Source organism: Dipodomys spectabilis, unplaced genomic scaffold (assembly GCF_019054845.1).
Source record: "Dipodomys spectabilis isolate Male_0828 unplaced genomic scaffold, ASM1905484v1 ptg000054l, whole genome shotgun sequence".
Classification (NCBI taxonomy): Eukaryota; Metazoa; Chordata; class Mammalia; order Rodentia; family Heteromyidae; genus Dipodomys; species Dipodomys spectabilis.
In genome coordinates this window covers 1612190-1756368 of record NW_024870731.1, presented here as the reverse complement: position 1 = coordinate 1756368, position 144179 = coordinate 1612190, and the positions used below count along the sequence as shown (strand labels likewise).

The 144179-nt window shown below is 40.4% G+C and overlaps 4 protein-coding genes and 1 pseudogene across 7 annotated transcripts; 3 read left to right on the top strand and 2 right to left on the bottom strand.

Annotated features, from left to right (window-relative positions):
• Positions 1-15931: 15931 nt before the first annotated feature.
• Positions 15932-18250, bottom strand: LOC122108204 (ragulator complex protein LAMTOR3-like). Its single transcript, XM_042680190.1, has 3 exons — positions 18207-18250; positions 16682-16768; positions 15932-16179 (listed from the first exon to the last, which is right to left on the bottom strand). Exons 1-3 carry the CDS (start codon positions 18248-18250, stop codon positions 15942-15944), a joined length of 369 nt encoding a protein of 122 aa, XP_042536124.1. The 3' UTR covers positions 15932-15941.
• A 9134-nt stretch (positions 18251-27384) lies between these two features.
• Tasor (transcription activation suppressor) lies at positions 27385-88022 on the top strand. 4 transcript variants are annotated; one of them, XM_042680025.1, is made up of 24 exons: positions 27385-27936; positions 39572-39717; positions 42765-42857; positions 43644-43716; positions 45071-45162; positions 45498-45659; positions 47234-47358; positions 57654-57685; positions 58629-58734; positions 59559-59662; positions 59907-60010; positions 62988-63060; positions 63165-63236; positions 64710-65411; positions 71917-72317; positions 73452-73596; positions 74294-74353; positions 79342-80255; positions 81997-82119; positions 82704-82863; positions 83964-84072; positions 85551-85729; positions 85961-86125; positions 86748-87118. In XM_042680025.1, exons 1-24 carry the CDS (start codon positions 27606-27608, stop codon positions 86801-86803), a joined length of 4527 nt encoding a protein of 1508 aa, XP_042535959.1. In that variant the 5' UTR covers positions 27385-27605; the 3' UTR covers positions 86804-87118. The 4 variants fall into 4 exon arrangements, with proteins under 4 accessions (XP_042535959.1, XP_042535957.1, XP_042535958.1 ...); XM_042680024.1 differs by having other exon boundaries at positions 27387-27936; positions 71917-72002; positions 87025-88022; XM_042680022.1 differs by having other exon boundaries at positions 27387-27936; positions 87025-88022.
• A 1957-nt stretch (positions 88023-89979) lies between these two features.
• On the bottom strand, positions 89980-94541 carry Ccdc66 (coiled-coil domain containing 66; the record flags this gene model as incomplete). Its single annotated transcript, XM_042679771.1, is given in 5 exon segments — positions 89980-90098; positions 90321-90544; positions 91251-91291; positions 92254-92741; positions 94391-94541. Coding segments are annotated over 5 exon segments (1023 nt in total), but the record flags the coding sequence as incomplete, so codon positions are not given.
• A 9619-nt stretch (positions 94542-104160) lies between these two features.
• LOC122107901 (sperm motility kinase 4A-like) lies at positions 104161-105925 on the top strand. The gene has a single exon (XM_042679770.1). It carries the CDS (start codon positions 104237-104239, stop codon positions 105923-105925), a length of 1689 nt encoding a protein of 562 aa, XP_042535704.1. The 5' UTR covers positions 104161-104236.
• Positions 105926-113518: 7593 nt separating this feature from the next.
• On the top strand, positions 113519-141385 carry LOC122108062 (annotated as a pseudogene).
• Positions 141386-144179: the final 2794 nt, after the last annotated feature.

The following is a 144179-nucleotide window of genomic DNA, read 5'->3' as shown; positions in this document are numbered from 1 at the left end:
TTTACTGCCTGGTACTTGCAGAAAAATTCTAAGTAACTGATGCCTTTGCTTTTTCTTTTTCTTTTCTTTTTTCTTTTTTTTTTTTTTTCTGGTCAGTCATGGGGCTTGAACTCTGGGCTTGGGCGCTGTCCCTGCTCTGTTCAGCTCAAGACTAGCGCTCTACCACTTGAGCTTCAGCGCCACTTCTGGTTTTCTAGCTGTTTATTGGAGGTAAGAGTCTCATGGACTTTCCTGCCTGGGCTGGCTTTGAACCATGATCCTCAGATCTCAGCCTCCTGAATAGCTAGGGTTTTAGGAGTGAGCCACTGGCACCAGGCTAACTGATGCCTTAATAAAAGGAATGTGTTAGAGGAGAGTATGGAGGGAAACAGTCCTTTTGGAGGTAGATAGAACCTAGGGTATCAATATCCTGGATTTCTGTAGAAACTCTACCCAAGAATTTTTGAGGAATTGTGATATAATTATATGAAGTTTTGGGCTGGGAAGTTGGCTCAGTGGTAGAGTGCTTGCCTTGCATGCCTGAGGCCCTGGGTTCGATTCCTCAGCACCACATAAGCAAAAAGAAAATAAAGCTGGAAGTGATGCTGTGGCTCAAGTGGTAGAGTGCTAGCCTTGAGCTGAAGAGCTGAGGGACAGCGCCCAGGCCCAGAGTTCAGGCCCCACGACTGGACCCCCCAAAAAATGTAAAAATAATAATAATAATAATTATATGAAGTTTTGCTGTTGTTTGCTTATGCCAGTGCTAAGCCTTTAAACTTAGAGACTACGCACTGTCCTCGAGCTTTTTCTACTCAAGGCTCACAGCATTTCCTAACCAGGCTGGCTGTGAATTGCAATCCTCAGATCTCAGCTTCCTGAACAGCTAGTATTACAGGCCTGAGCCACCAGTGTCAGCATGTTGTTTTTTAAAAAACAAAACAAAAAAAGAGTTGGTCTCATTTTAGCTTCTTCTAGGTAAGGAAGAAAATAGATGTCTAATATGTCTAGGCTGTACCAATACCAGAAGCTAGGTGGCTTATATTTCTAGAGACTAAGAAGTCCAAGATCAAATAGCTGGCTCATTCAGTATTTGCTGAGGTCTAGGCCCGGGTTCGTAGATCGAGCCTTCTCACGGTCTTCACAGCTGTCAGTAATCCCAGCAGTAAGATATGAATCTCATTGATGAGGGCCCATCCTCCATGGCTCAATTCTATCATAAAGCTTCTACCGTCTAATGCCATCAAATCAAAGCTGCTTCAATTTAGGAACTTTGGGGACACATAAGCATAACTTACCAATTTTGCTTGAATAACTTCTGAAGCTTAATTAAAACAAATTATCCTGTATGGAACTGTGTGAAATTCTAAGGGCTATTGCATATACTAGAAATAGTATCTGATGGAATGCAAGAAATTTTGGAATGATTTGACAGTCTTAAATAGCTTACATTGCCTGTTATACTGACAGGAAGCAGAACAGCTTCTAGTTAAGGGCTTGGGAACATGAGGCAGTAGATTGATTAGGAGAGGGAGCAGTGCTTCCAGAGAAAGGAAAGTCTAAACATCATGGCAAGTGTAAATAACCAACATCATTAGCACAAATATGAATTAAACATCTTCCAAAAAATTATGAGCTTGTTATTTTATTTATTTATTTTGGGGGGGGGGGTCTGATCATGGGGGCCTGAACTCTGGGCCTGGGCGCTGTCCCTCAGCTCTTCAGCTCAAGGCTAGCGCTCTACCACTTGAGCCACAGCGCCACTTCTGGCTTTTTTTTTCTTTTTGCTTATGTGGTGCTGAGGAATCGAACCCAGGGCCTCATGCATGCAAGGCAAGCGCTCTGAGCTTGTTATTTTAAAGTTAATTTTATCAGAATAACATTTTCACTATATTATTGTTATTTATTTATGTATGTATATATTTTTGCTGGTCCTGGGCTTGAACTTAGGCCCTGGACACTGTTCCAGAGTTTTTTCAGCTCAAGGCTAGTGCCCTACCACTTGAGCCACAGCTACACTTCCTGCAGTTTGGTGATTGATTGGAAACCAGAATCTCATGGACTTTCCTACCTGGGCTGGCTTTGAATCACTATAACAGATCTCAGCTTCCTGAGTAGCTAGGATTAGGTGTAAGCTACTGACATCTAGCTTGTTTTGTTTTCTTTTAATTATTATTAAGTAGTTGTACAAAGAGGTTACAGTTCTAGGGCTGGGAAGGTGGCTCAGTGGTAGAATGTTTGCCATGCATGCATAAGGCTCTGAGTTCGATTCCTCAGCACCACATAAGCAGAAAAAGCCAGAAGTGGTGCTGTGGCTCAAGTGGTAGAATGCTAGCCTTGAGCTGAAGAGCTGAAGGACAGCACCCAGACCCAGAGTTCAGGCTTCACAACCGACCAAAAAAATAAAATAAAAGACATTACAGTTCTATAAGTTATTATGAGTACAATGCTTCCTGGTCAATGTTACTCCTTCCTTTGTTCTCTCCCATTGTCCCACTCCTGTTCCTACCTACAAGTTACATAGTTCATTTTTATACAGTGAACATGGAATACATGAGTGCATTTGCTCACCCTCTTTTCCTCCATTCTTGGGTTCCCCCCGTTTGTCCCCCTCAAAACATATTTCCACTTCTGGTATTTGTTTTATGTTTTCAATCGTTGCCTAGAACAGCAAAATTTATCTTTTGAGCATTATTATCATATGTTTTTTCCCTGAGAGAAACTCAATATTCTCAAGAGGATGGACTAATCACCAAATAGCTCTAACCACAAATAAAATACTTCTAAATAAGTAACCTAAAACCACATTTTCTTCAATTAGATAAATATCTGGTGTTATGTTTCTATAATTTATGTAAATTGCAATCATAGATCCAACAATTAACTTATTTAAACTTGGCTAACTCCCAAAGACTTCTTAGAAGGAAATTTATAATACTTAGTTGTCCATGACAGCCATTGAGGAGTACTAAAATTTGAGCTTGTATTTTTTTTGTGTATGTGTAAAACTCTATTTTTAAAGATTTCTTTTTAGCCAAGATTTTTACTTTACATTAAGGGGGAAAATTAGTTGGGTAAATTTGTTTCACTGGGGAATATTATGGAGGACATTTAAAATATGGTATTTAAAGTCAGCCAACCATCTAATTTACTTATTTATTTAATTTGCTTGAGACAGGCTATATAGTCCAAGCTGGCTTTGAACTTAAAATCCTTCGGCCTTAATCTTCCAAATGGATTTTTTTTTTTTTTTTTGTCGGTCGTGGGGCTTGAACTCTGGGCCTGGGCGCTGTCCCTCAGCTCTTCAGCTCAAGGCGAGCACTCTACCACTTGAGCTACAGCGCCACTTCCGGTTTTCTGGTGGTTTATTGGAGATAGGAGTCTCACGGTCTTTCCTGCCCGGGCTGGCTTTGAACCACAATCCTCAGATCTCAGCCTCCTGAGTAGCTAGGATTACAGGCGTGAGCCACCAGCGCCCGGCTCCAAATGGATTTTTTTTTTTAATAGCTGAAATGGAATTATTTTGGGAAAGAACACTGTAATTTCTGTTCTTAACTTACCAGACTTTATGTTCCATGGTTTATTTGTTCTTTTTTTTTTTTTTTTTTTTGGTCCATTCGTGGGGCCTGAACTCTGGGCCTGGGCGCTGTCCCTCAGCTCTTCAGCTCAAGGCTAGCGCTCTACCACTTGAGCCACAGTGCCACTTCCGGCTTTTTTCTTTTTGCTTATGTGGTGCTGAGGAATCTAACCCAGGGCCTCAGGCATGCAAGGCAAGCACTCTACCACTGAGCCACCTTCCCAGCCCCTTATTTATTCTTGCATGCAGGTATTGGACCAAAAGTGGCAGTGTTTCTCTGGCAACTGCTGAGAAGACTAAGTGAGGTAATAGGTATGAAATCAATAGACAATATATGTAGAATTAGGATGAATCTGCTTTATTTACAGCTCAGCTAAGGGTCCTTTAGCAGGTTAGTCCCAAGAAATATTTAATGCATTATTCAACTATTCTTTCTATATGCTTACTACTTTTCTTCCAACTTACTCATCCTCTTCCAAATTGAATAGTGAGATGAGTTAGCCTCTCTAAAGCATGGAGTCCCAGGCAACTTGCTTTTGTCCTCCCTTATTATAACAGTATAAAAATTAAAGGCTTTCCTTTGAGAATTTTTGCATATTTCACTAACTTTTAGAGTGTATTACTTTCTCTTAAGCAACATTTTTCTGCATAATTCTTTTTTTTTTTTTTTTTTTGGGTCCGGTCATGGGGCCTGAACTCTGGGCCTGGGTGCTGTCCCTCAGCTCTTCAGCTCAAGTCTAGCACTCTACCAATTGAGCCACAGCGCCACTTCCAGCTTTTTTCTTTTTGCTTATGTGGTGCTGAGGAATCGAACCCAGGGCCTCAGGCATGCAAGGCAAGCGCTCTACCACTGAGCCACCTTCCCAGCCCTTTTCTGCATAATTCTTATCTTCTTCACCAGCCTCCCAATTTACAGAACTCCATCAGCCAAAACATGCTGTGGCATAAATGACACTGGTGAGTCAGCTGCTACACCATCATCCCAACAAATGGTTAAATCCTTCAAGTTTCAGCAAGCTATGGATTTGCCAAATGATGTTTATCTGTTTGCTCAAATACAATCAAGGACACTTTGAGTTTGTATAAATTACATACGGGCATTTAAATAGATACATGTTAAGTTGAAAGTGTGTGTGTGTGTGTGTGTGTGTGTGTGTGTGTGGACACGTGCCAGTACTGAGGCTTAAACTCAGCGCCTCACATGCTTGGTGTTCTACTCCTTGAACCACACCTCCACTTTCAACTTTTTTTTTGGCTGGTTAACTGAGGATTAGAGTTTCTAGGATTTGTCTTCTCAGGCTGATTTTGAACTACGATCTTCAGATCTTAGCCTCCTGTGTAGCTAGGATTACAGGTGTGAGGCTGTTTCTGATTCCTCAGCAGTGACCTGGGAATGCGCGTCCATTAGGCAGAAAGGACCATACCATGTGAGTGTAGACAAAGTTTATTAAAACATCATACATGTATACACAGCATAGGGGCATAGAAAATAAGTCCATATTCACAGAACAATTGTAGGACTGAAGTTAACCTTGAACAATGCAGACAATACAAGTTGTAAACAAAGGTGGAGCAGTTCCATGTGATCAAAGATAATAAAGAGAAAGCAAGGTACTAGTGGGCTCCATTAAGAAATGCAAATGGAATCTTGAGGCATTGTTCTAAGGAATTATTTGGAGGCACATGAAGGGCACTTTCCCTATGTCCTCCACCAAGGTCGTGCCCAGGCATCCAGGCCTTCATTCAGCTAGGGAAAGAGCTTCCTCATTCCAGCCTGGAGGCTGCAGCTGGGTACCCCGACCTTTGCCAGGATTATGGAGGAGCTCTCTCCTCTTTTGCCAGCATACATAAACCTCAAATAGCACATGAATCATTAGGTGGGCCCACACGAGTCTGTGTCTCCAACATGAGGCACTGGTACTCAGCTTACATCCTAATCTATATATAGAGTAAATCGATATTCCCATATAATGAATCCAGTTTGCTTAAAGCAAATCACATTATAGAAAATACTTCATGGCGATAAACCCAAATCATGCTCTGTGAGATTTTAGGAGTTTTTCTTTTTGCCAGTCCTGGGGCTTGAACTCAGGGCCTGGACATTATCCCTGAGCTTCTTTTGCTCAAGGCTAACCACTTCAATCACAGTGCCACTTCTGGCCTTTTCTGTTTGTGTGGTACTCAGAATCAAACCCAGGGCTTCATGCATGTTAGGCAAGCTCTGCCACCAAGCCACATCCCAGTTTCTTAAGCCCAGATAAGGATCCCCAAAGACCACCAAGGAGCCGATTCTTTTTTTTTTTTTTTTAATTTTATTTTATTTTATTTGAGAACATACTGTACAGAGGGGTTACAATTACATGGGCAGGATAATGCATATATTTCTTACCAAGCATTGCAACCTCCTTTGTTTACCCTTCACCTCCCTTCCCAGCCTCCCCCCTCCCCCCCACCCAATCACCCCCCCACACACACCGACATTGTAAAGCTGGTTTTGACATGACATTTTGTACTTCTCATTGTTGCAACAGGTCCACCTGAATCCTTAAACGACTTGTTTGTCCCCATCTCCTCCACATGTTATACTGACATCAAATATAGTGAAAGCGGGGGTTACACTGTGGGGGAGGGACATACAAAGCAACAAAGAAATAATCTTATAAATGCGTTAGAAACACATGCATGAAAGAAACAAAAACATTAAAATACATATTTGAGGGTTCGTTTTCCTAACATCACATTATCTGACTTTTTCTGCTTGACTCATACCTATACTAGATATTGCAAATAAGGGAAACCATGGGACCTATGTTTCTTTGGGCCTGGCTTACTTCACTTAATATAATTTTTTCCAAGCCTTTCCATTTCCTAACAAATGGGGAAATGTCATTCTTTCTGATGGAGGCATAGAATTCCATTGTGTATATATACCACATTTTCTTGATCCATTCATCTACTGAGGGGCATCTGGGTTGGTTCCATATCTTAGCTATGGTAAATAATGCTGCAATAAACATAGTTGTGCTGGTAGCTTTAGTGTGGTCTTTTTTGTAAACATTAGGGTAAATGCCCAAAAGTGGGATTGCTGGGTCATAGGGGAGTTCTATGTGAAGTCTTTTGAGGAACCTCAAAAAGACTGCTTTCCAAAGTGGTTGAACAAGTTTACATTCCCACCAACAATGAAGTAAGGTTCCTTTCTGTCCACATCCCCTCCAGCATCTGTTGTTGTTAGAGTTCTTGATTTTTGCTGTTCTAACTGGAGTGAGGTGATATCTCAATGTTGTTTTGATTTGCATTTCTTTTATGGCTAGGGATGTTGAACATTTCTTCATGTGTCTATTGCCATCCTTCTTTCTTCTTCAGAGAAGCTTCTCTTTAAGTCTTTCGCACACTTACTTGTTGGGCAGTTGTTTCTTTGAGGATTTGTTGTTGGGTGGTTTAATTTTTTGAGTTCAAAGTATATTTTAGATATGAGACCCTTGTCCATTGTATGGCTAGTAAAGATCTTCTCCCAATCCGTGGGCTTTCTATTGATCTTGCTAGCTATGTCATTTGCCCTGCAGAAGCTCTGCAACCTTATGCAATCCCATTTGTCCAACCTTTCTTTGATTTGTTGTGTTTCCGGGTCTCTATTCAGAAAATTTCGGCCTGAGCCAAGGAGACCCAGGGTTTCAAGGAGCCGATTCTGATGCAAGCACATGAGAGTCATTTATTGCAAGCTCGAGCCTGGACTCACAACCGTCACCCGACGCAATGGATCTAGATCGAGAGCCTCGACCCTTCCTCTTGCAGGGTTTTTATAGGGCCGTTAGGGACTTGTATGTGTTATTGCAACACTTAACAAATCATATCATACTGTGGGAAAATCATAAAATAATTCTAAAAGATGATTAGCTTAACCAGTGGCACGAACCGACCAGGTGCTGGGGATTGGCTGGTTCATGTGGTTGATGGTCTTCGAAACGATTGGCTAAAGCAGATGGTCTGAGCTGCGACTGAGTGGTCTTTAACTTGCGAACTTTGAGTTTTTCCTGTTTTCTGCTGATTAGCTGTGGTTAGAGGAATTTACAGTAAAGGGGGGTGTTCCTAGAATTTGGGCTCAAGGGGGCCATGGGGAGTTGCTGACACAGTTCCTGGACAAAATGGAATCCAAACCTAAAATTTCTATATTTTGTTCAAGCTTCACAAGTCCATCAGGAGTTTTTCTGTCGAAAAATAGATGGATTCTTGACCCCAGTATGCCTCAGAAGTAAAAACATTTAGATTTTTTTTTTTTTTTTTCGGTTGTGGGGCTTGAACTCTGGGCCCAGGTGCTGTCCCTCAGCTCTTCAGCTCAAGCTCAAGGCAAGCACTTTATCACTTGAGCCACAGCAGCACTTTTGTTTTTTTGAGTGGTTTATTCGAGGTAAGAGTTTCACAGACTTTCCTGCCTGGGCTAGCTTTGAACTGAGATCTTCAGATCTCAGCTTCCTGAATAGTTAGGATTACAGGTGTGAGCCACCAATGTTCAGCTAAAAACATTTAGATTTCACTTGTTGAATTGAAATCCCTTTTTATAACTACTTACAATAAAACTTTAAAAAATAGATAGTTCAGTGGTACATCACTTGCTTAGCATGTGCAAGATCTTAGATTGAGGGGCTGGGAAGTTGGCTCAGTGGTAGAGCGCTTGCCTTGCATGCCTGAGGCCCTGGGTTCGATTCCTCAGCACCACATAAGGAAAAAGAAAAAAGCCAGAGGTGGCGCTGTGGCTCAAGTGGTAGAGCGCTAGCCTTGAGCGGAAGAGCTGAGGGACAGCACTCAGGCCCAGAGTTCAGGCCCCACGACTGGACCCAAAAAAAAAAAAAAAAGATCTTAGATTGATTCCTAGCACCCCTCAAACAAAACAAAACAAACCCAAACATATTTAGTAAACACCTACTATGTTCCAGATGGGCACAGAGTCTATCGAGTGGGAAGATAGGGCCTTATAGTATGCTAGGTAAGAGCTCTATCACTGAGCTACAATGCCAGCCCAAGTCAAGGGATCAAAATTCTATGAAAACAAAACAAGGGAACTCAACATAGATTGGGAATGAGTGTGGTCTAGGAAGTTTAGACCCAAAGCTTAAGATAAAAGAAAATTGGGTGGCATAAGGAAGATCATGCTATACTGGGAAAAGAACATGTGTTAAGGATGGTCAGGTGGTCAGGAGAGTTAGGCTGATGAATCTAGAGTGGACTTTAGGGAAGAATGTTATACTGGAAGGTGGGCAGGACTGGAAATGTGGCTTACATGTAGAGCACTTACCTAGCATGCTGATTACTCCTTAAAGTTGTTAATTAGGTGTTAGTGGTATTTTTGTTGTTGGCCTTTGTCTTTCTAGACAACTTTCAATGACAGTATAAAAAAAAACTTCCAATGTGATCCCTTAGACTGAAGGTATTTGTGAGCACCAAAATATACCTAAAAGACATATAAAATTTGCTTTTGAAATTGCTTTTCAAATGATAACTTTTGTTCTAGTAGTGATGTCATTTACTTGGAAGGTACTATTATTAAAATAAAATTTTGGGTATGTCTTAGGGCTTTAAACTCAGAGTGCTGTCCCTGAGCCTTTGGGCTAGGGATCTACCACTTGAGCCATAGTTCCACTTTTGGCTTTTTGGTGGTTAATCACAGATAAGAGTCTCATGGACTTTCCTGCCTGAACTGACTTCCAACAGTAATCTCAGATCTCAGCCTCTTGAATAGCTACGATTACAGATGTGAGCCACTGGTGCCCAGCAGAAGGTGCTATTATTAATACTTCTAGTTTTACTATGTGTGAATTTTTTAACTCTGACTATATCTTTACGTTAATCACTTTGACCAACGTAAAAATCTGTAATTCCTTTATTTTTAAAAATACCATTTTATTTATACGCATGTATGAAAAAGTGGCTAAAACTATCACATTTATATACATACTGAAAACAGGATTCAGTAACAGGTCATATTTAAATTCTATAAAGAACCATCATTAAAACACTGATTGGTTGTAGAGAGCAGAGTAGGAAGAAAAGAGTGGGATATAATTTTCCTTTTCATTAAAGGGAAGCATCATCTGAAAAAACCCTAGTGATACATAGCTACACTGCCAAGTAAATATATATAAAGTTAGTGATTGTACTGATTTTACTACTTTTAATAATCCATTTTATCTTCCTCACACTCAGTGCAAATAAAGCACAATGGAAGAAAATTATGTCTTCATTATTATTCACAATAAGAGGTTCTGCTGTACTCTTGTATTGGGGTGGCCTCCTAATATTGGGCTCCATGATCAAAGGAATGAGACTGAAACAAAGCAAGTCAGATAAAGCTATATTTCACACCAAGCATCTAGAAACAGACTGATCAGTCCAGGCCTCCATGGCAGAGAGCAAAACCTGCCCAGCTCCACAGGCTAACTTTTATAGGGAACAGGCCATGCAGTTTAGGCTGGCCACACACAGGTGGCCAATAGCATTGTAACACTTGCACAAAATTGCACAGTTATGTCGGGCCACATGCAGGTGACCAATGAGGTTACAGCTTATACCTAAGCAGTTGGTTAGCCTACCACTTTTGGTCAGTTTGGGTTGGGGGGGTTGCATTCCTTGGTGGGGGGGGGTGTTACATATGTGCTCGTTACTGATTAGATGTGTCCACTTGGCCTCTAGGCTCTGTTATCAGAGACTTGCAATGCACATTTTTCCTAAACTTGTAAACAACAAGATGGATGTTTAACCAGAGTGGAGTCTTGTAGGCTCACTGGGTCCTAACATTAAGATGGAATCTTTAAAAATGAGTCAATTCCTTGACTCTTCTGCCAATTCTATATGTTGTAGGGGGCTATATTGAGTCCGTAGGACCAGCATTTTTACTGCTCCAATTTTGAGACATATTTATACCATTTGCTACCCATACTTAAACTTTCTGGGGTTTGTCCTCTTCCCTTTTTCAGTCTGATACAAACATTTAAACACAATCCTTACTTTTCAAATCCTTTCTTATTCAAAGACCTTCCCCCCTCCCCCCCCCCCCCCCCAATTCCTTTCCCAAGGCTTGCTTTACTACCCTTTTCTTTCCTGAGTTGTTTGTAGCTTGAATTTAAAACTGCCCAATTTTTCCTTTGGCTTGTGGAACCAAGTTATCTCAGAACAGCCTCAAAGCACCACTGGTGTGGGGAAGCTTGCTTAAGGCTAAGAGCAGGGCTGGGTCTCATTCCTCTTATTACCTCCATTGATAAAAATCTAAGGAAATGTAAGGCTTAGGTATCCTAGGCTCACACAGGGGCTAGTCTGGTGGGGTTACTGCTCTTTAACACACACCCAGGAGGAAGCAGGTTATTACCATAAGCCAAACTAGGCTGTGACTATAGAGTGGATTTCCAGTCCCTATGCCCTGAAGTGCCTTAGGCAAGCCTGTGATGTCCTTGCCCCCAATATCCACTGTGGGAGTAGAGTGGGTCACAGGATTTCACCAAAAGAATGTCCCACAAGATCTTAGTTTTAGCAGACTCAAAGCAGTTCTCCATGAGGAAGCAGTCTCAGGCGATGGGATCAGGGAGGAGTTCAGTCTACTTTTTCCATGGTGGAGAAGGTCTGGGTGACAATGTAGATTTCCTCCAGGTGATTGTTAAGCTATCATTGCACTTTACTCATTAGAGTGTGCAGTAGCAGCAGTAGGGGCTCTCAATGGCTCCAAGGGACTGTCACACCTCGTGCTGGGCTGCAAATTCCTACACAGACTAGTTAAGGATACATATATTACATAGACTTGGCAGGCTGTGGCCCACTGGTATTTATGCCTGTTCAATAGTCCAGGACAATTTATCAAGACTACAACTTTTTACTAACCAGATTTTTTTTTTCGGGGGGGAGGTGTCTGGTCGTGGGGCCTGAACTCTGGGCCTGGGCGCTGTCCCTCACCTCTTTAGCACAAGGCTAGCGCTCTACCACTTGAGCCACAGCCCCACTTCTGGCTTTTTTCTTTTTGCTTATGTGGTGCTGAGGAATTGAACCCAGGGCCTCATGCATGCAAGGCAAGCGCTCTACCACTGAGCCACCTTCCCAGCCCCTTCTGACCAGTTTTTGAAGGGCCACACACAACTGACTCAAGGATCTAACAGAATTTCTGCCATCCAAGCAGTGGCTTACTGCCTCTGGATGCTCCACCATTGCTTTTGTTCCAGGAGTGTCTTCTCCACACTGGGAAAAATGCCAAATTGGCATTTCCCTTAGTTGGTTGCTGGACTTGAACTCGGGCCTGAGTGCTATCCCTCAGCTCTACAGCTCAAGGCTAGCACTCTGCCACTTTGAGTCCCAAAGCAACTCTGCTTGCTCTTTCAGCACTGTGCTGGCTGATTAGAGGTGACAGTCTCACAGGGACCTTTTTCTGCCCAGGCTAGCTTTGCACCAGTTTGCAGATCAATGAGTCTTATAAAAGGCCTCTTTACTCCAATTAAAAGCAACAAGGTGGTCAACATAGAAGTAGCTTTAAGCATGCTCTTACCTGGAACTTATTAAGAGCCAAAGTTACATCTGACAAACTTATAAGAATCCTCTGGGCTTTGCTCTGGGCCTGGTGGAAACTGTAACAAAAACCTGTAAGAGCAAACTGAAATAGCAATTATTTTGGTAATCCTAATTTTTCCTTTGTGCACTTTGAGGCAAACGTTAAGAACAAATTTTACTTTTAAACTTTATGTATTTATTTTTTTAATTGTGAAAATACCATACAGAGGGGTTACAACTACATGAGCAAGGCAATGAATACATTTCTTATCAAGCATTGTTGCCTCCTACTTTGTTTCCCCTTACCATCTCTTCCCATCTCCCCCCACCCCATCCACCCCATCTCCCCCCACCCCCCACTTTTAAACTTTATATCCAGGAAATTAGGAATGGACCTAATTTTGAAGGCTCTTATTAATCTCTTTTTATACTTTAGTTTTCAGTTGCATTTTGAAAACTCCCTTGAAATCTTGAGGCTAGGTGTCACTTGTTGCCTTGGCTACTTATTTTAAAACAGATACATTTAAAAACTTTTTAACTCAAATGACATTTTTTCCTTAATGCAAGAATTACAATCACCATCACTGTACCAAGAAGCTAGACTTAACACCTTTATGCCTTAAAAAATATATCCATGGGCTGGGAAGTTGGCTCAGTGGTAGAACGCTTGCCTTGCATGCCTGAGGCCCTGGGTTCGATTCCTCAGCACCACATAAGCAAAAAGAAAAAAAGCCGGAAGTGGCACTGTGGCTCAAGTGGTAGAGCACTAGCCTTGAGCTGAAGAGCTGAGGGACAGCGCCCAAGCCCAGACAGAGTTCAGGCCCCACAACCGGACCCCCCCCCCAAAAAAAATATCCAATTGCAGAATATCATTATACAGATAATATCATTATACAGCAAATCACATTACACAGATAAACTTTTTTAACCCTCTTTTTAAGGCCTTTTAAATTTTAATACATTCAAAGGGTAGTTTTAACAATACCAATCAGATCCTCACATCAATCATTTTTACCATCATGTTTCCAGTGTCTGTAAGGAAAAGGGGCAGGACAAAGATGGGCCCCTCGGCCCCTCCTATGGAATGGGCACACACCCAATCCAACTCTTTAGGGGTTAGATGAACTGCCTTTGTGCCAGCTTGCCCTCTTCTGCCATGCATGACCGGCTGAGCTGCACTTCTGCTTGTTCACCCCTCACCCCTAAACATAGGTCTTCTGTTGGCTTCTAAGTTTTTCCCTTGGTCCTTGAATGAAATACACAGTTTTAGAGAGACAGAACAAGTCTTTGACAGTGTTAAACAAACCTTCACATTTAAATTTCTAATGTTTATCCCCAAATTTTAGCCAAGGGAACTAAATCCCAAACAGCCAATGCCTTTTTGTTGAGCTAGATAACTTGATTACAGTGTAAACAGCCTTATGCATTCTAAAATACCAGATTTTAAGATACCAGATTTTCTCATTTTCAAGTTAAAGAATCCTTAAAAAGCCATTTAAAACAATGTGAAAATTCTTTAAAAATTTTTGGTAATGTCCAAACCTCATAACCTTTTGAATTTTAAACTTATCCAATTGTTACAGCATGGTGACAATTTTTATCTTGAACATGTTCACATACTCACAGATCTTAAAGTGCACAAAAGTGAAAATAAGTTGTATATACATTTTCTAAAATTTAGTGGCAAGAGAGTTTTTTTTTTTTTTTTTGCCAATCTTACTCTTGCAGATGACAAAAATTTAAGACAAGATTTTAAAAAGCACTTTTTCTAGGCCATATGCCCCCCATCACCAGGGTTTGCTTGTTTAGCCAGGTATTTTCCCAATTGGCCTTTTTGAATACCATCAGTTGGAGGAAGGCTGGGAGGTGGCGGGGAGGAGAGAGGGAATCACCTGAAACTAAACTGGCATGATTTTTACCTAATTTAGACAAGATTATTACAAGTATTGCTTGCTATAACCAATTGTATAACTGCTAAGCTGGAAACCCCCTACCCTTGTTGTAACCACCATAAAAACCCTGGTAGATTGAAGGTCAGGGCTCTCAACTCTGACCCACTGCGTCAGTGAAGGTTGTGAGTCCAGACTTGAGCTTGCAATAAAGGACTCTTTTGCTATTTCATCGACTTTGGTCCCTGGTGGTCTTTGGGAGTCACGAGAATGAGCATAACAGAAGGACAAGGTCTAGGGGTGTCACAGATTCCTTACTACCTTTCTGCCCCATTTCCTCAAATACAACCAACAACACAGCAGACACCACAAAGACAAGACAAAGACAGACCCAGTGGCTCCTTCTCCTCGGCAGAAAATTAAGCCCAAGAATGACCAAAATGTAATCCTAACTCAGAAACATAACCTACCGCTGGTAGGGCCTTGGGGAACTCAAACACCCTTGGTCCCCTGACCACCTCGAGGGACTCGAACCCCTTCCTGGCAATCTACAAATGGAGGGATGGGATATTTCTGCATCCACTCTGGCCTGGGGAGCAATACTGAATCCAGTTTCTCCCCAGTGGGTCCCCCATGGAGCTCTGCAAACCCAGAAACAGTACTGGGGACACAAACCCCCTCTTACCTCTGGAGGTTTTTCTCAGAAATTTTGATGCTGGCTCAGTCCTTGTCGTTTGATCCCGGACGAGCCCCCAAGATATTCGGGTGCCCTCCCCCCAATATTGGGATCTATGATCAAAGGAATGAGACTGAAACAAAGCAAAAGTCAGATAAAGCTATATTTCACACCAAGCATCTAGAAACAGACTGACCAGTCAGGGCCTCCTCGGCAGAGAGCAAATCCCGCCCAACTGCATGGGCTAACTTTTATAAGGAACAGGCCATGCAGTTTAGGCTGGCCACACACAGGTGGCCAATAACATTGCAACACTTACACAAAATTGCAGTTATGTTGGGCCACATGCAGGTGACCAATGAGGTTACAAACTTATCCCTAAGCAGTTGTTTAAACTAGCCTACCACTTTGGTCAATTTTGGTGCATGGGTTTGGTGGGGGAGAGGGGATGGTGGGAGGGTTGGTAGGGTTTGCATTCCTTGGTGGGGGGTGTTACATATGTGCTCATTACTGATTGGACATGTCCACTTGGCCTCTAGGCTCTGTTATCAGAGATTTGCAATGCACATTTTTCCTAAACTTGTAAACAAGATGGATGTTTAACCAGGGTAGAGTTATGTAGGCTCACTGGGTCCTAACATTGAGATGGGGCCCAACACTTGTAGCCTGGGAGTCCTATATGATAGGGAGCACTCAATGGCTCAAGTGATCAATGCACCATTTTGATTCTGATGCACTAAACAGGATCCCATCCTATGTGTTGACTGTACTAACTCCACGGGAGCTGTGACAGACTGAACCAGTTCAGACCCCCTATCCCCAGTTCTCTCTAAATAAGAAAAGACCTTACAAAATAAATATAATACATTGGCTGTCTATAAAGTACACCTATAGGATGATTCTTTAGTATAAGATGGAAAAGGGGGTCCTTTGTTATGTACATACAGAGAAAAGTATTATGTGGTCTAAAGGTTGCTAGATTGGGGTGTGTGTGTGTGTGTGTGTGTGTGTGTGTGTGTGTGTGTTTTGTCATGGGACTTGAACTCTGGGCCTGGGTGCTGTCTCTGAGCTCTTCAGCTCAAGGCAAGTGCTCTACTACTTGAGCCACAGCACCACTTCCAGTTTTCTGGTGGTTAATTGGAGATAAGAATCTCATGGACTTTCCTGCCTGGGCTGGCTTTGTACCGCTATCCTCAGATCTCAGCCTCTTGAGTTGCAAGGATTACAGGCATGAGCCTCCAGCACCTGGCCTGGACTTGTGTTTTTATAACAAGATAAGGTATACCTCAAAACCACCATCAGATTAAGAAATTTCCACAACTTTGATCAATTTTTCCAACAATGGAGCAAGTTCCTTTTCTAGGCTGACAATTAGCCCTGTGTTGGCATTGCTACTGGTTATGAAACTCACCATGAGAGGTAAACGATTGAACTGAACTACCTGGTAGGTATTATAGTAACAGATGATGCTTTTATTCTTTGAAAGTCCAAGTTTGCTCCCTTGGTCTGTTGCAAGGGCAAAAGTAGATAAGAAACCAGGTGTTAGCAAATTGAGTCCCTTCCTATAGGCTAGTCTACTCCTTCCCTTCTCCACATCTTAGCATGCTCCCTTCCTAGGCAGCACTAGGCCTATGTAGTAAAGGCAGTAAATAATAAACTTCCAACTCCTTTTACCTTGGGATGGCACTTCTCTGGGGCAGAAGGCAACAAGAGTATCTTAGAGTGACCTTCAGGTCTGGGCAGTTGTAGAACCCTTATCTACTATTTGGATAGTAGCCATAAATCCTAGTCTGACATCATGAAGCCCCTGGCCTGCATATCCAAACCAGGGTCTCCACCTCCTAGCTCCTTTTAGCCCCTCCTAAACCCCTAGGTTATATAGGTCACCCCAGACAATAGCCAGTGCTTCTTCTCATTCCTCCCTTGTGAGAAGGAATCTTGCCGGGCCCCCTTTCCCCAGGAATAAACCTTACTTTGTTCTCTGCACCTGGATGTCTGCATGGTTCTCTGGCAAAGTCTAATCTTAATTTGCCAATACCAGGTCTTAAAGCATGCTCAAGAGCTCCATCTCTATCCAACACAAAAATAGCATGGAGTCCTTCTGAAGTGGGCCCTGAGATGGGGCCCAAGCTGGTATGATTCCATTTTGAGTTTTGCCTTTGTTTTAGGGATTTTAGACTTGATGGGTCTAGTTCTCAGAATGAAAAAAAAATGCACTTGGTCGCCCTCCCCTTAACAACCTAACCCACCCTTGATTGTTGAGTTTAAGACTGACCAATAAAACAGATAGGTTGTAATCTGGCTCAAACTGGTGACACCACGAGCTCATAGGAAACTCCGCCTTTTGCCCACCAAAAGGTAGACCCCTGCCTTACCCACTAAATTTGTGTGTCATTTTAAGCCAAGGTGATAGGCTGGTTTAAACAGCCATTACAGACAAACTGTAACCTCATTGGCCACTTGGGTGTGGTCTGGTATGACTGTACAATCCTTTGGGTGTGTTATGATCCCATTGGTCACCTGGGGGTGACTGGGCTCGACCTCATGGATTTTACCTTTAAAAACCAAAGTATGAGCCGGGCGCTGGTGGCTTACGCCTGTAATCCTAGCTACTTAGGAAGCTGAGATCTGAGGATCGAGGTTCAAAGCCAGCCTGGGCAGGAGAGACCGTGAGACTCCTATCTCCAATAAACCACCAGAAAACCGGAAGTGGCGCTGTAGCTCAAGTGGTAGAGCACTCGCCTTGAGCTGAAGAGCTGAGGGACAATGCCCAGGCCCAGAGTTCAAGCCCCAGGACCAAAAAAAAAAAAAAAAAAAACAAAGTATGTGGGCCACTCAGGGTGGCAGTATCAACTCCCAAGCCTGTGCCATGGCCCTGACCTGTCAGTATAGGAGCCTTCTCAATAAAGTTGCTTTGTTAACTTTTTTGCGGTGGGCTCTGTCACTCTGGACGACTAGGTGGGCTTGCCTGCCTGAGTAGGTCTTCCTACTACACTTCAACATGTGGTAATGTTGTAAGGTAAATGATCCCAGAAGCCACACTTTAAAATATAGACTATTGGAGTCTTTATAATACAGTTAACAAGCTGCAGGTTGCCAGTTGTTACAAAGGCCTGCAGCATGCAAATACATATAACTCAGTTAGGAAACATGCTAAAGAGGAAAGAAATAACAAGAACAATACCAACAAGCCAATTCAGCTCCAATGGAGAGCTAAATTGGGACTCCATGATTACTGGAGATGAGCTAGGAGGCAGGATGTGTAGGACAGGACCACAGAGACATATGTGGCATGGAGTTCTGGCGGCTAGGCTGGTCTGGGCCTAAATAGGTCGGCACAGGGGGCGGATCCTCAGGAAATTCCCAGTCCCAGGCACTAGACTGACAGATTCAGTAACCTATCAGCCAAGTGCCTGCCCCTGCCTCCAGAGGTCTGGGCACGCCCATTATTACCTGGGAGGCAGATGATGGGGGGGGGGGTTCCTTCCCCCAGCATGAAGACAAGATGCCAAGACCCTACCATCTACCATGTGGCCAATATGGCACTGGCCAGACTTGGCCTCCTTACTTCAGTAACTTCTTATACAAGAATCGCTTTAGGTCATCTGCCATGATGAACCATTTTCCCTTGTAGGATCAATCTTGCAAGCCTGGGTTTCTGAGTCACCAGAATCTGTAATTCCTTTATACTTAAACTTAGGGACACTTCCGAAACCCCTCCATTGGCTTTCTGGTTTGTTACTGTTGCATTCTATTTTGCATTTGTGTGGAAAGATTTCACTATGTAGCCCAGGCACCAAACTTGCCCATCTACCTTACCCAACTTACCTTTTCACTCTTACAAGACGTAATGAGTGTTAGCCCAATGAACTCCCTTCCCATAACTTCATATGCTTCTTCCCCTCTCCAGAGCTTAGCGTTCTCCCATCCTGGGCAACACTAGGCCCATTTAGCAAAGGCAGTAAATAATCAGCCTCCAACCCCCCTTTACCTTGGAATGGCACTTCTCTGGGGCAGCTACCCCCATATAAGGCAACAAGAGCCCCTTAGAGTGACCTCCAGGTTGGGCAGCTGCAGGACCCCTTTTTTACTACTTGGGCAGCAGCCATAAATCCTAATCCACCATGATGAAGCCTCTTGTCCTCACGTCTACACCAGGGTCTCTGCCTCCTAGCCCCTTCTAGCCTCTCCTAGCTTTAGTAGGTTTTATAGGTCACCTCAGACAATACCTGGCATTTTTCTCTTGTGAGAAGGGGTCTTGCTGGTTCTTTTACTGGCAATAAACCTTTTCTTTGTTTTTCAGACCTGTATGTGTGATTTTCTGGCAAAGTTTAATACATCCTAACAATGAGTAATGGCAATAGCCCCTCAGAATACCTTTTCCTATCTTCTTCACTTTTTTAAATTGTAATTTTTAAAGCAATACATTCATAAGGGAGAGATGGGGAATGAGATTAATTGGAGTACTACATTTGTACTTGTGTGGAAATATCACAATAAGCCCCCACCTTTTACAACTAATGTATGCCAATTAAAATAATGCCTCAATGTTCTTTAAATTAAAAATGGATACTAAATGAAAAGTGTCTACTATCTTTTTTTCACCCCTTGTTCTTTCTATAGGTAATCAATATTGCTACCTATGTGGTCTTCCAGAAAATTTCTATACCAAGGCTGTATTTTCCTTGTGGTATGAGAATTACCATACTATTCTTTCTGATCTATATCATTTCTATTTCTCTCTCCATTTCTCTCTCTCTCTCACTGGGATTTGAATTCAGAGTAGATCTTGAGCTGGGAGAGCTGTCTCATGCTTCCTAGGAAAGTGCTCAGCAAAGTTAAAGAAAGGGATTTTTGCATTAGGGAGTAGTTGCTTGCAGCAGCGACCTCCCAGGATGTCTCCACCCACCAGACACCCAATCTTGCTTTTGTTATTAAAATAAAGCACCCAGTTAGCTTTTAATCAGAAAACTAGGGGAAGGGGCTTTGCTAAAGCCAGAGTGATTAATGCAGTGTGGTCATTAAGGTTTTGGAGGCAAACTGCCTGGGTTAGAATCTTGGTTCCCACACTCAAACTCTATAGCATTAAGAATTTAACCATTTTAAAGATAAAACAATAAAATTCCTCTCCTGTAAGCCAATTTTTTTTTTTTTTTTTTTGGTCAGTCCTGGGCCTGGGCCTGTCAGCTCTTCAGCTCAAGGCTAATGCTCTACCACTTGAGCTACAGTGCCACTCCCAGCTTTTTCTGCTTATATGGTGCTGAGGAATTGAACCCAGGGCCTCATACATGCAAGGCAAGCACTCTACCACTGAGCCACCTTCCCAGCCCTTGTAAGCCAATTTTAAAAAAGAAGCTAACCATTTTTTTTTTTTGATCCAGTCGTGGGGTCTGAACTCTGGGCCTGGGAGCTGTCCCTCAGCTCTTCAGCTCAAGGTTAGCGCTCTACCACTTGAGCCATAGCGCCACTTCCAGCTTTTTTCATTTTGCTTATGTGGTGCTGAGGAATCGAACCCAGGGCCTCAGGCATGCAAGGCAAGCACTCTACCACTGAGCCACCTTCGCAGCCCAAGAAGCTAACCATTTTATCTCAGTTTCTTCAACTATCAAACAAGGACAACATTAGAAACTTTGTAAGGATTGATGAGATAGCACAAGTAATGCCCTAAAATGTCATACTTACAAAGTCTTCAGTAAAACAAAGTCTTCAGTAAAAAAAATTTTTCTTTCTGGAAGTTGGACCCAGGGCCTTGTGTATTATTAGCTCCCTGTTAATGTTTTTTTTGTTGTTGTTTGTCAGTAGTTGGGCCTGGGCGCTATCCCTGAGCTTTTGCTTAAGGTGAGTGATCTACCACTTTGAGCCACAATGACACTTGCAGTTTTCTGGTGGTTAATTGGTGATTAGAGTCACGTGTACTTTCTGTCTGGCTTAGAATCCTGATCCCCTTATCTCAGCTACGTGAGTAGCTAGGATTACAAGCATGAGTAGCTAGGATTACAGGCGTGAGCCAGCAGCCCCTGGCCTGTTTTTTCTTTTTTTTTTTTTTTGTCAGTCCTGGGGCTTGAACTCTGGGCCTGGGCGTTGTCCCTCAGCTCTTCAACTCAAGGCGAGTGCTCTACCACTTGAGCCAAGGCGCCACTTTGTTTTGTTTTTCAATACTGGGGCTTGAACTCAGGGCCTCCAGTTCTCACTTGGCTTTCTCTCCTCAAGGCTGAAGCTGTTACTGCTTGAGCCACACATCTACTTGTGACTTTTTGTTGGTTAATTGGAGGTACCAATCTCAGACTTTTCAGTCCCAAGCTGGTTTTAAACTGTAATCCTCAGCCTCCCTGAGTAGCTAGGATTACTGGCTCCCGCCCCCCCCCCCCCCCCCCCCCCCCCGTTTTTTGTTGGTCTGAACTCGGCCTGGACGCTGCAAGGCTAACGCTCTACCACTTGAGCCACATGCCACTTCCAGCTTTTTCTTTTATATGGTGCAGAGGAATCAAACCTAGGGCCTCATGTATGCAAGGCAAGTACTCTACCACTGAGCCAACTTCCCAGCCCCTCCTTCTGTTTTTAAAATGAGTTACCATGGATATTTTGTTTCTAGGCTTGTACAGGAAATTGTGGTTCTGACACGTTACTGTTTCAGCAGGCTGTTCTTAAATAGGTTTTTTCTTTTATTTTTCTGGTCATGGGGTTTGAACGCTGGGCCTGAGCACTGTCCATCAGCTATTCAGCTCGAGGCTAACACTCTACCACTTAAGCTACAGTGTCACTTCTGGTTTTCTGGTGGCTTATTGGAGATAAAGAGTTTCATGGACTTTCCTGCCCAGGCTGGCTTTGAACTGCAATCCTCAGATCTCAGCCTCCTGAGTAGTTAGGATTACAGGCATGAGCCACTAGCGCCCAGCAAATACAGTATTCTTGTGTTGCTGTTTTCCCAATACTGATGGTAATCAACAACAGATTTGAGCCATGCTTTCACCCTGGGGTTTTTTGGTTTTTTTTGGCTGGTTTTGGAGCTTGGACTCTGGGCCTGGGCGCTGTCCATGCACTCTTCAGCTCAAGGTGAGTGCTCTACCACTTGAGCCACAGCACCAATTCCCATTTTCTGGTGGTTTTATTGGGGATAAGAGTTTCATGGACTTTGCTGCCCAGGCTGGCTTTGAACCTCCATCCTCCTGAGTAGCTAGGATTACAGGCGCCTGGCCTGAGTTTCTATTTTTAAGCTGTGGTAGCTCTTGCTTTATAGCCATGTACATCTCTGGTAGTTTCCCCTGCCCACCCCCACACCTTGCATATACTGGTTAACTAGATACATAGACCATACATAATATAAACAGAATGAGGGATAGGTTGTGGAGCTCACAGGGTTGATTTTTCTGACTTAGGTGAGGTTTAGCAAATTTATATCCCCTTTTCTGCCTCTCCTGAAAGGACTGCTTATTTCATCTTTCGGTTTCAGCTTAGTATTTCCACAGTGCTAGTTTTAGATATGTTCCCGAGATGTAAATCTGACAAAGGCAACAATGTCATTTGCTTCAGTTATATGCTAGCACCCAGCAGTGCTTAGTCCTCAATAAATCAGAATATTTCTAATATCCAATATTAGTAAGATTTTCAAGTGGAATTTAAGTTAAATTTATATTTTAGAGCTTCCTTTTTTTTTTTTTTTTTTTTGGCCCATTGTGGGGCTTGAAGTCTGGGCCTGGGTACTGTCCCTCAGCTCTTTGGCTCAAGGCAAGAGCTCTACCACTTGAGCCACAGTGCCACTTCTGGTTTTCTGGTGGTTTATTAGAGATAAGAGTCTTGTGGACTTTCCTGCCTGGGCTGGCTTTGAACTATGATCCTCAGCTCTAAGCCTCCTGTGAGGCTGAGAGCACCAGTGCCCGGCTCTTAGTTTTTAAAACTGACATTTTGTATATTAGCTTTCTTGAAAATTAAACTAAAACTAAATCATGTGCTAGTTGGAGGCCTAGTTATTGGGAGTTTTAAAAACTTCCAGGTGAGCCAGGAGCTGATGGCTCACGCCTGTAATCCTAGCTACTGAGGAGGCTGAGATCTGAGGATTGCGGTTCAAAGCCAGCCCGGGCAGGAGAGACCGTGAGACTCCTATCTCCAATAAACCACCAGAAAACCGGAAGTGGTGCTGTAGCTCAAGTGGTAGAGCACTCGCCTTGAGCTGAAGAGCTGAGGGACAGCGCCCAGGCCCAGAGTTCAAGCCCCATGACTGACAAAAAAACAAACAACAACAACAAAAAACTTCCAGGTGATTTTGATTTTCAGCCAGTATTTAGTATCATTGATGATATCTTATAAGCTCTAATATAAAGTTGGCTAAATACCAGTGAGGTCCTTCCAGCTGAGGTCCTGTGTAGCTAGGATGCGCTGACAGCTCCACCAGTGCATGGCTTACACTAGTATTTTTGTTGTTGTTGATTTTGGTTGGATGGAAAAGAAATTTTTTTCTTCTTATTATTATTAAATAGTTGTACAAAGGGGTGACAATCCCATAAGTCAAGTTATCAGTACAATGCTTCTTGGTCAATGCACCTCTTCCTTCATTCTCCCCCATTTCCCTCCTCCATTCCCTACCCTCAAGTTACATAATTTATTTTTTTTTATATAATACACGTTGAAAAGTTGTTTAACAGCTATGGAAAAGCCTTCTCCAATTGCCCTTTTTGTTCGAATTAGGAAATCAAGGGAAAATGAATGAAAATAAATTATTGGCGAGTAAAGTTAAAACTCAAAAATATTTAAAAAATTTAAATGATAAATGAGGATGAATAGATTAAAGAAAATGGCATATTGTTTTAAAAGTAACCTTTTGTTGGGCTGGGAAGGTGGCTCAGTGGTAGAGTGCTTTCCTTGCATGCATAAGGCCCTGGGTTTGATTCCTCAGCACCACATAAGTAGAAGCCAGAAGTAGCACTGTGGCTCAAGTGGTAGAGTGCTTGCCTTGAGCTGAAATGCTGAGGAACAGCACCCAGGCCCAGAGTTCAGGCCCCACAACTGACAAACAACAATAACAACAAAACAAAAGTAACTTTTTGTTGAAAGCGGTGACACTGATCAGGATGCATTGTATTCATAAATGGCAGCCCATTGCACAACTACTTAAAGATTAAAAGGTGAGATGATCCCCACCAAAAATCAAGTATCTGAGTTACTATTCACTATTGTCTAGCCTCAGTCAGTCCTGCTGCAGAAAATTTACTCTCTCTCCTGAGCCCCTTTCCCTTGGAAAAGGATATACATGGGGGGAAGAAGTGAAATCAGAAAACAGAACAATAATAAAGGGCAAAACCTCTTGGTAAAGAAACTCTGCCAGGGCTGGGAAGGTGGCTCAGTGGTAGAGCGCTTGCCTTGCATGCATGAGGCCCTGGGTTCGATTCCTCAGCACTACATAAGCAAAAAGAAAAAAACCGGAAGTGGCGCTGTGGCTCAAGTGGTAGAGCGCTAGCCTTGAGCTGAAGAGCTGAGGGACAGTGCCCAGGCCCAGAGTTCAGGCCCACGACCGGACCCAAAAAAAAAAAAAAAAAACTCTGCCAGTCACCTGTGGCAAACGCCTGTAATCCTAGCTACTCAGGAGGCTGAGATCTGAGGATCAGGGTTCAAAGCTAGCCTGGGCAGGAAAGTCCATGAGACTCTTATCTTCAATAAACCACCAGAAACTCCGAAGTGGTGCTGTGGCTCAATTGGTAGAGCGCTCGCCTTGAGCTGAAGAACGCAGAGACAGCACCCAGGCCCAGAGTTCAAGCCCTACAACCTACAAAAACAAAAATAAACAAACAAAAAAACTGGCCAGTAGTCAGCCTTAACCCCTTTGCATCCTAGCTAAAAAGCCAAGAATATCTCTCCCTCTTTCAAGCTTCCCAGGCTGACAACTTTGCAGATTATGAACTTTGCTAAAACCCACAGACCTTGAGACTTATCTCGGGATAAAGTGAACTACTCTGTCAATCAGAAGTTTGACCCCACCCAAGGTGGGGGTGGGGTGATTTTGACTTCTGTAATACAAGGATATGTTTTGACTTTTTGTGTGTATGTGAAAATACTGTACAGAGGAGTTACAATTACTGGGCAAGATAATGAGTACATTTCTTATCAAGCATTGTAGCCTCCTCCTTTGTTTCCCTTTCCCATCCCTTCCCATCCTCCCCCCCACCCCCCACGAAAGTTGTAAAGTTTGTTTTGTTTTGACTTTTTGTAATCAAGTATCTATAGTATCAATAACTTTGATAGTAGCCATCCTGAGGACCAAGTCAAGATTATGTTTTGCCTATGTTCCTGTAACTCAAAGCTGTTTTGCATCTGTAACCTTGATTGCTTGCTTTGGCAAACATCAGCTGCGTGAAACCTCTTCCTATAAAACCCCACCATGAAAAGCAAGTGGGGCTGTTTGCCGGAGCGCTGAGAGCTGGAGGCAGTCGCCGTGCGGCTAATAAAAGACTTCAGTTTCGTTATAATTATCTTTTGGGCTTATCAGTTTCTTCAGAGATACAGTATATGCGCAGAGATCTGGGTCCCAATACTGATTCTGCTTTTTGGGAGAGCTTGAGTAAAATATTAATCCTCCTTCATAAAATACTTAAAAATAGTGCATGGCTGGGAAGGTGGCTCAGTGGTGGAGTGCTTACCTTGCACGCATGAGGCCCTGGGTTTGATTCCTCAGCCCCACATGAGCAGAAATAGATGGAAGTGGCACTGTGAGCTGAAGAGCTGAGGGACAGCACCCAGGCCCAGAGTTCAGGCCTCACTTCAGACCAAAAAAAAGGCACAGGGCTGCTGTGACAATTAGGTCTAAGACAGTACTTGCCTTGGGAACTACATGAACTCGGTTTCCAATCTTGATTTCTGTTAGTTTGTTCCATATCTCACAAGTTGTGCAAAATAGTGTCTCTCTAGTATGTTATTTTGATGATTAAACAGAAACAAAGTAAGTCAATTGCTTTGTCTAGGACTTAGTGCAAGATATATTAAATAGATAGGTTTCATGAGGTAGCTGATGAAGAGAATATCAAGAGGCAATCAGGCAGGAAAAGTTTATTTATCAAACTGCTGCCCCACCACCACGTGCAAGGTGGAGAGGCCAAAAAGGGGAGACCCACCCCCAGGCCAGGACATCTAGGCCAGGGACAGGAAGAGGTGTGGCCAGGTGGGAGAAAGGTGTGGCCACATGGGTTCTAGGTGACCTCCTAGATGGGAAGTCAGACGGGAAGTGTGACCTGAGGTGCCCAGCTTGTGACCTAGCAGGAGGGGGAGGTGACAGTTACCTAGGTAACACAGATATTGGGTGGAAACAGACTAGAGGTAGGGAGGTGTCTGCACAGGGCCTGCATGGCCCAGGGCAGACCTTACTTACCATATGAAAAAACAAACACAAAAACAACCTCAGTAAATTCAGCTTGTACTCTTAGTAACTATTAAATTAGACTTTGCAAGAAAACCAGATATCCTGGTACAAAGAACAAAGAAAAGGTTTATTGGCAGTAAAGGGATTGGCAAGATCCCTTCACACAAAAGAGAAGTCCATGCTATTGTGTCTAGTGATCTTTTATAACCTACAAAGTTTAGGAGGCTGAGATGGTGGTGTAGTTGTGTGGGCCAAGGGCTTCATCATGGCAGGCTAGGATTTATGGCTGCTTGCCCAAGTTGTATGCAGCTGCCCAGACCTGAAGGTCACTCTAAGAGGATCTTGCTGCCTTATGTGGTGGTACCCACCCAAGGTAAAGGGGGGTTGGAGACTGATTATTTACTGCCTTTACTAAATGAGCCAAGTGTTGCCTAGGAAAGGAGCATGCTAGGTTATGGGAAGGGAACTTATTGGGCTAACAGAAACCCAAGATACTTTATGCTAACTATGAAGAAACTACTACTACAACCAACAAAACAAGACAAAACAACCTCCCCCCCCAAACAAACAAACAAAAAACTTAGCTGGGTAATAGTGGCTCTGAAAGCCGGAGGGGGAAAATGTATAAAACTAGGTTGCCACCGGGTGTTGGTGGCTCACGCCTTATATCCTAGCTACTCAGGAGGCTCACAGTTCGAAGCCAGCCCTAGTTATAGTCCCTGAGCCTCTAATCTTCAATTAGCCACCTGAAAACCAGAAGTGGAGGCATGGCTCAAAGTGGTAGAGTGCTGCTGGGTTTGAAAGGAGGTCAGGGACAGCACCGAGTTCAAGCCCCAGGTGTAGTACATGTACACAGACACAGCAGCAAGTTGTTAAGTTCTAGGAAAGCATTCCAGGAATTGGGTCTTGCTGGCAGGTGTCTCTGGTTCAAGCCCTTAGCCTGGTGGCAATGGTGGATGGCAGGCGGCCCGCCCTTTCCTGTCTCCAATTTCACACGTACCAGTAATTCCCACAGCAACTCCAAAACCAGCTCCAGACCACAGAACTCCAAGGCCTGGGAGGTGGTCTTCATCCCAGACAGAAGGCGCCTGATGGGAGGAATGCACTGGGCCCGCCTCTGGACCGCCCCGCCGAGATGGCGCGGTCTGGACGTTCTCCGAGGGCCGAAGAGGACAAGCATGGCACCACTAGCCGCGGCGTCGAGGTTGCAGTCCGGCCTTGCGCTCGCCCCTTTTGGCGGGCTCGGTGCTCCGAGGCTCCGCCTCCGGCGCAGACTGTCTGCATCTGCGGAGGTGGGCACTGCATTCCCACTGGTGGAGCGGCCCGAGAAATCCCGCCCCCTCTCGGCCCGGACGCGAGCACGTTGGGTGGCTGGGGTGGGAGTGGGGGTGGGGTGCGGAGTGGAGAGCCGCTCAGGCCGGAGCCGCTCTACGCGGAGCCGCACGTTAGACGCCCGTCTTGACGCTTCCCACTTAGCCGTTGGGCCGGGAGCAGAGCCAGTGGCCTTGGCGGCCCGGGGTGGGGGGGACTCAGCAGCGAGGCGGCGAAGCCGGCCTGCTGCTCCTTCCCCCCAGCCTGTCAGCCTTGTGGGCCGAAGCTTCCCGGGCTTCCCAAGCGGGCGCGATGGCGACTGCCGTGGAGACAGACCCCTCTCTGCCGGCTGTGGCCAGCTGGAACGGCGGCGCCGACGAGGAGATGCAATCAGCGTTTCCGGAGCTTGAGTCCTCCGCACAAAATGGCGGCGGCGGCGGCCGCCGCCCCACCAGCGCGCAGCCCGGAGGCGGCGCGGGGCCTGAGGACACCGCCGCGCCCGAGGCCGCCCCGAGCCTCGGCCACGAGCTGCTTCCCGACCCCGCGGAGCCGGGCTTGGCCGCTCCACCTAAAGGCCCGGAAGAGCCCGAAAGGCCCGTTAGGAGGACTTTTCAGATCCCCAGGAAGAGCAGAGAAAAGAAAGGTGGTGCCTCCCCCTTCCTCCCAGCCCTCTTCCTGTCTCCCTTCCATCTTTTTCGTTAGGACCTCTCTGTCTCCTTCCCGCACCCACGTAAACACGCCTGCGGTCCGGCCGCCTTCCCCCGCGGCCCCAGCCGCACAGCTGCTGCGCTTGGCGCCAGAGGAGAAAGCAGTGGAAGTTGGAAGTAGCTCAGGTTTGAAGCTTGTCCATAAGGCTGCAGCTCCCCGAGAGGAAAGATGGTGCCTGGCGCCCCTCCCCACTCCCCGAAAGCAGAGAAGCTGGTGTGTCCTCCTGCAGATGCTTCTGAGAAGTCTCCTTATGGAAATAGCCCCATGGCCATGGATTCTCGGGCTTTCTTTCTCCAAGGCTATTGCGTGCTCAGGACCACAAGTGTTTCTCTCTATGGAAGTTCTCAAGCTCTCTGTGTCTACTTGCTCGATGTCAGCATCTTCCCTTATTTAGAAATCACCATTAGTAGATGTGATCCATGCACACTTAATTTCCATCACACTTCATTTCCATGTAGGTTTTTTTTTTCCCCTTCTTGGTTCTCAGGCATTATATTGACTAGATCTCTCCTTAAATCCATACTTGGTATGGTTTCCCTTGTTTTTCTTTCTTTTTTAAAGAATGGGAAGATGGGTTCTTGGCGCAGTAATTTCCCTGTGGGGGAAAATATTCCTTTATTACCCTAGAGTCTTCAACTTGGTCTTGGACTTAAAGATTCTAAGAAAGCCCAGATTGTTTTTGAAGCCAATATGGAAAGATATACCAATTGCTTGCTTGAAGAAAAAAAAACAAACCTTAATGCCATATTGTAGAACTTGCTTTTTGCTATTACAGTATTTTTGACTGTCCAGCCATTTTTAATAATTCTGGATTTGGTTTTAAGTTCTTCCTGGTAGACCTACTTCGCGGCTTAATTTTTCTGTGGCTTACTTTAGAAAGTTTTTTTTTTTTTTCCTGTCATTTTGACGGAAGCTTCGAGCATTTACTTAACCAGCTTCATTTGCACAATTAGAATACTTTGGGATTTTAATCAGTTAAGGTACAAAGAAAGTTTCTTTATGTTTGGATGACAGAGCCAAGGAAAACATGATGTGGGAAACCTTGTGGACAAAAAGGGAGCTAACCTTTGTCCATGAACATGAGGCATGCTTCTAGAAATATCTTTGAAGTTAGTTTTATTTTCAGATGTATGTCAAGGTAGTCAATTCTTTTGGTGTATTTAGTGAAGTTATATGGTTGTGGAAGGTAGATGCCCAGTAGAAACTGCTACTTGGAAAAGAATAGGTTCGAAGTCTAGTTTCATTATTATGGAAGAGGGGTTTAGTATTTTTCTTAACTTGATAAAAGTCTTTGTTTTTGTGGTGGTGGTGGTGGTACTGCAGTTTGAATTGCTAGGCAGGTATTCTACTACTTAAGCTAAATTCTTAGCTCAGGAGATAAGAATGCCTAAAAATATGGACGACATGCTACACTGGTTCTTTATTTTTTTGTGCTAATCTTTGGGCTTGAACTCAGGATCTGGGCATTGTCCTTGAGCTTTTTTGCTCAAGGTTAGCGTTCAGAAGCTACTGCTCACTTTTTGATGGCTAATTGGAGATGAGAGTTTCCGGGATTTCAGCCTGGCTGGCTTCCAACTGTGATCCTCAGGTCTCAGCTTCCTGATTTGCTTAGATTACAGGCATGAGCCACCTTCACCTCTTTGTTAGGACTGAAAAATTCCTCTAGAAACCCGTAGAAAGTGTTTCAAATGTGTTTTTGAATTACATAAACCAAATGTATAAATTGCCCTTTAATAGACTTCTCTTGAACACACTTAAAAGTGGAATGGGAAATTAGAAAATATGAATCTTGTTTTCTTTCTGGAGTCTGATTCTTTTTGAGGAACAGTTTATACTTTCCATTTTGCTTAGAGATAAAAGACGTTACCTCTTACCTGTAAGGGAAGTTGAGAGTAAGGAATATAACACTGAACTTCTAGTGTTTAACTTGTTGAAATGTACCCTGAGCAGTAGTTGTTCAAGTAGTGCAATAGCAGGTAAAGTAGGACTTAAGCAGCTATTTTACCACCACCATAGACCTGCCTAAGCTGAGAGATTAGTGTATCAATTTCAACTTTTTGTTATTATTTTTAAAATGAAGTGTAGGTACTGCTAGTTTCATACTTAGAAAATCAGCTGGAAGACTTGAAAGATCTCAGTATGTGTAGGTTTGGCAGATATTCTTAGCTAGACAAGTCAAAATCTTTATTGTTTATCTTAAGTTATTTTCAATACATATGTCTTAGTTTTTTGAAGTGGTCAGGGCTGTATTGCCCAGGCTTGCCTCAAATGCTTGCTTCCTTTAATGCCTGGGATTAGGCTCACCATTATGCTGTGCTAAAATATTCTTGTTAAACTTTTCAGTGTCAAAAGTTATCTTGCATTCATATTAATATGAATGTTAATTTGAATTAATATTACAGACCCTGCTTGTGCCTATTTGCTAGGGAAATTTTAATTAGGACATTAGTTTTTTTTTTGGTTTTTAAACATCTTACAAGTAATACTATGTTATAATTCTTGATAACATCTAGAATACTTCCATTTTAATTTAGTGGTAATACTGGCAGACAAACTGTTCAATAAATTATAGGCATTGTTCCAAGCACATTTCATATATTAACATAATTTCTAGAATCCTGTATGGTAGATACTACTACCTTTTTACAGATGAGAAAGTAACCAAGGAGTTAAGGAATTTTTCATTCAACTAGTAAATGGTGGAGCTGGAATTTGAGTTTGAAGACAGTACTACTCAACTTGTAGCGATTGTTATTTTTAGTGGAGGCATGGCTCAAGTGGTAAGAGTGCTTGCCTTGAACAGAGAATCCAAGCGAGCTACTGGCCTAGAAGTTCAAGCCCTAATACCAGCTCAAAAAAAAATTTTTTTTTTCATGGCTTTAATTTTAATGCAGCTTTTGTGTTGACTAGTTCATGTGAAATCTTTTCCCTATTAAGTTTAAAAATACTGCTTCATATGCATTCAACCTTGGGGAATTTTGAGATGGACAAATTACATTCACAATCAATACTGACAGACTAAGTGAAAATGATCTGTTGACAAGAAGAGGGTATATTTTATTTTACTTGTTTTTGTGTGGGTACCAGGTCTTGAACTCAAGGCCTTTAAAACCACTTGAGCCATAGGTCCACAGCTGGCTTTTTGATAGTTAATTGGAGATGAGTCTCAGAATTTTCTGTCCAGATTGACTTTGAACTTCCATCCTTAGATTTCAGCCTTTTGAGTACTTAGGATTGCAGATGTGAGCTACCAGCTCACAGAAGAGTGTGCATGAGGTATGTTGTAATACCTAATGGTTGAGCTGTTGTCAATGGTGTGAAGAGACACTGTCCTCCCCCTTAGAAATTGTAAAATGTGTCATGTTAGTAAATGCTTCTCTATCTTTTTTCTATAGTATGTCATCAAAGGTCAAGTCAGTAACATATTGGATATAATTTTTCCCTCCAAAGTTCTTGGGAAATGGAGTAGTAATGATGTGCTTACTGAAAATTATTCATTTTGTTTAAAGTTTTTTGTAGAGCACAATAGAATCTCAGAAATTCATTGCTTTTGTTTGTAGGTTTTCATACTAGTTTAGTCCAGGAGAGTTAATGGCTAAGTTTTTCTCCCAGTACTCCATCTTTCCTGCAAAATATGAAGTTGTCTTTTTGCGCGCACGCGCGCGCACCAGTACAGGGTCTCGAAGTCAGGGCCGCTCACTCATGTGACTTTTTTGCTCACTGCTGGCAGGCACTCTAGTCACTTGACCCCATAACTCCAGTCTGGCATTTGGCTGGTTAATTGAAGAGTCTCCAGACTGTCCTGCTTGGCTGGCTTTGAACCTCAATCCTCAGATTTTACATGAGTAGCTGGGACTACATGTGTGAGCTACTTGCATCTGGCTCTACACCTAATCCATCAGGAAAGTGCTCTACAGCGCCACAGTGCCATTTATGGTTTTCTGGTGGTTTTATTGGAGATAAGAGTCTCACAGACTTTCCTCTTGTCCCTTGACCATAACTCCAGTCTGGCATTTGGCTGGTTAATTGAAGAAAGAGTCTCCAGACTGTCCTGCTGGGCTGGCTTTGTATTGCAATCCTCAGACCTCAGCCACCTGAGTAGCTAGGATTACAGGTGTGATCCACTGGCACCCGGCTACACTTCATTCTTAAATTTCCATGTTGTTTTAGTAGTCGGGTATGTTCTGAAAACAATGAGTCTTCGTACATAGAAGTAAACATAAGCAGGAAATTTTCAGCAGAATCTAGTCATCCCCACAGAACATTTTGTAGGTGTGTACAAATTGTAAGAAATGGAAGTAAAATTTTTCATTGGCCATATCACAGACTCCGCAAAACAAATTGGACTGGTTCAACTTGATCTTTCTCAGTATGTACATTGCTAATTCTACACTATGTTCAATCTTGTTGACTTAGTGCTTCAGGAATTAGTGTTTCATTTCTATGTAGTAATTTTTTAGATTAAAGAAAAAGTGAAGGTGGGCACCAGTGGCTCACACCTGTAATCCTAGCTACTCAGGAGGCTGAGATTTGAGGATTGTGGTTCAAAATCAGCCTGGGCAGGAACATCTGTGAGATCTTATCTCAGTTAGCCACTAAAAAATCAGAAGTGGCTCAAGTGGTAGAGTACCCGCTTTGAGCTGAAGAGCTGAGGGACTGTGCTCAAGCCCAGAGTTCAGATTCCACAGCCAATTAAAAAAAGAGAAAGGAAAGTGATTAATTCTAAAAGAACAGACAGAAAACTATTATGTTTTAAATCATTAGAAATGAATTGTTAGTAGAGCCGCTGATGACTCAGAATTGCAGACCACCTTTGACCACTAAACTAACCTTGCTAATTATTTCCTCCTCTTCCATGGGTTATTTTAAATCAGAAAACTTTAAATCATATTGCTCACTTCTGTCTTTTAAAAGTTTTAACATTTTTGTTTATAATATTTTTTACACGGATATATTACAGGAAAACCTGCATTAGTAATAAATAGTTAAAGCTGATCTAGGAAAGTGATCCTTTGATAGTAAAACTACTACTTGAAGTGCTAGTGGCTCACACATGTAATCCTAGCTACTCAGGAGGCTGAGATCTGAGGATCACAGTTCGAAGCAAGCCTGGGCAGGCAAATGCAAAACACTCTTCAGTTAACCAGCAAAAAACTAGAAGTGGAGGTATAGTTCAAGTAGTAGAATGCCAGCCTTGAACAAAACAGCTAAATGATGGGGGCTGGGAAGGTGGCTCAGTGGTAGAGCACTTGCCTTGCATGCTCAAGGCCCTGGGTTCGATTCCTCAGCACCACATAAGCAAAAAGAAAAAAACCGGAAGTGGCGCTGTGGCTCAAGTGGTAGAGCGCTAGCCTTGAGCTGAAGAGCTGAGGGACAGCGCCCAGGCCCAGAGTTCAGGCCCCACGACTGGACCCCCCCCCCCAAAAAAAAAAAAAAGAAAAAAAACCCAGCTAAATGACAACCCAAGGCCCTGAGTTCAAGCCCAGTACCAACACAAATAACAATGATTTGACTACACATAGGAGGGTAGGAACAACATAATCTTAGAAGTCAAATTCTTTTTTTTTTTTTTTTTTGTCGGTGTAGGGCCTGAACTCTGGGCCTGGGCACTCTCTCTTAGCTCTTCAGCTCATGGCTAGAACTCTCCTGCTTGAGCCACAGCACCACTTCTGGCTTTTTCTGCTCATGTGGTGCTGAGGAATTGAACCCAGGGCCTAATACATGCAAGTCAAGCACTCTACCACTGAGCTACCATCCCAGCCCCTCTGTTCATTTTGTTGTTAATCTGTATTGGATCTCGAACTCTGGGCTTCACACTTTTTTTGGGGGGGTGGCTTTTTTGCTCATGTCTGGGGCTCTAACTTTCACTTCTGTTTTTTTTTTTGTATTGTTTTTGCTGGTCAATTAGAGATAAAAGTCTCACAGATTTGTCACCTCTGCTGATTTTAAGCCTTGATCTTAGTTCTTGGCTTTCCCAGTAGCTAGGAATATAAGCATGAGCCACTGGTACCTGACAAATTTCTTTTATTTGGGGGGGGGGGGGGGTCCAGTCATGGGGCCTGAATTCTGGGCCTGGGTGCTGTCCCTCAGCTCTTCAGCTCAAGGCTAGCGCTCTACCACTTGAGCCACAGTGCCACTTTCCGGCTTTTTTCTTTTTGCTTATGTGGTGTTGAGGAAGCGAACCCAGGGCCTCATGCATGCAAGGCAAGCGCTCTACCACTGAGCCACCTTCCCAGCCCCTAATCTCCTGTTCTTGATTCGGTTGGAACTGACCTTGGTAAACTTTTTTTCCTAGAGACATTTGGATATTTATAAATGTCATTCATAAGACTTAAAAACTATCAGTATAAGCAGATGACACCTACCATGTACCAAATTACTTTGAGGCTGTTAAATTGTTCACCAGGCATTGTCTCCTGGTTTTACTTGCAGGTTTGGAGCCAGGTAGCTTAATTTTTTTCTTTTTCTTTTTACTGGTCCCAGGGTTTGAATTCAGGGACTGGGTGCTGTCTTGTCTCTGAGCTTTTTTTTTTTTTTTTGGCTCAAGGCTAGTGCTCTACCACTTGAGTCACAGTTCCACTTCCAGCTGTTTGTTGGAAGTCTTTCATTTATTTATTTCATATTTTTGTACTAGAGTTTGAACTTACTGTACCATTTAAGCCATGTCTCTAGCCCTTTATTTTTTTTTTTAAATTTTTAAAATTTTTTTTCTATTCTTGGGGGTCATGGGGCTTGAATTCAGGGATTGGGGACTTTCGCTGAGCTCTTTTCTCAAGGTTAGTGTTGTACCACTTTGAGCCACAGCACTACTTCTGGTTTTCTGGTGGTTAATTGGAGATAAGAGTTTCATGGCTTTTTGGGCTGGCTTTGAACCATTATCCTCAAATCTCAGCCTCCTGAGTAGCCAGGATTGCAGACATGAGAAACTGGTTCCTGGCTTCTTTTGTTATTTATTTTTTGTCAGCTGTAGGGCTTGAACTCTGGGCCGGGACACTGTCCTTTAGCTCTTCAGCTAAAGGCTAGCACGGTACCACTTGAACCACAGTGCCACTTCCGGTTTTCTGAGTGGTTTATTGGAGATAAGAGTCTCATGGACTTTTCTGCCCATGCTGGCTTTGTTTTTGTTTTGTTTTTTGTGTTTTGTTGGTCATGGGGCTTGAACTCTGGGCCTGGGCACACTGTCCCTCAGCTCTTCAGCTCAAGGCTAGTACTCTACCACAGCAGCACTTCTGATTTTTAGGTAGTTTATTGCAGATAAGAGTTCCACGGCTTTTCCCACCTGGGCTGGCTTTGAACCATGACCCTCAGATCTCGGCCTCCTGAGTAGCTAGGATTACAGGTGTGAGCTGCTGGCACCCGGCTTTGCTTTTGTTATGTTTTGAACAGGGTTTCACATTTATGGCTGTTGGCCTGGACTGTGTAACACTTTATTGGTTGAGATGAGATCTCCTGAATTTAAGAGATTAGCTTCAAACTTTGATCCTCTTGATATCCTTTCAAATACCAGAATTACAGATGCAAATGACTACATCCAGTGATCTTGATGATTAAATGAAAGAATGCATGTATAGCTCTTAGTATCTGAAAAGTAGTATAAATTATGAATAACATGTTGAATAGTGATTTCAGTAAGTGAAATGGCTGGTTCATATGAAATATTCTCTTGATTTGGATAGTCACAGGGCTGTTTATTGCCTCAAACAATGACACATGGAAATGGGAATATATATACTTTCTTTGAAAGAAGTGACAACAGCCCAGTACCTGTGGCTCATGTCATAATCCTAGCTTCTCAGGATAGAGGCTTAAAGCCAGGCAGAACAGATAAAGCAACAAATCTAACAAGTTAACCAACAAAAAGCCAGAACCAGAGGTGTGTCTCAAGTGGCAGAGTGCTAACTATCAGTGGGAAAAGCAAAATGAGAACTTGAGGCCAGGCCTTCCAGCCTCAGTACTGACACCATGAATAAAAACTGAGTTAGATGCATGACTCAGTTGGAACAGTGCTAGACAATGAACGAAAGCATCAGGTACCAAGTTTGAGTCCCCATCTCAGACCAAAAACTAGTAAGGTACTTGATTATGGTATATACAGACAAAATAGACCACAAAGGTTTCAGAAGATGATGAATTGTAGATGTTAAGCACTTTTTGAGGAAAATTGAATGTTAACTCTAATGCAAATTTGTATTTCACTACTTTTTACTCATGATTACGTTGATTGTAGAAAAAGTGTTGGAGCAGCTTAAGAAAGGGAAATAATTTTTTAGGTAGCCTTGTAAAGTTTAGCAGTTTGAAGCTATTTATTTTGTGCATTTTAGGTACAGGAAAACACTTTGTTCAGAAACAGAAATTATGCATAAAACTCAGATTTTGTAATCAAACATCTTGGATTTTGTGTGTGAAAACATAGACTTCCTTATTTAGTTTTCACATTTTAGATTGATTTGTTACAAAGATAGTTTTGGTTTATCCTACTCTTTTCCATAAAACATTTTAATTGAGATGATACATTTCTTAACCTTTTCTGAATTTTATTTTGCTTTATATATTAGTAAGTTATTGAATCAGTAAATGAGACTAAAGGGACAATCATTTTGACAATTGTAGATTATATTTGTATTTAATGTGAAAATACATCTTAGGAGGTGGGCACTTATATCTCATGCCTATAATCCTAGCAATTCAGGAGGCTGAGACTAGAGGATTGAAGTTCGAAGACAGCCTGGGCAAAAAAAAAAAAAAAAGAACAGAAGTAGAGCTGTAGCTCAAGTGGTAGAACACTCTCCTTGAGCAAAAAAGCTCAGGGACAAAGCAGGTCACAGGTGGCTCTGGCCTGTAATCCTAGGTATTCAGGAGACTGAGATCTGAGGATCATGGTTCAAAGCCAGCCTGGGCAGGAAAGTCTGAGAGACTCTTAACTCCAATAAACCACCTGAAAACCGGAAGTGGTGCTGTGGCTCAAGTAGTAGAGCATTAGCCTTGAGCTGAAGAGCTGAGGGACAGTGCCCATGCCCAGAGCTCTAGGACAGTTCCTAGACTCTGAGTTCAAGATGGGCATATACACAAATATATTAAGTATGTCTTTTTTTGGGGGGGGGGGCGGGGTCGGGTCCTGGGGCCTGAATTCTGGGCCTGGGTGCTTACCTCAGCTCTTCAGCTCAAGGCTAGCGCTCTACCACTTGAGCCACAGCGCCACTTCTGGCTTTTTTTCTTTTTGCTTATGTGGTGCTAGGGAATCGAATCCAGGGCCTCAGGCATGCAAGGCAAGCGCTGTACCACTGAGCCACCTTCCTAGCCTATTATGTATGTCTTAAGCTGGGCATGGTGGTGTGTGTCTGCAGTCTCAACCCTCAGAAGGCTGAGGCAGGAGACTTTGAGACTAGCCTGGACTACATACAGCAAGACTAATCATGACTCAAAAACCCCAAAACTTTGTGATATTTATTCTCATCTTTTCACTAGTTTCAGTCAACTTAGAATTAGCACTCACCATTCACCCTACTGGCATATGAGAAAGAAGAGTAAGGTGTTCCTGCTTTCAAATAGTTTACAATTGATTATGAATGAATCTACAGATTATAAGTACAATTCATCTTTTTTTTTTTTTTTTTCTCATTCATGGGATCTAAACTCTGGGCCTGGACACTATCCCTGAGCTCTTCAGCTCAAGGCTAGCACTTTACCACTTGAGCTACAGTGCCATTTCCGGCTTTTTCTGCTTATGTGGTGCTGAGGAATCAAACCCAGGGGCTTTATGCATGCAAGGCAAGCGCTCTACCACTGAGCCACCTTCCCAGCCCTGTAAAGTTCATCTTGATCAATGTCACCCTTTCCATCTTTCTCTCTCATATTTAAAAAAAAAATAAATTGCACTTCTGTAACTAGGTCAACTTTTTTGGGACATTTGCATGTGTGCAGTCCCAGAGTAACCACTGTCAGTCATGGGGCTTGAACTCTGGGCTTGGGTGCTATCCTTCAGCTCTTCAGATCAAGGCTAGCACTCTACCACTTGAGCTACAGCACTGCTTCCGGTTTTCTGAGTGTTTTGTTGGAGATAAGAGTCTCACAAACTTTCCTGCCCAGGCTGGCTTTAAACTTTGATCCTCAGGTCTTAGCTTCCTGAGTAGCTAGGATTACAGGTGTGAGCTACTGGTGCCTGGCCTACCCATGGATTTTTATATACATTCTGTAATTACATTCTGTAACTGAAAACTATTTTTTTATACAGTTCTGTAATATACATGTGGTTTGTTGAAAATGGTTATATCATTTTATAGTGCTTTTTTTTTTTTTGGTGCCAGTCCTGGGACTTGAACTCTACCTGGACATTGTTGCTAATCTTTTTCACTCAATGCTTGTGCTCTACCACTTTGAGCCACAGCACCATTTCTGGCTTTTTTGGTAATTAAACGGAGATAAGAGTCACAGACTTTCCTGTATGGGTTGGCTTTGAACTGAAATGATCAGATCTCAGCCTCCTGAGTAGCTAGGATTACAGGTGTTAGTCACTGATGTCCAGAAGCATCATATCTTTTAAAGCCTAATTGCTATGTAAAGAAAATATATTAAATAGCCTATTTATAATTAGTTGCCAGATGGCATATTTTAAGAGTAGGTACAAGTAGGACGCTAGTTTCCTTAGTGACCTAAGAGTATCTAAATTAGCATTTGTTGTTGTATATCTATCTATCTATCTATCTATCTATATGATATCTATCTATCTTACTTGAAGATAAGCTAGGTTCCCCTGGCTCACAGCTATAATCCCAGCTACTCAGAAGGCTGAGATTTGAAGATCATGGCTTGAAGCAATCAGGGCAGGAAATTCCCTGAGACTCATAACTAATTAACCACTACAAAGTTGGAAATAAAGCTGTGACTCAAGTGGAAGAGCACCAGCCTTGAGCAAAAAGCTTAGGGACACCATCCAGGATCTGAGTTAAAGCCTCAGTACTGGCAGTAAAGAAATAAAAATGAAGATAATAATCATAATACAGTTTCTATGAGTTGTTCTATCTATAGTGAAAACTGGTTCTGTGTGTGTGTGTGTGTGTGTGTGTGTGTGTGTGTGTGTGTGTGTGTGTGTGTGTGTGTGTGTGTGTGTGTGTGTGTGTGTGTGTGTGTGTGTGTGTGTGTGTGTGTGTGTGTGTGTGTGTGTGTGTGTGTGTATGTATATGTCAGTACCAAGGCTTAGACTCAGGGCCTCTTATTCTGCTTGCTTACTCATAGCTGGTATTCTACTACTTGAGCCACACCTCCAGTCTTGGCATTTGGCTGGCCACTTAGATATGGAGTCTCATGGACTTTTCTTCCTGGGCTGGTGTTGAACTGAAACTCTGATCTCTGCCTTCTAGGATTATAGGCATGAGCCACTAGAGTCTGGTTTTTGGGTTTTCTGAGACATGGCTCACTCTGTAGTATATGAAATATAAATAACATGTCACAAAATAAAATAGTCTTAATCCCCTTTTTCACTTTAAAGTTAATTTACTAGACCTTTGTAATAGAAGGACCTACCCTTAGGATGGAATAATCCTACAACTAATAATGTTTTCTTTTATTTTTAGCACTTTTTCAGCCATTAACTCAAGGTTCTCGAGAATTTGAAGATGTTTTAAATATTCTCCATTCATCTTACCTTGAACAAACCTCAGTTACAAATTTTAACTACAAACGGGCTTGCTTAGTACATAATGAACTTTTGGAAAAGGAGGTATGTTTTAAGTTGCGTTGTAAGTGTGTATGCACGTACACATGGCGTGCATGTGCTGTGCACCTGGGACTTGAACTCGGCCTATATGCTGTTTCTTAGCTTTTTCACTTAAGACCTAGCGCTCTACCATTTGAGTCATAGTTTCACTTCCAGCTTTTTTCTGGTTAATTGGGGGTAAGAAAGAGTATCATGAACTTTTCCCCCTGGGCTGGCTTCAAACTGAGATCCTCAGATATCACCCTCCTATGTAGTTCAGGATTATAGTCAGAAGCCACTGGCACCTGGTTTATAATTCTTTTTAAAACTAATTCAACAGTCTGGAACAAAAAGTTCTTTTTATTTTTCTAGAAATACTAATTTTTTGGAAAAGCCAAATTACGGAAAGGTAAAGTTTTAAATGCTATCTTTTTCTTTGCAGTGTTAAGGAATGAACCCAGTGTCTTGTGCATGGTAGACTATATCCCAGCTCTAAATATGTTTCTAAATATTGTTATAGCAGTATAGCTAAGTGCTTATTAACATTCAGTTTTGTGAAATAATGTCTTTTCCTGAGATCGAGTTGCATTGGGATAGTTTACTATATACTGATTTTAATTATAAAATCACAGTTTTTTTCTCTTTAATTCTGAGTACACAGCAGTTTAACTAAATATCTAAGTTGGGGGCTAGAGGAGTAGCTCAAGTTGTAGAGTGCCTACCTAGCAAGGGTGAGGCACTCAGTTCAAACCTCAGTGACTGCCCTCCTGGAAAATCTCTAATAATGAAATCGGATATTAATTTTTGTTTTTAGGATATGCTCAGTTTTTCCTTCAATTGCTTGATGGGAGGTTCATGTTAATATCATTAGTGCACATTTATTTAGTGAACAGATATGAAATAAGGGAAATGTTGAGTATGTTTGGCAATTAGCCTCAGTTTCATGAATAAAATCTGTATTTACTTTTGCTTTAGGAAAAGGCACCTTTATGTGTTATTCTGATGTAACACAAATGGGATGTTTAGAAATACTTTTAGCCAGGCACAGTGGCTCAAAGCTGTAATCCTAGGTACTTGGAAGCATAATTCAAGGGATTGTCATTTGAAGTCAGTTGGGCATAAAAGTTTCAAGATGCCATCTGAACCAATGCTGTCCCAGATACAGGGGAAGCACAGTGGTTGGGTACAGTGATGAGTGAAATGCCTCTCATCTCCAGTGACTCCAGGAATCACAACTAGGAGGATTTTAGTGAGAATATAAAGTGAGATCCTACCTGAAAGTAACAATGGAAATAGGGGCAGGAGGCGAGGCTCAAGTGGTAGAGCAATTATCTAGTAAGCGTGCGACCCTGGTTTCCATTCCTAGTGTTATCCAAAAAAGAGAAATATTTGACAGAATTACTCGCTAATGGATGTGAAATATGACTAATTTTGTATCTTTACATGTTGATTAAAGAAGTAATCAGAATTCAACTATGACAATATCTTTGAAAGCAGTAATGATACTGACATCTAGAAAAAATCACAGCCTCGGTAATTTGATGTAGTTTCATGGTATAATTGGGATAGTTTGTTAAATTTTACATGAAAATTTACTCTGAAGTTCTATTAAACAGTGGTGACATATATACTGAAGTAAAATGTTAGGTATTCTCTGTCTCAAATCAACATCTCTGAGCATTTGCTAAGCAAAGGGCAGTAGATTAGGATTAATTTTAACAGTTCCAAGAACTTTATACAAATTCACTTTTCCCCTGTAAGACTGTATATGCTTATATTAATAGGCCTAAGAAGGAGAGTAATTATAAAGAAGTAGAGCATTAGCTGGGCGCTGGTGACTCATGTATAATTCTGCATGCTCAGGAGGCTGAGATCTCAGGATCGCAGTTCAAAGTCAGCCCAGGCAGGAAAATCTATGAGACTCTTACCTCCAGTAAACCACCAGAAAACCGAAGTGGCGCTGAGGCTCTAGTGGTAGAGCACTCGCCTTGAGCTGAAGAGCTGAGAGATAGTGCCCAGTTCCAGAGTTCAAGCCCATGATGGACAGAAAAGAGCTCAGAGACAATGTCCAGGCCCTGAGTTCAAGCCCCAGTATGGCAGGGGGAGGGGGATAAAGGAAGGGAGAGGGAGAGAAAGGGATGGAGGGGATTTGAGAGGGAGGAGAGAGAGAGAAGGGGAAAGGTGGGGGGAGAGGATAATTTTGTCCTGATTGAGTTTATAAGTTTAAAATGTTGATGTATAATATGGAGTACACCATGTTAAATAAAACGGGTAATTAATTAAAGCATGGGTGTATAACTTTTGGGAGTATAGCAGATTTTAAATAGAAGTTCAGGTTAAATTAACAAGGGGCTGGGTGCTGGTAGGTCATGCCTGTAATCTTAGCTACTCATGGGGCTGAGATCTAAGCATTGTTGTTTGAAGCCACCCGGGACAGTAAACCACCTGGGGCAGTAAAGTCTTGTGAGAGTCATCTCCAATTAACCTCCAAAAAGCTGGAAATTGAGCTGTGGCTCAAGTGGTAGAGCACCATCCTTAAGCAAAATAGTTAAGGAAGAGCTCAAACCCCCAGCACTGGAACAAAAGCAAAACAGCAACAAAAATTAACAGGTGATCGATGTTTATTTAAGTACTTGATATGAAGTGAAAAAGCAGTGCAAATGGGGAGAAGAAAATTGAATTGCAGAAAGTATAGGGAAAGGAAAGATGATTTCTACTTTGATTAGTTTGGAATCTTGGGGAAAAAAACTGTTGGCTGGGCACCAGTGGTTCAAACCTGTAGTTCTAGCTACTCAGGAGGTTGAGATCTGAGGATCCACAGCCAGCCAGGGCAGGAAAGTCCATGAGACTCTTATCCCCAATTACACACCAGAAAACCAGAAGTGGTGTTGTGGCTTAAGTGGTAGAGTGCTTGCCTTGAGCTGAGGGACAGCGTCCAGGCCCAGAGTTCAAGCCCCACAACTAACTAACAAATAAAAAAACTGTTGAAACTTGTAATTTTTGAAAAAGATTCTTGATTCAGCTTAATAAAACATAATTATATGGAGAGTTACAGATTGGGTTTCATTTAGTTTACAGAGAAGCGAAGAGAACTGAAGTTTGATGGTCGTTTAGACAAGGAACTTTCAGAATCCTATGCATTTCTTATGGTTGATCGAAACCAGGTGAGTTAACTCCTTAGACAAAACAATTTGACAATGTTCCCTTGCAACTAATTTCACAATTTTCAACAATATATTTGATTATAAACATTTTCTTGGTAGATAAGAAAAGATTTAGAGGGATGAACTAGTTGTTTTTGTGATGATTTCTTTTTCAAGTGTTCTTTTTGGTTTTTTTTTTCCTCTGATCAGTCCTATTTCATTCTCCTGGAATGTGCTTGATAATATGTTTACCATCTAGAGTTGCTGATTATGTGGTTGTAGCCATATTTCCTCTTTTAAAGATGGGTTACTTTTTCTTTAAATATTTTGCTGTTTCTAATTCACTCTAAAAAAGGAAATGATTGCAATTGTAAGAGGAATTAAGACTGTCTCAACTAGAATAAGGATGGATTCCTGACACAATTGGTTTGTCAGATTAATTTTTTTTTTTTGAGGGGGGTTCCAGTAGTGGGGCCTGAACTCGCTGTCCCTCAGCTCTTCAGCTCAAGGGTAGCGCTCTACCACTTGAGCCACAGCCCCACTTCTGGCGTTTTTTTGTTTTTGCTTATGTGGTGCTGAGGAATCAAACCCAGGGCCTCATGCATGCAAGGCAAGCACTTTGCCACTGAGCCATCTTCCCAACCCCTGACAGACTAATTTTTATACTAATATTTAGTCATAACCTGGAATATGCATAGAAACCTTAATGCAGTATATATAGCCTAGGAGTTAAATTTTGTTTAAAACAAATTTACGAAGTATTGTTTTATGTTTTCAATGTTATAATGAAGTATTTCATTTATTTAGGTTCAAAGCATATGTGAAAAAGGATTGCAGGTGGGCCAGTCAAAAATAACGATTCTTGGCAGTCCTTCCATGGGTAATTTATTTTTCATTTAGATTTACCTAATATTAAGTCACCATTTAAAAATACACAGATTCATGCCTGTAACTAACAACTCAGGGGGCTAAGCTCTAGGATCTTGGTTTGAAGTCAGCTTGGACAGAAAACTTCATGAAACTCTTTAACCAGGAGAGGCCAAAGTGGAGGTGTAGTTCAAGTAGAGAACCAGCCTTGAGCAAAAAAGCCAAGTGATGGGGGAGGGAAGGGATAGTGGGAAAACAACAAGAGAAGGGGATAACAATGCTCGACAAGAAATGTCATTGCCTTACTCATGTAACTGAACCCCTCTGCACAGCAACTTTACAATAAAACGAAATTAAAAAATAAAAGCCAAGTGAGAGTAGGAGTTGGTGAGTTCAAACACCAACCAATGTAACAGACACAACACACACATACACAATAAAGAAGAAAAACCTGTAATTTTGCAATAGTCTTTGTAATTAAATTCCTATATGTTTTATCATATTTCAAAAAAAGATTAGTCTGCTTCTGAAATTTAACCTTTTTTTTTTTTTGGTCCCCTTGTGGGGCCTGAACTCTGGGCCTGGGCGCTGTCCCTTAGCTATTCAGCTCAAGGCTAGTGCTCTACCTCTTGAGCCACAGCGCCACTTCTGGCTTTTTTCTTTTTCCTTATGTGGTGCTGAGGAATCGAACCCAGGGCCTCAGGCATGCAAGGCAAGCGCTGTACCACTGAGCCACCTTCCCAGCCTATTATGTATGTCTTAAGCTGGGCATGGTGGTGTGTATCTGCAGTTTCAACCCTCAGAAGGCTGAGGCAGGAGACTTTGAGACTAGCCTGGACTACATACAGCAAGACTAATCATGACTCAAAAAACCCCAAAACTTTGTGATATTTATTCTCATCTTTTCACTAGTTTCAGTCAACTAAGAATTAGCACTCACCATTCACCCTGCTGGCATATTTTACATTGGTTCAATGTCTGCTGTCTTGACTAACCTTTCATTTCATCTCTTTGAAAAGATATCAGACTGTACCAGGCATTGGTGGCTCACAAGGGTAATCCTAGTTACTCAGGAGGCTTAGATTTGAGGATTACAGTTTGGAGCAACCCAGGGGAAAAAATCCATGAGACTTTATCTTCAGTTAGCCAGCTAAAAGCTGAAAATGAGTGTAGGTCAGGTGGTAGAATGGAAGCCTGGAGCAGAGAAAGCTCAAGTTGAGAACTTAAAACACTGAGTTCAATCCCTAGTATTGATAAACACATGTGCATGCACATAAATCACATCTTGTATCTCTATTATTGGTTAAATATTTGGATTTTTTTGTATTTCAGTGTTTCTTATTCAAATTCATATTTTTTCTCTTTAGGTATTTATCTTTCTAGATATGCTGATCTATTACAAGCTAATCCTTTGGAAGCTGGGGCCATAGGTGATGTTGTTATTTTTAAAATAATGAAGGTAATTTTAATTTATATGTGTCAAAGATAGCATGTGATTTAAATTTTAGGAGTTTAAGAGTTTAATTTCCAAGTCTTTAGGAGTGATGAAAAGTCTATACATGTTAGAATATGAAACTATTTTTGAGCAGTTTACTTGCCATCTTTGATCTAAGCTAACCATACTTTTTTGTTTTCCAAAGAAAAGAATGACAGGTTAATATGTTCGTGATGTAATTTAGATGAGTGAAGTTTTTATTAATAAAGTTTCTGTTTATTTGTTAAAATTTAAGCTCATAGTGAAAAATCATGCTTGCATTGACACTCAATGAAGTTTGGTTTTTTTTTCTATTTTAGGGTAAAATAAAGAGCATATATGACCCCATGAGTATTAAAAGCTTGGAACCTATGTTAAATAAAAGTGCTTTGGACCCAACACCAAAGCATGAATGTCATGTGTCAAAGAATGCCAGTAGAATTACATCCCTTTTGGCTTACAGAGCCTATGAGCTTACTCAGGTAAGTGCCTGCATCCATTTTAATGTTACAGCCTGTTATATCTATTTTGTTACTAAACCTTCAAAATATCTCCCTTTCAGTTTTCTCCTCTATTATATCAGTTTCTGGTTTTCTCAGTTAGATCCCAAGCTTTCTTTTTTCTTTTTTTGAAAAATAAGAATTTTATTTATTTATTTATTTATTTATTGTCGGTCGTGGGGCCTGAACTCTGGGACTGGGCACTGCCCCTTAGCTCTTCAGCTATAGTCTAGCACTACCACTTGAGCCTCAGCCCCACTTCCGGCATGTTCTGCTTATGTCATGCTGAGGAAACGAACCAAGGGCCTCATGCATGTAAGGCAAGCACTCCACCACTGAGCCACCTCCCCAGCCCAGATCCCAATCTTTCTTATTGAAGTTTGTTTAGTGTTTCCAGGATGGATCAGAAATACAGTGGCCTCTGAAGCCTGGTTATATATAGACATTTTTTGGGGGGGGGGGGGTCTGGTCGTGGGGCCTGAACTCTGGGCCTGGGCACTGTCCCTCAGCTCTTCAGCTCAAGACTAGTGCTGTACCACTTGACCCACAGCGCCACTTCCGGCTTTTTTCTTTTTGCTTATGTGGTGCTGAGGAATCGAACCCAGGGCCTTGAGCATGCAAGGCAAGGGCTCTACCACTGAGCCACCTTCCCAGCCCATGTATAGACATTTTTTTGTTGTTGTTGGTCATGGGGCCTGAACTCTGGGCCCTCAGCTCTTCAGCTCAAGGTGAGTGCTCTACCACTTGAGCCACAGTGCCACTTCCGGCTTTTTCTGCATATATGGTACGAGGAATCGAACCCAGGGCCTCATGCATGCAAGCAAGCACTCTACTACTGAGCCACCTTCCCAGCCCTCAGATGTGTTTTTCTCTTGAAATGATATGCAAAATGGTAACTAGGATTGGTTTCATTTGTGTCCTTCGTAGTTTACTTTTGGGATCAAGTTGGCTTTTCTGGGCTGAGCTTGAGGCTTAGGCAATTCCATTTGTAATATTTTCATTAGGAAATATATTACACATCCTCTGTAGTCAACTTCTCAGAAGTAAACTTGAAATACCTAGGAGTAGCACCATGAACTCCAAGTAGATTATTATTATTTATCATCATAACAATGATTAGTAATTGATGATTTGTGCTGATACTGGTTTGAACTCAGGGCCTTGCAATCTTCATTGTCTCTTTCCACTCCAAGCTAATGATCTACACTTGTGCCTCACGCCCAGACCTGGCTTTTTGCTTGTTAATTGAACATAAGAATCTATTGTGGGGTGGGGGGGTGTCTGTCTTGGCTGGCTTTGAACCAGAATCCTCAGGTCTCAGCTTACTGAATAGCTAGAGTTACAGGCTTGAGCCACTGATGCACAGTGTAAGTATATATTACAAAATACATATAAAATACTAAGTTTATTTTGGTTAAGTGGACATGTTTAGCTTAAAGCAATTTTCCCCCACAGGTACCTAAATAATTTTTCAAAAGGAGAAAGATAAATACAAGATTGCACTTTGTATCACTTACATATTCAAAGAAGTTAATTTTGTGTTCTCTTATTTTTAGTATTACTTTTATGAATATGGCTTTGATGAATTAAGGCGAAGACCAAGACACGTTTGTCCATATGCAGTTGTATCTTTTACTTACAAAGATGACATACAAATTCCCAAATTTGTATCTTCATTGAGGTAAGAGTTAAAGAGTTTTAAGGTTGAGAAGAGATACATTTCACAACTCCTCCAGAATGATGTGAGCCTGTCATGTTGCCCCACCTTACCTGTTTACATTTTTCTTAAAATTAATTGGATATTTGATTGGCCATTTTGACTTTAAAGGTTACATTGCAAGACAAAGCAAGGAAAATGAAACATTCAACCAGACAAAAAAAAAAGTACAATGATCTGTGAAAGACAGGTTGTTGAATATAGAAATAGATACTAAATTCTACTTACATTTCAATTGGTTCTTTGTCAGTTTTTGTTTATGTTTTTGTTTGTCGGTAGTGGGGCTTGAACTCTGGGCCTGGGTGCTGTCCCTCAGTTCATCAGCTCAAGGTGTGCGCTCTACCACGTGAGCCACAGTGCCACTTCGGGTTTTTTGGTGGTTTATTGGAGATAAGAGTCTTGTGGACTTTCCTGCCTGGGCTGGCTTTGAACTATGATCCTCAGATCTAAGCCTCCTGAGAGGCTGAGAGCACCAGTGCCCGGCTCCTAGTCAGTTTTTAAAATTGACATTTTGTATATTAGCTTTCTTGAAAATTAAACTAAAACTAAATCATGTGCTAGTTGGAAGCCTAGTTATTGGGAGTTTTAAAAACTTCCAGGTGATTTTGATTTTCTGCCATTATTTAGTATTATTGGTGATACCTTACAAGCTCTAATATAAAGTGGCTAAAAACCAGTGAGCAAAGTTATCCACTTTCCTTCAATGTGGTGATCCCAAGCTATTTTTTTTGGGAGGGGGCGGGGGGTCCGGTTGTGGTGCCTGAACTCTGGGGCTGCTTGCTGTCCCTCAGCTCTTCAGCTCAAGGCTACTGCTCTACCACTTGAGCCACAGTGCCACTTCTGGCTTTTTTCTTTTTGCTTATGTGGTGCTGAGGAATCAAACCCAGGGCCTCAGGCATGCAAGGCAAGCACTCTACCCTTGAGCCATCTTCCCAGCCCCCCCCCTCAAGCTATTTTTTTGTTATTTTGTTTTGTGTGGTAATAAAGATTGAACTCAGGGCCTAGACAGATTCTCTACTACTTGAGCCCCTTTTTATGTTGGTTATTTGTGAGGTAGGGTTTGGACTTCAAGCCTAGACTAAAATTCTTCTACTTGTGCTTCCCACCAGCTGTTGTACTTCTACTGTAGCTAGGATAAGAGGTGTGAGCTGCCATCTCAGCCATTGATTTAGGTGGAAATTTGACAACTTGTTTTGGGAATTTTAGAACCAAGATCCCGTTTAGACCCCTCCTGGGTCTAAAGACATTTTAAGCTAGTGAAAAAGTAAATTTAGTGATAAAGGTGAAATAGCCAAAGGTCTGAGTTTTTATACGTATTGAAAATAGCTTAGGATATCTATTAATTTGGAAATAATTTTTTTATTGTTATTGTTGGTACTGGGGCTTGAATTTAGGACCTACCTCACTTGGCTTTTTTCCACTCAAGTCTTTCACTACCGCTTGAACCACAACCTCCACTTTGGGGTTTTTACTGGCCAGTTCTTTAGTTTGATTCTGGTCTGTAGCTCTACATATTATTATATCAGTCAAGTTAGATAGACCATCCATCCTGTACCTTGAATGTGTCATATTCTTAGGACCCTGCATTTGTTGTCTCTTCTCTTTGCTAATTAATCTGCATAGCTGTTTTCTTATATTCCTGCAAGTCATTTCTTAAAGGTGACCAACTGGCTAAGGACCTCTTATTTTGTTGGTTGTAGAGCTTGAACTCAGGGCCTGGGCATTGTTCCTGAGCCTCTTTGTGCTCAAGGCTAGCACTCTACCACTTGAGCCACAGCCCTCATTCCAGTTTTCTGGTGGACAATTAGAGATAAGACTGTTACAGACTTTCCTGCCTCAGCTGGCTTCAAACTGCAATCCTCAGATCTCAGCCTTCTGAGATTACAGCTAAGATTACAAGCATGAACCACTAGTGCCTGGCTCATAAGGTGTTTCTTAATATGTACGTGTGTGTGTGTGTGTGTGTTTGTGTGTGTGTATTTGTGTGTATGTATTAGTGTGTATGTATGCATCCTGGTACTGGGGCTTGAACTCAGGGCTTTAGGCCCTATTTAGCTGTTTTGCTCAAGGCTGGTGCTCTACCAATTGAGCCACAGTTCCACGTCTAGCTTTTTTGTGGTTCGTTGCAGATAAGAGTATCACAGACTTGTCCTACCCAGGCTGGCTTCAACTTTTTTTTGAGGGGGGGGTCCGGTCGAGGGGCCTCAACTCTGGGCCTGGGCGCTGTCCCTGAGCTCTTCAGCTCAAGGCTAACGCTCTACCACTTGAGCCCCAGTGCCACTTCCCAGCTTTTTCTGCATATGTGGTGCTGAGGAATTGAACCCTGGGCCTTATACATGTAAGGCAAGCACTCTACCACTGAGCCACCTTCCCAGCCCCTTGATTTTCTTTTTTAAAGGTTTTAAATCTCTTATAATTTGTCGCATTTTTTTCTGCATAGTACTTAAAACTGTCACCATCTGTTAACTCTACTTGTTTATTGTATGCCTTTGTCATTAATTTACAAACTATTTGAAATCAAGTAATTTGTTTATCCTTACAAATCTGTTAGCTAAAATTATGGGTAAATAGTGGGAACTTATAGAGTATATCGCCTTATAAAAAAAAATGAGGGGCTAGGAAGGTGGCTCAGCAGTAGAGTGCTTGCCTCGCATGCATGAGGCCCTGGGTTCATTCCTCAGCAACACATAAACAGAAAAGACTGGAAGTGGTACTGTGGCTTAAGTGGTAGAGCATTAACCTTGAGCTGAAGAGCTCAGGGACAGAGCCAAGGCCTAGAGTTCAAGCCCCACGACCAACAACAACAACAAAAAATGAAAACACTGCTGTCTTTTGAGTAGTCATTAGGTTTGTGAATCAGTGTCCTCGCTTGTGTTCTCTCCAGCCTTGAATCCTCTTCCTCACTCGTATTGACATTACTCTGGCCTGGATTACAGTAGGTAAATGAGGCCTCTGAATATTTTATCTTTACATCTTACCCCAGAGCACAGGATTTTTTTTTTTTTGTTCCAGTCGTGAGGCCTGAACTCGGCCTGGGCGCTGTCCCTCAGCTCTTCAGCTCAAGGCTAGCACTCTACCACTTGAGCCACAGCACCACTTCCGGCTTTTTTCTTTTTGCTTATGTGGTGCTGAGGAATCAAACCCAGGGCCTCATGCATGCAAGGCAAGCGCTCTACCACTAAGCCACCTTCCTAACCCTTGTTTTTTCTTTTTTGTGGTACTGAATTTTGAACTCAATGGCTAGTACTTGGTAGGCAGTGATTTACCTGCTGAGCCTTATCTCAGCATTTTAGTTTTTTTTTTTTTTTTTCCAGATACTTATTTTTCCTTTTAGATTTTTTTTTCATCACAAAGTGCCTTGGGTTTTTGTCCTGACTGGCTTAGACCACAATCCTCTTATGTATGCTACCTGAGTAGTCACAGGTTACTGTCACCCTGCTCAGCTTCTTTTCAGAAAGGATCTTGTCAATTTTTTTTACTAGACTGCCCTTGAAACAGTGTCTGGAGGGGCTGGGAGGTGGCTCAGTGGGTAGAGCACTTGCCTTGCATGCATGAGGCCCTGGGTTCGATTCCTCAGCATCACGTAAGCAAAAAGAAAAAAAAAAGCGGGAAGTGGCACGGTGCCTCAAGTGGTAGAGCGCTAGCCTTAAGCTGAAGAGCTGAGGGACAGCGCCCAGGCCCAGAGTTCAGGCCCCATGACCGGACCCAAAAGAAAAAAGAAACAGTATCTGGAGTTACAAGTATGAGCCTCTTCTCCCAAAATAGGCAAAGCTTTCAAAAGTTGTTTTTACTTAACACTATAAACTTTTTTTTTTTTTTTTTTATTGTAAAGATACTATACAGAGGGCTACAGTTACATGAGTGAGGTAATGAGTACACTTCCTCTTGAACATTGTTACCCCTTCCATTGTTTTCCCCCTACCATCCCCTCCCTCCCTCCCTTCCCCGAGGTTCTTTTTTTTTTTTTGATTGTGATTAAGTGATTACATAATTTCAAAGTCACAAGTTCATTCTAACTTCCCTGGAGCAAATTGTCTACCACAGTCTGTAATATATAACAGTGTTCACATGTTATATACCATATTTGTGATCAGCAGCATGGGGATATTTAGTAGTGGTTCAACCAGATGAGCGGGAGTTCTTTGTTTCTTAAGTCCTGTTAGTTTTGTCGTATCACCTAACATTTTGGATTTAGCATCCACTTATCAGGGAGACCATGTACCGTTTGTCTCTTTGTTCTTGGCTTACCTCCCTCAACATGATTCCTTCTAGCTCCATCCATTTCCCTGCAAATGCCATTATTTTGTCATTTCTAATGGCTGCATAATATTCCATTGTGCATAGATACCACAATTTTTGGATCCATTCATCTGTGGTGGGGCATCTAGGTTGTTTCCATATCCTAGCTATTGCGAACAGTGCTGCAATAAACATGGAGGTGCACGTGTCCTTGTATATTGGTTCCTGTTGTTCAGGGTAGATGCCTAGAAGTGGTATGACTGGGTCGTAAGGGAGGTCAATCTTTAGCTTTCTAAGGACCCTCCAAAGTGGTTTCCAAAGTGGTTGTATAAGTGTACATTCCCACCAGCAGTGTAATAGGGTTCCTCTTTCTCCACATCCCCTCCAGCATTTGTCGTTGGCTGATTTGTGGATGTGGGACATTCTGACTGGGGTGAGGTGGTATCTCAGGGTTGTCTTTATTTGCATTTCCTTCACCACCAGGGATGATGAACATTTCCTCATGTGTTTCTTTGCCATTTTTATTTCTTCATTTGAGAAGTCCCTCTTTAGTTCCCTTGCCCATTTAGTAATTGGTTTGTTAGGTTTGGGAGGGATTAGTTTCTTGAGTTCCCTGTATATACAGGATGTTAACCCCTTGTCTGATATATTGCTGGTAAATATTTTTTCCCAATTAGTTGGTTGTCTTTCTAGCTTAGTTGCGATAGATTTAGCTGTGCAGAAGCTTTTTATTTTAAGGTAGTCCCATTTGTCGAGTCTCTCTCCAACTTGTTGTGACCCTGGGACTCTGTTCAGGAAGTTCCTTCCTGTGCCTATTAGTTCAAGTGTCTCTCCTACTCTGTCCTGCAGTAGTTTCAGAGATTCAGGTTTAATGTTAAGGTCTTTAATCCATTTTGAGTTGATGTTGGTGCATGGTGATAGGCTGGGGTCCACTTTTAGTTTTCTGCATGTGGCTGCCCAGTTTTCCCAGCACCAGCGGTTGAAGAGGCTGTGTTTCTTCCATTGTATGTCTTTGGCTCCTTTGTCGAATATCAGCTGGCTGTAGGCCTGTGGATTTATATCTGGATCTTCTATTCTGTGCCATTGGTCTTCGGGTCTGTGTTTGTGCCAGTACCATGCTGTCTTTGTGATTATAGCTCTGTAGTAGAGTTTGAAATTCGGCATGGATAGCCCTCCCATATTGTCTTTATCCCCTAGAATTGTTTTGGCTATTCTAGGTCTTTTGTTGTTCCATATAAATTTTTGGACTGTTTTCTGTATTTCAGTGATGTACGTCATTGGAATTTTAATAGGAATTGCATTGAATTTGTATATAAGTTTTGGAAGTATCACCATCTTTACTATATTAAGTCGGCCTATCCAGGAGCATGGGAGGTCTTTCCATTTCCTAGTGTCTTCTGCAATTTCTTTCTTTAACTTTTTATAGTTCTCATTAAATAGTTCTTTTACATCTTTGGTTAGGTTAATTCCTAAATATTTTATTTTTTGGGAGGTTATTGTGAATGGGGTTGCTCCCTTTATTTCCCTCTCTTCCTGTACATTATCAGTGTATAGGAAGGCAACTGATTTTTGTGGGTTTATTTTGTATCCTGCTATTTTGCCGAAGTGACTTATGATTTCTAAAAGTTTGGGGATGGAGTTTTTGGGATCGTGAAGGTATAGTATCATGTCGTCTGCAAAAAGGGATAGTTTAACTTCTTCTTTCCCTATGCGGATCCCTTTAATGTCTTTTTCTTGCCTTATTGCCCTGGCTAAGCCTTCTAGAACTATGTTGAAGAGGAGTGGAGACAGTGGGCATCCTTGCCTTGTTCCTGTTTTTAGGAGGATTGGTTGTAGCCTTTCCCCATTAAGTATAATATTGGCTATTGGTCTGTCATAAATGGCTTTTATTGTTTTTAGAAATGTTCCTTCTATTCCTATTTTCTCCAGAGCTTTTAGCATGAATGAATGTTGAATTTTATCAAAGGCCTTTTCTGCATCTGTGGCGATAATCATGTGATTCTTGACCTTGGCTCTGTTGATATGCTGGATTACATTTATTGACTTACGTATGTTAAACCATCCCTGTGTCTCTGGGATGAAGCCTATCTGATCATAGTGTATTATTTTTTTTATGTGTTTCTGGATTCTGTTAGCTAGAATCTTGTTAAAGATCTTTGCATCTGTGTTCATCAAGGAGATTGGCCTGTAATTCTCCTTTTTGGTTGGGTCTTTGCCTGGTTTGGGGATGAGTGTGATATTGGCTTCGTAGAATGAGTTTGGGATAGCTCCCTCCTTCTCTGTTTCTCTGAAGAGCTTGAGGAGTATGGGTATTAGTTCTTCTTTAAAGGTCTTATAGAATTCTGCTGTGAATCCATCTGGTCCTGGGCTTTTTTTTGTTGGAAGACTTTTGATAGCTTCCTGTATCTCATTATAGGATATTGGCTTATTTAATTGGTTAACTTCTTCTTTGCTCAGTTTGGGTAACTTGTATTTCTCTAAAAATGCATCCATTTCCGCCAGATTTTCTTCCTTTAGAGAGTATAGCTTTTGAAAGTAGTCTGTTAGAATTGTTTGGATATCTTGGGTACGTGTTGTGACGTTTCAGGTGGCATCCCTAATCCTATTAACATGGGTTTCCTCTCTTCTTTTTTTAATTAATCTTGCCAACAGGCCATCAATTTTGTTTATTTTTTCAAAGAACCAGCTTTTTGTTTGGTTTATTTTGGTTATGGTTTTCTGATTTTCTAATTGGTTAATCTCTGCTCTTAATTTGGTTATCTGGCTTCGTCTAGTAGCTTTAGGTCCCATTTTTTCTTGTTTTTCTAGCTGTTTTAGTTGCAACATGAGATTATTTACTTGGTCTGTCTCCATTCTCTTGATGTGGGCACTGAGGGCAATAAATTTGCCCCTCAGGACTGCTTTTGCTGTGTCCCACAAGTTTTTGTGAGGTGTTTTCATTTTCATTGAGTTGTAGGAAATGCTTTATTACTTCTCTGATTTCTTCTGTTACCCAGGCATTGTTAAGGAGTGTGCTGTTCAATTTCCATGTATTAGAGAAATTTCTTCGGTATGCTTTGTTATTGAGAGCTAGCTTGATTCCACTGTGGTCAGATAGGATACAGGGGATTATGTCGATCCCTTTGTATTTGCTTAAGTTCCTTGCATGAACTATGATATGGTCTATTTTGGAGAAAGTTCCATGAGCTGCTGAGAAGAATGTGTACTGTGTTGTTTTAGGGTGAAATACTCGGTAGATGTCAGTTAATTCCGCTTGAAGTATGGCCTCACTTAATTCGGTAGCTTCTTTGCCAATCCTCTGGTTGGTAGACCTGTCCTTTGGTGAGAGTGGCATGTTAAAGTCTCCTAGTATTATCGTATTGGGATCTATTTTATTCTGTAAGTTTGAGAGCATTTGTTTGACATATCTGGGTGCACCGATATTTGGCCCATATAAGTTGATGATGATCTTTTGAGAAAGGATCTTGTCAATTTTTTTACTAGACTGGCCTTAAACCAGTATCTGGAGGGGCTGGGAAGGTGGCTCAGTGGTAGAGCACTTGCCTTGCATGCATGAGGCCCTGGGTTCGATTCCTCAGCACCACATAAGCAAAAAGAAAAAAAAAAAGCAGGAAGTAGCACTGTGCCTCAAGTGGTAGAGTGCTGGCCTTGAGCTGAAGAGCTGAGGGACAGCGCCCAGGTCCAGAGTTCAGGCCCCACGACCCGACCCAAAAAAAAAAGAAACAGTGTCTGGAGTTAAAGGTATGAGCCACTTCTCCCAAGATAGGCAAAGCTTTCTAAACTTGTTTTTACTTAACACTATAAACTTTTAATTTGGTTGTCCATGCTTATTAGAAGCTCCGATTGACAGCTTTAGTTGTTTTGGTTTAAAGCCTAAATAATCTGTGTTTGGACAATCTTAGTGAAAACTATTCTCCTTTGTTCTTAAGATGCTTTGAGGCTGGGCTCTGGTGGTTGAGACCTGTAATCCTAGCTAGTAAGGAAGCTGAGATCTGAGGGTCAAGGTTCAAAGTCAGCCCAGGAGAGAATGTCCACAATACTCTTTTTTTTTTTTGTCGATCGTGGGGCTTGAATTCGGCTTGGGCACTGTCCCTGGGCTCTTCAGCTCAAGGCAAGCACTCTACCGCTTGAGCCACAGCACCACTTCCGGTTGTCTAGTGGTTTATTGGAGATGAGTCTCACAGACTTTCCTGCCCGAGCTGGCTTTGAACCTCAGATCTCAGCTGCCTGAGTAGCTAGGATTACAGGCCTGAGCCACCAGCAACGGGCTACACCATACTCTTAACCACCAGAAAACTGAAGTGGTGCTATGGCTCAAAGTGGTAAAGTGCTTGCCTTGAGCTGAAGAGCTGATGAACAATGTCTAGGCCCAGAATTCAAACCCCACAATTGACCAAAAAAAAATGTTTGAATTCATGTATGTATAAAGTATTGCTATTTCTTCGTTAGAGTGAAAATTGTGTTTTTCAATTTTGAACACAATATCTATTATATAAATATGCCTAAATATATAAACATTTTATATTCACATAATTTTTGCTAAATATATATCTATACATTTTAAGTATGTTCCATTATTTTTTATTTAAATTTTTGGGCGAGTATTTGGATTGATCTCAGGGCCTACTGTTCTCACTCAAGGCTGGTGCTCTACCATTTGAGCTATAGGTTTGCTAGCTTTTTGGTGATCAATTTTAAATAAGTCTCAAGGACTTAACTGCCCAGGCTGGCTTCTGACCTCAATCCTCAGGTAGATTACAGGGGTGAGACACTGGTACTGGCATTTTTTTCCCTACCTGCCTTAAGTTTGTATAAATATGGTAATAGGAGGAAAGGTGTGTGTGAGTGAGTGTGTGTGTGTGTGTGTGTGTGTGTGTGTGTGTGTGTGTGTACACTGGGGCTTGAACTAAGGACCCAAGTGTTGTTAATGCTAGCACTCAGCCATTTGAATCACAGTTCCATTTCCAGGTTTTGGGTGGTAAATTGGAAGTAAACATCTCATGTAAGTACTTATTTTTCTTTATAAATAGTCTTTGGTTTACTTTAATGAGTAATTACAAATGGAATTTGTTCTTTCTGCTTTTATTTTCTTGTGCAATATGCCATAAAAAGTAGCACTTACAGGGCTGGGATGTAGATCAGTGACAAAGTGCTTGCCTAGTAAGTGCAATGTCCTGGGTTTGATCCCCAGTACCAAAAAAGAGACAAGATAAAATAACCAGCAAAAAACTGGGCTGTAGGCATATCCCAAATGATGAGAATGCCAGACAAACAAGAAAGCTGAGTAAGCACAAGGTCCTGAGTTCAAATTCCGGTACAACTAAAAAAACAAAAAAGCTCTCAAAGCATAATGTTTAGAATCCAAAGCCATTATAATTCATAAAGTCACGAAATAAATGTTTAAGCTGGGTTTCAGTTGCTCATACCTGTAATCCTAGCTACTTAGGAGGCTGAGATTTGAGCATTGTGGTTTATAGCCAGCCCAGGGAGGAAAGTCTATGAGACTCTTATCTCTAATAAATTACTCAGAAAAAGCAGGAAGTGGCACTGTGGTTCAAGTGTAGAGTGCTAGCCTTGAGCACAAAGAGGCTCAGGGACACAGCCCAGGCCCTGAGTTCAAGCCCCAGGACTGGCAAAACACAAAAACAAAAATAGCACCTAAGACCTAGCACCGTTGGCAATACTTGCTATTCAGGAAACTGAGATCTGAGGATTGTTGTTTGAAGCGGTCCTGGGCAGGAAAGGCTGTGACTCTTATCTCCAATTAACTACCAAGAAGCTGGAAGTAGAGGTGTGGCTCAAATGGTGGAATGTTAACCATTAGCAAAAATTGCTTAGAGACAGCACTCAGTCTGGGGCTTAACGTAGACCAGTTGCCCTGTGTTCATAAGGCTATGAATTTGATCTCCAGAATTGCAAACAAACAAAAACAAATAACACTTATATTAAGGTCCTGAATGTTAACTTTCATGTTGTTGCCAATCAATAATTTCTTTTTCTTTTTAAAAATTTGTTTGTAGATCTAACAGCTTTAATGCAGATAGAAACATAGGTAAGAGTTTTCTTTTTTTAGTTTTATAAGTTAAAACAAGTTTCAATAGTGAAAGATGAATAAATGTTTTTATTTTTGTAATGAATAAAAATCTGAAAGTATGAAAAAGCAAGTATGTCCATGATATAAGATCAACATTTTGTCATCATGCATGCATAAGTGTCTTTTTAAGAAGAGGTACTCTAATTGAAAAAAATGACAAAAGTATTTGAAACACGTAATTTTATTTTTAAAGATAAAAATAGATTACATTGCTCAGACTTCACGCTCCACCAGTATTTTTTAAATAGTTCAGGTTGTATTCATACTGTTGAAAGCCTCAGCCTCCCTAGTGTTTGAACATTATAAGTATGGGGTACCATGCCTGGCTTACTTGCGTTTTAAAATTATTAAAGTCAAGCCGGGTGCCGGTGGCTCACACCTGTAATCCTAGCTACTCAGGAGGCTGAGATCTGAGGATCGCGGTTCAAAGCCAGCCTGGGCAGGAAAGATGGTGAAACTCTTATCTCCAATAAACCGCTAGAAAACCGGAAGTGGTGCTGTGACTCAAGCAGTAGAGTGCTCGCCATGAGCTGAAGAGCACAAGGACGGCGTCCAAGCCCAGAGTTGAAGCCCCAGGACAAAAAAAAAAACAACAAACTTATTAAAGTCAGCAGACATTTTGTATTTACAAAAGGTAAAAATGAGTTACAAGCAACATTGACATTATCTTAAGGTTCTTCATAACGAAAATGAGCAAATAGGTGACATTGTGGGCATAAAGAAAAATGTACTTGAAGCTAAAATCCCAATATTTGGATTTTTCCAAAATGGAAAGTTACCTCTGTGTTTTTCAACTTAAACCTTGTTTCTAAGTACTTTGTAGTAAATATGTATTTCTCATTTCTAGTAATTACATACTTCTATTGGCTCAAGCAATGATCTCCTTATTCTTTTTGTTTAGATAAATGTAACTACACTTTATGGAAAGGACAGCTTTTAAATAAAGGAAAGCTTCTGTGCTATATTTCTTTGAGGTCATCCACGCGGGCATTTTTGCCTATTAAGCTGTAAGTATGGAGCATTAAATAGCAATTCACTAATGCAGTTCTCTCAGTTTCTTTAGCTTTTTATATTTTTTTCACATTTACAATTTATTTTGTTCCCTAAGAAATGAGTATGAGTAGCTAGGATTACAGGTATGAGCTACCAGTGCCCAGCTGAAAGATAATTTTTGAAAGTTTTATCCTGATTATATAGATTATTTTTCACTTGATGTTTTATATCTAGTAGACATAAAAGTTAACTAGTTTTTGTTTAAAAGAGCTTTGATATGTTTCGGTAAGTTAGATTGTACAGACAATTTTCAGTTCTATAGGTCTAAAATAGAATAGAAAGGTTTAAAATGATCTTTTGTTAACACCGAAGTAAAGGTAAGGCCATAGTGAAAGTTTAACAGTTTGTTATTGAGGGCTGAAGATTTAGCACAGTGGTAGAATGAAAATTCTGTGTTTGATTCTCTAGCACTTCAAAAAAGATATGAAAGTTTATACTTTAATTATTTTAAATAAAAATCATAATTTTATTGTTTGTGGTTAATAAAATTGACATAGGATTAAGTTCTGGCTTAAGGGTATGGAAGGTGGGCAGTGTTGCTACAAATCTATTTACCTATATATAGGTATCTGAACATTCTATATCAAGTACTCTTTACAATAAAGCAAGTAAGTTATTAATGAATATACTCTTCTATTTTCTACCAAGTGTATATATTTGTCTGATGAAGGGGAGAAGAAAGTGGGGGAGAGAGGGAGGGAAGGAAGAAGAGGGAGAGGCATAACATTATTAGAATTTACAGTTCAGGCATGGCAACATGTTATTTATTTTCTTTCAGTCCTGAGAAGTTAGATGTTGAAACAGTTATGAGTATTGATCATCTGAAGCAGAAAATTCCTCCAGCATTGTTTTATAAGGAAACCTACTTAGGTCCCAATGAAGGTAATTTAATTTTTTAAAAAATTTTATCGGGTGGGGGAGGGGTATGGGGGCGGAGCGGGGAGGGGGGGGAGATGGGAAGGGATGGGAAGGGGAAACAAAGGAGGAGGCAACAATGCTTGATAAGAAATGTACTCATTATCTTGTCCATGTAATTGTAACCCCTCTGTACAGTATTTTCACAATAAAAAGAAATTATCAGAAGAACTTGATTTGGATATTTACCATGTTATTTTTTTCTTACCAGTTTTGAAGAATGGGATGTATTGTAGCCTTTATGAAGTTGTAGAAAAGCCAAGAATTGGAAATAACTTGGAAAGTTTACTGCAAAAACTGGAGAAAGAAAAACTTGTGAGTGATAGCTGTTTGAATATTCTTTTCTCTTTCTCAAAATTATCTGTGATCATATTGAAACCGGGTTTTTAGACCTCAGGCCCAAAGTCCAGAAGTCGCAGGTTTGGTCTGGCCATTTGCCTCCATATGCCAAAGAAAAATGGCAAAGGACAGAGATAGGAGGTTTATTATATTGCAGCCATGGGAAGATGACACTTTCATACACCTTTAGTCTCTTCAGACATATAGAGACATTGGCTTCACTTTAAATAGGTGATGGGAAAAACGTATTCACGTAGGTAAAAAGTCCCAAGTCACAGGTATTGCCTTGTTGACCATTATTAGCTCAGTCTTCATCCCTAGAGGAATTCCAGGAAAGTTACCGCTTTATCACTGGAACAAGATGGGCTCCTGAGGATTTTAACTGTGTCCATTAATATTATGGAAAGAAGACACTACTTGTTTGAGGGGCAGTTTCCATTCCATACAGATGATGATCAGAATCTGCTTTTCTTCTACAAAGAGGTGATTACAGAGGAACTGCACCAGATGAAAGGGCATAGATTCAGAGTTGAACTTTTAGTTAATAGATAGGACCCACCCAACAAAAGCAATTTTTTTTTCCTTTTTCTTTTTTTCTTTATTATTTGGTGTTAGTCTTGGGGCTTAAAGTCCAGATCTTGGTGTTGTCTTTCAGAGTTTTATTTATTTCATTTATTTATTTTTTTCTTGTTCAAGGCTAGCCATGCCTTTTTTCTCTTCTTTGCTCAAGGTACTTGAGCCACAGCTTCATTTCCAGCATTTTGATTTTTTGGTTGTTAGAGATAAAAGTATCACAGACTTTCCTGCCTGGGCAGACTTTGAACTGCATTTCTCATATTTCAGCCTCTTGGATAGCTAGGATTATAAGTGTAAGTCATCAGCCCCCACAACTGGCAGCGAATGCATCTATTAAAGTTGCCTTTTACAATGTGAATATTTAAAAATTTTTTTTGTCTCTGAAAGTACCACAGGTCTCTACCACCTGTTCTAATTTAGTTAATATTATTTTTATAGCTATCACTCTTTTGGCCATTACACTAGACCTTCTTGAGACCAATATGTCTTATGAAGTATCTTTATCTTACTTTACAGTTATGAATGTGATCATCAATGTTTGTTGAGTGTTGTTTTTTGGGGACAGTACCAAAAAAATCAGAGCCTGATTCTTATTGGGGGGGGGAGTAGTGGGGTGGTGTGTGTGTGTGTGTGTGTGTGTGTGTGTGTGTGTGTGTTCTACCACTTGAGCCACAGCTCCTCTTCCAGCTCTTTTAGTACTTAATTAGAGATGAGTCTCATGGACTTGCTGCCTAGCCTGACTTTGAATTGTGGTCCTCAGCTATCAGCCTCCTGAGCTAGGATTACAGGCATGAACCATAAGAGCCAGGTTGTGGTTAACGATTTTTAACCAAGAACCCCTTAAATTTTATGTATTCATTTTGGTGCCACAGGGCTTAGACTTTGTCCCTGAGCTTCATTTGCTTAACATTAGTTCTCTACCACTTGAGCCACAGCTCCACTTAAGGCACCTTTTTTTTTTTTTTTTAAGTTTGGTGGAGATAAGACTTTTCAAGTTTGGTGGAGAGACTTTTTTGCATGGCCCATCTTCAAACTATGGTCCTAAGATCTCAGCCTCCTGAGTAGCTAGGATTACAGAAGTGAACTGCTGGCACCCTTAAAACATTTTTACCTAGCTAGCTTACAAATCTTTGGGCTAGGTGTCTTGGGGTGATTTTTTTTTTTTTTTTTTTTTGGGTCCGGTCGTGGGACCTGAACTCTGGGCCTGGGCACTGTCCCTCAGCTCTTCAGCTCAAGGCTAGCACTCTACCACTTGAGCCACAGCGCCACTTCCGGCTTTTTTCTTTTTGCTTATGTGGTGCTGAGGAATCTAACCCAGGGCTTCGAGCATGTAAGGCAAGTGCTCTACCACTGAGCCAACTTCCCAGCCCAGTCTTGGGGTGATTTATCTCCTCATTCTACATTCTTTTTTTTTTTTTTGGTCGGTCGTGGGGCTTGTACTCTGGGTCTGATCACTGTCCCTCAGCTCTTCAGCTCTAGGAGAGCGGTCTACCAGTTGAGCTACGATGCCACTTCCAGTTTTCTGGTGGTTTATTGGAGATAAGAGTCTCACGGACTTTCCTGCCCGGGCTGGCTTCGGACTGCGGTCCTCAGATCTCAAAGCCTCCTGAGTAGCTAGGATTATAGGCATGAGCCACCAGCACCAGGCTACTTCATTCTTTTGAATGCACTATTATATTTGTATTAGGTTTCTGTTTTCCTAGAAAGTCTGACTATAAGATATGCATTTTGCCTTGTTCAGTTCCTGAGTGGAAACATACTTTATTCAAAATTACCCAGATGTCAAAGAGTATTTTAAAACTTGTTTTATTACCAACATCCAGACACTTATTTTCTGAGTTGATGATGGAAATTTTAGAAATTTTTAGTCTTTATAGCCCAGAAAAAAATTAACAAGTTGGTTTCATTATTAATTAGAATAATTTCAGCAATATTGTCATTACATTATGGGAACAGAAAATTTCTTGTGCTTGGTATTCTGTTAATCAGCAGTCAGTTGATGTAGTTTTTGTATTTGGTTTTACCTGCTGAGGTAAAAAGCATTTTTAATTCAATAGCATTATTTTCATTAAAGACACTAAACTAAAAACTTTTGTTGTTGTTCTAGTCATGAGATTTGAAAGTCTGGGCCTGGACACTGTCCCTGAGATTTTTTTGCTCAAAACTAGTTCCACATTCGATTTTGTTTTGGTAGTTAATTAGAGATGATTTTCATGCCTGGGTGGGCTTAGAACTCTGATCCTTACCTAGGACAACAGGCATAAGCCTGCCTGTTTTTTTTTCTTTTTCTTCATAATTATCAGAAAGTGCTATTTGTCTTCCTTTCAGTGAGTGATATTAAAACAAATAAAATCTCTTCCCTCTTTCAAAAATTCAGGTTCTTGTTAAGCCTTTGGGAGACCAAGGATACCTTTTTCTTCTTTCTCCTTGTCAGATGGTTCCTCCTTATGGTAGGTAATTGTTGTTTAATTTTTACAGTTTAAACTTTAAAAAAAAGCATATTGCTAATGAATTTGATTGTGTTTTATTTGCTAATTTGGTTTCTGTTTTATAGAACATCATACAGTCAAGTCTCGAGTCCTACATGCCCTGTTTCTATTTCAAGAACCTAGAACTATAATTACGTGTAAGTTCTTTGAATATTGAAATCTAATTACTAAAAGATGACTACATTTTACTGAATTTTTTCAGATGAAAAACTTAGCAGCATTTTATCTTTTTCTACATCAGGTTTTGGGCAACACTCAAGTTATTTAGAGGAATTATCAGTAGAAATATGTATTTTATGACTTTTTCTTGCTTTCTTGTTTTGTTTTGTTCTGTTCTGTTTTGGTTGGTCACCATGGGGCTTGAACTAGGTCTGGGTGCCGTCCCTCGGCTCTTCAGCTCAAGGCAAGCACTCTACCTCTTGAGCCACAGCACCACTTACGGTTTTTCTGGTGGTTTATTGCAGATGAGAGTCTCATGGACTTTCCTGCTCTGGCCAGCTTTGAACTGTGATCCTCAGATCTCAGCCTACTGACTGGCTAGGATTACAGGTGTGAGCCACTGGTACCTGGCTATGACTTTTTCTTACTATAGAGAAAACTTCTTTTGGTGGCACTGAGGTTTGAACTTAGGGGCCCTGGTTGGCACTTTGCCACTTGAGTTTACCCTCCTACCCTTTCTATTTGCATTAGTTTTTCGGATAGGGTCTAACAGTTTTGTCTGCTTTGGGATTCAGTCATCCTACCTCTGGCTCCTGAATAGCTGGGAATTACAAGGTATGAACCTTCTGTCCATTTTTTCATAGAAAGTCTCACTCATTTTTTTGTTCTGACTGACCGTGAGCTGCTGTTCTCATATCTCTGCCTCCCAAATATCTAGGGAGTTACTGGAATATCCAACTGTCCCTGGTAATTTGTTGTTGTTGTTCTTTTTATTCAAGTTTGATTATAATTAGTATAGGACTATATAGGTAGGTTATGAAGGTCTCGTGTGATTTTTTTTTTTTTTCCTTAAGTTTACTCAATTTTGTGTCCAAATTTTCATGACTTTTAACTGTCATGTGCCAGGTTAATTATCATGTCATTCCAAATGAATAAGAATTTTGGGTACTAATGTTAGAGAAAATTGGTTAGATCCTACAAATTGCTTACTTATGTGTTAAGAATGAATCTTTCAATTTGGGTATTTATTTACCTGTATTTCTCTTTATGGAAAAAAAGATAGTTCAGGTGGAGCTAAAATTGCTGCATTTCAGAAGAGGGGAGAGGACAAAGGGGGAGGAGAGAAAGACAGAGTTGGGGGAGGATGACTATCATTTGTACGACTACTCTCTTATCCTTACATTTTGATTGCTGCCATTTGAATTGTGTAGGGATGGTAGAAAATGAAGATCTCCAGTGAGTGGGTGTTTATTGTTAGTATGTTCTGCTCTTTGATTTGTTTGACTTGCTTACTGGTGTGTTTTAAACAAACACATGCTTTATATTTGGGTTGCATGCTCATCTGGTTGAGAATTAGTGTATCAGTGTTGTTGCACATCCTTGACACTTTGCAAGTCTGTGTTTGATTAGTTCCTTAATTAATAACATGATTTGCTTTGTTTTATTTGCAGCACAAAAAGGTCCAACCAATGCAGCATCACAGGAAAGGCATGAGAGCATGCCAGATGTTTTAAAAATAACTCAGTTTTTACAATTTGCGTTGATTCAGTGTCGAAAGGAATTCAAAAATATAAATACTATAAATTTTCATTCTGTTGTTGAAAAGTATGTAAGTGAATTTTTTAAGCGAGGTTTTGGCTCAGGTAAACGAGAGTTTATCATGTTTTCTTACGATGCACGATTAGATGATAGAAAGTTCTTATACTCAGCACCAAAAAATAAATCCCATATTGATGAATGTTTGCATACATATATTTTTCAACCTGAAATGTATCAGTTACCTATTTTTAGATTGAAAGAGCTATTTGAAGAAAATAGAAAACTTCAGCAGTTTAGTCCACTTTCAGATTATGAAGTTCAAGAAGAAGAAATGAATGGCACAAAAATGAAATTTAGAAAACGAAATAATTCAAGGAGTGAAACTATAAAATCTAGAAAGCAAAAATCCTCTCATTCTTTGGATTATGATGAGGATAGAGTCAAAGAATTGATTAACTTAATTCAGTGTAGGAAAAAAAATGTGGGTGGGGACTCAGACACTGAAGATAAGAGAAGCAAATCTGTCATGAAGAGGAAACTTGAGGATCTACCTGAAAATATGAGAAAACTTGCCAAAACAAGTAATTTGCCTGAAAATTGCCATCTGTTTGAAGGTAAACTAGCGCATTGTTCATATTATAAGAACTGAAAATACACAAAACAAGTTCTTTTTTTCTCTAATACAAGGATCTGTAAATTAAAAAGTTTGGGGCCAAAAATGTGTCTTGATGTTTGTAAAGAAAAACATTGGCATAGTTGGGACAAGGACTGCTTATGACACATGAAGCTAAAATATTTGTCATTTCTTAGCCTGATACATCAGATTTCTGAATTGTTTGGTTGAGGACAGTATGACAAAATTTATACTCAGTTACTATACTGATCAGAGCTCTTAATCTTTAACCCTTTATTTTCATAAGTAAATAAGTATTACTCTAGAACATTGGGTTCTTATAGGGTATTGCTTCATGAAAGAAGGGACCTTCTGAGTTTAAAATGAAAGACTTAGATATAGACTTAGGAATGGCTGGCTTTCTGCTTTTCCTTGCTTGCCTGCTTGCTTTGCTATACTCTTGTTACAGTTGACAGAATGATAGATTCTTATCTAAGTGTGTTAATAAGTATTGCAAATAATTTAAAACATGTTGTTGTTTTTTTTTTTGGGGGGTCTGTTCATGGGGCCTGAACTCTGGGTCTGGGCACTATCCCTCAGCTCTTCAGTTCAAGGCTAGCACTCTACCACTTGAGCCACAGCGCCACTTCCAGCTTTTTTTATTTTTGTTTATATGGTGCTGAGGAATCGAACCCAGGGCCTCAGGCATGCAAGGCAAGCGCTCTACCACTGAGCCACCTTCCCAGCCCCTAAAACATGTTTTTGTTCTAGAGTTTTTGGATTTTAACACTGCTAGTCCATAAGCATGAAATAAGTTCTTTTGTATTCCAGGATCTTCATTGTAATATTTTTACATTTTTGGGCTATTGTTCATTATTACTGATTGTGACAGATCTGAGTATTCTTCTATTAAGTTTTTTTTGCAATTTTTTTAAAAAATTGTGATTGATTGCATAACTTTCACAAATTTCACAGTATTGTGTGATAGTGATAATTAAAGTCACAAACACTTTCTAACATTCATGGTACAAATTGTCTTTATCGTGGTCTATAAAGTTTATGAGTTCTATGAGCTTTGACAATACAGTTATTGTTCCACATCGGGTATATGTACATTTCTTTCCTTTTGCTTACTGTCAGGTGTTCCCTCTTTCCTGCTCATTCCCTCCCTCTGGTCACTGCCATTGAGTTGCTTAGTTCATTTTGATCAATGACTAGTGCAGCTGATGGGTCCCACTGTTGTATGTTTTCCCAATTCTCTCTGCTTCTGTGTCTTCCTCCTAGTTTCCCTCTGAGTGCACATATATATCATATATGTAGTCAGCAGCATGAGGTCATTTAGTAATGATTCGACCAGATGCGTGGAGGTCCTTTGTTTCTCAAGGCTTGTTGAAAAATATTTTAAACCTCAGATGATTGTATAAGGAAATGATAATTTAACATGTTTATTTATGTTTTTAGTGCTTCAGTCACAATTTCCATCATTTTTTTCTCTTCTCAGACATTTTTTTTTTTGGTCCGGTCGTGGGGCCTGAACTCTGGGATTGGGCGCTGTCCCTCAGCTCTTCAGCTCAAGGCTAGCGCTCTACCACTTGAGCCACAGCGCCACTTCCAGCTTTTTTCTTTTTTTTTTTGTCGGCCATGGGGCTTGAACTCTGGGCCTGGGCGCTGTCCCTCAGCTCTTCAGCTCAAGGCGAGCGCTCTACCACTTGAGCTACAGCGCCACTTCCGGTTTTCTGGTGGTTTATTGGAGATAGGAGTCTCACGGTCTCTCCTGCCCGGGCTGGCTTTGAACCGCGATCCTCAGATCTCAGCCTCCTGAGTAGCTAGGATTACAGGCGTGAGCCACCAGCGCCCGGCTTCCAGCTTTTTTCTTATGTGGTGCTGAGGAATCGAACCCAGGGCCTCTTGCATGCAAGGCAAGCGCTCTACCACTGAGCCACCTTCCCAGCCCCTCGGACTTATTTTTTTATTGAGAAATTTTACTTGTCTTCTCAACTATATCTCTTTGTTGGACAGATTAGTGTCTACACACTTGCATGTTCGCAACAGCCTATATTTGTGTCTTGTATTTTGCTTTTCTACCCTTTCCTTTTTTTATGTTTTACACTGTGTTACTTGTAGCCATCTGTGTTGCTTAAATTTTTAAAGCACATTTCACGAGGTTGGGAAGTTGGCTCAGTGGTAGAGCGCTTTCCTCACATGCATGAGGCCCTGGGTTCGATTCCTCAGCACAACTAAGCAGAAAACAGCCAGAAGTAGCAGTGTGGCTCAAGTGGTAGGGTGCTAGCCCTGAACTGAAGAGCTGAGGGTCAGTGCCCAGACCCAGAGTTCAGGCCCCACAACAGATTAAAAAAAAAAAAAAGTACATTTCACCAGCCATATCATTGTTGGACAACATTTCAGTCATTGTATAAAGTTTTATTTGATCATATTTTTTATATTTGCCTTATTAGATTTGTATGCTTATCCATATTCTCATCTCCTTGGTTTCCTTCTTGGCTTATTAATTCTATGACTCATGTTAGTGTCATGTTCTTCTTAATATTAGTTTGTTAACTGGCATCTAGTTTCATCTTCTATACTTTTCAAGACATTGTTAAGTATAGCCATGCTTTATGTTCTTTTTCACACATTCTTTGCTTAAGGGTCATTTCCCCGTAGAAAGTGCCATCGCCAATCTTTTATTTCTTTTCTTTTGAAGCATCTTTCATTTTTCAAGTTTTATGTCTTTATTTGTGAGTTCCCTTTTCAGAATATTCATTTTATCTCTTGTATTTATCTACTTCTTTTTTTTCTTTATCTAATTCTAAAGATAAATCAGTGATAGGTGCTCAACTCAACCTGTTGACATTAATACTTATTGTTTTATATTTTTGACCTTTGTCTTGAGATATATATATATACACACACACACATACACAATATACATGTTTATTTTTCATTGCTTTTGAGACAGTATTTTGCTATGTATAGTCCAATCTGGCCTCAAACTCATGATCTTCCTTTCTCAGTCTCTCAAGTGTTGGGATTACAGGTGTGTACTACCACACCCTGTTTGACCTGTATCTTCAGAATTAAGTGCTATATCTTTCAGAATTTATATTTATAGACTCAGTGCTTATGTAGTAGGCATTATTATCCTCATTGTGCAGATGAGAAATCCATCCTAGGCAAGTTAAATTAAGTTACCTAAAGTTGGATAAATAGTAGAATAGTTGGATAAATAGTAGAATCCATACTTTGACTTGATTCTAACCAATTTTACTATATTCCCTAGCACTGAGCATATTTAATAGGCATTCAGTAAATTACTCATTTTTTGTATCAGCTTAATTGGTAACTGACAGTTCTTTACATATGAAAAGGTTAAGGGTGGAAATCATCAAGAATTTAAATAGTACGGAAGCCATACTAATTATTTAAAAGCCCTAGGAGAAATGATGGTGGAAGAAGTATAGATAAACTGAAAGTAGTGGCTCTCAGACTTGGATTTCTAGTTATTTCTCCCTTGTTTCTTTTTTGTCATTTTGTACATTTTTGTTTCTTTTAAAACATTGCTCTTGATTTGGTGGTAAACTCACTCATTTTGTAAGATAATCTTTAGCTGGGCATGATGGTATCCAGTTGCTCAGGAAGTAGAGGGGGGAGGATTGTAAATTGGAGGCCAGCCCAGGTAAATATAGCACTCCATCTCAAAAACAAAGTACAAGGGAGAAAAGGGTTGGATTCGGTGGCTTAACTGGAATGGTTATTCTCAATTCATTCCTTGTACTACTTTTAACTTGAAATCAGGTTTTTTTTTGAGGTTTAATTTATATAGTGTGCCCATTTTTTAAGCATATGAGCTTTGATAGTTATGTTACCATTACTCCTTATACCATTACTCCTTTATTATCCCCAAAAGTTGCTCTGTGATCTTTTGCAATTTATCTCATTCCATTCAACTACTGATTCTCTTTGTAAAGAAATTAATCCTACAGATAATTTTTGCTGCTCTACAATTTTATATTATTAGTCATAATTACATGTAGTTATAATTAGACTGTAATTCAAATTTGTGTTTACTCTGCTTTTATATTTGCTGTGATACATTGTACCCTTCTTATATTGAGAATCTTGATATCATTCAGGCTTTTACCTGGTTCTGTTCCAGCATTTTAAAGAACATGACTTCCTGAATGTTCCCTTTGAAAATGTATTAAATACGTTGGCACTGGAGATTAACAAGATTTATGCATGCTTGGAACTCTGTTTTAACATGTTTTATTGCATATTCCCTTTTTGTTTTTGGTGAAGAGTTCTTCAGTATCTCTAGCCTAGCTTTATTATGGATTTAAGTATTTTTATCATTCCAGATAAGGGTTAACAATCTCCCTCCCACCCCCAACCCCCATGCCAGAGTTAATTTTGCTTTAGTAGTTAGCTCTACTGTCTCCTACAACTAGAATCATGTCTTCAGTCCAACTAGTTGCTCATTATTTTGGAGGATGTGGTTTTTGTGAACTTTTCTGTCTTGCCTTTGAATCATGATCCTCTTATCTGAGTAGGGATTATAGGCAAGAGTTGCTAGTGCTTAGCTTGTGATAATCCTGCTTTAGCTTCTGGAATGCTAGGATTACAGCTGTGTACTATCACATCTGGCCTAAGGTTTAGATTTTGAGTCTGGTCAATGCCTTTTGGACAAAATAGATATTGAGGAAATAGCTATAAAATTAAATCTTCTATTTTTAAATGTAATTTGCATCTCCTAACAATTGGCAAGATAATAAATGCAAATATTTTTTTCTTTGTTGAAATATTTCTCATTGTGATTTGGAAGTAAAGTTTAAGAAGGTAACTATAGTTAAGTTTAATTTTTATTTTTTATTTATTTATTTTTTGGGTCCAGTCGTGGGCCTGAACTCTGGGCTTGAGTGCTGTCCCTCAGCTCTTCAGCTCAAGGCTAACGCTCTGCCACTTGAGCCACAGCGCCACTTCCGGCTTTTTTCTTTTTTTTTTTTCTTTTTTTTTAGATTTAAAAAATTTTTTTTATTATGAAAATACCGTACAGAGGGGCCGGCTTTTTTCTTTTTGCTTATGTGGTGCTGAGGAATTGAACCCAGGGCCTCATGCATGCAAGGCAAGCGCTCTACCACTGAGCCACCTTCCCAGCCCCCTAACTTTTATTTTTTTAACCAAAGACTTAATTCATGGAATCAGGCTTTCTAAGCCAAGCTCTGTACTATTTGAGCTGTGTTCCAAGTTCTTTCATGTCTTCATTTGTTTTTCAAGTAGGCTCTCATGCTGACTTTGCTAACCTTGAAATGGGATCCTTCTGTCTCACCAACTCCTGAATAGAGAGCTGTGATTACAGGTGTCTATCACCATGCCTGGCCGCAGTTACAATTATTAATATATGTTATATCTATATTTACAACTTGATGCGTGAGTTCATTTTTCTTATTAAAGAAATGGTTAAAATTGGGCTGGGAAGTTGGCTCAGTGGTAGAGCGCTTGCCTTGCATGCCAGAGGCCCTGGGTTCCATTCCTCAGCACCACATAAGCAAAAAAAGAAAAAAGCCGGAAGTGGCGCTGTGGCTCAAGTGGTAAAGCGCTAGCCTTGAGCTGAAGAGCTGAGGGACAGCCCCAGGCCCAGAGTTCAGGCCCCACGACCGGACCCAAAAAAAAAAAAAAAGAAATGGTTAAAATATATACTAATTTTCACTTAGGAAGAGTTGTAGCCTTTGTGTAAAATTTTAGAGCCATATTTGTACATGGTTGTGTTTATTTGTAAAAATCCATGCCCTTATTTGAGTTTCTACTCATAATTGGATTTTTTTTCCCTCTTTGTGTGTGTGTGTGGGGGGGGGGGAGCTCAGGGTTTGGGTACTGTCCCTGAGCTTTTATTTGCATAAGGTTAGCACTCTACCACTTTAAGCCACAGGGCCACTTCCAGTTTTTGAGTAGTTACTTAGAGATGAGTCTCGGGACTTTTCTGCCTGGGCTGGCTTTGGACTGCAATCCTTAGTTCTCAGCCTCCTGAGAAGTTAGGATTACAGGCATGAGCCACTGGCACCTGGCTGCAATGGATGCTTTAAAAGTAATTTTTAGTAAGGATTTATTTTATTATAAAAGTAGATGGTACAGATGTCGGTGGCTCACACTTGTAATCCTAACTACTGAGGGGCTGATAGCTGTGGATCATAGTTGGAAGCCAGTCTAGGCAGTAAAGTTCATGAAATTCTTATCTCCCAAGTAGATACCACTAAAAACAAAGCTGTTGGGACTGCATGGGAGCTCTCTCTTACACACACACACACACACACAGAGTTAAATAGGGACAAATAAAGACTGGATGGCAACTGTTATCTGCTGTTTTTTCATTCTTTCTGAGCTGAGGCAGTACATGTGGCCATGTTGTGTAGCCATTAGACAGTGGGACTATGTGGCCAAGAGGTGTATTTGATAATAAAATACAGGGGCTTACAAACTTCAAGAAATAACTTTTCTTTCTTTGGTTTCAGAGTCTCCACAACCTGTTGCCTTAGTTGGACATGATGATGACTGGAGACTGCAACAGCAAGATACCTCTAACTCCAATAATTCTAATGTCAAAACATTGTTTAATTGGCTCTCAGAAACACTTGCAAATGCACGCCAATCTGATGCATCTCTGACAGACACAGTGAACAAAGCCTTAGGATTGAGTACTGATGATGCCTATGAAGAAGAACTGAGACATGAGTATGAGTTAAACTGTGCATCAGATAGGAAAGATTATGTGCAGTCAACTTGCGCAAAAATTGAAAATGTACATTTTAAGAATGCTCAGAGTCCACAGCTAGAAGTTGACACATCTTTACAGTTTCCTGTTACTATTTCTGCTGGTGAAATAGGCACTGACCATAAGCTGCATTTGATAGAAGTGAGCATGTTTTTTGGTTATCTTTGTTTACTTTTGTTAGAAAGTTTATATGTGAGAGGGAGAGAGGGTGGGAGGGTGTGTGCTTTGGGTTTTTTTGTTTGTTTGTTTTTGAAGAATTAAGAAGTACTTCTAAGTAAAGATGTCTGTCCTGGAGGGTACTTATTCCTTGTTACCAAGAGATAAATGCTGAAGTAGTTGTTTTCCTTCCTGCTTATAGGCTTTATATGTAGTCTAAGGTTTCCCTGTTGTGATGAAAGTAAGGCTGGACAATGTTTGTCAAAAAAATGGCCTATTGGGAGTTAATTCATATTGTTTCATAATAAAATTGAGTCCTCAAAACTTTGGCCACTTTCTGCTAGCAGTAACAAAACTCAAAGGTGAAGCAGATGAAGCAACTGAACTCAGTGCACCAGTGTAACAAATAAGGTTAGGTACTTTGTATTTCTCATGCAAATAGGAATCCAATTTAATTATGGTGTGTGCTTAGAGTACTGATTTCTAGCTGAGAAACAGTCTTGTCTCCCTGAAGAAATGTCTGCATCAATTGAGAACAATACTAGATGGCACCATATTTCCTAAAGGATTATTTCTAAATTATTCTATTTTGAGTAAACGTCATATATATATATGGAGCCATTCTCCATGTAATTTTGAGATGTTTATTTTAGGGGTGAAATATTGAGAGGCTTATATGATGAGGAATATATAGTAGGCATTGGGATACTAATCTATATTATTAATACTTTCCAATATATTTAATACATTGTTGATAGGAGTGAGCTGACCACAGCTTGCTGTCTGTTTTGTAACTATAAATTATGCCCATTCATTTTGGTATTGTTTGTGACTACCTTTACCCTACAATGACAAAATTTAGTCCTACAAAGCCCTAAATTACCTCTTGTCTGCTGCTGTATCTTTAAAGTTTAAGTAAAGGAGTAGTTACTCCTTTAATTCATTATCAAAGTAATGTTTGGGAAAGGGAAATAAAAGACTATATATATAATATATAGTTATTATATTGCTGTTAGTCTTTTGTAATACTTAAATTGAAGGTGGAATTTCCTGTGAAAAATAGTTGTCTGTTTTAATGACTTGAAAATAAAGCTATTGAATATGTACTTTAATTTTTAGGATGCAAATTTAATTAACGTCAATAATTTTGAAGAGTGCAGTTTGTGTCCCACTGTTCCCATCGAACATGGATTCCATAGACAACAGTCTAAGTCAAGTAATGTTGAAGAGACTGAAATACACTGGAAATTGATTCCCATTACAGGTAATGCAAGTATCCCAAGAGATACATTAAACCATTGGGCAAGAATAGTTTGGCAGATGTTTAAAGATTGTCATTTGCAAACATTGTAATTTCTCTGTGTACAACTACATGGTCTTACTACTCCCAAGTGCTTATTCATCTTTTTAAAATATTTTTGGAAATGCTTTCAAGACACAACTTTGCTATTCCTTTCTTTTTTTTAACTTTAGAAAGGAAATAGTGAGCAACTTATTGCTGAAAAATTGCCTTCTTGTGACTTACAACCTATGAAACCTCCAAAGGTTCTAAGAAGAAATTTCCAAGACTAGAGTTTCCATAGGCTTTTAAACACTTTCTCTACTTGGTACCTTGCTAGAAAGTTCAAGAAGCCTGGCCATGATAATCGTAAGGGAACCAGTCCTCTTTTCTGAGCTGCAGAAACCAGCTTGAGACACATAGAATAGAGAAGTTGATAGGTGATGATTATCCTAATAGTTCTGCATTTAAACACCTTAACTTGATGGTGAGAGTCTTTTGAAGCGGTACATCTAGGTGTTAGGCTGTCATCACCTGAAGGAAAAGGAAGCAACTTTCCATTTTTGAATAACTCTTAGGCAAAAGATAAAATGTTCTGATTTCTAAACATTTGGGGTTATCTGAAAGGTGCTTAAGAGGGGTCAATGAAGAGAGTCTACAAATAATGGGTACTTTTCTTCAGGAACAAATGCAAGAAGTCCAGAAGACCATCTGGGGAAACAAGATGAGAAACAAACACCAGGTGAGAAGGCTTTCTTTAAGTTCTGCAAAATACAAAGAATTTTGGACAGTATCATATTTATATTTCAATCATTAAATTGAATTACATCACATTCTTACTATGGAGTTTTTGGGGGAGTCACTGAATATTCATAGTTATTTTCTTCATTTACAATAGATAATGATTTGTAATGTCTTCCTAATGCATTTCTGAAAAATATCACATAAGAATCTCCGGAGACTGTATATAATATTTATTATATAATGTCCAGACAGTTTAAGACAATTCCATGCAGACAACTCTGGACATTATTTTCCTGCTAAAGAGTGGTGATATTTTTGTTTCCATTTTTTTGTAGCTTGTATCTTACAACAGAAATCTTAAGCATATGGGTGTTTTTTTGTTTGTTTGCTTGTTTTAGTTGAAACTGAAAACTAAATGATTTAGTCGATCCTACCCTTTTGGAATTTAAAAAAAGAAAAAAAATTAGCTCCTCCAGAAAATGATGATTTATAAAGTACAAAAATAATATAACATACAGGAAAGTTTATACATTTTTAGTATATATTTCATAGAAGCTTAACATCTGTATACACTGTGACCAGTACCACCCAAGACAATATATATTTTCAACACCCTAGATTTCCTTCTGTACCTTTCAGTCTGTACTTCACCTGTTCAGAGCAGGTAACTATTAATTAATTTCATTTAATTTACCATAGGTTTAGTTTTGCCTCTTGAACTTCAGACAAATAGAACCCACACAAGTCCTTGTGTGTTTGATTCTTTTTTTTTTTTTTTTTTTTTTTTGGGTCCGGTCGTGAGGCCTGAACTTTGGGCCTGGGCGCTGTCCCTCAGCTCTTCAGCTCAAGGCTAGCACTCTACCACTTGAGCCACAGCACCACTTCTGGCTTTTTTCTTTTTGCTTATGTGGTGCTGAGGAATTGAACCCAGGGCCTCATGCATGCAAGGCAAGTGCTCTACCAATGAGCCACCTTCCCAGCCCCGTGTGTGTTTGATTTTTTCAGTCTTCTATTAGGGTTTCATGCATGCTATCTATCAGTAATTCTTTCTCATTAGGAACCATGGGTATGCTTCTATATGCTCTGTAGGTATTGTACATTCTGCTTATTTGGGATACTGTAGTCATACTTTGTAACTGCAAGTACAAATAGCTCAATAATGTCACCTTTAGAGAACTCACAACTTACTTTAAGTCTTATAAATCTGTTGGCTTAAAAGTCAAAATACTGAGCCAGGCACTGGTGGCTCATGCCTGTATTTCTCGCTATTCAGGAGACTGAGATCAGAGGATCGCAGTTCAAAACCAGCCCGGGCAGGAAAGTCTGTGAGACTCTTATCTCCGATAAACCACTCAGAAAACTAGAAGTGGCAGTATAGCTCAATTGATAGAGTGCTAGCCTTGAGCTGAAGAGCTGAGGGACAGTGCTCAGGCCCAGAGTTCAAACCCTACAACCCACCCCCCAAAAAAAGTCAAAATACTGCAATGCGTTAATGATACTTGATTTTAAAAATCATGGTTATGGATATTCACATGTAGGTGTCTTTTTAAGCTGTTTATATTGAAACTTTTTTTGAAGTTTTTGAGCTAGGCACTGGTTGCTCATGTCTGTAATCCTAGCTACTCTTTAGAGAGGCTTAGATCTGAGGATTGGGGTTCTCAAACAGCCCTACATGAACTTCTCTGAGACTCCTTTATCTCCAGTTAAGCACCAAAAAGCTAAAAGTGGAGCTGTGGCTTTGAGCAGAAAGCTCAGGGACAGCAACCAGGACACACACATGCACACACGGGCGCACGCGCGCGCGCACACACACACACACACACACACACACACACACACACTGGAAATTTCACACACACACACACACACACACACACACACACTGGAAATTTCTCCAATTGGGTTTAAGTTATAGTCAAAGAAATTTTAACGAAAAATCTGTAGTCCTTCAGGAATAAGCTGATTTTCATCCCTGAAGTTGAGCTATACATTTTATTTTTATTTTTTTGGACTTCGTATCCTACGATTTTATTGTTATACTTTTAAAAGTGAAGTAAGTCAGGCTCAGAAAGACAAAGGACACATGTTTTGTCTCGTGTGGAAATTGTAACTATATATGAGAACATGCACAGAGTCGTGCATATATTGCAGGTATAGGAGAACTCTAATGGGTTACTTTTTTTTTTAAACAATTAACTCACAGTTTCACAAAATGAATACCAGGGAGATAAGACCATAGGGAAGGGTTAAACAAATGAAGAGAGGAAGAGTAAAATGGTTGTCATAATATTCCAGCTGTGAAAATGGAGCTATGAAAATTGAAAGTATGGGTAGGATTGAGAGAGATGGGGATGGGGAGATATTATTAAAGGGATGGCATTGATCAAGATCCCATATACTCACAAACTAACATTCTGAATTGAAACCCGTAAGATAATTTTTAATAAAGAATTAAAATAAGGTTACACAGTAGCACAGGTCAGTAATCTGGAGCCCAACTTCTTTTGGCCTTTTTTACTCAAATCTGAAACCTCCAGAGCCAAAATAAGCATCCAGATTACTTTCAGCAGCCTCTGCTGCACTTCTCACTTCTGACTTCCTTATTTCTTCCTCTTGCCAAATGGCCCTTCTGAAAGAAGGAAAAGTAGTACAAAGCCTCAACATTGTTTATGCACTCTTTAGCTATACATTTGAGAAGGAGGTTTTTGTTTAATGATTCAAGACCAGGCATGGTTGTGCAGTTCTTGGGAGACTTGAGGTGTGAGGTAAAAGTTTATGAGGTTTTTTTTTTTTTGTCGGTCGTGGGGCTTGAACTCTGGGCCTGGGCGTTGTCCCTAAGCTCTTCAGCTCGAGGCGAGCGCTCTACCACTTGAGCTACAGCGCCACTTCAGGTTTTCTGGTAGTTTATTGGAGATAGGAGTCTCACGGTCTCTCCTGCCCGGGCTGGCTTTGAACCGCGATCCTCAGATCTCAGCCTCCTGAGTAGCTAGGATTACAGGCGTGAGCCACCAGCGCCCGGCGTATATGAGGTTTTTGAGACTAGCCTTTCTAGGCCAACCTGGACTACCTAGTGAGAATTTGTAAAAATCAGTACAGTTTTAAAATTATTGGTTTTTATTAATTTCAAGAAGTTAGAAAAATACTCAACAAAAAAATACATTTAGTTTTTTTCCTCCAATGGCTCACCCATTCACCCATTGTTACTAATTTCTCATAATGCCTTTCTGGGCTTGAACTCAGCCTGATTATTTAGCACTTAGCCACACTTCCAGCCCTATTTTTGTTTTAATTTTGAGATAGGGTCTTGAGGTTTGGGGTTTTTTTCAGGGTGGGGCTTGTTTTGTTTGTAGCTTTAGACTGTAATCCTGCATAACTGGATCACAGATGAACACTACTACATACAGCTTTTTTGTTGGGATAAGAGCTCAAATTTTCCTGGGCTGGCCTTGGATCAAGGATCCTCCCTATCTACATCTCTAAAGAGCCAAGGTCAGGAGGCACCATAACTAGCTTCTTTGGGACATATTCTGTGCTGAACTGCATGTCAATGTTGTAGATTTAAGGAGTATATTTGGGATATTTAGTTTTGTTTTGCCAGTTTCACAGTTTTAATTCTTCTTGGACAAGCGGGGTTTTTGCTACCATACTTTTTGTGTTTGTTTTTGTTTCTGTTTTTTTGACCAGACTTGTTATGCTCTTTATTTAATGTGCAGTGACAAGTGTTTGTAATAATTCTTTTTTCTTTTTTGAAATATGGTCTCAATGCTAGCCCATGTCAGAATCCTCTCTTTTCAGTCTCCCAAGTACCAAGATTATGGGTGTTTGTCACTATACCTCATTATTTTACCTTGTTTCATAAAAATGACTTAAGGTAGATGTTTTGATCTTATGAATTGCGCTGATTGTCACAAGTCAAAAGTAGTCCCAGTAGCATGGTTTAACTGAAATACCTCTTTATCTATAATTGGAATTGGAATTATGTTCAAACAAAATCAGAATACTTAGGAAAGGTATTACTTCTTCTTCTTCTTCTTTTTTTTTTTTTTTTTGCCAGTCCTGGGACTTGAACTCAGGGCCTAGACATTGTCCCTAAGCCTGTCTGTGCTCAAGGCTAGCACTCTTAACACTTGAGCCACAGTAGCACTTCTGGCTTTTTCTGTGTATGTGGTACTGAGGAATTAAATCCAGGGCTTCATGAATGCTAGGCAAGCACTCTACCACTGAGCCACATTCCCAGCCCAGGAAAGGTATTACTTTAATTTGCCCGTGTTTCCTTTTTGTCTTTTTATTTTTATTTTTTCAATTTTATTATCAAGGTGATATACAGAGGGTTTACAGTTACATAAGTAAGATAGTGATTACATTTCTTGAATAACTTGTTATTCCTTCCCTCATTTTTCTCCCTCTTTTCCATCCCTCCAAGTTGTACAGATCATTTTCAAAATACTATCTTGCTGAGCTTTTTTGCTTGATAAAATGAAGTCCATAACACTGCACAAATCCTGATAAAAATGAAGTTGATAACATTGCACAAAATCCACTAGCCATATGTGATAGCCAGTCTGAAAGGATTAATTTTTTTTAGATCCTAAATGCTTGGCAGTTACTCTCACAGCATTTCAGTTTGACATTCTTCCAATGCCTTATACATAATTCTAACATTGAGGTAATATCAGTAAGGAATAGAGGAATTGATAAAACCCAATCTTCAAATTGGTAGGGAAGCAGAAAAGGCAAATTACTTAGCCACTGTTGATGCAGAGTATTTTTTGACACTTTGAAAGAAAGCAAATGTTCTGTGTGCTGAAATCCAAAGCCTATCCCATAAGTAGAGAACATAACAAAGTTTGCATTTGAAATGTTTATTGTCCAATGCATAATTAGTTGAAACATAATTGACCTTTTCTCTGGTTTGAGGATTTTGTTGTTGTTTTGACTGCTGTTGTTTTTAGCTTGATCTTGTAATAATAAACTCTTCCTATATAGGTATGAAATCACCAGAAGAACAACTGGTGTGTCTGCCACCACAGGAAACTTTTCCTAACGACCCTCGGGTAATAAATAGACAGAGAAGTTCTGATTACCAGTTTCCATCCTCTCCATTTACAGACACAGTAAAGAGCACCAGTGAGGATGACGTATTGACAGGTCAGGTGATGACAGTTGAAGAGCAGTGTGTGCCAGCAGCAGAGCCTTCAGCAGTGAGTGAAACTACAGAGAGAACAGTGTTAGGAGAGTTCATTGTCTTTTCTAGGAAATTAGAAGAAACTCTGAAGCAAACAAATGTTTCATATATTAGTAGCACATGTACACCTGACTGTACACCACGAAAGAAGATGAAACGACTTTCTAAGTTGACATATTCTAAGACTTACAAAGCTGGTATGCAGGAATTTGTAGATGGTTTGTGTGAAAAACTAAACACTGCTATTAATGCATCCATCAGGGGTTGGGATTTGCCAACAGTCAATGATTCTGGTACCACGATAACATTGAATACGATGGGAAAGCATGTCATATCAGTTTCCTCAAGTGACTTCAACAATAAAGACCTCCTTGAGCCATTTTGTAGTGATGGATTAAAAGACATGAACTCCAATGAACAACATTCCTCTTCAACTGAAGTAGAAATGAACCAGCCACATCATGCCACAGAATTAATGATGACTTCAGACCATATTGTACCTGGTGAAATTGCTAGGGAACCATTAGAAAAAGAAATAACAAAATCGCCCAGTGATATAACCATTTCTGCCCCACCAGCTCTTTCAAATTTTATAAGTCAGCTAGAGCCTGAAGTATTTAATAGTTTGGTTAAAATCATGAAAGATGTCCAGAAAAATACTGTGAAGTTTTATATTCATGAAGAAGAAGAGTGTATGCTCTCTAAAGAAATAAAGGTAACTATATGAAATGTAATAGTACTGTTTATAAACATTGTCTTATTGGTCTGACCTTTGTGCAAAGGAATTAGAAAAGTTGACCATACATTTTTATAATTTGACAATTCCGAATAGAATAAAAGATTAGTTAATTGAACTAAACCAGAACCTGTGATACAGTATTTTATATTTGAGTCTTACTTGATGTGAAATTTAAAGAACATTTGTGTACATACCTTTGGGTGTCAGGATGTAGTTCAGTGACAAGAATATTTGCCTAGTATTTGTTCAACCTTCAGCATAGCTCAAAAAATGAAAATATCCTATGTGTATATGCTGCACATATTTTAAAACTTGATTCAGAGGTTTAAAATGTGATTTATTTGGTTTTCTGTTTTTTGATGAAGGAAAAATACAAAGCTACAGTAAGTTGCCAGTGTTCGTTATATATGGTGGTGTATTGGTCATATGGTAAAACAAAACTGTCCAAAGGTGGTCTAATGATGCATTCTCTCTCTTTTTTGTGTGTGTGCCCAACTGCACACTGTCCCTTAGTGTTTTTGCTCAAGGCTGGTAATCTACCACTTGAGCTTTAGTTCCATTTCCTTTGTGAGATACTAGTGCCCAGCTACTGATAAATTCTTTTTTGGGGGTGAGGTGGGGGTCCAGTCGTGGGGCCTGAACTCTGGGCTTGGGCGCTGTCCCTCAGCTCTTCAGCTCAAGGCTAGCACTTTACCACTTGAGCCACAGCGCCGCTTCCAGTTTTTGTTTTTGTTTTTGTTTTCTGCTTTTGTGGTGCTGAGGAATGAAACCCAGGGCCTCAGGCATGCAAGGCAAGTGCTCTACCACTGAGCCACCTTCCCAGCCCCCTGATAAATTCTTTTATTGCTTTTGATACCTTGGCCATATCACATTTTTCTGTAGCTTTTTTTGATAAAAAATGTGATAGTCCTTTGATTTCCCAATCATGAAATACAATTGGCCGTCAGGAATATTTGTCTACCAGCAGGGATTGGGAACTTTCGTTCTAAAGGGTACTTGAATATTTATAGTATCATTGCAGACCATACAGAATTATCAGTAGTGGTGACAGGAAATGGGCAGTTAACAGCAAGCAAACACAAGTCTGCTCCATTAAGTACCAACTTAAGTAACTCCATTAAGTTTTACAGGCCTTTCGGCTAGGCATTCATTTTCCACCCCTGCCAGTGTACACTAATAGGTACTTCATTTAAGCATGCATTTAGGTATGGACATTGAGATGTAAAATTAGGTAGCAATAGAATTATAAATTGTAGCACATTGAAATAATACCTGGTTTTGTATTACTAACTAGTGCTCATTTAACTATAGGATTTTAATGCCTGAAGTTTTAAATGTTTATTCCCACTTTCAGAATTTACTTAACCACAAGTGGAGTTTTTTTTTTTAATCAGTTTATCTTGAATTTCTAGCATTTAATTGATATGTACAAAAGAGCTTTTTTTAAAAAAAGAATTTTTTAAAAAAATTTTGTTTTATATTCTTTGTTGTTATTATAAAGGTGATGTACAGAGAGGTTATAGTTTCATAAGTCAGGTAATGCACACATTTCTTTTTGGACAGTGCTACTCTTCTCTTGCTTTCCCCCAGTTTTTTCCTCCCATCTCCATCCACAGTATAGTTAATTTTCAACATAGTGTCTAGTGAGTACTGTTGCTGAATTTGTTCACCAATGAAAAAGCATTTTTATGCTGATTTAGTTGTTTTTCTTACACAGGAATATCTTACCAAATTAGGCAATACAGAATGTCATCCAGAACAGTTTTTGGAAAGACGATCAGAACTAGATAAACTATTGATTATTATCCAAAATGAAGACATTGCAGGTTTCATTCACAAGGTAGTCACTATTTTGTTTCTAAATCTTACTGTCTATAGAAATAAAACTTAACTATTATTAAAAGTAAGTTTTAAGGAAGATAAATCTTATGTATCTATCCATAAATTCAAGTGAGTCATTTATACCTCTACAAATCTCTGCAGTCCTTTTGTTACTCAGATCAAGTCAAATAATAAAAGCACTGATTCTGCATGCTAGGGGATGTGGGAACTCTTATTGCGCTCATGTACATTTATATGTCTACCTCTTCCCTTGGGTGTAATGCTATTTAGTAAATTTTATGAGCCTACCTCTTCTGTTTCTTGACTTCCCCAGCATATAATCCCTTGCCCTGTGTCAAATACTGATTATATTCATAGGTCACAGACAGATTACCATTTGTCCATTTTGTGTTTTCAGATCTATTTTAAACTAGTGTATTTTGGGAAATAATACTGGACATACAATTTTGGGAGTGACTTGTCAGATACAATTCAATAACATAGGTGAACTATATGGCATTTTGTTAGGCTTTCCTCATAGGTTAGTTCACATTTGAATCCTTATACATCTTTAATTGTATTTTTGTTTTGGCATTTAAATAGGTACCTGGCTTGGTGACTTTAAAGAAACTCCCCTCTGTTAGTTTTGCTGGTGTTGATAGCCTGGATGATGTTAAAAATCATACCTACAATGAATTATTTGTATCTGGAGGTTTTATTGTATCTGATGAATCAATTCTAAATCCAGAAGTTGTCACAATTGGTAAGATTGCTCTTTTTGGATTGTATTGCCTCTTCCATCTTTTCTGGTTTTTCTTTTATTGATTTTTTTATATGCTGGTGCTGAAGCTTTAACTCCAGTCTTTGATCTCTTCCTTAGTTTTTTTGCTCAAGGCTGGTACTATTTCACTTGAGTCACTCCTCCATTTCCAGCTTCTTGATGGTTTCTTGGAGATAAGATTCTCTCAGATCTGATTTCTTTGGCTGTGTAAAACTAGGATCGGGCTGGGAAAATGGCTCAGTGGTAGAGCACTTGCCTTGCGTGCTTGAGGCCCTGGGTTCGATTCCTCAGCAAAAAGAAAAAAGCCGGAAGTGGCGCTGTGGCTCAAGTGGTAGAGCACTAGCCTTGAGCTGAAGAGCTGAGGGACAGTGCCCAGGCCCAGAGTTCAGGCCCCACGACCGGACCCAAAAATAGATAAAAACTAGGATCATCGAATCTCAACCTCCTGAGCACCTAGGATTACGGATATAAGCCATTGGTGCTTGGCTTTTTTCTAGGTTTTGAGAACAAACTAAAACTGGAGACTTGTTCTAATATATTATCTATATTGTGTCGTTCATAGATTATCTGGTGCACTTCCATCTTTTTCTGAGCTTTTATCACTTCTCATTCTTGCCTATGTGCTTAGTCTTTAGAAGTAGGTGCCTGTAAATCAGATGTAAAGTACCTGCTCCTGCATTTTGGTTCCTTCTGGTACTGTTATTGTCCTTAGTTTTTTGTTGTTTTTTTTTAAGGCCTAGACATTATTTATATTTATGTATATATATATTACATATATATACACACACATACTTTTTTTCCCCCCCTCAGCTCAAAGCTAGCACTCTACCTACCACTTGAGCCACAGCGCCACTTCCGGCTTCTTCTGCTTATGTGGTGCTAAGGAATTGAACCCAGGGCTTCACGCTACTACTGAGCTACCTTCCCAGCCCAACATTATATTCTTAAAATTAGACCTATGTTGAGCTATCTTTGTGATGAATGAAGATCTATAAGAAAGGAGGTTTTTATATAATAACAAGCATTTCTACAATTTAGATGGTAGTAGACTGAATTAAAAATTCATTTCATTGTCTCTACAGAGAGCCTTCAAATTTTTTTGACATTCCTTGAAGAACTTAGCACTCCAGAAGGAAAATGGCAGTGGAAAGTACACTGCAAATTTCAGAAAAAACTAAAGGAATTGGGCAGGTAAGATTTAGAAAATGACTGATAGCCTTTTTTTTTTTTTTTCCTGGTTGGTGGTGGGGCTTGAACTCTGCACCTGGGCCTTGTCCTTCAGCTCTTCAGCTCAAGGCGAGTGCTCTACCACTTGACCTGCAGCGCCATTTCCAGTTTTCTTGTGGTTTATTGGAGCTAAGAGTCTCATGGACTTTCCTGCCTGGGCTGGCTTTCAACCCGATCCTCAGATCTTAGCCTCCTGAGTAGCTAGGATTACAGGCATGAGCACTGGCACCTGTCTGACTGATAGCTTTTAGCATCATAAAATTGCTTTTTCTCATTTTTCCCCATGTTTGTGGCTTATGAGCACTTAGCTAACTGCAAGTGTAGATACTGAGTTACTCTAGCCTTTTTAGAAAGAGGTGGTATTTTTGTTTAGATAGGTCTTGGATGAAATTCTAGTTGTAAATAAGTAAACCTGGGTCAATCTATTAGGGATCTAGAACCATCACAATAGATCATTACTCTTTAACTGAAGTGTATCTGCCATCTAGATTAGGGTTTTTCCTAAGGACTATTTCAGGTAGCTAATCATAATTGCATCATACCTATTTGGACAAGCGATTTCAACCCAGTAAAATTGATTGTGTGTGTGCTGAGAGACATTCTTTAACAATGCTTAGAAGTAATTCTTAGAGTACTGGTTACTTGAGGCTCCATGAACAACTGATTAGTTTGAGATACTGTGTTGTAAGAAGTTCTCTAGGGCTGGAAAGTGGCTCAGTGGTAGAGTGCTTGCCTTGCATGCCTAAGGCTCTGGGTTTGATTCCTCAGCACCACATAAGCAAAAAGAAAAAAGCCTGAAGTGGCACTGTGGCTCAAGTGGTAGAGTGCTAGCCTTGAGCTGAAGAGCTGAGGGACAGCGCCCAAGCCCAGAGTTCAGGCCCCACGACTGGACCGCCCCCCTCCCCCCCAAAGAAAAAAAGAAGTTCTCTATATATTTATATATTAAAGGATTCTAGAAACTAGTTAGAAATTGTTTTTGTACCCAATGTTTCCTAAGCTTAGATCATAGAACTTTGTTTGTATAATACTTTTTGACATTCTGTGGCATAATTTTTAGGATATTCAGGGCTAACGAATTATATTTGTTTAGCTCTGTGTAGGATTTATGTTTTAGAACTTACTCATCTTCAAAGCCTAGGAGGTAGGAATAAGCAAGTCTTTATAGAATATAACTACTGAGACACAAAGATGTAACTTCTAATAATAGCAAGACCTTCACCTCCCTAACTATAACAATTTCTATCAACCATTGCCTTTTGCCTTGCAGAACAGAAAGTTTTTCCTTATATGTTTTCATTAAGGTTCAAATCATAAAGCTAAAAATATGCAATTTATTAAATAAATGCCTGGTTGAGATTCAGGTACCTATACCAACAACACACACCCATATGGGTTTGCCTGTAAGTGCAAATGTAGATAACAAGCTGTGCTTACTTTCACAGGTTAAATGCCAAAGCTCTTAGTCTGTTAACACTTCTCAATGTCTATCAGAAGAAACATTTAGTTGAAATTTTATCATACCACAGTTGTGATTCACAAACTCGAAATGCTCCAGAATTGGATTGCCTTATCAGACTTCAGGCTCAAAACATACAACAACGACATATCGTCTTTTTAACAGGTAGAGGGTATTGTTAAGCTTTCTACTACAACAAAGGAATGTAGATGGGTTTTGAGGAACATGAATGGTTGTGGTTGATTCTGAACATGTGGAGGAGAGAGGCTTGTTGAACACTGGGCAGACATTATTGTCCATGTACAATGCTATATTTATAATATATAATAGATGTATTTATTACAATTGTATATATTTACAAATGCTATATTCTTGAAGCTTTTTTTTTTAATTTAGAGAAGAATATCAAGATATTTTCCAACTACCCAGAAAATGGAATAGTTGTTGCAACTACTGAAGACTTTATGCAAAACTTCAAAAATCTTGTGGGCTATCACAACTTAATCCCAGAAGAAACTGTTCCATCGCTTGGTGCTACTGAGAATCTTGAGTCCCAGTCAGGTAACTTTTCAGTAGCTTTCATTTACTTTAAGGTAGAGAGAATGGTTTTGTTAGTCACAGTGAAATACTTTGAAACCATTCACTCCAGTGTAAAAACAGGGGAAGTGTTTTGAGGCATTTGCCATTCTAAGACAGCATATACAAGATCTGCTCATCTATTATACTGTATTAAAGTTGTTAAAAAGTTGTGTGCATTTGTCTGTACTGTAGACTATGCATACTTTGAAAAGATACCTTTATCTTTGAAGGTATGTAAATTTTATTGACTGTTACTGTCAGTGAAGGGTTTCAATTAAGAAAAGTAGAAAGCCCAGATATAGGGATTCAGCTTTGGGGTACTAAATCTCCCTCTGTGTAGGAATCAATTTAATTACAAGACAGTACAGATCAGTCATCTCACAGAAAGATCAGTCATCTCACAGAAGAGCTGAAGAGATGGCCTCTGCTTTTGTTCCAGACTTTATGTAAAATGAAGGCTGTACTTAAAATTGTTTTTAAAAAGCAGAGATAATTAAACGAACATTCAATAGAGCTAACCAATTTACTAATTCAATAAAGCTACATGTCAAAACTTTTATTTTATATTTGTCTTATGAAATACTGAATTACCGTATAACTTTAGATGCTGTTTTGACATTAACCCCTTTGGAGCTGGGAGTTGGGATTTCCCAACATTAAACGTGAACACATTTCGCAGAAGCTTGTAGCATCGGATTATCTGGACATTCACATCTAGTGTGAGTGTTGTGACTAAGTGAACTTGTGGCAGAAGACCAAGCTTTAAGGGATTGTGGACTTGCAGATCCTGACGCATTATATTGTGTGAGTAGTGTATAATTTTAAAACTTAAACATACCGTGTATTTCAATAGAGGAGGACTTTTTGTTTTTTAAATGTAGCTCTTTTAGAAAACGATGAAAAGGACGAAGAGGATATGTCTCTGGATTCAGGGGATGAAATCTCACATATAGAAGTATTCAGCAGTTTTCATTCAGAAATATTGGCGAAAGAGACCAAAGGATCAAGTGGAACAGATCAAAAAAAGAATATTCAAATTGAATTGCAATCGTCTCTAGACGTGCAAAAAAGTTTATTAGAAGATAAGACTTACCAAATTGATTGTGAAGAGAGAGCTCCTATTCATATAGTATGCTCTGAAGGAGAGGACAGCAATTCAGAACAAGAGTCATATAGCCATTCTTGGGTTTATCATAATCAATTAAATGTGTCCCATCAGTTTAGTCATTTTAATGTTCTTACTCATCAGACATTTTTGGGGACACCATATGCCCTTTCATCAAATCAGTCTCAAGAAAATGAAAAATTTTATCTTCTTACAAAAAGCTTCACTAGAGAGAAATCTCCATTAAGTTAAGGGGAAAAAATGATTGTTTTTTTTTTAATAGGTTATTGTGAACTTTGTTTCTTAAAAGTGAATGAACAATTTATATTTCATTCTTTAAACAAAAGGTTCTTATCCTTTCTAAAATGTTTTCCCCTCATATTTAAATCATGATGACCTGTAACATCTGAAGCATCTAAAAACTGAAATAAATATATATTTTTTAACAAATTGTACTTGAATTATCTCATGTTGGCACTTTTTATGTTTTACATTTGTTACCTGTAGTTGCACTTCAAATTGAAGGCTGTCTTCTATGTAAAATTAGATATTAATAGAAATATAGTAAACAGCAATGGCTTTACTTTTATTTTTTCTCATGTCAGATTTTGCTGAAACAAATTGTCAACTATTTATTTTAGATAAAACCTTTGTATAGTGTTTACACAGGTATAAGCCATTGCTGTTAATATTTATAGGATTTTGGTTCTATATCTCAAGATGTATCTAACAATGCAATTTTATCCAGGTAATAAACTTATGTATATAATAATATCAAGCAGCATTATTTTCTGAAGTTTCTGGGGAATTAGGATTTTCAGAACTTCTGTGATTCTTGTTTTGAATTTTAATAATTAGCACCTGTTTTTGCCAAAGGCACAGGATAATTTGAAAACAGTTTTAAAACTGGGACTACATTTTAGATGTGGCTCTTAGTATAATTACCAGTTACTAAATTATAGTGCTGTACTAATAAATTCACAGATAAGAGTTACTGCTGGGGCTGGGAAGGTGGCTCAGTGGTAGAGCGCTTGCCTTGCATCCCTGAGGCCCTGGGTTCAATTCCTCAGCACCACATAAGCAAAAAGAAAAAAGCCGGAAGTGGCGCTGTGGTTCAAGTGGTAGAGCCCAGGCACAGAGTTCAGGCCCCACGATCAGACACTTCCCCCACCACCCCCCCCCAAAAAAAAAAAAGTTACTGCCTACAAATTGCTATCTGGTAGCTCATTAGAAACTGTAGTTTCTAAAATAAATGCTATAAAAAATAGCAATATTTGATATTTAGTAAAAGTGAAGAGTTAGTTATTTATTCTGGTGCCCATATTAGGGCTTGAACTCGGGGCCTTGTTCTCTCACTTGGCTTTTTCACTCAAGGTTGTCTCTGAACTGAAATCCTTACATCTTAGCTGTCTGTAAGGCATGAGCCACCAGCTCTTGGCTAAATTTTTAGTAATCCTATTACACCTCAAGAGTTCGTGAAAGACAACAGCTTAAACAGCAACTCCAGACTTTATGGTAAGTAGAAAGTATCTATAGGATTTTTAAATGACCAGACTGAAGCAACAGAAAAAAATTCACTAGGTTTTTTACAAATTTTATTTCATTTACAAAACGTCTTTTATTAACTTTTTTAAAAAATCACAGCATTTTATTACATATTGTGCATGTTTTACATGAGTTTTTAAAAAAGAAATCCAATTAGGCTATTAAAAAATAGTTGAGTAATGAGCACTGTTGAGAAGACAAAAATGACTTCCAACATTTAAAATGAAGAACTAAAACTCTTCTTGATTTGTAGCTAAAGACATGAAATTAGTTTCCAACTCCTTTTGCTTTTGAAGAAGTCCCTGAAAAAAAAAATGAAACATGCATTGTTTAGCTCTGCTAAAGTAAGCGTCGGCACTATATTGATGGGTATATGTACATCGTACTCCTTCCTCTATACTTTAGGAGTTAATTCATAGGTACATTTAAGGGTACTTCACAAAGTCTTTCAAATGAGTAAAACTGGAAGTAAAGTATGGAATGATTTCCTAGTTTTAGAAAGGGAAAGAATGAGTAACACATGACCAACTTCTTAAAATAAATGGTGTGGGGGGGGGGGGGAGCGGGAGATGTTAACACACTAGAATATGACTGGACTCTTAAAAAAAGTTTATTTAATAAAACCCAACTTGGAACTAAAGTCCAGTTATAAGCTTCAAAGGTGGCGGAAAGTTACTATAATCTTAAATAGTAGATATTAACCTGTTTAACGAGAGAGCATGGCCCTAATAATTGGTGTGTGAAAATGTCCAGTGAGCCTATTAAACCCAGTCATTTCATATTCAACTACATTCTTTGGGACAGACAACACTGTTTTAAGCTGACAACACATATATTTTGTCTTTGGTTTTAGGGCCTTATTGATCATGTTTGGATGTTTAAATGTACACATTTCCTAATAATAAAATTATCTCAGTATAATGATTGTCTCATGATTTCATACTAAAAAAAATTATGAGACAGGGTCTTTGAATTTGTGATCCTCCTTGCCTCTTAGGTGCTGCATGTATAACCATCACACCAAAAAATATTTGTAAAGATGGAAAGGAAATCCAAAGGAAGGCCCCTTTTATTTGAGATTAACTAGAGAAACAATTAGCCATGCAAATTTCCCTAATGTCACATCCACATGTAAAGAAAACACACATGTTTTTTTATTTTGTTTTTGTTTTTAATCTCATGCCTGTCATAGTTCTGAAAGTCCTTTAAGAATTGCTTGTTGTCGATCCCTGTTCTTTACCAAGTTAGGATTAACAAGTGGATCCCTGACAGAACTAAGAGCAAGTCGTTGCTCTTGGTTGCAATCTGAAACCAGACAAAATTTATAAAAGCCAAATATATTTCTAAATAGTTTGCTGTAAGATTCATTAGTAAATTTATTTCCTAGAAAGCTTCACATACATACTCTAAAAGTCTTAAAGATTTATAAAGTGCAGCTGAGATGCTTTGTAGAACTAGAGGTAGAAATTCTTTAGAAGTGAATTTAGGGTTGGGGGTTCCTAGATCTACAATATGTAGTTTACTTGCCATGATCAGTCGAAGGCCTAGACAAGGGTGCATCTGGATCCAGGTAATATATCTCATTTGTTCGAACATAAGGAATAAAATGGGATGGTTCAAACACTCCAGGTGTTTCACCATCTTCTGACACTGTTTCTCTTTTGAGGCTATTTTTTAGTGGTGAGTGTAAGCTATCCGTCTGAGTTTGTTGGGTTCTGTTTTTTATTGCTGGAACTGGTGATGACTGTAACCTTTAAAAAAAAAAAAAAGGCACAACAGACCAAAAAGCTTGAATAAGAAATTTTGTTTTTAAAATAAACATATCTGTTTAATTAATTACATCTCTAATAATTTGAAATGTAATTACACCTTTAGGAATATCATGTAAGGAAGCCTAAAGTCTAAAAGTTTCATATATGAAACAAGGCAAAAAAAGGGAGTTCACTGGAATTTTTACTAGCTACATGTATGTACTCAATACAAAGGGGGAATAAAATTGCTATTCTATCTGGGCTAACAAGTCTCATTTCTCCTTAGATAATTTTTCATAAATTAATGTCCTCACCACCTGAACTAAGCCCAATATGAGGCAACTCTAAACCAGCTGGCTTATGCACGCACAAAAGACAGATTAAGAAGTTAAAAAGTTACTATCTTTCCAATTACTTCTTCCTGATTCAATAAGCTAAGCATAATGCCTGTTTCACTGGTCATACATGAGATAAGTAAAAACTGTTTAGCTAAACCTGAAGATAGGAGAATGTCATCCATATGTTTTTCTTCATCCCAGTCCAGCCAAAACCTATCCCTTAAACTACTAACCTTCATCTGGTACCTACTCCTTTCACATTTTTATCTTCACCTTTATGCCTAACCTTAGTAGACATGGAGCATGTGTTCTGTACCTCTTCAGAATCAAACATAAAGTGAATATACCTATAAAAGTAATGCACATAACTTTCTTCACTGATTGAATTAATTTTCATAGGTTCTTTTTCCTAAAAGGATATGTATAGAGAAGAGTATATAGCATTTTCAAGTGAAACCACATACTTATGTTACTTGAATCTATTTCTAATGTTGGTGAGAAAGGTATTTTTTCACAGTCAAACAAAAAATTCCTTATCTTCCAACTGGTTACTTATATGGACTATAAACAAGGATTTTTTTGTTGTTATTGTTCATTGTATATGTATGTATCTGGCTATTTAGTGCAGTCTGGCTTTTTTTGTTTTCCTTTGGTCGGTTGTGGGGCCTGAATTCTGGGCCTGAGCACTGTCCCTCAGCTCTTCAGCTCAAGGCTAGAGCTCTACCACTTGAGCCACAGGGCCACTTCCGGCTTTTTCTGCTTATGTGGTGCTGAAGAATCGAACCCAGAGCCTCATACATGCAAGGCAAGCGCTCTACCACTGAGCCAACTTCCCAGCCCACTTTTGAGATTCTTTTAAGGGCCAAGTAGTAAATAAAATGTCAGCGTTTACAGCCATACATGGTGTCTTGCAGCATAAAGTCACTCACAAAAAGATTATTAAAACAAGTATGGTTGTATTCCTATAAGCCTTTGTTTACAAAAAACATAGCAGACTGAGTTGCTAATAGAATCTAGTTTGCTAACCCCTAACATAAAATTTTGGAACTCATTTAAACAAACAAGAACTCTATCAAACCAAAACATGCATGTCTATAGAAAATTGTGGAATTTCTTTTTTTTTTTTTGCCAGTCCTAGGGCTTGAACTCAGGGCCTAGGCACTGTCCCTGAGCTGCTTTTGCTGAAGGCTAGCACTCTACTACTTGAGACACAGCACCACTTGTGGCTTTTTCTGTGGTACTGAAGAATCAAACCCAGGGCTACATGCATGCTAGGCAAGCACTCTACCATCAAGCCACATTCCCAGCTGAGATTTGTGTTTTGAGTTTAGAGATTCATGCATGTTTAAAAATGAGAAAGAGGAGCTTTGCCTTGTTCATTAGATGCCACCTGGTTTTTGACTCTGCTTCTGGATAGGATGAATGAAAATCTGGTGAAGTGCCTCTATTTTGAGAAAGGTGTTCAGAATTATTTTTCTCTACCAATTGAAGCAGTTCCATCTGTCTTCTTACTTTTTTTTCTCCTCTCTGCTTTTGAAGCTGTTTAGGGTACTTTTCTGATGCTGGAACATACCTTTTGAGAGGCTTATTTCTATTCCAAGTCGGCCTTGTGGGACATTTCTTCATGAGTTTTGTTTATTTCTCTGTTATAGACTGTTTACATTGCTCATTAAACCAGCTATTTTCTTTTTCTAAGTTGCCTACTCTATCCTGATTTAGTTCTTGCTTGTCTTTCTTAGTGTTAAGCTGTCCATGAAATTCTACAGAACTCTGGGGAGAAGAACAAGGTGTATTTTCCCTTTCTCTCACTGATCCACAGTGTGATAATGTGTTAGTGAAATTTCTTGTAATTAAGTCATCTAAAAAAAAAGATGATGACTTTTTAAACAGACATATAAAAGTTTACCACTTCTATCATTTTTCTCAAATGTTAAACAATTTTATTAGTTACACTTTAAGACTTCTAATTTTAAAACTGAAACTACCCACCTCTCATTACTTGCCCCAGTGGCAACCAGTATGCTACTTTGTTTCTAGACATTCACTACTATAGATAATATCCCAGTAAATGGAGTTATATTGTTTTGTAAATGGCTTAAACACTTGCCATAACATTTAGTCAATGGCATGTATCAATTTCTTACTAAAGCGAATTCCACTATATAGTATATACAACTTTTTACTACCATATTCATTGAGGCTATGAATACACTGTCTTTGAGGCCTTACTTAATCTTTTTTCTTGTGCTAGTACTGAGGCTTGAAATCAGGGTTTTATGCCCCTGCTTGGACTTTTTGTTCAAAGATGGCACTCTATTACTTCAACAACATTTCCACTTTTAGTTTTTTGCTGGTTAACTGGAGATAAAAGAGTCCTGGGGACTTGTCTGCCCAGGCTGGCTTTGAACTACTGTATTCCAGTCTCAGCCTCCCAAATATTTAAGATTACAGGGCATGGGCCACCAAGGGGAGTGGGGAGGGGGAAAAAAACCCACTGACTTCCAACCCAAGACATTGCCTGATGATTTGAATTGAAAACCAGACATGAAAAGATGCTCATAAAATACAATTGGTGGGGAAATACAATTCAGAACCACTTAATATGCCCCCCATATAACAAGTGTTGGCAATCACAAGGAGAAATTAGAACCCTATTATATTGATGGCTGGATAACTGCTTTGGAGTCTGGACAGTTTGGAAGAATTATCACATGATCCAGAAATTCTGTTTTTCTTTTTTCACAAAATCTGTACATGAATGTTCAAAGCAACATTATTCACAATAGCCCAGGAGTACAAATAAACGTCCATCAAATCATGAAGAACAAAATGTATTATATATACAACAGAATACTATTCAGGAATAATGTACTTACTGCCATTATCCTAAAGCAGAGTAGCCAGACACAAAGGAACATTTTGATTCTAGTAACATGAAATGTGCAGAACAAGCAAACCAGAAAATGAAGAGACTCCCCTGCTAACTTAATGGGTTACTAGATCAGAGTGAGGGAAAAGTTCTATAATGATGGTGACTGCTCAATTATTAGGAATATACTGAAAAATGCTAACTATGCCCATGAAAGGGTAAGTTTTGGGTAGGAGCTGTAGCTCAATGGTAAACCATTTGCTAAACCTGTAAGGTCCTGGGCGGGGGTGAGGGTGGTAAATTTGTGACTCATATCTGAAATAAATCTAGTACAAAAAATTAAAAACCAAGAGATGCATTGGGGGCTCACTCATATATAATCATAGCTACTCAGGATGCCGTGATTCCTGGAAGATCACGGCTCAAAGGCAACTGGGGCAGAAAATTCTGTATAAGACTCCTTATCTCCAGTTAACAAGCAAAAGGCTATGGTGGTGAGTTCAAGCCAGTATCAGTGGAAAAAAAAAAGAATAGCTCATTTTATTTTCTCATAAATCACAAGTTTTACACTTGAAATGGAACTCAGTGCTAATGCTTTGGCATTAAGGAAATTTCAAATAAAAATTTCGATATGAATACCTGTTTGCACACCAGTATCTTTCTTGGGAGAAGTAGTAGAACTGATACATGTATTTATTTTGCTGCCAGCTTCATCAGAGTCATGTCTTGAGCTTGAAATCTTAGGGGACACCTTATCATCCACTTGCAATAGGAAAAAATATTTTTCAAATGATACACAGCATTATTAAGAGAAATTATGTGTAGGAGACTGGGATTGTAGCTTAGTGGTGGTACTTGCCTACCTTGCAAGACTAGGTCTGATTCAGTAGTGAAAAAAAAGTAAATACATACAGTAACTAAACACAGGACTTGACTCAGAATGAATGCTGCAATAAAAATTTCATTAAAAAGTTCTTGCATTCTTACCCATTACTGGATTTACAGAGATCACTCAGTAAGTGTTTTCTTTCTTTCTTTCTTTCTTTCTTTCTTTTTTTGCCGGTGGTGGGGCCTGAACTCTGGGCCTGGGCGCTGTCCCTCAGCTCTTCAGCTCAAGGCTAGCGCTCTACCACTTTGAGCCACAGCGCCACTTCCAGCTTTTTCTGCTTATGTGGTGCTGAGGAATGGAACCCAGGGCCTCATGCAAGCAAGGCAAGCGCTCTACCACTGAGCCACTTTCCCAGCCCCTCAGTAACTGCTTTCTTTGTACAAATGCATACAAATTTATTTTATCAGTGTCATGATTGCTATAGACAATATGTAAGAAAAACTTATGTGTAAAAAGATACTGAAAACTTACTTAACTCTATTTCTAAGATTATTTCCTAAAAGCACTCCTATTTACTAAAGTTAGATTAGCTGAAGAGCTGAAGTTCCTTAAAAATTTTTTATTGTGAAATAATGTTAGAAATAGACAAGTGGTTAAAATCATCTTCAAAAATTATGAAGTTCTGGTTAATCACTTACCATCAAGATTTTTCATCAATCTAGAAGTATCATGTCCTTTTTGAGCCAATGCTCAGATTCTCTGTTCTTGTTTCAGTCTTTGTGCTAACTCCTGTGCTCTCTGCATTTTTTTTTTTTTTTTTTTTTTTTTTGGGTCCGGACGTGGGGCCTGAACTCTGGGCCTGGGCGCTGTCCCTCAGCTCTTCAGCTCAAGGCTAGTGCTCTACCACTTGAGCCACAGCGCCTCTTCCGGCTTTTTTCTTTTTGCTTATGTGGTGCTGAGGAATCGAACCCAGGGCCTTGAGCATGCAAGGCAAGTGCTCTACCACTGAGCCACCTTCCCAGCCCTCTGCTTTTTTTGCTATAGCTCATTTGTCTTGAGAGTCATGATTTCCTAACAACATATTCATGTATATGGTTATTAAATTGACTACTCTCAGTATTTCCTAAGCTTTCCTGGATGTCAGGCACTTGTCTGGATCCTTGTGATTATCATAAATATTCAAAGAATACAGTATTTATGGACTTTACGTGCTATCACATAAACGTTGCAGCCTTAGATGACTTAAGTCAATGAAATGGGAACCTACACCACATGTCCCTTTACCAGCCAATATTCATTGAGTGCCAAGTGGGAAAAGATAAGAAACTATTGTATTGCTAAACTTTTAGTCTTTGGAAACTGAATGCCACTATATGATTGCTCTTTGTGAGTTGGCTCAATCATGGCACCTGACAACACTCTACTTCCTGTATCTAAATCATTTAATAGAAAAGCTCTCCTAGCTACTGAGATACTCTCTTTGAATTGGCTCTTATTTTAGCAAAAGGACTACTCATACAGCCACCGATTGTTTCATCAATCCCAACCATTTTGCAAAAGGAGCTTCTTTTTTCATTGGTAGATAAGGATAGAAATGCCCATCGTTTCTATACAGAATTACATTATAATCATGGTTTACAAATGAAGTCTACACACCTCTAATATGTAGGAGATAACAATCCACATATATGGATGACTAGCATTATGCTATAATTCATCTTGACCTCCTCCATTTGCACAAAGGCCAGTTAATACAGCATTTCAGAACTTTATCATGTGAAGAAATAAAACATTTTTAAGAGTCTCTCTTATTTTCCCAATTTTTTATTCAAAATTTTAATGCCTCCACTTGTATTTCATCACTTCAAAATACAACTTGTAGTGCTGGATGTGGCTCATGCCTATAATCCTACCTACTGAAAAAGCTGAACTCTTAGCATCTTGGTTCAAAGCCAGCCTGGGGAAGAAAGACTCCTCCTCCAATTAACCAGCAAAAAGCTGGAAATAGAGGTGTGGCTTAAGTGGTAGAGTGCGAGACTTAAGGCAAAAAGCCAAGACAGCAAGAGGCCCTGAGTTCAAGTGTCATAACTTCAAAGTTATTATTCCTCTGAAAACATATACTATTAATTCTAAAATGCTAACAGTTAAATGTAAATACCCATTTCCTTTTGTTTTTGCTTAAGGATATCCTCTTCATACTGTTTCTGCATCTTTTCTTGTTCCCGTGATAAGCGTTGCTCTTCTTCTTGTTCTTCCTTCCTTCTTTGTTCTGCTTCTAGTTGTTTTTTTCTGCGCTTTTCTTCTACCTGCGCAGTGATTGCTTTCTAGTCATAAATAATTCAGAACTCATTGTCACAAAAATCAGAGGAGCATTTGCTTTGGTGATGAAAATAAATCTGTTTTATCAGTACTTAAAATGACAAAATTGTAATTCATTTGGTTTATTTGTCCAGTGAAACGCTACATTGCTTTTTTGTTGTTGTTGTTTTTCCCCTTCAATTCCACCATGGCCATTAGAAGAACGGATAGAAAAATAACTGAATGAAACTTAGGGTATGGCTCAGTCATAGAGCACTTACCTATCATACACAATAAACTCTAGACTTGATCCCAAGCACAAGGGGGGAAAAAAGAAAAGCAACTGAAGAAATAATCTCAATACTTTAAAGACTGCTTGATAAATAACAGAGCCTCTAATTTTTTTTTAAAATAGGTGATACTGTCTTTGAATTGAGGGCTGTGTGATTTGCTTGGCAGGTACTCTACTGAGCCATGGCTCCAGACCTTTTTTTGTCCTGGTTATTTTGAGACAGGGTCTTACCATGATTGTCTTACTACTTTATGTTTCCCACAATAACTAGGATGACAAGTGCACATCACCATGCTCAGCCTCTTCCACTGAGATGGAATTTCACAACCTGATTTGTCTGTGGCCTAGGCTGGCTTTGAAATGTGATCCTTTTGATCTAAGCCTCCAAAATAGCTAGGATTGCAAGCATGAGCCACCATGTCCAACTAGATGTTCCAAATTAACTCTACCAAATTATTCATGCACCAAAGTGCTTAAAGAATTATGCAGTTTAGGGCTGGGAAGGTGGCCCAGTGGTAGAGCGCTTGTCTTGCATGCATGAGGCCATGCCATGTGCTCCCTCTGGGGGGAAATATGGCTCCTCTAATAAACCTTATACTAATCTTTCTCTTTTTACCCCAAATTAGCAGGCTTTTGGTCATGTGTGACAGAGCAGGGACAGAGTCTGGGTGAGTTGTAGCATCTCCTAGTGTGTATGGATTTTCCACCTCCCGCTGGTTACCTGCAAAATTCTATACACTGGTTACAGACCTAGTTCACACTGGCTTTTGCAGGCTGATGCCACTGGTTTAGGCAGCTGTGGCAACTTTGTTCTGTTTCCTGGGCATTTACCATGCACAGGAGCATACTGCATCTTGAGTCACTCTGGTTCCTTGATCTTAAAGAGAGTTGATCGGTGCACAGGGGAGAAAATGGAGAAACACAACCTTAGCCTTAGTTTACGAGCTGTGGTCAGAGGTGCAATATTTAACTTTTAGCATAGATGGACATAAGGAATGACATAAATCACAACCAACTTAATTAGCAACTTCATTTACCTTGCAAAGGAAACCATCTTTTCTAACTCCTTTTCCAAGGCCTTTTAAAACTGCCTGTTTTTCTTTGTTTTGTAGTCAGGTCTCAAAATTGGCAAACCAAAAACCCAACTCAGATTAAATCACAGCTTCCATTGACAACGGATTTTCTTTTTAGCAAGCAGAATACTTGGTAATCTTGAAATCATAACTGTTTACATATAGACAGACAGACAGATGTGTTTGTGCACAGATCATATTGCTGAAAGACCACAAATAAGTTCGGCAGTAAGGAAATTTTAAGGAAAACATCTGTCATCTGTTTACTGGAGGATACGTGTTAGAGCCTGCTCCAAGACAATGTAACATTATCAGCACAGACCAAGAGGTCAGAGGGCCTGACGGGTTAACCCCCCAACTCTAGTGGGAAGCAATTTAGTGCAAGATTCACCCTGGAATCGCCAACCAATCACATAACCCCACACAACCAATGCTGTAATGGCCCCTCCCTCTGGTTCATGTTCCCTATAAAAACCCTGCTGGGCAAGGGGTCCTGGGTTCACATTTCTGGCCTGCTGCCTCAGGCTTGAGGTCTAATAAACTACTCTCCCATATTTACATCAGTGAGGGCCCCCTAGTGGTCTTTGGCGAGGGGGGGGAGGGTCTACGGCCTGGTACTACAGAGCATGCTTAGATTTTAAAATCAGCCATTTAAAGTTTTTGAAATTTTAGCAGTATTACTTTGCCTAATTATGATGGAACCTTTTAGTAAACAGGAGACAAGACATGAAGAGACTTGCAGCCTGGCATGAGGGTGCCTGGGCTGACCATGTTGGCAGGGAGGGTCACAGAATCAAGTCAAGTCAAAAATCGAGTTGGTACAAAACAGCAACTAAGCTACCACAATGCCAAGATGGCACATCCACCACATGGTCAATGCTAGAGAGAAGATTTAACAGAATTTAATAATCCCCATGCTTAATAAGAACCAAAAACCTTTTAGCTAAGCTTTTTTTCTTTAAAACAATATAATTCTTTTACACTTTTGGTAATACCCAAACTTGTTGACCTTTTGGGGGGAGTTTAAACTTAAACTCATCCATTTTTTTTTTTATATCAACCAGTATAAACGAATGATTGCTGGGCGACATTCTTCCAGGGCTTTTCCAAGGCATTTAGTATTTCCAATACTTGTATTGAAGAGTACTGGGTGGGGATTCCCTGGAGCCCAAATTTGTCCTGATTATCAAGAGCATTTTACCTATCAATTGACCTTTTGAATACCTTTATTTGGAAGAAGGGAGAGTAACCAGAAGCTAATTATAGCCCTTAACAGAGTTTAAGGGGAGGGGAGGGAGGGAGAGAGTTTTGCCTGCTCCAGAGCTCACAGAAGTGCAGTTTTAAATTTGGGACCAAATTTGACTCTGATGAGGGCTCAGCAGCCCACCAAAGCCTTAATCCTCTGACAGGGGGCTCAGTAACTCACCAAGGCCTATGCAATCTTTTTTTTTTTTTTTCCCCTTTCATTAAAAAATATTTTAATTATCTTTAAGTAATTGTACAAAGGAGTTGCCATTCATTGAAGCAGTTTATGAATACAGTGAACCTTGATCAAGGTTACCCTTTTCAACGTTCTCATCAGCCCCTCCGTACCCAGCCCTTCCCTTATCTTAACTTTAGGTTATATAATACATTTTTTGACATTTAGCAAAGCAGTTTATATGTACAATGCATCTCAATCTCTGTCATCACATCAAAATCTTCACCCTGCGTTCAGGCACAGGGTGCCTTCCCTCATATTTTTCAATGCTGTTGTATATACTAGAGATTCTTGCCCAAATTCCTTCCCCTTCCCCTCTTAATTCTTCTAGCCTCTCACCGGAATTCCACGGTCTGTGCTCTCCTTGGAGTCTTTCAGACTTCAATTATTTCATTTCTAACTCCTTAGGTACCACCCAAAGTGTTCACTTGCGAAGTCATTTGTAACCCCTTCCTTACCACCCAGTGTGTTTACTTGTAGAGGTATAAGCAACATTCTAGCTACCACAAATGAGAGAAACTCTGCAACCTATGTTTCCTTGAGTCCGGCTTACTTCACTTAATATATTTTTCCCCAAGGCTTTCCATATTCTTACAAAAGATGCAATAACACTCTTTCTGATGGAAGCATAGAATTCCATTGTGAATATACCACATTTTCTTGACGCGTTCATCCACGGAGGGGCATTTGGGTTGGTTGACTCCGTCTTGGCTATGGTAAATAATGCTGCAAGGCTGCACTAAAGCTACCTTCACAACCATGTTCATTAAAACTAAGGAAACTTCAAGTAAACCCATGAACCCTCAGTGGAAACAACCACATCTATGAAAAATGTAAAATAACAAATACAAATGAATCTTTGGAAAGATTCATAAGCAGAAGCCAATAGAAAAATAAATGCTAATATAGGAAGTGTTCATGGGTTAAGAATACTGAAGAAGTTTTTTAATTTATTGACTATATAACTAGAAGACTACTCTAGAAGGAGTATTTTATTATCGCTCCACTTAAAATGAATGAAAACAGGAAGGGATGCTCTCTCTCTCTCTCCCTCTCCATCTCCCTCCCTGTTTTTCTCTTTGTGTGTGTGTGTCTCTCTGTGTTTAGGTGTAGGTTGTGTTTGTGTATGAGTTTGTGGGTGTGTTGAATAAATGAATAAATAAAATGAGGGGGTCAAGTATGAGTGGATAAAGGGGAAAGTTGAGCAAAAAGAAGAATGAGAGAATGAGAGAGCAAGAAAGAGATCAAAGCATTATGTCTTATGCAAATGAAAACACTGCAGAAAGCCTTCTTCATTAGCTGAGGAGAAGGAACAACCACTCACAGTGGTTCTCAAGCAGGATGAATGGACACAGGGAGAGCTACCACCTAACTGCAAATGCACCACAGGGGCCCAGTGCCAGTGGCTCCAGCCTAAAATCTGACCAACTCAGGAGGCTGAGATCTGAGAATCTCAGTTCAAAGCCAGGCTGACAGGCATAAGACTCTTCTCTCCAATTACCTCCCCAAAAGCGGGGAGTAAATCTGTGGCTCACATACTAGAGTGCTAATGCTAATCAAGGACAAAGGCTCAAAGGCAGCTCCTAGACTCTGAGATCAAGCTCCAGATCTGGCACACACCTCAACACAACAAACTACATCTCCCAAACTCAACTCTCCTGTCTACTTAAGTAAGGGCCCTACTGAAGATAGATGAGCAATAGCCAGTCAGAACCACACAGGATTAAGACACTGCTTCTATTCCAAGCCCCATTCCTAGAAGCTATTCTATCTAAGGACCCTCCTCCACATAGGAGAGCTGAAGACTGAGCCACACCCTCTCACCAGAGCCCTTCTTCTCCCTGTGCTCTCGTCCCTCTCAGTCCATCATAATGCATCATAATCACAGTGGAGATTATCTCAACATGAGAGCAGCTAGCTGTTCAGGTAGCCGCAGCTGGACTTCCCTTGGCTAGCAGGAGATGATTCTTTTCAGTTAACTGACATTCTGAGACCCCTTGGACAGAGCGAGAAGAACCACAGAGGGCTGCAGTCATGTGTCTTTGCACTCAAAGTGCTCATTTTTAAGGCAGTGCCAGCCTCTTGCCCTGCGTTTGTCACAGGGAATGTGGACCCCAGGATTCAAAAAAAAAAAAAAAGCACGTTAGGGTTAGGACTGTGCAGGGGCTGGTTCAAGGATTGTCTCACATGTTGAAGGCCCTGGGTTTCATCCTTTTGAATGAAGCCATAAGCTGCCAACTGCATGCAATGCAATGGGTGTCTCAAAGTACTACTCTTTAGGGATTGGGGTTGCATGAGTTGCTTTATTATGTAGAAAATGAAGAGGCCTACTTTGCATAAACATCCATAACTGTACCTTTCCCAGAGTTCTTCCTTCAGACCTCTAAGAAATACTTGTAAGAAAGTAGAACCCAGCTGTTCAGGGCAGAACTGTAGGTAGAAATAAATTCCGCAGTGTTTGTGCCACTTCTGGGGGACCCAGATGCTGGAACAACTACTGTGGACAAGATTTTGGGTTTGATCATTAGTATGTTCGGGGCTGAATAGATTGACCTACATCTCTCTGGCTTCCCTTGTTTTTGATGAGAAAATTAATGGTAAGCTTCTAGGAAATCCTGAAGGGTATCTTTGCCTCAGCTAGATACAGCACAGTTCACAATGAATCTGCTTATATATTCTAAATATCATATCAGACACGTGTTTGACATCCATCCAAACAGAATGAAAAAATACTGTGTTTAGAGTAGCCCTCATGTGATCATTCGACTTCAAGATAATGTCAATATTAAAGCAGAAGCAACAAGAATATTGAGGAATAAGAGAGGTGTGAGTTTTGATGAAGTGTTTGAGCTTAAGCTGACCTTATAAACAGTGAGTCATGCCATATCTGTGCTGGTGGTCATCATTTGTTCTTTTTCTTTTAAATTTTCCTGTAAAGGAGATACACAGAGAGGGTGCAGTTACCTAAGTTAGATAATGAGTACATTTCTTACTGAACAGTGTTGTGCTGGTAGTTTTTGAAAGGGATTTGCTTCTGTAGCAGGCAGCAGCCAGAACCTTCATCTTATTTGTCACTTGCCACCTTGGCTGGGATGAGAGGCATGCACCCTGATGCCAACCTGCTCCCTTGTCATGGGCTCTCATGGACTATTTGGCCTACGCTGGCTTCCAACTGCAATCTTCCCACTTCCAACCCCACACGTAACTAGGATTACGGATATGAGCACTCTAGGAGTCTTGATATCGGCACTCTCCCTAGACTGCCATCGGTTGAAATATTAAATATCAATCTACATAACCACCTAAGAAAACTTAGAGTAGACTCTTACTGAACAGAACCTAAGTTCTGTTTAACATAAGTGTGTTGTAAGCATATGGCTACTGTAAGGCCTGTAATCCTAGCTAAGCAGGAGGCTGCCATATGAGGATGCTAATGCAAAGGCAACATGGGCTGGAAAATTCCCTGAGACTATTATCTCCCATGAAGCACCAAGAAGATAGAAGTGGGACTGTGGCTCAGCTGATAGAGCACCAGCTTTGAGTATCAAAGCTCAGGGACAGGGGCTGGGAATGTGCTTAGTGCTAGAGTGCTTGCCTGGGTTCAATTCCTCAGTAACACAGAAAGAGAAAAAGCGGGAAGTAGGTCTGTGGCTCAAGTGGTAGAGTGCTAACCTTGAGCAAAAAGAAGTTCAAGGACAGTGCCCAGGCCCAGAGTTCAAGGCCCAGGGCTGGCACTAAAATGAAAACAATAATGAAATCAATCCAAGTCAAAATGCTAAAGGACAGTGCCCAGGCCCTGACTGCAAGGCCAGTCCAGGCATGCTCATCTAAGAAGCGTCCTGAAGGCCAGGAACTGAGATGGGCACAGGGGGCGACACCCACATGGGCAGAGACGCTTGGCAGCTCTGACATCACAGACACCTTCGTGAGGTCACAATAACCCTGGCTATATATATATCGCGTGCTGACTGGTGGACTCTTGTAGGTAGTTGGAGGGGTGGAGTTCAGGTGGTTGGTGGCTGGTGAGTGATTGATTTTCGGGATTTGGTTTATTGATTTGGCTTTGACTTTCGGTGTTTGGATTTGGATTGCGATTTGACTTTGACTCTCTCGGACTTGGTTTCTCTTTTGCCTCTTTTACTTTTTCCTATCTTACTTCTTTCTTCCTTTTTCTTGACTTTTTCCTCTACTTTTCTTTTCTTTTTCTCACTTTTCTTCTTTTACTCTTCTCTTTCACTTTTCCTTTTTCTTTTCTTGCTCTACTTTTTTCTTATACTTTTTTACTAGATAGCATTTTAGATAGCATTTTAGCATATTGTTCATTTATTATTCTTTCTATATTTACTTATATTGTTAGATAGATAGTTTGTTAGGTAGTTACATTTTATTACTCGTTTATTATACTTATTCATATTTTACTTACATTTTATTCCTTTATTATACATTTATACATTTTATTTCATTGTTTGATTCTATTTTCTCCCTAGACAGCATCGCTAGGGTGCTGTGTAGGATGAGTAGTGAGAGTAGAGAGGAGAGGTCCCGGCAGGGCCTTGAGGCCAGTTCCTCACACGAGGAGCTCCTCAGGGCTCACTACCGGGTGCTGAGAACCATCGGCGAGGGGGGCTTTGCCTCAGTCTATCTGGCCAAGCACCTGCCTACAGACAGCCTGGTCGCCGTGAAAACGATCAGCAAGGAGAACTGCCCATCTGTTGACACAGAACTGGACATCTTAAAGTCTGTGGAGCACCCTAACATCATCAAACTGTACCAGGTGGTGGAGGCAGAGCAGCGGGTGAACTTGGTGATGGAGTACCTCGAGGAAGGAGACCTAGCAGACTATGTGTACAAGGTGGTCAGACTGAGGGAGGAGGAGGCCAGGCTTCTGTTTAGGCAGATCGTGAGGGCGGTCAATTATTGCCACGACCACGGCATCGTTCACCGCGACATTAAAGCAGAAAACATCCTGCTGGACAGCCAGGGCACAGCTAAGCTATGCGACTTTGGTCTCAGTATGCGGTTCCAGCCCCAGCAGGAGCTGGACGGGTGGTGCGGGACAATGGCTTATTGCCCCCCCGAAATGATTAAGCAGCAGAAATACCAGGGTCCCAAGGTGGACGTCTGGAGTTTGGGGATACTACTCTACTTCATGGTCATGGGCGACATCCCTTTTGATGACAGGTCCTGGCGCGTCCTAAAACAGCAAGTGTTAGCGGGCAGGTGTCTAATATTCAAAAGCTTTTCCACCGAACTGCAACATATCTTAAGGTATCTGATGACACCTGACCCTCAAAAGAGACCTGCTGTGAGGCAAGTGTTGTGCCACCCTTGGTTAAAGGCAACACAGGCACGCTCACCACGCCCCAGCCAGAGTGCCCTGGCCGAGCCAGATCCGGCCATTCTAAACGTCATGGCCTATTTCCTGGGTTTTGACCCAGACCAGGTTGGGGCAGCCCTGTCTGCCTCCATGGCAACCTATAAAATCTTAAAGCAGCAGCAAGACCAGGGCCAAGACCTGACGGGCCTGGTGAGGCATGCACTGCCTGCGCCTCCGCCTTGCCCCTCCCCCGTATGCAGGACCGGCCAGGCTCTACACTTGAAGCAAGCCAGTGCTCCCTTGGGCCACCGGGCTGTAGGCCTGCCTGCTGAGCAGCAGCAGGGGAGTGGTGGCAGGAAAGGCAGGAGATCCGTGTGCCTACCCTGCCTCCCTTGGAGACCCCATATTTCCAACACAGAGGGCAAGACTGTGAGCAGCAAGGCTGCCCTGGTACCAGCAGCTGCAGCAGCAGCAGCAGCCGAAGTAGCACTCCCCATGGCCAAACACAATGAAATGACCAGCTCGGCCCCTGAGCAGGAGAGGCAGGCAGGCAGCAGACCCCACTCTCTTCCCCCTGTAGTATATAACTCATGGGTACATTACAGAAAGAGGAGGAGGAAGATAAGATCTGTTGCCCCATGTCCAAAAACATGTGATCCCAGCGGGAAGGACCAAGCTGGGGAGGAGGAGAGCAGCAAGCTGCCCCCAAGTCCTGCACCTGCCAAAACTTCCCTACCATCCGCTCAACCCACAACATCCACAACAAATGAGCGACTCAGGGGCTGGAGGCGCTGGAAGAAGAACATCACCAGCTGCTTTCGAAATTTATGTTGTTGCTGCTGCAGCAGGCCTAGAGTCCTTCCTACACACACTGATTCCTCCTGACAGCCTGGAAAAAAGTAGGTGGCCACTGAGCTGTGCTCTGTGTTTATCTATACTTCAAGGAAGTCCTTTTTTTTTTTGTTTAGCTCATCCCCTCTGATCTATGGTTTCCTGGGTGAAAGGGAAGTGTGGAGAAACAAACAGAAAAGGGGAGAGGGAGAGGGAGCTAAAGGGATAGACTTTCAGAAAGAGATTGTGACTTGTCAGGTGTTGTCCTGTACAATTCAGTCCTGAGTTCCCTTTCTTCCTTCAGCTCCAATGGAAAGGCTGAAAACACATCGCTGTGGTGCTCACCTGGAACACGTGCCATTCTGCCTGAACATGCCTGGAGACAACGGTTCCTTCCTCTGCTGCGACCTCCAACAAGCTCCACAGACTTAAGTTTTTCGTATTGGAAATGATACTTAATATGCTTTCTATATTTTTTTGCTTCTCACCAAACTTATTAAATTGATTTTCTCAAAATTTGATCATATAGGTTCTGAGTACTCTTCATTTCTGCATTGGGTACTGATGTTTGGTGGGAGTTCAAGAATGTGACAGTGACACTAATTTGTGCATCTTGTCTGTACTCCGAGCTATTCAGAGGCCAGAGGCCTTGGAGGATTGATGCCCAAAGAGAAACAGCACACACACAAGTCCTTTCTCCAATACTGCCCACACACAGGAGGGATTGAGGGAGGAACTCCAGCAGTACATGTTTGAACCTATTAAGCACAGCTAACTGCAAGGTCCTGAGTTCTAAACACTAAGAAAAGGACAAGGTGACTCCATGAGTAGCAACCAATTAACAGTGTATCTCAAAGACCTGAGATGCTTTCAGATCAGAAATGAAGCCTTGAACTCTTCTCCTAGTTTAGGGGTGATGTGCTCTCTTTGGGTTTTCTTTTGCACAAGTCCTAGAGCTGACATTCAGGGCCTGCACGCTCTCCTTGAGCTTTTTGTTTGCTTTGTACCAAATCCCTTTATTTGACGAAATGGTACAAGTTGAAAGAACTTAGGAGGTTTTGTAAAATGTATAGAAAAGGTAATAATAATCGCCAACATGCATGCACTGCCTTTGTGACCGGAAGTCATGTGTGGCTTGGGGGTCAGCTCAAGGCTTCTCTCTCATCACTTTCTCCCAGAGGGAGCTTGTCAAAGAGACATTCTGCCATGCCAGATCGGGGCTTCCTCCTGTGCAAGTTGTTGACATGGTCACCAACATGGTTCTTTGATGGACGTCACCTGCTCACTCAGGTAATGAGTCTCAATGAAGACCCACAAGTGGGGATCATTTTTGTCAGTGGCCAGTTCGTGCAGTTCCAGCAGTGACTGATTCACACTCTCTCCCAGTGAGGTGCACACTCCGTCAATTTCAGCCCGCTTTCCCCGACATCACACTCTGGTTTCTAGATCTCCTACAGGAAGATGCGGCCACCTCTCTGGTTCTGCAGCTTCATCCGTTTCTCTGCATGTTCTCTCTCTCATGAGACTAGCAAAAAAGTACTTGGCAAAGTTCTTCAGAGCCACACTTGGCAAAGTTCTTCAGAGCCACACCATCTCGGCGAAAGTCCCAAGACATGGGCAGGTAGACATAGGAGGGGTAGAGCTCCAGATGGATCTGGTGGTTGATGGTGGCCTCTGAGTCCTGGTAGCAGTTCAGGCACACCTGGCAGGAGACTGCATTCCTCAGGGCAGCAGTTAAGAGAGATGGAGTAGCAATGGGTTAGCACTGGGCTGACAACAGAGGCCTCCGGGCAGGTTGAGGACACGGTGAAGAGGTGGCACAAGGTTGGTGGCTTGGAGCAGATGGCCAGAATTGTGGTCCAGCACCTGGTTCCCCTCAAGCACTGTTGAAGCAGAAAACCCCAGCAGCTCTCAGCAGGGATCTTCTGGCCTCCTTGAGGGTTTTTTGGCTTTTCTCTCAAGGCTACTTCTCTACCATAAAGGCCATGGCTCCACTTCTGCCTTTACTGGTGTTTACTTCAAGAACTAATATCCTCAGATCTTAGCCTCCTGACTTGCTAAAATTACAAGTGTAAGATACCAGCACTCAGCAATCTTTCTCTCTTTTGTTTTTTTAAGAAGGATAATGAAACTTCTAGGTAGAGAAAACAGCTGTCCTAACTCGGCCTGGAAGTGCGCAATAGCTGGTAAACTCCAGTAACAGGAACAGAGACCTACGTATGCTCACAGCTCAGGCATGTTACTCACCTACATCCTTTCTGTTAACCATCTTTACAGAAGAGAGAACTCAAGAGAGTTCCAGAAATAAACAGTGCTAGGGTCAATCCACTACCTCATGACTGATAGGAGAACACATTACAGACAGGGTGCTGGTCACTCACACCTATAAATCCCACTACTTGGGATGCTAGAGTCTGAGGGTGGAGGTTCAAAGGCAGGCCAAGCAGAAAAGTTTGAGACACTCATATCCGCATTTATTCTGCAGAAAGACCAGAGGTGGGGTTATGGCTCAAATGACTAGTGCTAGTCATGAGCCACTAAATCCAAGAGAAAGCACGAGACCCTAAGTTCAAGCCCAACTCCTGGCACAAACCAAAGGAAAATACCATGCCACAAAGCTGCTGCCTCAGCCCCCTTCTAAGTGTTTCCACCAAGGGGCTCAGAAAGTTGGTCAACATGGAGGAGCTATTTCACCCAGAGACACACTCAGAGGATACAAGAGAAACTCTTCAGAAAGACAAAGAAGCTGATCGACTCCACTTCCAAAATACTTGAGCTGATTCAAAACTTTGGCAAAGTAGCAGGGTAGAAAAGAAATGGCTTTTCTGTATGCCAACAAGGAGAAGAGTTTGGATGAAATCAGGAAAGCTACTCCTTTGGTAATGGCCCCAATTCCTAGGAGGTAACTAAGAAGTGAATGACCTCTACAATGAAAACTTTACAAATCTGAAAAAGGAAATCAAAGCAGAAATCAGGACGTGGAACAACCTCCCATCCTACTGGATTGGGAGGATTAACGTAGTGAAAATGGCAATACTTCCAAAGGCTAGGTACATATTCGATGTGATACCTATCAATTACCCAACCCAATTTTTCATGGAAATAGAACTAGTCCAAGAAATCATATGAAACAGTAAAAGATCCTGAATAGCATAAACAATCCTTAGCAGCAAGAACAGCGCTGGAGGAATACCAGTACCAAATTTCTAACTCTACTACAAAGCCATAGTAATCTGGCACAAGAACAGACACGAGGACCAATGGAATAGCAACGAAGACCCAGAAATGAGCATGCAGACCCATAGCCACCTAATCTTTGATAAGGGAGCCAAAAAATAGAATGTAAGAAAGACAGCCTCTCCAGTAAATGGTGCTGGCAAAATTGGTTTATCACCCTGCAGAAAACTAAACCTAGAGCCTTATGTATCACCCTACACCAGAATCAACTCCAAATGGATCCAAGCCCTCAACGTCAAAGCAGACACCCTGAAAACATTAGAGGAAGCAATAGGAGTAAGTGATCTGGAACCAAAAGCTTTCTCAGAGCATCCTCAGCAGTGCAATTTGGCTGGTAACAGGGTGGGGTGGGGGCCAATGGGAAACGTGGACACATTTTCTCCACGGGGCCCTTGGCCACGGTATGCCTTAGTGGTGAGTTCTGAGTACTTGGGCAAGATTTCTGTCAGTCGGGGTGTGGGGGTAGGGGGGGGCGGTCAGTGGCTCAGGTGGCCTTACTATGGAAATACAGAAATCAGAAACCTGGGGCAGGATTTATTTAGCCAGTGTTGAAGGCCCAGGTGGCCTTACTATGGAAATACAGAAATCAGAAACCTGGGACAGGACTTAATTAGCCAGTGTTGATGGGCAGCAGGTAGAGTGCTAGGTCAGGAGAAAGTTACCTTGGTGGTCCTCTGGCGACAGGAGTGTAGGACCTCAGGCTAGGTCCTGGGGAAGCTGGTCAGACCCCCATTCAAAGTGGAGGGGGGAGCAAACCCACAGGGAACCAATCCAATGAAAGGACCCCTCACAGCCATCCCAGGGGACCACCCAGAGGCAAGCAGGCACAGGAGAAAGGTTATTGTAAGGTATATTAGAGGAGCCATATTTCCCCCCAGAGGGAGCACATTGCACCTCCCTGTGCAGGTAGCAGGAAGATCTGGGGACAGGAAGTTAGGTGGGTGCTCCAGTGGGTCTGGGCAGAAAGAGGGAGTGGCCAACTGTAGGGCAGGAACTCCAGGGCAGGGTAGAGCTCAGGAATGGGTGGAGCTGAGGACCAAAGTGGAGTTGCTTTGCAGCTCCAAGTGGCACAGTGCTAGCCTTGAGCTGGAGAACTGAGGGACAGTGTTCAAACCCTGAGTTCAAGTCTAGCAACTGACTGAGGAGAATGACAAAATGCATTTATCCTGGCATGGAGAAAGGTACTCCCGGGACCCCAGCAATGTTAGCACATCTGATGGCAAAAATGGTGTCAGATCCTGGAGTCATTTATGCTTGGACCTTCAAAAATTGATCAGAGCCAGGATGTCATGGGAAGATAGTCTGTAAGCATGCCTAATGCCCATGTCTAACTGGGCAGGAACGTGTCAGTCATCTGTGAGAGTGGGTAGTCAAAGCTAAGGTTGTAAAATGTGAGGGATAATTTTAGTCCCAAACTCCTTGTATCTGTTCAAAGTCCTAATTGGCAGTGACTTGAGCTGACTCCAGTCACATAAATTCATTTGGTAAGGAAAAAGTTTGTACAACTGAGATTATGTGCTAAACAGGCTACACTGCTGTAGCTCAAGAAATGTCTGTACATTTGTTAAAAGTGAAATGTTGATAAGCCACTTTAAGCAGGCTGCCCAGAGGCAATGGGTGGTATTTAGACTGCCAATAAGTTTCAGTTGAAAAAATATCTACTGGGTTTTGTTATTACAAAACTCTGATAAGTAATTGTTAGTCAATTGTTAACAAGTTATAGGTCACCTCTATCTCTATTGATCTCCTTGTTGCTTTAATTGGAAATAAAAAGGGCTTTTGTGACAAAGACGCCTTTTGCCACAGTTCAATGTCATCCCAGGCACAATCTCTCTAAAACTCCATCTCCCAGCTAATCAGCAACGAGCCAGACTGGAGGCATGGCTGGAAACTCTTACCACTCAGTATCCAACCAAAGGCTAAAAGTGGTGTGACTAAGTGGTAGAGCACTAGCCTCGAGCAAAAGTGTTCAAGGACAATGCCCAAGCCTTGACTCCAAACCTGATAGATACCAATTGGGACAAGCTATCCTAGCAATGGATGCTGAGGACCCTCCTTCCCCCCCCCTCCACACCCCCCACCCACACACACACAGCCAAGACAAAGTCAGTCCTGACAACAGAAAATCATGGAGAGGAGTAAGCGGACATAATATCCTAAATAGCTTCACTTTATACTCATCCTTTCAAAATTAATCAGAGCCAGGAGATAAGAAAAAGAGTTGTCTGTCCATCCAATGTCCATACCTGTCTACCTTCTAACTGGACAGAAAGTTACAGTCTTGCCTCTGCCACCTGCTATTTGTATTGATAGTAGTCTCTGACTGGTACTCCCAACTAGTCCATTATGCCTCCCCTACCCAGTTGCCCAAAAGACTCTAGACACCCCCTTCCTGCCTGGAGTCCAGTTATTCTTCCTTCCCTGTAATGGGCCACAACTGAGCTTATGCTCCAAATGGAACTTTCCTGGCCCACGGCCAGTGTATGTTCTCCTATGTCATTCATGTTAACTGACCTTGTCACTTTGTCAGCTTTTTTGTCTAGCCTTTCCAAAAGTTTCTTTTAACAGGAGAACAATCCCCCACCCAGGACATCACCTGGGAACAAGTCAAAGCCATCCTGTTACTACAAGCAACCGGAGACATCACTTGCACTGCTCTGCCTTGCTCAGCCTAGACTGGGACCCTAAAGACCCCAGCTCCAGGGACTCCTTGATGCCCCCAGGCCATCAGGAAGTACCCAAAAGAGCCCATGACACCTGTTGGCTCTGGAACTTTTAAATATCTCTGCTACCTCCTCCTCAGGTTAGTGTGATCCTAAAGTAGAAAAGGTCTTACTCCCCCCACCAGGATGACTGGGAGTCAGGTACATGCTATGTCTCCAATCCAAGACAAAAAAGACAATTTCAGGTCTTTGATAGCTCCTTCTGGGAATCAATCCCTCCCTGGCTTATTCCTCTCTTGGGCCACTAACAGCAATTTTTACTTTAACAACAATTTTGGCTTTTATTGTGTCTTGGAATTCAAATAACTATTGTCATGGAAAAAGGAGGACCTTTACCAACCAAACTGTCAAGCAGATGCTTCTTGGACGGTTCCGGCCCAACAACAAAGCAGGAACCCCTACTTTGCCCCTTTATAGCAGGAAGTAGCTATAGAAGAAACAACTTCCACCTATACCACCAGCCTGGTAGCACTATTTTTATTAAACAACAAAGTGGGGAAATGTTAGCATTATGACCACCTTTGGGCCTCAGCTCCACCCATACCTGAGCTCCTCCCTGCCCTGGAGTTCCTGCCCTAGAGCTGGCCACTCCCTCTCTCCGCTCAGACCCACCTGAGCCCCCAACCTAACTCCCTTCCTGTCCCCAGACCCTCCTGCTACTTGGATAGGGACAGTGGCTATGTGCTTCCTCTGAGGGGAAATATGGCTCCTCCATTAAAACTTATAATCTTTCCCCTGTGCCTACTTGCCTCCGGTGGTTCCCTGGAATGGACATGAAGGATCCTTTCACAAGATTTTTGGTTTTTGTTTTCTGGTGGATCTGTGACTTGAACTCAGTATTTAGGCACTGTCCCCCCGCTTTTTCACTTAAGACTCGATCTAAACCAGTTGAGTCATGGCTCCACTTCCATAATCTACCCAAGTCGTATATTTCAGAAGGGATTCCTGAAGGAAGTAATTTTTACAAGTGAGTCACACTCACACAACACGGGATGGAGACATAGACTCTGGTGTTAAATTGTTCCATGGACAGTAGCCATAGGCAAGTTACTTAACCTCCTTGTGACACAGAGATGTTATAAAGGCTTAAGTCGTAGCCATAAGCACTTAGATGTGTGTCTGGTGCATGTGCACAAACACCTATATTTATTGAGCACTTGTGATTACTGCTAAAACATTCCTTTATCCTTAATTACACAAAGGGGTTTCAATTCAGCATAGCAATTTGAGTACAGTGCATCTTGATCATGTCATCCCTTCCAACCTTCTCCTCAACCTCTTGCAACAGTATTTTAAAAGAGCTACAATGTGTCCAGCTTGAGTCAGGTTCACAGCAGGACACACACCCACCATATGCCTCATTGTGTTGTGGTTGTTGAACCAAAATAAATCTTGCAAAGATAACAGACCGCATAAGGAATGTAAATGAAAGCATTTACAGTTTTTGTTCCTCCCAGTTTTAGCAATTCCACTCAAGCTGAGGTATTCACTGAATGCAGGCAACTGCCACAAGCAGAGGTCTCAACTGCCCGCTCAGCCCGGTCCACCGGGTTCCCCTTCCAGGGCAAAGGTCTCCCAACATCTCCAGGGAATCCCCCCCCCCCCCCCCCCCCACCGCGGAACAACCCACCCGCATCCTCCATTCTGATTGGCCCTCTCTCCTAGCTCGCCAGCCCTCCCTCATCCAATCGGAATAGCGCCCGTTGAGCTGAGCCGGCCACCGTAGAACACCACAAGACCCGCAAAGAGAATCGGCGGTCAGGCCATGCATTTGGGGTACGTCGGGGCGCAGAGGGTGGTCGCGAGTGGGGCTAGGTTGGTGCTGGGTGGTTTTCGGCGCCGGCGCCCCGGGCCTAGCTCCCACGGTGGCGAGGCGGGGGGTGGAGGGGAGTGGGGAGGGCGCTCGGTCTCCCCACCCCGCAGGCCGCGTGCTTCCTTCCCGCCTCTGCTGGGAGCTGTCGCGGAGCCGCTTTCTGTGCCGTTATTCGCCGCTGACGCAGCGGGAGGAGAGGGGCAGCGGGAGAGGCGAGCTTGGCGGCCTCGCGGGGAGGAAGCCGGCCCGGACCCCCGCTCCTCGCTCACCTTGTGGTGAGGAGCTTAGCACTGGTGCGTGGGAGCCCCGGCGGGAGTTAACAGCGCCCAGCCTCTAGCGGCCTCGCTGCGGATCCCTGCGAACCACCAACCCGACCTCACCGCGCGGGTGCAGCAGATGAACGAATGCTGTGCTGTACAATCAGGGATTTGTAAATCAGTCCACGCCTCAGTGAAGTGCAGAATTGAGAGGAGTTTCAGGCAACATCTCTTTTTGTTTGGTTAAGTTTCACCAGCACAAACAGGATCTGCCCCACAGAAACACTTCTAATTCCTTCCTTCTTTCCTGTGTAGTACCTTTAATTTTTTAATTTTTATTCTTTTTTGGTGCTGGTACTAGGATGTTGAGTTCAGACCTGGGAGTTGCCCTTTAGATTTTTAGAGCAAGGCTGCCACTCTACCACTCGAGCCACAGTTTCACTTCTGGGTTTTTTGCTTGTTAATTGGTATAAGAGTCTCGCAGACTTTCCTGCTTGAGCTGGCTTCGAACCCTGATTCTCAGATGTAAACCCTCTGAATGGCTAGGATTACTGGTATGAGCTTTTAGCGTCGGTTACCATAAACAAATACTGAGGTAAGCCGGAGGCCGGTTGCTCAGGCCTGTAATCCAAGCTCCTCAGGAGGCTGAGACCTGAGGATGCGGTTCAAAGCCAGCCCGTGCAGGAAAGCCCGTGAGACTCTTATCTCCAATTAACCACTAGAACACCGGAAGTGGTGCTGTGGCTCAAGCAATAGAGCGCTCGCCTTGAGCTGAAGAGCTCAGGGACAGTGCACAAGTGCAGAGTTCAAGCCCCACGACCGACCAAAAAAAAAAAAACAACCCACAAATACTGAGGTAAAATTTGTATTCTCTACCTGGGCAAAGCTGTAAATTTCGCTTTTGTAATCTGACCTTTCCCAGCCCTTCTCTTTTGAGACTGGATTTGGTTTTCTATCTGCCTTTTGTCTCAAAATAGTGTTGGCACATTTTTTTTTTCCTCCACTTTTTTTTTTTTTTTTTAACAATATGCTACTTTTATTTCTAGTGTAATTTTTGTGTAGGACTGTAGCAGGTGCACAAGTGTTGTTGGTAGTACCCACCATTTTTTATGCTCATGCTTTTGGCATTGATCTATCATAGTAGCCAATGTGTATTGTCGTGATAGTAGCAAAAGAGTTAGTAAATGTGAATATGTATTATTAAAAACATCTTTTTAAAGTGGAACTCTATACTCAAAATCTAAAACTTTGTGACATTAGCAATCATTTTCAGGACTCCACAGAATGTTAGCCAAGAGGGATCATTATGAAACCAATAAATGTTAGCTAGATCTGCCTTGTTCCATTACCTACTTGAAGAGTTTAGTAACAGCATTATTTTTTATTTTCAGTCTAGAGCTACAAGTTAAAGGATAGTATGAAACCTGTTGCTGGTGGCTCATTCCTGTAATCCTAGCTTCTCAGGAGGCTGAGATCTGAGGATTGCAGTTCAAAGCCAGCCTAGAAAGTCCATGAGACTCATTTCTAATTAACCCAGAAAACCGGAAGTGTAGCTCAAAGATTGCTAGCTTTGTGTGAATAAACTCAGGTACAGTGTCCAGGGACTGAATTCAAACCCCACAACTGATCCAGAAAAATAGTATGATAACTAATTATTGCTTACCAACTATAAAAATGAGATTGCATTTTGAAGATGACAAATTCTTGGATTATTGAAAAGTTGTTTTTTTTTTTAATTTTTTTGGGGGGTCCAGTCATGGGGCCTGAACTCTGGGCCTGGCGCTGTCCCTCAGCTCTTCAGCTCAAGGCTAGTGCTCTACCACTTGAGCCACAGCACCACTTCCGGCTTTTTTCTTTTTGCTTATGTGGTGCTGAGCAATGGAACCTAGGGCCTTATTCATGCAAGGCAAGCGCTCTACCACTGAGCCACCTCCCAGTCCCTATTGAAAGTTTTTAAGAAAATTTTTCCTCCCTGTAGTTTTCCTGTGGAGTGAAAAACATTTTAAATTAAAAGACTGTTCTGATATGTACAATATTCCTATCCTATATTTTCAAAGGAATAGATATACTTTCAAAGTTCAGGCTATTTAAAACATTGCTCTTTCTTAATAATGACACACCTTTTTTCATGTTGCAGAGATGGTTTAAAGTTGGAAACTGAACTGCTGGATGGAAAAACCAAGATAATATTATCTCTATATGGTATGCTGTGTAACTGGAAATCTAAAATATTGACTTCAAAATTCCTACATAAAATTTATGATATTTAGCAATATTATTTACTTGAAATAAAGTGATATTTAGATACATTGAAAAAGCTGTTTTCCCCACTTCTTCAAATTCATTTTAGCCAAGTAAAGTCAAAAGACATCCGTGCTTTCTGCTGTCAGTTTTCAGATGCATAAAATTTAGTATTATGATAGATTTCATGTGTAATGTGTATTGGTTCTCTGTTTGCTTATGTTCTTGGTTATAAGTTTAAGTGAAACCAGTTAGCATGGCTATTTTTCTCTGCGGGTGAAGTTACAGACTTGTAAAGTTGTCTTGCCAGAGATGGGATTTGCTAAGTATTTGTGACAGAAAACAAAGCAAAAAATGGAAAAATAATGTTTAAGATTGTTAAGAAGGGAAATGGGAGCCAGAGAAATGTAGTATCAACAGATTACACACCCTAGTCCAGATGAAGATTGTTGGAATTGGCATATGGCAGGAAGTGAGTTGGAAAAAAATTAGATGATAGTCGTTCAATAATTGAAATTGAGGTTATGGACAAGTTACAGTTGTGGGTAGTTACAACGTCAAGATAAGAGAAAATCGTTAGGGTGTAGTACACGTCTTAATCGCAGCACTCTAAAGGCAGAGGTAAAGTATTAGGAGTTCTAGGCCAGCTTGGGCTGCATCATGAGACCCTGTCTCAAACAACAATGACAACCACAAAAGTTTATTTTTCCAAGACAGCAGTACATGAAAAAAATAAACAGTTTTTTTTTTTAACAGATGGGAAATAAGAGCAAGATTACAAAATGTCCTTTAAGAACAAAGCACACTGGACACCTTCTAAAGTCAACACAAAATTCTTATATTGGGAGTGAAAAACTTGCAAAAGATGACAGTTGGTTCAGAAACGTCACAGTCAAAAAGTGAAAAGAATAGAATGACAGTTACACCCACTAATGATTTATATAAGCAGTATGAAGATAAAGACTGTCTTCATATCCAAACAGAAGTATCATCTTTAACCCCTAAAGAAGACTGGAAACAACATAAATCCATCTTTAGTAATTAAAGCAGTTTGGTGTGTCTAACACAAGACCAACTACAACAGATTTTGATGAGTAGTATAAACCAAGGAAATGGATCTGTTTCTCTGACTAACAGTGAAAATGATGAGAAAACAAGTAAGATTTTTCTGTTTTGTTGAATATTTTTTCAGTATGTACTATAGATTTTCTGATTGATTGGCTTTTATATAACTGCCTCTTCAATTTCAATTTAACATCTTTAAAAATTAATTATCAAAAGTAAAATAAAAATGATCTGTTATCTGAAATTTCTTTTGTAGTTATGCCATAGTTTAGATTAGTGCTCAAAGTATCCTTAAGAAAACTAGTTTCTGTGTACTCCATTAAATATGTTAATACTAGCAGGGTGCTAGTGATTCACCCCTTTAATCCTAGGTATTCAAGAAGCTGAAATCTGAGGATCATGGTTTGAAGCCAGCTGGGGAAGGAAAGTGTGAGATTCTTATGTCCATTAAACTCAGAAAAAGCCAGAAGTGGCGCTGTGGCTTAAGAGGTAGACTGCTAGCCTTGAGCAAAAAAAGCTTAAGGACAGCACTGGGGCTTGAACTCAGGGCCTCATGCTCTTGCAGCTTTTTTTTGCTGAGGTCTGACACTCTACCACTTGATCCTCACCTGGCTTTTTGATGGATAATTGGCAATAAGAATCTTATGGACTTTTTTGCCTGGGCTGGATTTGAACTGTGATGCTGAGATCTCAGTCTCCAGAGTGACTAGGATTACAGGTGCAAGCCACCAGTGCCTGTCTCTATGGTACCTTTTTGTTTTTTAATATGAGCAATGCTACAATGGACATATTTCTACACAGGTTGCTCTACTTTAGTAAAATGGCAAGACTCCCTCCCTATGGCAATTCATATTTGAGGTTTAGCCATGGGTTCTGGACTCTTTTCCAGAAGAGATATTTCCATCAAGAATACATGAATATTCACTTCTACAGACCCTGCCTACACGTGCCATTTTCAGTCCTTTGAAACCGTGATAAACTATCAGTGTGCCATCTTTTGGATCAATTTCTTTGTGTATTCCATTGAATGTTTCTTTAGAATATCTCCAAGTCTTACCTGTTCATGTTTTTTGTTTATATTACTATAGGGCTTGTCTATATGTAGATATAGACAAGAGATATTACACATTTAGAGATATTTGATAATAATACTTTTTTCCACTTTCTTTCTATAGGAAAATAAAGATGGTTTCAGTTTGATTTATATAGTGGAATCTATTGATATGTTAGTAAGTTTTATATTTTCCTCTTAAACTAAAAAAACACTTCTGTTATATAGATTTTTGGGGGTGTATCTCATGCCTCTAAGAAGAGGCAGAAGAATAAACAGGAGGCAGAGATAGGAGGATGGAAGTTTGAGGCCAGGCCAGGCAAAGAAGTTAGTGAGATCCTATCTCTACAAACTAGCTGGACATGGTAATTATATACCTGTAATCCTATCTACACTGGCCACAGAAGTATATTATTTATATATTTAAAGTTATATGCATTTTGCAGTAAGACTTATACATTTAAAAACTTGTGCATGAATTTGGGTGTGCATGGGCTATTGACCAGTGTCTTGAAGTAGATTATTGAACTAGATTATAAGAGTTCAGGTTTTTTAACAGTTCCACTTTGAGGCTACATGAAGTACTGCATTCTTTTTTTTTTTTTTTTTTTGGGGTGCGGTCGTGGGGCCTGAACTCTGGGCCTGGGCGCTGTCCCTCAGCTCTGCAGCTCAAGGCTAGCGCTCTACCACTTAAGCCACAGTGCCACTTCCGGCTTTTTTTTTCTTTTTGCTTATGTGGTGCTGAGGAATCGAACCCAGGGCCTCGAGCATGCAAGGCAAGCGCTCTACCACTGAGCCACCTTCCCAGCCCCAGTACTGCATTGTTATAATTGGAATGTTCATGAAATCTCTAATTAAAAAAATTGTTTAGCCATTGTTATTGAGGAATCTTCCTTTTATTTTTACTAGTATCTCTTATATAGTTTATGAAAGTATACAGATCTTTTAGTGTAAAATTTCAAATAGGCTGTCACAGATTCTAAATTCTTTGACAGTTTTCTGTTCTCTGTGCTCTGTGAAATATGTAATATATCCATCACTTTTTTATATCATATTGAAAATTCATATTACCGAGGAGATGTCACCATTTGACAAAAGCTCATGTATCTTGAAAATGAAAATTCTGGTGCTGCTATAGAGATTTCTGATGGGTTGATGAGTTGGTCATATGCAAAGGAATACATTCTCTTGAATCTTAGCAGAGCAATTGTATCATTGTCGACAGAATAGTTATCACTAAGTTGGAGTTGGTCTACGTATTTTATTACTATATAGCTAGGAGAATCTGTTCCTAATTCTCATTAAGCATTTTCTTCTAATGGCACTTCATGTGGGTAGGCTTGTTTCTGACATCTTGGGAGAAAATAAGGGCAACATATGTTTAGTACAAGTTACATATATATTTGTTGAAGTTGTAAGAAGGTCTCTGTAATGGATGATTGTGTGAAACACCAGATTCAGGTCTTCCAGAATGTAACTTTAATAAACTGGAGTTTCTTTTTTTTCCTATAAGGTAACAAAAATTCCTGTTGTATACTCTGCTTATTGGTGTGTGTGTGTTTAGTTGCTTGTGACATCGCTGGATTCCTAAAAAGCCTTCAAGGCCTTGGCTTTCTGGAAGCCAAAGGCAGATGGCAATGCATGCTTTCTTTCAGCTGTCCAACAAGAAGCTGAATGTGAGTGGTTTAGAAAGATGAACTCTCAGGCCTCCTAAGTATCACATGTGAAGTCTTGGTGCCTGGACATTTTTATAGCTTGTAGATTCTGGTCCTGTTCAGTTTACCTCATAGACTGTGCTTCTTTGTCAGGCTGAGGAGAGGAATGCCTTGAGTTCTGTTTCTCATCTAGAGTTGGCGTCCTCCCCATCCTCCAGTCACTTCATTTAGTAGCTTCCCATGGGTGTGTTGAAGCTACAGGGTTCCAGCTGCTTTTGTGTGAACCACAGCTTACTTTCCAGATGATTGTCATATACTGACATCTGTGAACTTCTATTACTCCGCTTTTCCCCACTCTGATTTCCTGAGAACTCTCTACCAAACTTGGTTGCATGTTGTAATCGGCTGAGAAGTTGAAACACTGTTGCCTGGATCTCACTTCCAGAATCTGTTTAATTGACTGTAGGTTTGAGCCAAGGGGTAGAATATTGACACTCTTGATTCTGACTGTTTAAGTTTGAGACCCACTGCTTTACCTCTTCAGTGAGATCATATGCCTCCATTTCTCAGTCTCTCCCAACCTCCAAATTCCAGTGACTTCTATGGGCCTGTCTTCTGTGAGATCCAACTTCTTGATCTCACTGTCTAATCAGCTTCTTTATCCCATGTCCTCTTTATTGCTACTGAAAGTGTTGAGCTCCTGCTTTGTGCTAGCCTGGGGTGTGCATCAGAATCACTAGTGAAATAAAAATAATGGAGTTACTTAGGTTCAGACCTGCTTGTTCTCAGAAGTATGCAATGGGAGAGGGAGGCTCTACAAGTAATTCTTGTTTCTTTGTATTGCCTTTCTTCTGTGCAGGCTAATCCCATAATCATGCCCTTCTACTGATTTCCTGCTGTCTGGAATACTTTTCTCAGATCATTTCCTAGCCATAGGTAAGCTCTCCTCATTAGGCTTTCCTGCCATTTGTCTGGTAGAGAAATTACAAAGCGGTGTTAATTGAGGCCACTGTAGATCTAGCTTTCTTTCGAGTCCTTACTGTTTTTCATTAATCTAGGAGCGCTTTGTTTCCTCTTTTCCTCTTGCCCTGTGTACACTTGGGAACTTGGGAGCTATATTTGAACTGGAACTTGGGCTTCAGACCACCTTGTTGTACTAGAGTCTTACTCTTAGTAACTGCTCAGAAACTCACTGAATTAAATCTTATTAGACCATTGCATATTTAACAGATGGCAACTAGTCATTTGGTTGGCAACTATCTTGTAAATCCAACAGTAAGCAAGTATCACCTCTCCACAGTCTGTGTAACCACCTGTAGCGCTCCTTTAATGAAGCCCTTATGTGGTAAGCACTAAGGCTCATTCTTCACATAATTCCTGATACTGGCAGAATTTTTATTCTCCTTTTAGCTGTGGGGAAACTGAGGCACTGAGTTAAGTATCTGCCTGAAGCCCCAGGACTAGTAGTGGTGGAGCCAGAAAGAAAAGCCTTACTCAGAATTCTTGTGAACATAGCCCAAGGTTATAACCATTGGGCTGCAGTATCTCCCATGTAGTCGCTGCCATTGTAGGGGGAGGGGTAGATGGGGAGCAGTTTGAGCCATACTATAGGGAAGATGGTAGACTGTGTTTTCTAGCGTTACCTGACTTCATGTTTCAGGTCACCTTACTTACAGCAATGCTTGTGAGACAACAAAAAGTGAAGAATTTGGAAGAAAGAGGAATGTGTATAATTTTTGTGTATCCCTTCCCCCAATAAAGTGACTGTCAGTATTTTAAAATATTCCTTCTCATATTTTTTCATTGCATAACTTGCATTCCAACTGAGAGTGGGTTGTGGTAGCCCCTTTGGTAGTGATTCGATCACCTCCAGAGTAGGCCAATGTGACTAAACCATTTTTTGAGGAACATGTGGAAAATTCTTTTATCTGTACCCAAATGAATTTAATAAGACTCAAAGAAGTAGAGAATGTAAGGAGTAGACCTTTTGTTTGTTATTTTGCTTTAGCATGAGTTTTATTTAACAGGAGTTGAATTCAGCTACATACTGGAACGGTACCGAGACAGGAAGTTTTCTGAACCTTCAAATGTTGGGGTAGAACAAAGTGGAAAGCTGCAAGTTAAACTGGCATATTTGAAGTTATATTCTCTCTATTGTCTTTATATTTCCATTCTGAGGCCTTGGATTGTTTTTGTTGATATGTGGAATTTGGTGTTCCAGGTGGCAGACATTTACCATATGTAGTGTCTTTCTACTGACTTTCTGACCTTAGTTAGGGGTGTTCTGCAAGTAATAGACCAGTAATGTTGGCTGATTAAAACTGAGAATGAAATTGTCACAGAGGAGGAATCGTAGAATCTAGGTTTTGTCTGGGTCATGGCTCAACTTTTTCTAAGACATTAAAGTGGTAGTTTAAGTCAAAAGCATAAAAGTTGAATTGGGAGGGGGGATGAAAATGAAAGGTATAGTATAAAGAAGAGATTAAGAATCATTTAAAATTAAAAGAGATGTTAAAACAAGTTTTATTTGGCTCAATACTTCTAGCAAACAGTGATACATTCTCCATAATGAAATTGAACACTTAAATTCATGTAGTCTTTATTATAATTAACTTCAACATTTCTATATGGCCTATTGTTAAAGCTCCCAATTTGTACATTCCTGTTAATAAAAGGGCATAGACTTTGTATGCTTCACTCTAAGGTATATATATTATATATATATATATATATATATATATATATAACATATATATATTATATATATATTGTCAGCTGACCATAGGTTTGGCACCTCTTGCCATCACGTGGTAGCACATAGGAATCACAGTGGTAGGTTTTCCATGAATGTGGGAAATGTAAGTCTGTCACTGACAGATACATACCTGACAGTAGGTCTGCACCTGTTAGGGGAGGTGGGGGAGTGGAGAAGTTTATTATTCTTAGTTGTAGGGTTTCTTATACTGACGCTACTTTTATTATGCCAAATATAAAAATAATAGGTGGTATCAGAGCAATATGGTTTTAGGAAAGAAGCCCTTATTGTTTATGCAGTTGCTATTCTAGTGAGTATATGGTTTGACCTCCTGACCAGCAGCTGGAGAGCCAGCGAGTCATTGTGTCAGCTTGGCCCCAATCTCCTGTGGGTCTTGTGAGAATGAGAATAGATTTTATAAAGCTTTCCTAGAAACATGGATGTGGCAAACAGAGGCAGCATTGGACTAAGTGTTGGTAGCCTTAGCTTTTATCTCATCCTGAAACTATCTTGCAGTTTAAGCGAGTCTCTTAGCCCCTCTTGAGCCTGTTTTCTTGTATATATAGGGAGGGGTTTAGTGTAAATATTCAAAATCATTCCACTCTGATTCGCTGATCTTCTGGATGTTATATCTTGTCTGTCCTTCACTAGATTCCTTAAGCATGTCTTCAGTCTGGGGCATACACTTATGTCCATATGTCTTATCTCTTAGAATCTATTTCTCTCATTTTACTTTTGTCAGGGTATTTACAATGTTGAAGGACTGAGATGCTGTAATATCGTATTTCTCCTTAGGTGCTGCCATCTAACACATGATGTATTTACTCTAGCCTGGAAATATTTCTTGCTCAAAAGTTTAGGTTCTGTAAAACAAATTAGTGCTGTAATTTATCAGTGTTAAGCCTGAAGTTTGGAGAAATAAATTTTCTGAAAATAGAAGATGCTTATTTGTCTAAATGGCTACAGGAAGAAAAATTATGTTCCAAAATCTATGGGAGGCAATTAATGCAGTGAGAAATTTAAAGAGCAATGAAATAATGGTGGTTATGAGAGTGTTTACATTTGCTGGACAGTGACCATCAGTAATTAAAGAGATTAGAGGATGGTGTCCATTGATATCTCTGGGCTCATTCTAATGTTACGTTGGTTTAATTAACATCATTAGGGCCTTTAGTAAATCATAGGGTCCTTAAAATTAATGCAAGAATGATTTTTCACTTTGAACAGGCTTAGCTGGTATTATATTGATATCCAGACATGTCTAGTGAAGTTAACAGCTATCAATTAAATAATTCAATTTCTTGACAACTGACATGTCAGTCAAGAAAATCTATTACTTTCCTGATCTTGAAGATTTGCTTGTTGAACATGTGATAGGACTATAGTATGCAGTGTTTCTGGTTTCTGAACTTTTTTCTTTTTTTTTGCCAGTTTGGGTTTGAACTCAGGGCCTAGGTGCTGTCCCTGAGCTTCTTTTTTCTTTTCTTTTTTTTTTTTTTTTGTAAAGCTACTATACAGAGGGTTACAGTTACATGAGTGAGGTAATGAGTACACTTCCTCTTGAACATTGTTACCCCCTCCATTGTCTTCCCCCTACCATCCCCTCCCTCCCTCCCTTCCCCGAGGTTCTTTTTTTTTTTTTTTTGATTGTGATTAAATGATTACATAATTTCAAAGTCACAAGTTCATTCTAACTTCCCTGGAGCAAATTGTCTACCACAGTCTGTAATATATAACAGTGTTCACATATTATATACCATATTTGTGATCATGAGCTTTTTTTAAAAAAATATTTATTTATTATGATATTCTTTTTTTATTGTGAAAATACTGTACAGAGGGGTTATAATTACATGGGCAAGATAATGAGTACATTTCTTATCAAGCATTGTAGCCTCCTCCTTTGTTTTCCCTTCCCATCCCTCCCATCCTTCCCCCACCCCCCCCCATCTGAGCTTCTTTTGCTCAAGGCCAGCACTCTACCACTTGAACCATAGCATCGCTTTTGCCCTTCTCTTTATATGGTGCTGAGGAATTGATTGCAGGGCTTCATGCATGCTAGGTAAGCACTCTACAACTAAGCCACATTCCTAGCCCCTGCATATTCGTAAATATTATTCTTTTTGAATTGACAAAGCTAATCTAGGAAGATGTGAGGTTTAGAGACTGGACTAAATTCAGATTAATTATGACAAAGGCAAAATTAGCCTCAGGTGCAGTGTTTTTCTACCTTTCATAACTCTTCTCTGTTCTAGACCTGCTTCTTTACCATGAGATATTTGGAAGCCTGTCTTTACAAAGATGAATAGACTTCCGGGGGGGGGGGGGGGGATGTAGAGACATAACCAAAAAATGGCTGCAATGATTTAGATAGTCAAGGAATGGCTGCATTGATTCAGGGAGACGGATGTTTGGGAGCTCTCTACCTACTTACCTCCATTAACAATAGTTGATGGGAATTTTAGCAACACAGGCAGGCTAGTTAGGAACATATTTTAGATTTTGGAGTAAAGAGGGCTTCTTTATGATGTAGGTTTGACCAGTCCTACTTAGGTGAAGGCAATCATCTCCAGGATTATTTGTGTATATTATTTGTTGTTTTCTCATGAGAAAGGGCGTATTTTCAAAATGAATAGAAGTTCTAGGTATTAGGCATGATGCGGAAGAGAATGAGATTTTGATTTTGTGTGATCAAGCCCTTCTAAATGATGGGTGTCAGCACTGATTTTTATATATGAACCACCAGATGGCAACAGAAAAAGTGTTTATATAGAATACAATCTATGTTTTCCATAGCTAATTTTTCCTTACATGACACAACCTCTCAGTATACTTAGGGCATATATAAAATTTTTTGACTAAGTGCACAATGTAAGATTACAATTAGGAAATACAAAAGTAGTATGGTGTCACTACAAACAAAAAGATTTTACTTATGGGAGAGCATGTATAAACTATTTCCAAAGGGAGTAGTGAGGCATGCAACTTCATCACTTATATTATTGTATAGTCATGCTTCTATGTGTACATTTTTAAAATTCAGCTTTTATAGTAAGCTATGGTGATTTGCAAAACATTAAAAGAAAACATGACTCTTACCTCAAAATATTTTATATTACACTTAAAAGGAGTTACATGAGTTTGCAAACATTGAGCATGTTTATGTATTTTCTAGCCAAGTGTGTTTTTGCAGAATTATGTATGTAGAATTTGTTTTTGTTTGTTTTTTCCCCCTTATAGGCATTGCCTCCCCTGCTGCCTTTAAGTGTGCATCTTGGCTTTTCTGAATTCTTTCTTAGCTAAGTCTTTTACTAGTGGCAAGCTAGAAACTCAGTCTAAATTACTTGGAGGATTTAATTGGAAAGGTGTGTGTGTGTGTGTGTGTGTGTGTGTGTGTGTGTTACAGTATATTAGTGGAGGGATACCTTGAAACTTAGGGTGGGTTTGGGATTTAGCTCTGTCTCAGGTGAGCCCAGGAATGAGTCGTGTGCTGAAATGTGTGAGACCCTTAGTTTGATTCTCAGCAGCACTACCACCATCAATCCCTCAGGTGTTGTCCTCTTTGTCATCATCTGTTTGCTGATGTTTCTGTTTGGTGTTATTCTGGAGTTATGGGGAAAAAAATTGCTTTTTGGTTGAAACCCAGCTGTTGCTAATCTTTGTATTCCTGTAGCTTCAGAATCTCCACAATTGACTGAAAACTTTCATCCTGAGTCCACAATTTTGTGAAGTGATCAAGTTTATATTTAAAAATTATCATCCTAAGTGGAAACATTTTCTGTTGTAAAACTTGAGAATGGCTGGAAGAAATGACAATGAATGACTAGTTGAGCTAGGAGCAGCAGCAGAGGAGGTGGAAGTAGCTGCTAGGGTTTAGAGTGGTAGTTTTGGAGACTAATATTGTTACAGTTCAGAGAGATTTAAGGGGCAAAAGTGGGTAGAGTTTGGTAATAGGTTGTATGCACTGTGTGAGTGAGAAAGTATCAAAGGTCATGTCCAGATTTCTAGCTTGCATGAGTAGGTGGTTAGTGCAGTAACTCATTGAGATTGGATCACTTCAGATTGGGCAGTGTGGTCAATTAATGTGGTTTTGAATGTGTCCATGATTACAGACAGGCATTAGGGAGGTGTTCAGATAGGTGAGTTCTGCAATTAGAAGAGGGATGATTTGCTATAAATGGGGGGTGGATTTAATAATCATAAGAGGAGCTTTCGCTATAAATATTTGTGGAGACAGTGCAGCACATACTTTAAAAGGATAAACCTGGCATAGAATAAAACGAATCCAACCTCTTGCTCGCTGTGCTTTCTTGGATTGTTTACATAATCTTCTTTAAACCTTCCTTTCCTCATCCCTAAAGAACTGTATAACAATCTTACCTGTTTCATACAGCTGTTGGAAAGATCAGTGGATGTGATCTCATACATGATGTTAAGCCCCTTATCTGGTACATGGTATGTACCATTAAGTGTTAGGTGTTGCTGTTGTTACTTGCCCTTTGGTGGGAAGGAGTCACTCCTTACTCAGTTCCTGAATAAACTCATGAGCCACTGTAGTACAGAGTGTGAATGTGAGCAGTTGACACAGCTACAGGAGTGTTAAGTAGTAATGGGATGACTGAGATTTACTGGATGAATTGCAAAGAGAGGGCGTGCCATAGGAGAGGTAGGGAACAGTGGTGAGAATCCACAAATGATAAATCCTTGAATGGGGGGCAGTACAGGGATAGGAAAACTGGAGTAATAGAATGGTTGCAGAGTGAGGTAAATAATATGGGGACCAAGAAATAGCGATTAGATTTGTTGATTAGTTGAGCTATTGTGATATTCCTGACATACTTTCACTGCAATTCTATGAGTATAACATAGACTGATCATAAATGAATGGACAAAGTGGTGTCACTAGTTTTGTTCTCATACTGTGGACCTATGAAGGCATTTGAAATGCATAGTGACAAAATAATCTTAAAATGCCTTGGGAATACTTATTTTAAACTTAAGACCTTCTCTTGAGGATGGAAAAGAATCTGGATTATTGTCATCTGGAAAAATAGAAAATATTCATCATAGTTCTGTAACGTTCTTTCAGGTTCAAAATTTGACTATTAGAAGCTTCTAGCCATATTGCCACCAGAGCTGATATAAAGGACTCAAATTCCCACACTGTTATGAACACATAGAAACTGTGAGAAAAATGTAACAATAACAAAAGCAATTGTGAGCTTGAAAGACTGAAATCCCCAGGTACCAGAAACAAGATGAAAATTCTGCACTAGGGCAGTTAATCAAGAGCTCTAGGTCTGTAATAGTGTTCAGCTGTGGATACAGATTCCTAGCGTTTAGTGGTGGTGGGTCTCCTAAAGAAGCAAGAGACATGCCTTATGTCTACATAAAACGGAAAAGTGACCATGAGGTCCTTAGCCTAGAACCTGAAGGGTTTTTCCGTAGGTGAAAGAATGATATCGTATCTGGGAAAGTGCAGAGGAACTTGCTGTCTTCTTTGGGGTTATGACTATTAGGAATAAAGACTCTTAAATCTAAGGTTACAGCTCACCATAGGGCAAGGTTCAGATTTACCATTTTTCTCCAGTGGAATTAACGCTCACACTGAGAAATTAGCATAAGATCTAGTTTAGAACTAAGAAAACGAATAGAGCCTTCAGAAGTAAGTGTGAAACTATCCTGTAGAGCAAATTAAAATGTAGGACTCTTGCAGAGGAAAACTCATGCTAAAGATGAGTTTGCCAATCAGAAATGGTCCAGGCCCTTAGGAAATGAGTCACTGTTAAGGAGAGTCAGCAGATATTACAAATAGGAGAATTAGTGGTCCAGGAGGTAGAGATGATAGAACACATGAAAGAGATGACTTTATTTAAAATTATTAGAAATAAAAGACCATAATGAAAGAACAGTTTACAAAATGAACACAGATTTGGGAAAGAACCAAATAAAACTTCTATAAAAGAAAATTATGGTCATTAAATTTAAAAAAGTAACCTCAATGGACAGGTTAAACAGCCAAGTAGATATAATGGAAGAGAAAACTATTGATTTTTTAAAGGAGATTGGGGGGAAATTGCTCAGACTACAGTATTGAGGGATAAAGAGATGGAAATTGAGAGGTTAAGATTCATGAACTTTAGAATGATAAAGTCCAGTCCAGTATACCTCTGCAAGCTTCCAGCAAGCTTCCAGAAAGAGGGAATGGAGGAGGGGCACTATAAGAAGATGTGCTGGCTGAATTCTTTCTGTCTCTTTCTTCTTTCTTTTCCTTCCTTTCTTCTTTTCTTCTTTCTTTTGTCTTTTTGTAATGAGTTTTTAGGTTCCAGAAGTACAACGGACCCCAACCAATATAGTAAAAATAAATTCATACCAAGACACATTTTAGGTCAACACTAGAAAATAAGGCAAGGCCACCTGAGCCAAGCATATGTTCAGACTGACAGATCATTTGTCAAAGCAGAATGTCTTCAAAATGTTCAGGAGGAAAACCACCATTGTAGACATCTGTCTCCATATGAAGTAATATTCATGGTTAGAAGTGAAATATGTGGTATGGTTTGAGTTTGACAGTGAGGTTGTTACCAGAGAGCTTTTAACATCACAGGGATGGTTTAGAATTTGGGAGATGAGACTTTTAGCAGGGGAACAAGTAGGTAGGCAATATTGGAATCTAAGATTCAGATTAGTGCTTGGAAATAGCTGAAGAGATGGGCAACAGGAGTGAGGAGCAACCCAACACCTAGATAATGATGCCCTCAAGTATCAAGGCCTGAATGCTGTCCTTTATAGTCTGAATCTTATTGCCATCACTATGGGAAAATAGAACTTGGGATCTTGGCTCTCAGAGAGATAGAATAAATGCCTAAAGAAGAGGTTCTTCTAACTACTGTGAGGAAAAGCATTCACGTAGAGGAATAGGGGATAGCTCAGTGGAGAGTAACAGATAAAAATGTAGTCATTTGCCCTTTTTAGCAACATGGTGTTTCTGGTTCTCACCAACCCTTGAAATTTGAAAATTACTTAAATTTAGTATCAAATTGTTATTGTTAGAAAGATGAAGGTCTTTTGTATCTCTAACTTGGCTGTTTTTTTGTGACAGTAAAAAGCATGACACTTAAGATGTGGTATTATTCATCTATGTAGATGGATATTTTGTAGCATTTTTAAAAAAAACTCATCTGTGATCCTCCTGTCTCAAGTCTCCTGAATGTTAGGATTACAAATGTATACCACCTGTCTAGCTACTTTGTATCAGTTGAAAATTTTAACATTGTATCAGCTTCAAACACAGCCAGAGATGGGTTTCTCAGTTTCTTTTTAGCCTACCATTATTTTGAAAGATGATTACTCTGAAGATAGAATTTTCTCATAAATAGTATAGGCAGCAATGACAATTTTACTTAGAAGCCAAACTGTGTGGCCTGTGGATTGTCCCATGGATTGTATGTACCACATCAATGAGAGAGGAGACCTGGGGGCATGTTAACCTGTTTAACTTGACTTTCCTAGTCTTAGTAAGGAAACTGGCTTGCCTGGAGTCCTCAGACCCTGTACATGCTAGTCCACAGTAGGTCACCTTGACCAAAGTGATGGGGCTTTGGTAGTGGCTTATGTTGCACCCCAAGCTACTGTTCTTATATTATTAAAAAAGGAAGATGGAGAATTGTCTTAGTTGCAGTGGAGGGAATTGCCTGAATGTATTAGGTGAAAAATAAGGTTACAGAATATTTCATATGGTATAATGGGATATTTTTACCAAGTACTTTTCATGTATTGGGGGAAGCATTTTGCTCAGGTCTTTGTCTGTCTGTCTTTCTTTCTTTCTTTGTCTGTGTTTTGTAGACTAGGAAGTTGAGACACAGAGAAGTTAGTATCATCCTCCTAATTAGGGGTAGAGCTGAGTTTCTTCAGTGCTGGCTGTTTTCAGAGCCCTCGTTCTTAGCACTATGTACGTGATAGCCCATTTTATGAAGCCTTCAGATATAGGCTTTCTTGGACATAGGATCATTTACATATATGCAAGAAGAAAGGTACTTGGAAACCATACAACATACTGATAGCAGCTGTGTCCTGGTGAGCAGAATTATGGGTGTTTTATGTCCTTCTTTGCTCTATTTTCTGATTTTCTGTAATGAACTTAAATTGCTTTTGAAACAAGTTACAATGTTAAGTCTTAGAGAAAAGTGTAAGGATTAAAGTAATGGGAATGTAATAATATTCAGTAAAAAGTGGATTAGAAATTACTGGGTTTGATAATATGATGCAGCGTGATTGAAGGAACAGGCCAGCTTAGTGTTTATCTCTGCACTATGAGGGGGAGGGTGTTCTTTGCTTTCTGAATACTCTTAAGTTTCAAACAATAAGTAGTTATAGCTTTCCTAAAATTGTAAAAGCAATGAAAATTTATCATGATTTGGCAGCCGTGGATTTTAGGAGAAATATAGTATGAAAGCAGTTGAATACATGAATGGAAATCTGTTGTTTCCCCCCCACCCCTTCTATTTGAGGGAACTTAAATTATTGTTTTGTGCTATCTTTTGTAGAAAGGCATGCAGTATCTTAATGTTACAGGCTGTTTATAAGAACAAAAACTCCTTTGAAAGATGGATTGATAAATACATTTGTACCATTGATTTCTGGTTAGGGCTGTTTAATCTTTTTGATTCTGGTGTCAAATTCTCCCAATAACAATTCTAATATTGAATCCATTCCACTCAAATTTTTATGTGACTTGAAAAATGCAGTTGTAAATTAAAATTAGAAATGAATTTAAATTTAAAAATATATAAATTTAGTACTTAAAAGTTAAAATTAAGTGGGGCTGGGAAGGTGGCTCAGTGGTAGAGCACTTGCCTTGCATGCCTAAGGCTCTGGGTTCGATTCCTCAGCACCACATAAGCAAAAAGAAAAAAGCTGGAAGTGGCGCTGTGACTCAAGTGGTAGAGCACTAGCCTTGAGCTGAAGAGCTGAGGGACAGCGCCCAGGCCCAGAGTTCAGTCCCCACGACTGGACCCAAAAAAACAAAACAAATCAAAAGTTAAAATTAAGCATACTAAATATAACAGAAACATAACTTAGGAAATAATACTGTGTGAATGCTAGTGTGTAGTCAATAATTCTGTGATACCGGGCTCACAAAAATGTGCTACTTTCTGGGAATGCACAGAGGTGCCCCTGGCCGTTTTTCACTTGAGATATGTTGGCTTGTATTTGTGGAGCTCTACAAGCCCCAGTACCAGTCCCTCCCCCCCTCCCCAAAAAAAAAGAATATCCACAGCACGAATTTCAAATTTCAGTGATGGTTGGACATGTCAATGTAAAAATATCCATTCTACCAGCCAAATGTTTTCTTAAAATGTGACAGAATAATCCCACTTCTGTTCTTTTTTTTTTTTTTTTTTAGAAATGAACACCAAACTCCTAATAGGGTTTGAGTTCAAGTACCAGCACACAAAAAAACCCTCTTAGACTAGTAGACATCTTCAAATTCCTGGGAGCACCAGTAGGCCTCTAGTCTTGGCACCTAAACTTAATATAGGATCTTCTTGCTCTAACTTCTTAATCTTCTAAGGGGGGAGGGATACAAGCCATTGGAAGTTTTGTAAAATTGGAATTATATCAACCTGCAAACCAAATTTGGGAGAATTGATTGGTAATAGTATCTGCCAACCAAATTAAAATTATAGTTTTTTGGGGGGGGGGACATATCAGTCAATTCTGTTGGTTCTGTTTCTTTGGAGAACTCTAATATTCTTTTAAAAGTCACAAATTTGTTGAAGCAAAGTTTAAAGCTTAAAAATGTGCTTATGAAAAATGTACTAAAAACTCCTACTTAAAAGAAATTTCAAAAGTATCTTTGTAAAAATCAAGATAGCTGGCACAGGTGATTTACACTTAAAATCTTAGCTACTCAGAAGGCTGAGATCTGAGGATTGTCACTTGAAGCCAGAAAGCCTAGGAGTGAATTCAGGGACTTGCTAGGCAAGTGCTCTTCCACTGAGCTAAACCCCCAACCCCTGAAATCCTTTCTCAGATACATACAAGTTTTGATCATATTTTGTCAGATTTATCTGATGACATATTTATTGTTAAATTTTCCTTTTTCTTTCTATTTTTGTTTTTGTGTCAGTAATGGGGCTTGAACTCAGGACTTGGGGTGCTATCCCTTAGCTTTTTCACTCATGACTTACACTCTGACACTTGAACCACACCTCTACTTCTGGCTTTTAGCTTGTTAATTGGAGGTAAGAATCTTCATAGACTTTTCTGCCCATGCTGGTCTTTATCTTTGAGCCATAATCCTTAGCTCCCACTGGCACCTACCTGACTAGTTGTCATTCTTGTCTTCTTTTTTTTTAAATTTCATTTTTATTTCTGCACTTACTGGGTGGGAGATGCTAAACTGAGCGCCTTGAATGATACTACTTGAGCAACAGACCTTTACTTCTGGTGTGTTTGAGGGTTAATTGGAACTAGGAATCTCATTGACTTTTCTGGCTGGCTTCAAATGGCAATCCTCAGACCTCAGCCTTCTGAGTAGCTAAGATATAGGTGTAAGCAACCTAGGTCAACTATTTTTATATTTTCCAAAGATACTTCTGAAATTTCTATTAAGTAGGAGTTTTCAGTACGTTTTTCACAAGCACATTTGTAAATTTTAAACTTTGCTTCAACAAAATTGTAACTTTTAAAAGAATATTAGAGCTGGGCGCTGGTGGCTCACGCCTGTAATCCTAGCTACTCAGGAGGCTGAGGATCGCAGTTCAAAGCCAGTCCGGGCAGGAGAAACCGTGAGACTCCTATCTCCAATAAACCACCAGAAAACCGGAAGTGGCGCTGTAGCTCAAGTGGTAGAACCCTCGCCTTGAGCTGAAGAGCTGAGGGACAGCGCCCAGGCCCAGAGTTCAAGCACCATGGCCGACCAAAAAAAAAATAAAGAATATTAGAGTTCTCCAAAGAAACAGAATCAACACAATTGCTGACATGTGCCAATAAGGTAAATACTTGGGGTGGGGGGAGAAGGGAGAGGACTGATCATATAGAGATTACTCTTATTTTGAAGACTTGAGAACCAGGATATCCTTTTGGGTACACTTCTTGTCTGAAGGCTTGTAAAAATAGAGTCAAAAGTCAGTAAAGAACTGATTTCTCAGCTTAAAGACAAGCAGAAGGAGATGATACCTTTTTTCTTTCTTTCTTTTTTTTTTTTTGGTCGGTCGTGGGGTTTGAACTCTGGGCCTGGGCACTGTCCCTCAGCTCTTCAGCTCAAGGAGAGTACTCTACCAATTGAGCCATAGCACCACTTCTGGCTTTTTCTGTTTATGCTTCATCTCAAGGCTAGTGTTCTATCACTTGAGCCATAGCACCACTTCTGGCTTTTTTTCTGTTTATGTGGTGCTAAGGAATCAAACTCAGGGCCCTCATGTATGCGAGGCAAGCACTCTACCACTGAGACTAAATCTCTTGATTTAAATGTTCAACTCATGCTCACGGAAACACGCAGAATAAGGTTGACCAAACATAGCCCAGTCAAGCTGACATATGTAAATAATTATCAACACCTAGTATCTCCCGCCTATCCCTCCCCACCTGCTGGTGCTGGGGTTTGAACTATGGGCCTGGGCACTATCCTTTTTTTGGGGGGTGGGGGGTCCAGTCATGGGGCCTGAACTCTGGGCCTGGGCACACTGTCCCTCAGCTCTTCAGCTCAAGGCTAGTACTCTACCACTTGAGCCACAGCAGCACTTCCGATTTTCAGGTAGTTTATTGCAGATAAGAGTTCCACGGCTTGTCCCACCTGGGCTGGCTTTGAACCATGACCCTCAGATCTCAGCCTCCTGAGTAGCTAGGATTACAGGTGTGAGCTGCTGGCACCCGGCTTTGCTTTTGTTATGTTTTGAACAGGGTTTCACATTTATGGCTGTTGGCCTGGACTGTGTAACACTTTATTGGTTGAGATGAGATCTCCTGAATTTAAGAGATTAGCTTCAAACTTTGATCCTCTTGATATCCTTTCAAATACCAGAATTACAGATGCAAATGACTACATCCAGTGATCTTGATGATTAAATGAAAGAATGCATGTATAGCTCTTAGTATCTGAAAAGTAGTATAAATTATGAATAACATGTTGAATAGTGATTTCAGTAAGTGAAATGGCTGGTTCATATGAAATATTCTCTTGATTTGGATAGTCACAGGGCTGTTTATTGCCTCAAACAATGACACATGGAAATGGGAATATATATACTTTCTTAGAAAGAAGTGACAACAGCCCAGTACCTGTGGCTCATGTCATAATCCTAGCTTCTCAGGATAGAGGCTTAAAGCCAGGCAGAACAGATAAAGCAACAAATCTAACAAGTTAACCAACAAAAAGCCAGAACCAGAGGTGTGTCTCAAGTGGCAGAGTGCTAACTATCAGTGGGAAAAGCAAAATGAGAACTTGAGGCCAGGCCTTCCAGCCTCAGTACTGACACCATGAATAAAAACTGAGTTAGATGCATGACTCAGTTGGAACAGTGCTAGACAATGAACGAAAGCATCAGGTACCAAGTTTGAGTCCCCATCTCAGACCAAAAACTAGTAAGGTACTTGATTATGGTATATACAGACAAAATAGACCACAAAGGTTTCAGAAGATGATGAATTGTAGATGTTAAGCACTTTTTGAGGAAAATTGAATGTTAACTCTAATGCAAATTTGTATTTCACTACTTTTTACTCATGATTACGTTGATTGTAGAAAAAGTGTTGGAGCAGCTTAAGAAAGGGAAATAATTTTTTAGGTAGCCTTGTAAAGTTTAGCAGTTTGAAGCTATTTATTTTGTGCATTTTAGGTACAGGAAAACACTTTGTTTAGAAACAAATTATGCATAAAACTCAGATTTTGTAATCAAACATCTTGGATTTTGTGTGTGAAAACATAGACTTCCTTATTTAGTTTTCACATTTTAGATTGATTTGTTACAAAGATAGTTTTGGTTTATCCTACTCTTTTCCATAAAACATTTTAATTGAGATGATACATTTCTTAATCTTTTCTGAATTTTCTTTTGCTTTATATATTAGTAAGTTATGGAATCAGTAAATGAGACTAAAGGGACAATCATTTTGACAATTGTAGATTATATTTGTATTTAATATGAAAATACATCTTAGGAGGTGGGCACTTATATCTCATGCCTATAATCCTAGCAACTCAGGAGGCTGAGACTAGAGGACTGAAGTTTGAAGACAGCTTGGGCAAAAAAAAAAGAGCAGAAGTAGAGCTGTGGCTCAAGTAGTAGAACACTCTCCTTGAGCAAAAAAGCTCAGGGACAAAGCAGGTCACAGGTGGCTCTCGCCTGTAATCCTAGCTACTCAGGAAACTGAGATCTGAGGATCATGGTTCAAAGCCAGCCCAGGCAGGAAAGTCTGAGAGACTCTTAAATCCAATAAAACACCTGAAAACCGGAAGTGGTGCTGTGGCTCAAGTAGTAGAGCATTAGCCTTGAGCTGAAGAACTGAGGGACAGTTCTTCAATTGCTTGGTGGGAGGTTCGTGTTAATATCATTAGTGCAAATTTATTTAGTGAATAGTTATGAACGAAGGGAAATGTTGAGTATCTTTGGCAATTAACCTCAGTTTCATGAATAAAATCTGTATTTAGTTTTGCTTTAGGAAAAGGCACCTTTATGTGTTATTCTGATGTAACACAAATGGGATGTTTAGAAATACTTTTAGCCAGGCACAGTGGCTCAAAGCTGTAATCCTAGGTACCTGGAAGGCATAATTCAGGGGATTGTCATTTGAAGTCAGTTGGGCATAAAAGTTTCAAGATGGCATCTGAACCAGTGCTGTCCCAGATACAGGGGAAGCACAGTGGTTGGGTACAGTGATGAGTGAAATGCCTCTCATCTCCAGTGACTCCAGGAATCACAACTAGGAGGATTTTAGTGAGAATATAAATTGAGATCCTACCTGAAAGTAACAATGGAAATAGGGGCAGGAGGCGAGGCTCAAGTGGTAGAGTAATTATCTAGTAAGCGTGCGACCCTGATTTCCGTTCCCAGTGTTATCCAAAAAAGAGAAATATTTGACATAATTACTCGCTAATGGATGTGAAATATGACTAATTTTGTATCTTTACATGTTGATTAAAGAAGTATCAGAATTCATCTATGACAATATCTTTGAAAGCAGTAATGATACTGACATCTAGAAAAAATCACAGCCTCGGTAATTTGATGTAGTTTCATGGTATAATTGGGATAGTTTGTTAAATTTTACATGAAAATTTACTCTGTAGTTCTATTAAATAGTGGTGACATATATACTGAAGTAAAATGTTAGGTATTCTCTGTCTCAAATCAACATCTCTGAGCATTTGCTAAGCAAAGGGCAGTAGATTAGGATTAATTTTAACAGTTCTAAGAACTTTATACAAATTCACTTTTCCCTGTAAGACTGTATATGCTTATATTAATAGGCCTAAGAAGGAGAATAATTATAAAGAAGTAGAGCATTAACTGGGCGCTGGTGACTCATGTATAATTCTGCATGCTCAGGAGGCAGAGATCTCAGGATCGCAGTTCAAAGTCAGCCCAGGCAGGAAAATCTATGAGACTCTTACCTCCAGTAAACCACCAGAAAACCGAAGTGGCGCTGAGGCTCTAGTGGTAGAGTACTCGCCTTGAGCTGAAGAGCTGAGAGATGGTGCCCAGGTCCAGAGTTCAAGCCCATGATGGACAGAAAAGAGCTCAGAGACAATGCCCAGGCTCCGAGTTCAAGCCCCAGTATGGCAGGGGGAGGGGGATAAAGGAAGGGAGAGGGAGAGAAAGGGATGGAGGGGATTTGAGAGAGAGGGGAGAGAAAGAGAAGGGGAAAGGTGGGGGGAGAGGATAATTTTGTCCTGATTGAGTTTATAAGTTTAAAATGTTGGTCATTTATGGAGTACACCACATTAAATAAAATGGGTGATTAATTAAAGCATGGTGTATAACTTTTGGGAGTATAGCAGATTTTAAATAGAAGTTCAGGTTAAATTAACAAGGGGCTGGGTGCTGGTAGGTCATGCCTGTAATCTTAGCTACTCCTGGGGCTGAGATCTGAGCATTGTTGTTTGAAAGCCACCCGGGACAGTGAACCATCTGGGGCAGTAAAGTCTTGTGAGAGTCATCTCCAGTTAACCTCCAAAAAGCTGGAAATTGAGCTGTGGCTCAAGTGGTAGAGCACCATCCTTAAGCAAAATAGTTAAGGAAGAGCTCAAACCCCCAGTACTGGAATAAAAGCAAAACAGCAACAAAAATTAACAGGTGATCGATGTTTATTTAAGTACTTGATATGAAGTGAAATGGGGAGAAGAAAATTGAATTGCAGAAAGTATAGGGAAAGGAAAGATGATTTCTACTTTGATTAGTTTGGAATCTTGGGGAAAAAAACTGTTGGCTGGGCACCAGTGGTTCAAACCTGTAGTTCTAGCTACTCAGGAGGTTGAGATCTGAGGATCCACAGCCAGCCAGGGCAGGAAAGTCCATGAGACTCTTATCCCCAATTACACACCAGAAAACCAGAAGTGGTGTTGTGGCTTAAGTGGTAGAGTGCTTGCCTTGAGCTGAGGGACAGCGTCCAGGCCCAGAGTTCAAGCCCCACAACTAACAAATAAAAAAACTGTTGAAACTTGTAATTTTTGGAAAAGATTCTTGATTCAGCTTAATAAAACATAATTATATGGAGAGTTACAGATTGAGTTTCATTTAGTTTACAGAGAAGCGAAGAGAACTGAAGTTTGATGGTCATTTAGACAAGGAACTTTCAGAATCCTATGCATTTCTTATGGTTGATCGAAACCAGGTGAGTTAACTCCTTAGACAAAACAATTTGACAATGTTCCCTTACAACTAATTTCACAATTTTCAACAGTATATTTGATTATAAACATTTTCTTGGTAGAAAAGAAAAGATTTAGAGGGATGAACTAGTTGTTTTTGTGATGATTTCTTTTTCAAGTGTTCGGTTTGTTTGTTTTTTTTCTCTGATCAGTCCTATTTCATTCTCCTGGAGTGTGCTTGATAATATGTTTACCATCTAGAGTTGCTGATTATGTGATTGTAGCCATATTTCCTCTTTTAAAGATGGGTTACTTTTTCTTTAAATATTTTGCTGTTTCTAATTCACTCTAAAAAAGGAAATGATTGCAATTGTAAGAGGAATTAAGACTGTCTCAACTAGAATAAGGATGGATTCCTGACACAATTGGTTTGACAGATTAATTTTTTTTTGAGGGGGGTTCCAGTAGTGGGGCCTGAACTCACTCTGGGCTTGGGCACTGTCCCTTAGCTCTTCAGCTCAAGGCTAGTGCTCTACCACTTGAGCCACAGCGCCACTTCTGGCTTTTTTCTTTTTGCTTATGTGGTGCTGAGGAATCGAACCCAGGGCCTCAGGCATGCAAGGCAAGCGCTCTACCACTGAGCCACCTTCCCAGCCTATTATGTATGTCTTAATCTTGGCATGGTGGTGTGTGTCTGCAGTCTCTCAGAAGGCTGAGGCAGGAGACTTTGAGACTAGCCTGGACTACATACAGCTAGACTAATCATGACTCTAAAAACCCCACAACTTTGCGATATTCTCATCTTTTCACTCGTTTCAATCAACTTAGAATTAGCACTCACCATTCACCCTACTGGCATCTTTTGTTACCAACATTGTTTACTTCTAATTGATCAGAGGTTACATTTTAAAAGGTTATGTTAGGTGTGGTGGTGCATTATTGAATCACTGCCTGGGCAAAAAATAGAAGACCTTGTTCAAAAACATAACAATAAAAAGAGTAGGAGGTACAGCTCAAGTGATAGAGCCACTTGCTTCAAAATTTCAAGGCTGGGTTCAAACTCTAGACTCCTATCCCTTTCCCAGAATGTTCTGGTCCAAGTGATTTTATAAAATTTGTTCAGTCTGATTTTTTACCCTCATTTCATTTTACATTGGTTCAATGTCTGCTGTCTTGACTAACCTTTCATTTCATCTCTTTGAAAAGATATCAGACTGTACCAGGCATTGGTGGCTCACAAGGGTAATCCTAGTTACTCAGGAGGCTTAGATTTGAGGATTACAGTTTGGAGCAACCCAGGAAGAAAAATCCATGAGTTATCTTCAGTTAGCCAGCAAAAAGCTGAAAATGAGTGTGGGTCAGGTGGTAGAATGCAAGCCTGGAGCAGAGAAAGCTCAAGTTGAGATCTTAAAACACTGAGTTTAATCCCTAGTATTGATACACACGTGCATGCATACAAATCACATCTTGTATCTCTATTATTGGTTAAATATTTGGATTTTTTTTTTTGTATTTCAGTATTTCTTACTCAAATTCATATTTTTTCTCTTTAGGTATTTATCTTTCTAGATATGCTGATCTATTACAAGCTAATCCTTTGGAAGCTGGGGCCATAGATGATGTTGTTATTTTTAAAATAATGGAGGTAATTTTAATTTATATGTGTCAAAGATAGCATGTGATTTAAATTTTAGGAATTTAAGAGTTTAATTTCTGGACCGCGCAGCACGCGTGATGCCGCCGCCCGTCGTCAGGGTGGTGTGGCTGGGTCGGGCGCGGTAAACCGAGCTGCTGGCGCTGCAGGAGTCCTGGCTGCGGAGGCTGCAGGCCAAGCCTCGAGGCAGGTGCGCCCCTGCTCTGCGAGCCAGCGGGGCCCCGTGTATACATCCGGGATACGCGGCGGCCTGACTCCCGAGGAAACGGCGCAGCTGAGGGCTCTGGGCGCCGAGGTGCGCACGACAGACCGCGGCAGCCTGGCCACCTTCCACCGCCCGGGACAGCTGCTCTGCCACCCAGTGCTCGACCTGCGGCTCCTTGGCCTGCGCCTGCGCCCCCACGTGGCGGCGCTGGAGAAGTGTGCGGTGCGCCTGTGTGAGCTCCGGGGCCTGCGAGATGCCTGCGCGCGGCCCCCGCCCTACACTGGAGTCTGGTTGGGTCGAGAGCAAAATCTGCGCGATTGGTGTCCGCTGTGGAAGGCACATCACATCCCACGGCCTGGCGCTGAATTGCAACACGCACCATACATGGTTTGAACACATCGTGCCCTGTGGACTGTTTGGGACAGGTGTCACTTCCCTGACTAAGGAGCTCCAGCGGCAGGTCTCTGTGGATAAAGTAATGCCGCCTTTCCTCGAGGTCTTTAAGGAGACCTTTAAGTGCACTTTGGTCTCAGGGGACCCCACCTAAAAGGGATTCATACCGCCAGGGTAGTCTTGTCCTGGAAAGCAACCCAATCCAACTCCAGGTGTCAGAGTCCAGATTAAAGGACTGCTTGTCATTCTCTGACTATAAGACCAAGAGCAAGATTATGAGCCATGAGCTATTGTTTCCTTATGTACCCTGATTTATTTATATCATCCCACACTTCTCCAGACATTAGATAGGGAAACACCATGAAAAGCAACATGCTATATAAAGCATTGGTATGACTATCAGCACTCATTTTTCAGCTTAGAGGAACTCAGATGTCACATTCATTCTCTAATTGCTTTTCTTTTCTGTCCAAGACCAGGACTCAAACTCAGTATCTGACCCTTTTGCTCACTGGCCATTGCTCTACCATCTGAGCCATGCCTCCAGCCTCTTACTTTTTTCAGTGCTGTGTCTAATTGAGCAATTCTGGTCTCTAGTTCCTTTGACTTTGTGGGAATCAAATCTCTGAACTACCCAGTGAATGTGATGATATGGTTTTTCATTATCAGGAGAGCTGGGTTCATTTTGCAATAAAGGGAAAAGCCACTTCAAAGGTAGAGTCTCTAAACTTGGTAATTTACCTAAATTTTCTTAGCATTACCAGGTAGATCAGAAGCTACAAGAAAAACAGAATGATTTCTCACACTGGCCAAGCGCTGAGGTTTCCTTAGATGAGATGTCTTAAGTCTAAGGTTGTGTATAATCATTTGCTATTTAACAATTCAAAGCTTATTGACAATAATAAACATTTATTGTTTGTAAAAAAAAAAGTTTAATTTCCAAGTCTTCAGGAGTGATGAAAAGTCTATACCTGTTAGAATATGAAACTATTTTTGAGCAGTTTACTTGCCATCTCTGATCTAAGCTAACCATACTTTTTTGTTTTCCAAAGAAAAGAATGACAGGTTAATATGTTCGTGATGTAATTTAGATGAGTGAAGTTTTTATTAATAAAGTTTCTGTTTATTTGTTAAAAATTAAGCTCATCGTGAAAAATCATGCTTGCATTGACACTCAATAGAAGTTTTTTTTTTCTATTTTAGGGTAAAATAAAGAGCATATATGACCCCATGAGTATTAAAAGTTTGGAACCTATGTTAAATAAAAGTGCTTTGGACCCAGCAACAAAGCATGAATGTCATGTGTCAAAGAATGCCAGTAGAATTCCATCCCTTTTGGCTCACAGAGCCTATGAGCTTACTCAGTAAGTGCCTGCATCCATTTTAATGTTACAGCCTGTAATATCTATTTTGTTACTAAACCTTCAAAATATCTCCCTTTCAGTTTTCTCCTCTATTATATCAGTTTCTGGTTTTCTCAGTTAGATCCCAATCTTTCTTTTTTTCTTTTTTTTTTTTAATAACAATTTATATATATTTTTTGTCGGTTGTGGGGCCTGAACTCTGGGCCTGGGCACTGCCCCTTAGCTCTTCAGCTGTAGTCTAGCACTACCACTTGAGCCTCAACCTCATTTCTGGCATGTTCTGCTTATGTGATGCTGAGGAATGGAACCAAGGGCCTCATGCATGTAAGGTAAGCACTCTACCACTGAGCCACCTCCCCAGCCCAGATCCCAATCTTTCTTACTGAAGTTTGTTTAGTGTTTCCAGGATGGCTCAGAAATACAGTGGCCTCTGAAGCCTGGTTATATATAGACATTTTTGTTGTTGTTGTTGTTGTTGGTCATGGGGCCTGAACTCTGGGCCCTCAGCTCTTCAGCTCAAGGTGAGTGCTCTACCACTTGAGCCACAGTGCCACTTCCGGCTTTTTCTGCATATGTGGTGCCGAGGAATCGAACCCAGGGCCTCATGCATGCAAGCAAGCACTCTACTACTGAGCCACCTTCCCAGCCCTCAGATGTGTTTTTCTCTTGAAATGATATGCAAAATGGTAACTAGGATTGGTTTCATTTGTGTCCTTCGTAGTTTACTTTTGGGATCAAGTTGGCTTTTCTGGGCTGAGCTTGAGGCTTAGGCAATTCCATTTGTAATATTTTCATTAGGAAATATATTACACATCCTCTGTAGTCAACTTCTCAGAAGTAAACTTGAAATACCTAAAAGTAGCACCATGAACTCCAAGTAGATTATTATTATTTATCATCATAATAATGATTAATAATTGATGATTTGTGCTGATACTGGTTTAAACTCAGGGCCTTGCAATCTTCATTGTCTCTTTCCACTCCAAGCTAATAATCTACACTTGTGCCTCACGCCCAGACCTGGCTTTTTGCTTGTTAATTGAACATAAGAATCTATTGTGGGGTGGGAGGGTGTCTGTCTTGGCTGGCTTTGAACCAGAATCCTCAGGTCTCAGCTTACTGAATAGCTAGAGTTACAGGCTTGAGCCACTGATGCACAGTATAAGTATATATTACAAAATACATATAAAATACTAAATTTATTTTGGCTAAGGGGACATGTTTAGCTTAAACCAATTTTCCCCCACAGGTACCTAAATAATTTTTCAAAAGGAAAAAGATAAATACAAGATTGCACTTTGTATCACTTACATATTCAAAGAAGTTAATTTTGTGTTCTCTTATTTTTAGTATTACTTTTATGAATATGGCTTTGATGAATTAAGGCGAAGACCAAAACACATTTGTCCATATGCAGTTGTATCTTTTACTTACAAAGATGACATACAAATTATCTTCATTGAGGTAAGAGTTAAAGAGTTTTAAGGTTGAGAAGACATACATTTCACAACTCCTCCAGAATGATGTGAGCCTGTCATGTTGCCCCACCTTACCTGTTTACATTTTTCTTAAAATTAATTGGATATTTGATTGGCCATTTTGACTTTAAAGGTTACATTGCAAGACAAAACAAGGATAAAGAAACATTCAACCAAACAAAAAAAAAAGTACAATGATCTGTGAAAGACAGGTTGTTGAATATAGAAATAGATACTAAATTTTACTTACACTTCAATTGGTTCTTTGTCAGTTTTTGTTTATGTTTTTGTTTGTCGGTAGTGGGGCTTGAACTCTGGGCCTGGGTGCTGTCCCTCAGTTCATCAGCTCAAGGTGTGCGCTCTACCACGTGAGCCACAGTGCCACTTCGGGTTTTTTGTTGGTTTATTGGAGATAAGAGTCTTGTGGACTTTCCTGCCTGGGCTGGCTTTGAACTATGATCCTCAGATCTAAGCCTCCTGAGAGGCTGAGAGCACCAGTGCCCGGCTCTTAGTCAGTTTTTAAAATTGATATTTTGTATATTAGCTTTCTTGAAAATTAAACTAAAACTAAATCATGTGCTAGTTGGAAGCCTAGTTATTGGG

Coding starts and splice junctions, on each gene's coding strand:
- LOC122107901 (XM_042679770.1), top strand. CDS start 104,237: ATGAGTAGTGAGAGTAGAGAGGAGAGGTCCCGGCAGGGCCTTGAGGCC.
- LOC122108204 (XM_042680190.1), bottom strand. CDS start 18,250: ATGGCAGATGACCTAAAGCGATTCTTGTATAAGAAGTTACTGAA. Junction 16,769..18,206: donor TTGTATAAGAAGTTACTGAA/GTAAGGAGGCCA, acceptor GAATCATACCAG/CTTGGGCCCCATCTCAGGGC. Junction 16,180..16,681: donor GCTCTTGAGCATGCTTTAAG/ACCTGGTATTGG, acceptor CAATTTGCTAAC/ACCTGGTTTCTTATCTACTT.
- Tasor (XM_042680022.1), top strand. CDS start 27,606: ATGGCGACTGCCGTGGAGACAGACCCCTCTCTGCCGGCTGTGGCCAGC. Junction 45,660..47,233: donor GAGCCTATGAGCTTACTCAG/GTAAGTGCCTGC, acceptor TCTTATTTTTAG/TATTACTTTTATGAATATGG. Junction 85,730..85,960: donor ACATATCGTCTTTTTAACAG/GTAGAGGGTATT, acceptor TTTTTAATTTAG/AGAAGAATATCAAGATATTT.